General features: G+C 47.7%; 6 protein-coding genes across 11 annotated transcripts; 3 read left to right on the top strand and 3 right to left on the bottom strand.

Annotated features, from left to right (window-relative positions):
• Positions 1–11,362: 11,362 nt before the first annotated feature.
• LOC144178823 (protein disulfide-isomerase A5) lies at positions 11,363–45,264 on the bottom strand. Its single transcript, XM_077706951.1, has 22 exons — positions 45,157–45,264; positions 44,644–44,779; positions 41,496–41,586; positions 38,110–38,175; positions 37,304–37,349; positions 36,826–36,918; positions 36,656–36,716; positions 36,049–36,116; positions 33,808–33,899; positions 33,629–33,697; positions 29,848–29,984; positions 28,010–28,077; positions 27,819–27,913; positions 26,288–26,353; positions 25,606–25,745; positions 22,410–22,480; positions 21,457–21,585; positions 20,888–21,110; positions 19,719–19,786; positions 17,770–17,864; positions 16,677–16,822; positions 11,363–15,704 (listed from the first exon to the last, which is right to left on the bottom strand). The coding sequence occupies exons 1-21, from the start codon at positions 45,208–45,210 to the stop codon at positions 16,717–16,719; spliced, it is 1,974 nt and encodes a 657-aa protein (XP_077563077.1). The 5' UTR covers positions 45,211–45,264; the 3' UTR covers positions 11,363–15,704; positions 16,677–16,716.
• Positions 45,265–45,590: 326 nt separating this feature from the next.
• LOC144178822 (aurora kinase A-A-like) lies at positions 45,591–51,914 on the top strand. Its single transcript, XM_077706950.1, has 9 exons — positions 45,591–45,708; positions 45,949–45,994; positions 46,097–46,185; positions 46,353–46,470; positions 47,698–47,777; positions 47,862–48,000; positions 49,614–49,762; positions 50,684–50,915; positions 51,644–51,914. The coding sequence occupies exons 2-9, from the start codon at positions 45,974–45,976 to the stop codon at positions 51,737–51,739; spliced, it is 924 nt and encodes a 307-aa protein (XP_077563076.1). The 5' UTR covers positions 45,591–45,708; positions 45,949–45,973; the 3' UTR covers positions 51,740–51,914.
• Positions 51,915–66,592: 14,678 nt separating this feature from the next.
• Positions 66,593–68,032, top strand: LOC144179767 (solute carrier family 22 member 7-like). Its single transcript, XM_077708206.1, has 2 exons — positions 66,593–66,668; positions 67,698–68,032. The coding sequence occupies exon 2, from the start codon at positions 67,709–67,711 to the stop codon at positions 68,030–68,032; it is 324 nt and encodes a 107-aa protein (XP_077564332.1). The 5' UTR covers positions 66,593–66,668; positions 67,698–67,708.
• A 1,247-nt stretch (positions 68,033–69,279) lies between these two features.
• On the top strand, positions 69,280–90,208 carry LOC144178821 (organic cation/carnitine transporter 2-like). Its single transcript, XM_077706949.1, has 9 exons — positions 69,280–69,450; positions 72,375–72,478; positions 72,916–73,070; positions 74,067–74,235; positions 75,733–75,859; positions 76,806–76,906; positions 77,342–77,556; positions 85,484–85,668; positions 87,325–90,208. The coding sequence occupies exons 1-9, from the start codon at positions 69,295–69,297 to the stop codon at positions 87,544–87,546; spliced, it is 1,434 nt and encodes a 477-aa protein (XP_077563075.1). The 5' UTR covers positions 69,280–69,294; the 3' UTR covers positions 87,547–90,208.
• A 3,703-nt stretch (positions 90,209–93,911) lies between these two features.
• Positions 93,912–129,781, bottom strand: LOC144178820 (solute carrier family 22 member 13-like). 3 transcript variants are annotated; one of them, XM_077706948.1, is made up of 10 exons: positions 129,506–129,781; positions 111,539–112,007; positions 109,730–109,833; positions 107,700–107,854; positions 105,765–105,933; positions 105,131–105,257; positions 103,574–103,674; positions 102,636–102,850; positions 99,207–99,388; positions 93,912–97,171 (listed from the first exon to the last, which is right to left on the bottom strand). In XM_077706948.1, exons 2-10 carry the CDS (start codon positions 111,983–111,985, stop codon positions 96,911–96,913), a joined length of 1,761 nt encoding a protein of 586 aa, XP_077563074.1. In that variant the 5' UTR covers positions 111,986–112,007; positions 129,506–129,781; the 3' UTR covers positions 93,912–96,910. The 3 variants fall into 3 exon arrangements, with proteins under 3 accessions (XP_077563074.1, XP_077563072.1, XP_077563073.1); XM_077706946.1 differs by lacking the exon at positions 129,506–129,781 and adding an exon at positions 115,524–115,650; XM_077706947.1 differs by lacking the exon at positions 129,506–129,781 and adding an exon at positions 115,524–115,612 and having other exon boundaries at positions 111,539–112,004.
• A 6,091-nt stretch (positions 129,782–135,872) lies between these two features.
• Positions 135,873–137,582, bottom strand: LOC144178819 (uncharacterized). Of its 4 annotated transcripts, none has more exons than XM_077706942.1 (4): positions 137,227–137,573; positions 136,950–137,154; positions 136,250–136,383; positions 135,873–136,033 (listed from the first exon to the last, which is right to left on the bottom strand). In XM_077706942.1, exons 1-4 carry the CDS (start codon positions 137,482–137,484, stop codon positions 135,947–135,949), a joined length of 684 nt encoding a protein of 227 aa, XP_077563068.1. In that variant the 5' UTR covers positions 137,485–137,573; the 3' UTR covers positions 135,873–135,946. The 4 variants fall into 4 exon arrangements, 3 of the variants coding, with proteins under 3 accessions (XP_077563068.1, XP_077563069.1, XP_077563071.1); XM_077706943.1 differs by having other exon boundaries at positions 135,873–135,986; positions 136,278–136,383; positions 137,227–137,571; XR_013324067.1 differs by lacking the exon at positions 136,950–137,154 and having other exon boundaries at positions 137,227–137,580.
• Positions 137,583–142,327: the final 4,745 nt, after the last annotated feature.

Raw genomic sequence — 142,327 nt, 5'->3', positions numbered from 1 at the left:
CACACTTCCCTTTCTGAGCTCCTCGAAGCACAGCGGGTCCAGCAACTCACTCGCCTTACCCTCACCCCTACGGGCCGCACGGTACCGCATAAACTAGGCTACCCAACTCCTCTGCCTTTAGACACCCCCCACCGTATCCCTCCGTCACTCTGCGCTCATATCTTTGTGTCTCCAATCCCCAAACACCTGCACCCCTCCTTCAATCAAGGCAGAAGACAGGCCCGCGTCACCCGCCTCCGTGCCGAATACCACAACAAACCGGACACCCGATACACGGACGTCGCTCCGCACACATCCCGCCCTGCTCACGAACTGGTTGTCGTCGACTTCAAATCGGTTAATATTGTCTCCCTCAGCCTCCTCCACGCAAGCACCACGACGGCTGAAGAGACAGCCATCCCTCTGGCAGCAACCACGGCTTCCTCCAGCTACGTGGCAATCCTCAGAAACTCGCAACAGGCTTACCGCAACTACTGCACAGGCCTCATCTATCCCTCAGTGCTCAAGATTCTATCCTCAATTAAGGATCCCCCCCACATCCAGATTGTGGGGTCACCAGGCCATTCCTCCCTGGAGAGAAACAAGGCGGCACACGCCGCTGCCCGCGCTCTTACATTCCGGGCGTTTTCCTCGACGGAAGAGGACCGTTCCGAACCGAACCCTCTACCAATCCCCCGGTCCCTTCCCGATACACTGAAATCTTATATCATTATCGCCAACCACGGCTTCTAAACCCGCCTCCTCACCCATCCCTCAGCACACAGGCGGCTCGCATTTGGCGTTGACTAAAACATCCACGAGGAAAATGTACCGTGTTTGCACTATTCTCACGCGTACCTATTTTTTTTCTAATGAAAATAGGCGTTCAAAATTACCTGCGCAGTACAGTCGGACTCAAAACTAAAAAAAAAAAAAAACGCAATAACGAAACCGACAAATCTAAACCGAAACGAAGCGGATCAATGAATGATGGAGGCTTCGCTTAAAAACTAAAAAGCAAAATAATCATCTTGGCGGAAACAGAAAGGAACTGGCATCGTCCCGTGCGTAAGGCGTCCCGGAATGGTGAGTTCACGACTGGCCAAAACAGAGGGACAGGTCTAAAGCTTCACGGAAGGGCTTCAGCTGTCCACAGCGTGTGCCGATTTATGTTAAATAAAATGTTTTCTGCAATTTTAGGCGTCTGTTAACGGCACTATTTCGTGTGCGCGGTAGAATTGGCGCCAAGCTGTTTTTGTGGTTTTCGCCGCGGTTGTTCAATTCTACTGCGCGTTACAATCACGGGCGCATTAGAACGTGCAAATACGGTACTCCTTTGAGATTTCGAGTGCGGCTTCTTGCAGCATGCGCAAGTCATGGTTTCGTCCGAGGCACTTTAGCACCCGCCGTGGATGATGTTCAACGATTTATTTGTCAATTCAACCCCCTGGCAATAAAAACCTCCGGCACCGCAGCTGCAGCTCCAATAACGTTTAAAAAAGGGGGAATTTTTAAAAATACCGCCGACGGTATTTCCGAGTTACAGTTGAGGCCCCATTTTACGAATTGGACGGGGAATGCCATTTCATAGAATCAGAAAAACCGTAAAATCGAAAAATGCGAGAGCTTCTATTGGAAACGAGAAACTTCTTTCCTGGAGAAAAAATTTGATTGTTTCCTTGCGTACGATTGGCAAACCAAGCCGTGTGTTCGAGATTTCGGCGCACGTTAAAGATCCCCAGGTGGTCAAAATTAATCCTGAGCCCTCTACTGTGAAGCCTCGGCGCGTTAATTAAGCCCCACGATCAATCAATCAAACCAAGCCGTTACGCACTTTTTGTAGCTTGAGGGTGCTATGACCGCGCTATACGCCTCGAGCGCCGCCTGTAGGGGCGCCACTGAAATCCCCCTACGGCGGGTTTTGAAAGAAGGCGCGGGAGCCTCCATCCCGCTCCCCACTGTGGCCGCTGCTTTTGCGGCATGTTCACGACTGAGATTTAGCGTTTGCGGGCGTTGGAAATCCATGTTTGTGAGGAGCAGTCACTCTGTTCGCAAATGGGGTGTGTTTACGAAAGTTTAAATGTTTCTGACGCGATCTTAGTGTGGTATATTCGGTCTGTATAAGCGCCAGGTGTGTACCACAGGCCATCATCGCGGAACCGGCGTATGCATGGACCTGATTGTAATTACACTGCCCTGAATTTACTAGCAATGTCTACGCGTAACCACCGGTTCCTCAGATGTTCATGCTACGGCTGTACACTACGATGTAAATCAGTTGTGTGCGCTCACATATTCAGCGGAACACTCATACCTGACAGCATGCCAGTTACTTTTGCCAATAATATACCTCAGATATTGATCACCTCCATTTACAAGCCAGTGTGTGTTAATTTCGGGAATATTCAACGTACGTACGATGGATAATGCAGAATTGTACTCGGGGATCAGCACACGACAAAGAGTCGTCTTGTCGTGAGGTGAGCGCCCGCAAACATTCATCTGCTACATATATCCTCTGCGAGCAGCGCGCAGAAGGGCTTAGAATATAATCGGCGTCAGCGACTAAACGCTTCTTCTAAATATTGTCACATGGCACAGGGTGCCTGCAGAATAAAGGAGAAACTGAAATCAGAGGGCCTTACGACAACGACACCTTTCATCGCTTGTGAACTGCCTGCCCTGTATACTTCCAAAAATGCGTCCGCCGAACGATTAACTGTTCGTTGAAGTCGAAAAACAAAACGACAGTGAACACGAGATTTGTGTGTGTGATTACTAAAGCGTTCATTGCTTGATTCCGCTCCGCATTTGTACACAGCGTCCCCCTCCCTTACCCCGCACCAAGTCTCGCGAAATGTGCATTTCACGTATAGTTGGTCTGGTAAGCCCTACCTGGCTTAAGTTTCGACAAAGGTCTTTAGCATGTCAGAAGCTGCACTGTATTTTTTTTTATTTCCGTTAGAGTTATTGTGTTTCTTCATTTTTTTTCTTCAGTTTCTTCAAACTTTTCGCATGGTTTATATTCTTATAAAATGCATAAGTTATTGACCGGGATTGGCTAATCACATTCCCGAAACATATTTTTTCTGCGACGTATTTTTCGAAACGAAGCCGCATTCGTTGTCCACGCTACAAAATGAAGCCAACCTCTCACTGTGCCAGTATCAGGTCTAAACGAGGCGACAGTAGAATTTGTGCCTGACGTATTTGGAGGTGACAGGGGTGATATGCTGCTACCGTCGCCGACGCCCGCAAGAGCGTCGATGATGCGCGCAGAACCGCGTCCCCGGGTAGATCTTGCAGGCGATCGCGCGCTCAGCGAAGACGCAGCTGCTCTTTAAGTGACCTAAACGTACTCTTTGCTTATATACGTCACCATGACAAGTTTTTTTAGGGCGCGGAAAGGCGAAAAGAAGCGAAACAGAACCAAAACACTGCACGAGCCCCTATCAGCCACGCAGCGCACATCCCGTCAACGCCACGGAGAAGCGGCGGCAGGCGGCGCAGCGATCGCGAAGCTCGAGGCGTACACCAAATAACCACACGGTATATTAACCCCAAACGGCGGCGTCCATATCCCCATCTTCCACATACATATTGCACTGGCAAACGAGGCCCACAATTTTCGCCTCCCCAAGAGTCTCGGTTGCGTGCGTCTGCGCTGCCACCACCAGCGGTCCTGCGCTCCTCAAGCAGTCACCGCGAGCCGCAGTTCATTGTGAAAACTCAAGTAGTCGCCGAAGTTCAAGCAAACGAGTGGCGTTAAGGGCTTGTTACGAATCGGCCAGCGCCGCCGTACTTTCCCGCATCACTCCTCGGCTATGCGGCGAAGCCACTACGTGCCCCTTTGAAAACAGGCACCATCGTGTCGGTGAATCATACTTTCACGTCTCGACAAGCCCGGGTCAGACGCTTCGCTTTCGGCGCATTTCAAAACTTCGGCGGCTGCCGGCGAAGCTTGTCTCAACGCTCTTCAAGGACACAGAGGCCCCGTCGATCGCAACGGAGTCCTCCTCGCTCCCCTCTCTCGGACTCAACGTGCGCCGAGGCTACCGACGAATTACGAACTATGGAAAGTGCGTTGTGTGTGTCTGTGAAGTGTGTAGCCTGCGCAAAATGTAGAGGGAAGGCTGTTTGACCGTTACCGCTTTTGGGTATAAATAGAGCTGCCCAAGCGCTGTAATTCATTCGTTAGAGCAGCGAATCCATGCTGTCACTCTGCTCGAGTCCTGTATTGTAACCTCGCCCGTCGGGGCATTGTTCTTTGGCTTCGGCTCACCTCTCGCTATGAAGTAAACAGTTACGTTAGCCTACTGCTTCTGGACTTCTTCACGGCTGCAACAGCGGCTGGCCGCTCGCATCATACACGCTACCACTCGTATGTCGGAGGCCACAGAGCTCGGATCGGGTGCCCCCACTCGGTCGCAACAGGCTCCATGTCGCCGAAAATTCGTCGTCGCCTGCGGCGTTGACCGTGAGCAAAAAATCAGCGTGAGCGAGGAATCCCGTAGCGCCAACTGGCCGCGCCGGATGAATCCCCCGCGATCGTAAGGAGCTGTACAACAGATGGTGTACTAACAGGAGCGGAAAGTTCGCACCGCTTGGGAAGTTCTTGTGCGACGTGAAAGGGTGCTTCGCGCTCAAAATTGTGCTTCGCGCTTAAAGGCCAAGCTTAGCGTTCTTCAATCTTTTCCCTTTTTGCATTTTCCTGCTTATTTTCTTTCAAAAGTTTCGTAATATATCGGGTTAGGCAACATCACGTCGCAACATCACGTTTATGAATACACTGCACCCTATGAATAAATTTCAGGAAGTCAAAAGTTGTTTGGAAAATCAGAGAATTCGTAAACTTATGGATCAGCTACATCCGGAATGTGCGCAGATAACCTTCCGAGATAAGCGAGTTAAAATACGCAGGGCATACAAGGGCTATAGCTCACAACCAGATAACAATTTAAGAGTGAACCACATTCGCATTCACCCAATGCCTGATAAAGAAGCACTGTATGCACGCATATAGTATATCAGCCCACATTCCCGCTGCCGCCTTTAAGCGGCTCGAGCTTTTGATCAAGCTAACTTTTGCGCAGTATAGCTATCCACGACAGTGCTGGTCAGATTCGACCATAAATAAAAATCACTGACTGGATTCTTTGCATGTCACTGACAATAGAAATATATACGCACACATGTAAGATATTCTACTATTGTTTTCGGGTCGTATGTAAGCGACAACGTCATCATTGTCTGTTACTGTCTACGGAACAGCTGTGTAAGGCCAACGTAGCCAAGAGGCTGCATTCTGGCCAGGTTGAGGCATTCTATATATTCAATCACGCAATTGCGACCGAGCGTGCAATGGTATTGTAGGAGGCTCAACTGGATCTCTTACAATACCATCGCACGCTCAGTCTGCTTGATAAAACTTACACGTGGTCGGTGTTAACTGTTAACACCGACCACGTGTAAGTTTTATCAAGCTGACTGTTTAAGAATAACTCCATACAATCAATATCCGTGCAGGCCCACATTTATTTAATTACAAGGCCAGTATTAGGGAGGAATATTTAAATGACTCCAGAAGAAAAAAGAGCACGCTGCATATATGAAAGTCTTATTGCCTTATTATTTCATTTTGGAAGGGGATCGCAATTTACGAAGGAGGACTGCTGCCAAAATCTCAATTTAAACCTTTAGATATATCCATGAAGGTAGAAATTGAGACTTTGTAAATATGCATGGTACATCGCCTGCAGCCTTCCGGGAGGACATTAACCCTGCTGTTCTCCCTCCCTTCTCTGCTTGAGCTGCCTGGCCCCCACAACAAGGAGAGGGAAAGTAACACGCCGAAAACGACATCAGACGCACATATCTAAGCCTTCAGTTCCCGCCCTTTTGACTCAACAATTCTCTATGTATAAGTGCACTAACGCGAGCCACAGCTGATAACTACCTTCTACTTGGACCGAGACTAAGCACATAAGCGCACCATATCGACACGTTTCCACGCTAACCAGCGGTCGGTCATACTGCCAACGTCAATGTCATTGTCAACGGCTAACCCTTCCGCGTTTTGCAGCAACTCCCTGTGCACGGGTATTTCGCAGCATGGGAAATATTCCTGTTGCACTTGAACACGCCGGTTGCTCGGCAATACTTCCGGGCCTCGGGATGCTGTTTTCTAGCTCCAATTCCCATTCTCCTTTGCACATTTTAGGGGCGAAGCCACTTATAGGCTCGGGCTTTCGGCGTCTCCTGTCGTCGTCATCTCATGCAGTCACGGTACTAACACACCGGGACACTCGTTTTCCAACGCCTGCGCTAAACGTAACGCGTACTAAAAGAAAAGTACAACGATTAAAACCGGTTTAAGAAAAACTAACATGATTTAAAGATTTCTGGAACGCTCCCTGTCCGCTTCAACAATCGTCAAGCACAAGCAGAAGCTGTTTGTAGACGGGTTACACTCAAGTGCCCACTGGCTCTCGACGCTAGGCAAGACCGTGTCGGGGGGTCGGTCGAAGCAAGAAAATGCATTATTAACTGGTGTCGAGGCCTCCGAGGAGCGCTGGCATTGCCCTGCACTCGCATTAGCCCCTGCCCCCAAATGGAGCAGATGGGGCATGCAAATTGCTCAAATCCGGTTCAACGCAAAAGAGGGCGCCACTGTCTCAGCAAGCGCGCGATTGCTCCTCCCACCGGCGCTTCGCCAGCGCCCAATCAGCGCGCGCCGTGCGGCAAGAGAGATACTTACAATCATTGAATACACTTATACACTGCATGCTTCGCCCCTCTCCAGGTTTCTGTAAGTGGAGATGGCACGGGATTTTTTTCGTCTTCTTTCCTGGTGGCCATACAGCCCATGGTCCCGGCTGAACAGCAAACGTCTAAATAGAAGGTGTACACATCCATCCACAGAACAACGTTCACCACATTCCATCATTCTTCACAAGGGATAACTAGGCCACAAAATAAAATCCATACCTAGCGCCTCAAACCTTCGCTTTGCTACAGCGCAGTACCGCATATGTTGGAGCCACCTTGCCAGTCTTATGGCAGCTTATTATGTACGCCATTCAATGTATAGCTTACAGTTTATGGTATTTGATGTATAACCTACAATGTATAGCCTACAGTCAATGTATAGCTTACAATGTATAGCCTACAGACCACAAAAAAAGCTCGGGTAATTTCCCTTCTGTTGCATTCAGCGGCGGTCTCGGAAATGGCCGGGTGTGCGATTGCCCCCGATAGCAGAAAGATAAAGCTTGCAATGTGTCCCCCTTGCCTCAAAACCCTCCCTGAAAGCACCTTGTATCCTGGGTACAGTACAAACCCTTTGAAGAGATGGTAAGGTATGGTTTGCCTGGCTTCTTTCCGTTTTTGCCTGCTTCTTTCTGTGGATGGAGCTGCCTGTAGAGATATGCCCTGATACCATAATCGTGAAGAGAAGCAGTAAGCTGCTGTCAATGAAAACGGCGATAAAGATCTGTACGAGAGATAGCCCTGTCACACGGGCAGTTCAAAGAACCATTCAGTTGGTCGTTGCTGAATTTCTCACTGTGCGTGTCAGATCTATCGACCTTCCCTTAGAGCCGAGTAAAATGCTATAAATAGCCTCAGCTTGGCAGCTAATATCAGTGAAATTGGGGCACTGAATGTTTGTATTATGTCCCTACTGCGAGCGAAACATGCAGCGGCCCCTTCTTTCCCCTAGTGCACATCGGCGTGCGCCTTAATTAGGACTTTGGCAAGCGCTATTTTTCCCATAGGAGCCGTGGTTCCTCCTGGTACGTTCACCAGCACCCATCATCAGCAGGAACTCTCGGGTCAAAGAATCGTGTTTGTATTTAAAAGGAACAGCGAGGGTCTCCTAAGGCGTCTGCAAGTGTCCCAGCAGTAGTATCAGTCGACCTTTGGCAAACAGTACATACACACCATGTCGCATGCGCACGGAGCTGTTCCCGTGGAGTTCTCGGCGGAAAAAAATTGGACTGCTAATCCGAATCTTTGCCTATCAAAACGCTTTGGCATGGAATTTCAACATGTACCTCAGCACCCGAGCATTGCACCCTTTCCCTTTCCATACCAATGGCATTTTTACGGATGGCATTTGCAGAAATATGGCAGATGAGTTTCCATTTACTTGGAGTGCCTTCCCCCCGAAAAGCTTTCAAAGATAAGCAGGTGAAAGGCCGCCTGGGCTTATGTCTGGGTGACAGCAGTTCTGAGCTTGAGAAACATGTAATGTGAACTTAAAAGTTTTGAGTGAATTGACTTTTTACTACGCCTCATCCCATTAACTGGCTTTATAAGCCATGGTTTACTGGTTTACCCTTAGCCTTATCGGAACGCTTATTGATAACAAAGGTTTTAATACTAGCTTGGCATCTCAAAAGATGTAGAAAATCTGAACATTGCTTGCTTCGCAACAGAGCATGATCAAAATGTGAAAGAATTTGCACTGCATGAATGACAAGGCTATCAAAGCATATGGCCTTTTGTAACAGCTAAATAATGCAAAAGCATAGCACGCTGCCACAGCAGTACTAAGTTTCACAAACACTGGAGTGCTAAGCTGCATAGTTCAGTGCACCAGTCTTCCAATTATATCAAACTGCTCATCACACCCATCATGCTGATAGGTGCACTAGGTTTTTCTACAGACACTGTGCTTGCAATACAATGAAACAGTTGCAGTCAGAACTAAATTGATGTCACATAACTAGGAAAGAATTATGATAGGGTAAAAACTAAAACAGTTTGGGAAAAAAAGAAAGAAAACTGAAGTAGCAGCAAACACATTTCCTTAAAAAACATTATTGGGTGGTGTAGAACCAAATGTGCAGTTATCCTTTTACCACATAATGACGCCTTGAAAAAAATCATGCACCTCTGCGTCGTAATCCTTTGAGGGTCGAATTTTTTCGCCAAATGCGACCCCCCAGGGTCGATTCTTTTACTGCTGATTTAAATTCTTCAGATTAATCTATTTCGAGAAAAAATAGTAATTTTTTTAGGGTGACCATAAAGTGACAAAAAAAAATCGTTTGTTACATATATGTGGTTTATTCACGAGTAACACAAGCAGCCTCATCAGTTTCGCAGGCGACCTTGGTCTGTGGCAGACGCAAGAAGCGAGAGGCGCCCGGGCGCCAGGTGGGCGATACCCAACGCGCCCCCTCGTTAGCGGATGCGGAAACACGATAGCCTACGCGCCGCTGAAGTAATTCATAAAAAATAAAAAAGAGAGCCATCGGCGCAAGAAAAAAATTTGACGTATTTCCGAAGTGTGGCAGCACATGCCAAGCAAGAGAAGTTGGCGAAAAAGGCGCGCTTTTTAAAGATACAAGCAATGCCGTACATGTACGTCATTGACCATTTTGAAAGTGTTTGCCGATGCCGTGCCTGTACGGCCGTGGCCCTCAAAGGGTTAATCATGATGATGGTTGAACACGAAGCTTTCTGTGATGGATTCTTTGCTTGGCCAATCCCACACTGCGAGTATTTGCTAACCTGTAGGTACGCGCCACTTTTCTAGAATACCCACAGCAACTCTGGGGCACGAGTCGGTACCTGCTGCTTGCCCTTCAGTGAGCAATTTTTTGAGTGAGTGCTGGTTTGAGGTGTTAAATCCAAAGATGTAACATTAGGCCTAACGTCCTAAACCTCAAAATGCTAATTTAGGCCTGTCACAAACTCGAGCCTACGACGTCTAAAAGTACCGTATAGTTTTTTTTTTCATATTATTGTACAGCGCCTACTTCTTGTTACAGTCGTCCAATTCATTCAGTTTCGGTTCTATTGGCCCCGGAAAAACACTGGAACTCTCTCGAACGAGGCGGCGGTAACTCCGGCCACTCGCCGGCGAGAAAATACAAAAAATAAAACCTCCGCCGCTCAGCTTTCACCGAAGCTTCGAGCGCTCTCGAGGGCGCGAGCGTAGCTTCGCCAGTGCTAAGGCGCACCGATGATTACAGAAGGGAGAAAGAGGGAAGTTGTGCGCTCGACGGCGGGGCGCGTTGTGTGTTGTGCCCTCTCTCTCCGCGCCGGCGCAGTTATAAAAAGAGAATCCGCGCCGAAGCAAATTAGTTACGTTTGGACGTCGTGATGTAACAACGGCTTCTGCCAGTTTGTGCACCACACCATCGGCGACCCATGCCCTGGAGGACTCCAACCTACTCCCGGGCCTCAAATTACCGTGATCGTCTCGGACGGCCTGGCCTACGATGAAGCCACGCTTCACAGGTAGCCGAATCGCCTCCGACAGCAGTGCATCGACCGGCCCGGTCGGTGAATATTGTGGGACTTTGTCTCTCATATGCATCGAACTGTTATTTTTAGTAAATTTTTCTATCTCATAATTGTTAGAGTTCCTTATTGTACATTTTTGTATTTGTACTGTCTCCCGCATGCAATTGTATTCGTTTTGAGTTACCTCTCGTTAACGTTACTCGTCCTCGTGCTTGTACAGTGTTTGGCCTGTTCAAATATAAGCCTTTCTATTGTTGTTTCGTTCAAGGCTCCAACTCATTCTTACCGCTCTGGTCGGCGAAAGCCGCACATCAGACGGCCACCCCCTTCGTCACCTGTGCCCTGTAGATTTGGTGGGGTTGTTTGCTCGCTTGAGTCGACTCCCTATATCTTCTAACAGCGCACCCAATTAAGGAAATGGTGACAAGGCCTAACGTCTTCTGGCTAACATCCTTACAGGCCCTCAGAACAACGCCATTTTTCTCATGACGGATTCTTTGGTTGTCGTCCAAGCTTTCCAAACCGCTGAATGTACAGCAACGTATGTGAACAGTGCTGCCTTTGCACTGTTTGCCTTCAGTGTTTGCCCATTGGTAACTTTTGTCATTCTATCTTCCACAAATTCTAGCTACTCTTTAATGTATCGTAAATGGTACGATTATAACAAGCATCTTTGTTCTCTTCCTGATAAACACGTCATCTTTGCTGCCCTTTCCTAACTCTACGAGTGTTAAGCGGCACCCTTTGGCTATAGCAAACCCAATGCTTAGTCACAACTTATCACTTACCGCGAAATCCTGCTGTACCCATCAAGAAAGCTTGGCTAGAGGCTCACAGTGGGGACATATTCTTAACTCTGCTAATAGAGGTGCCTGCTTTCACATTAGTGGTGGCACAGATAACAAAAAAGAAGAGAGGCAGAGGTTGCAGATTAAGCAGTGTGAAGCCCCACACACTCCCATACCAAAGCAGTGCCTAGGTTTTCAGCAGTGAAAAATTAAGAATGTTGACACTCCCATACCAAAGCAGTGCCTAGGTTTTCAGCAGTGAAAAATTAAGAATGTTGACACTCCCACGTCCGGACTGCAGTTGAGGACATTGCATGCAAGTACAAAAGGACCTCGAATAGGCAAAAAAACCTCCAACCTTTATTGGACTGGTACGATTCTCTTTGCAATAGCAATGTAAAGCGAGAAAACAGTCAAACAAGCAAAACATCAACGTGAAGCTGTTCAAAGGCAAGAAAAGAATGACTTGTTCCAAAGCAATGATTGTTCGTTGTGGACGCAAAAATCGAGAGGAATGCTATGAAAACACCGTACACTAACTTAAAAAGCAAAGGTAGCTGGCACGGAGAACAGCAAGAAAAGGTACAGAGTAGGAACCATTCAACCCCAGACAGCCACTTAAAACAAGCTGCCCAAAATGCCCCAATGCCGCTCTTCCAAAGCCTGTGAGAGTGTTGTGCAATGGCCAAGAGATGTGGTAGGTTTTGTGTCACGAAGCTTTTATCTGGCTTGAACCCTCAAAACTATAACCAAACTCCAGGCCACATTTTCCCAAGGCGCAATTTTCAGCAGCATGCCACGAACCGCATTTGTGCACGGATGTAATAAAGCAATGAACAAGATCCAAGCACAAAACTAGCGGGGCTCGTCTACAGAAAAGCACATTGAAACACAGTTTCACACAGTAGCAAAAATAAAATAAAGAAGCAAAGGTCAGGCCAAACTGCTGAAACACCGAAAGGTTATAAAGAGCGCGAATGCAAAATTGCTGAATTCAACAAGTGCATCTTCCACGGTTTGACTTCAGGTTGTGGTGTCTCAACAAAGTGCCACATAGCTTACGAGACAGAACTCGTACAAGGCGTTCTGGCACATTTCTTCTCTCGCTTTCTCTTCACTGGTGCACATGAATGTGCAAAGGCACTGGATGTTGCATTTGCTTTTTTTGCTTTTAAAGGTTGCCCGTGAGTGTTTTCTTAAGACCTCAGCTTCCATGTTAGGAATGCAGGTTCCCACATAAAACATTCCAACAACATATGCTTGCAGGCGCACATTACAGATGCTCTACACACTACAGGACACTACACTGCTCTCTGAAAATAGCAATGCAGGCAGGTGGCCACCGGCTGTTCTCAAGATTGAAAAAGCATGCTGACTTCGTACCATTCTTAAGGAGATTAACAGTATAAAACACAAGGGCAAATATGTGGCTTCAAACTTGAGTGAATACAGGTAGTGGCCGGAAAATAGAATTTTTTCCCATTTTGGAACAAAGTGACAAAGTTCACACAAGCAAAACTGGTTTGTCACGTTCGGTTGTAACACTAATAGTCTTTCAGGCCTTTTTTTTTTCTTCTGGTTATGCTTATATTACTGATGTAAAAAGTGGCAATGATGTGTCATGTTTTGTTCAGCTGTCTTAGAAACATTTGCCAGAATGAAGTGCCAGCAAGGGCCCGCAACATGACAGAATGCTTTAATAATGACACAAGAACTGGATATCCTGCACTGCATGGCTAATAAACACCTAAAGTTGCAGTTGGATTTTTGTAAGTGAAGAGGCTCGGTATTAGTTAGTTGGATGGAGCATAAGACGAATTAAGGAGCTGGGAATGCTTGTTACATCATACACTGATAGTCCTGCAGACTATTTAAGTCCTTAGTAAGCAGACACACTGAAACTGCCCTAGCACTTTCCCATAAAAATACCGGAACATACCAGGGCTTAGGAGTGTGCTTTGCGCATATGTTAAAATTTGCACACCGTATTGACAACTGCTGCATTTAATAAAAACACAGTGTACAAACACTCGAAACAATTGTGAAAACGAAAGGGAGGGTAAAGCAGGGGAGAAAACTTTGAGCAACAGTAGAAAAAATAAGATGCAAGATGAGCAAAAAGAGTGTATTTTGATTATCTTCATTCCGTAGGTGCACTAAAACAAAAAGCATTGTTCAGCTACATAAAGCTCCGAAAATCCGAAGGTTGCAAGACACACATGAAGAGCAAAAGTACGAGTGGGAAAGCCCCCAAAAAGGCTTCAGTGACAAAAACTGCAAATGCGCAAACAGGAATGTGTGTGAGAGAGAAAAATCAAACACACCAGAGTATTTGTGAGTTGAGCTTGAGAGATGAACCACTGCATCTCTTGCAAAGGACCCACAGCCATGCACGCAACAGGTTCACATAGAAACATAAAAATTGCTATCTAAAACCCATCATTTGCTCACACAAGTCACGAAGGAATAAAAAAGAATGGGGGAGGAGGTGGTGGTAGATTTGCAACACCTGGCAGTGTGGGGATACCTCGCATAAACATCTCCTTAGGAACATTCTTTGGCACACTGCCTAGTAAAGAGTACCATTGGCACCATACATCCGCACCTTCTTAACTGCACATTGAGTGCTCTTTCCACCTCGAGCCACCAAATCTACCTGCCACACCCTACAGTGCATTCTTCATCACTACAATTAATGCTCAGTTTTAACACCAGTGCGCTGAGGTCCATTCAAAATGACCACTTTCATTTGTAGTAGCATTGCGCTGTTCACTTAGTAGACAAAATGCCACATGCCTGCTCATTGCAGTCAACCCAACGCAATGACATCATGCTGTGCAAGGTGGTTCAACACTAACCCAACCTTCAATATTTCGATTCTCGCCTAGTATTTCATGGATAACTCGACCCACTCTCTCTTTTGTTGGCAACCATTTGTATAGGTTAAACGCACTCACGATTCGCTTAGTTGCACTTTCCCCACATGTAAACGTGTTGTCCCACTTGGCGTCACCAAATTGCTGAGCAGCATGGCATGAGGGGAATGGCTCATTTGAACCACCGTAGTCAACACACCCTGGACTTCAAGCTGGCAACGCAATTAAAAACGAAGCTTAACTCAGTTCAGTGTCCCTTTAACCAGCACACTTAGTGTTGAGAATTTCCATGTGAGAGCTCACCGTCTGATGAAGAGATGCCACCAAGTTGCGCCCAAATTATTACTCTGAGAGAGCCACATTTAGAAAGCACGTGTGCCGGAATGAGGCTAATTGGCACAGAGGTAACTCCCCCGCTGACTGTTTTTGTTTGCTGAACCTCATTTTTGTCAGCATATGGGTGCATCACTCCTCCCAGGTGTAAATTTGCATACGTTGACAAATCACTCTGTTCTTTCAGCTATACTTATATATGCATGTATAAAAGCAAAAGGGACCCTGTTATGTTTACTGGTGTCATGTGAAAGAAAATAAAAGTAATCGACAGCACATGCAAAACCCAAGAACAGGAGGAAGCAGAGGTGGCTGTGGCAGGCGACAGCAATGAAATTTGGTGCTAGTGAATAAGGTTACTCAGTGGGGAAAGTGAATATAGCCTCAATTTCGTCGTGATCAGCTTTTGGCACACGGCAACAAGAACGGGCCTGTTTAGAACTCACAGAGGCACAGCTCGCATGAAAGGTAGCAGAAGGGAAATTCAGAATCCTCAGTTTACAAATAGCACAGCTAAGAACAATGCTACAACGATGGAAGCAGACAGAACACTGCGGCTGCAAGACAGTGCTGTGCCTAGCCAGCTGCCTTCACCCAACCATCCTCAAAGCCATGGTCTGTAACCAGTGAATGAGACTTAGACTCTGCACTAGATAGCAGATGCTGCAGTTTAAGAGCTTTGGTGCTACACAAAGCAACCACAAGACTGTCTTGGGAGAGAACTGATAGCACCACAATTTGGATTTAAAAGAAAATTTTTTGCATAACAACTTTTCTCTAGCCACAAAGATGACCAGCGTTATATGCTCCTCAACTAAAAACATTGATCCAGAGCCTTACCAGCAAATCACTGACAACCATCAGCGGTTTTGTGTAAAAGCTAAAGCTTAGCGCCTCAAGCACCATTCACTGAGTGGGCTACTGTGATTCTAACATTCCTTCCCGATTCCCAATTCTTTACTTCTTTACCTCCTTTATAACATCATGTGCAGCCCAGCTTTCTATTCTCACTTCCCTGTGCCTGTACTGTGGATGAGCTACTTTTACGAGTCTTCCCTTCTGCTAAACGTGCGCTGGCATGAAACACTTGGGTGTATTATAAACACGTGTTGTGGTACCACTGGCTGAGCTTCCTGTTCATCGTGAATACGATTACGGCCGCAGACCCCCCATTTCAATGCAACGTGTGCTTGGTTCCAGACAGAGAACGGGAATAGGAAAGATTCACCTAAAACCATATAGGCCAACAGCACTCTGCACAGCAGCTTCCCCGGTATTGCACTTGCATGAAAGGAGCCGGTTATTCCACTGCTGAGATCGCAACCGCCCCCTGCACCACTTGCATGCACCGCTTCAACACGCACAGAATGTAGGATGGCACCAGCCAGGTACTGCTGATGCAGTGATGGTACCTGCTGGCTGTGGATCTTGGAAGAAGATGAGAGAGAAGAGATGATGCTCTGCCACGGTCCTGCAAGAGGTGGGGAGAGATGCGACGGTACATCGCAAAGTGCCTTTCAAATTGCAAGCATGAAACTGCCTCATGAAAACACTAGCGCTCGGACAAGAATAAGAAAAATGCTAAGATAAAAAAAAGTGGAGCTAAGGGGCCCGCCAACAATATAGTCATTTTGATTGATTATGATTATGAGGTTTAATGCGCTGATGCTACATAGGTGATAAGGTGCACCGTGGTGGAGGGCTCCGGATTAATTTTGACCACCTGGGGATCTTCAATGTGCACCAAAATCTTGAACACACGGGTGTTTTTCGCTTTTTGCCTCCATCAGAAAAGTGGCCACCGTGGCCGGGAATCGAACCCATTTCCTTGGGCTCAGCAGCACAACGCCTTCGTTGCTGAGCAACCACGGCAAATTCCTGGATTTAGCGCCCTTTTTCAATTCCCTATTAGCAGCCCATTGAAACCCATGTTTTTATGACCTCTATGTAACAAAGGCGCTGCGACGGTTAACCTTGATGTAACGAATTTTCTACGCTGGTTGATCCATTGTTTTTTGAACTTTTTCTAAAAAATCAGTTGGAGAAATGCCCCAAATTTAGCAAATTTTGCCAGCACTGCAAACTACCGTGTGTTTCTACTTGTGGTAGCGGTGTCGGTTCCCACTGCCCAGGCTCTGCGCGCTACCGAATGATGGCCCCAGTTCTGGTTCCAGCTGGACTGAGCCTTTTGGCACATAGCTCACCCACTGCCCACTAGCCCTAGGCTACTTCCAAATCCCGAGAATGCAGCTGCAATTACTGAGTCATTTGAGGACAAAAAGGAGGGATAATGTTTCGTTAAATCGTACATGATGTAGGCATAGTTCCAGCTGGCAAAAGCCTGCTTGTACATGCACACGACACAGTTGCACCAAAAACACGCTTGATGGTAAGCCCAGCAGAGAGACCTGTCTTCCCTACTGTGTACCACGTGAGAGCATACCTGAGGGCTGGAGGCACACTCTTCCCAATGACATGCGGTCTCACAGCTCCACTTTCTCGGCTGACGACGGGGCACTCTTCATGTGTGCCACAAGGTCTTCAACCGTCTTCTTTTGCTTGTCATAGTCAGCCACAAATTTCCCGCGTCTTGCAGGGTGGAATGCGAAAAAATAGAAATGGAGCAAATGTAAATGCCATTAGACTGAAAAGTGACAACGTAATCAGAAAAAAGTGACCCACAAATCCTTCCAGTAATTTTTCGCCACCTCATAGCAACACACTTTGTAGAGACTTTCGCTTGTAAAACACACTTGTAGAGACTTTGTAGAGTGTAGAGACTTTCTAACTCTACACTATCGAAACGAGACAGCCTTGTTGGTTATTCCACGAGGAATACTAAAAAAAAACATGATTATTTTTGGGATCCCTCTTCTCGCGAGCGTGGCCTTCAACAATTGTGCTTTCCCGCGCACGTGACGTCATCTCATGGGCCGCTGCGCCGGCGGGCACCAACCGCCGCGCCGCTACTGCCGCCCTTCCTCACCCAGGAACCTGCCTACTTTACCCCTGCACCTTACAAGTGTGGCGTGCGCATTTTGCAGGCCTCTTGGACAGGCGAGATGGGGTTTGAGGAGATCGAAGCCGGAGAACCAAAACGCTGCTCGTCCTAACACAAACTCGTCTCCTCTCCACCGTGCCGTTTGGTCAGGGCCTGCTTTTGACCCTGATTGGACGCACTGGGTAGGCCTACTCCTACCTTGCGAGTGGCCCACGTGCAACCTCAACCATAGCTGCCCATTCAGGTGGGATCTTGAGATGTGCATCGGTACAGTGTAATTCTTAGCCCTGTCTTGGCGTTCAGTATGCGGTGTACCATTCGGCCAATAAATCTCCTGGTTCGTCCTGGCCCTTTGGAGCCTGTCGTCACCTTTGTCAGTGAGTTGAACCCGTCGTGGCGTCTCCCTCGTGGATGCCGCGAACCTCTCCGGGGAATTTTGGATGGGTAATTTTGCGGGTGTGGTGAAACCCCATATCCCACATCAACCCTCCCACCAAGTCCTCGCTTCGACTCTAAGGGAAGGGTGGGAACTCACCTGAAGTACTTGAGTGCGGGCAGACTGTTCACTTTCCACTTGGAAGCAAGGGCTTTCTCCTCGGCCGCATCAACCGCTGCCAATTTTCCTGGAACCTTCAAGGACAAGAAAGAAGTTGGAGCATGCGTGAATCTTCACGCAAAGCACGAGAAAGCTGTGTACAAGGAGCAACCACAGAATGCTCAATATGGAAGACATCAGAACAAATATCAAAGTAAAACAGAAAACAGAATGCCCAAAGGCAGGTGCAGAGTTACAAAGGAGTTCTACCTGCAAAGCATACATGTACGAAAACGAGATTTCCACCTTAATTCGTGGGTATAAAGTGAGCAACAGTCCCCAAAAAGCTTTTTGAATGACTCGTTACACTGAAGTCTTTGCTACGCTGTCACAACTGGTGAATGGCCTCCAAGATTTTGTGGAACTAAAAGTGGGTGTTGCAGATTGTCAGCCTGTGCCGAAACCAACTGCTCACAGATGTACACTGGCTATGATGAGAAGGAGCACACAGAAACGCACACACCGGTGCTTGCACGGAATATCTACTCAATTCATTATCAGACTCTCACTGCTTCACCCCTGCACTAACAACGACATGTTGCATTGTGTTTTGTTACAGTGTTCTCTTGGAGTTCTCACACTTCACGGGTTAACTGGAACTGAATCCGAACTAAAGCAAGACCTGTATTAATTGATCATACTGCACACCTCGAGGAGAAGGGGAGAAAAAAAAAACTCCCCCCACCTCCCCGAAGGGGATCGTGCGGAAATGCGAATGCATTGGGTGCACCGATGAGTGCGCTGCGGCAAGCAGTCACGGAGAGAGGCGCGCGCTCCACTGCATTTATATATATTTTTCCGAGCGCAGCGAGCGGAGAGAGGGTACGCGGAGAGGAGAGAGAGACCCGCGCAACACGCCCGCCCCGCGCGCGAGCTCTCTCTGCCGAGCTCCGCGATGCGAGTGCCCTCACATGCCCGAGCGCGCTCCTCCTCTCCACTCACTCTCCGCTACTCCGCCCGAGCTCCGCGATGCGAGCACCCTCACACGCCGAGCGCGCTCCTCCTCTCCCCTTGCCCTCCGCTACTCCCGCCCGAGCTACCACGTGCTCCGGTTGCTAGGCGCACCACAGCTGTTGCTAGGCGCACGCCGGCCAACGCACGACAACCCCCGACTAAGAAATGCGCATTAAAAAAAAAAAAAAAAGGGAGAGCAACTGTAATCTTGCGTGCAATGAATGCAGCTACAGTGTCCACTTCCCACACTATTTTGCAGTTCACCAGGCCCTAGCCTGTTATCCCCTATCACGAGGTGTTTTAAGGTTTAGTGTTTTACCGTGCAATTTTTAATTTAAGGGACCCTTAATTACATTGATGCTTTTTTATTTCCTTTGCCTTTACACCCAGCTCTCGTACTCTGCCTTTTCTGCAATGGTCAACAGGCAAGCAACAAGAATAAAAGTAAATAGGGAGGGAGGGAGAGAAAGAGAGAGAGAGAGAGAGAGAGAGAGAGAGAGAGAGAGAGAGAGAGAGAGAGAGAGAGAGAGAGAGAGAGAGAGAGAGAGAGAGAGAGAGAGAGAGAGAGAGAGAGAGAGAGAGAGAGAGAGAGAGAGAGAGAGAGAGAGCTTGTATTCTGACAGGGGGACTCTAGCTCAAGAGGAGAAAGCAGGAGCAGGAGGTAGTGGTGTATACGACCTCGGGCATCTTGTAGGCTTTTTGGAGCACCAACAATTAGCTGGCAGTCTGTTCAGATGGTGTTGTGTGTGAGTATGTCCTGCCTGTGTGTGAAAACTGTAGCTCAGCTGGAACACCAACCAGCCTCTGTTGAAACATTGGTGATAAACACGCGCTGTTTGAAATGCCTAGCTCCAGTAAACAAGTCCATTGCCAAAATCGGATCCCTTGTCTACAAAAAAGGAGAAAAGGCCACACCTGGTAGTTACTATACTTACCTTCTGACTGTGCAGTTGCAAAGCAGCTTCGGCAAAGGCTGGCCTCAGTTCCTGGCTGAACTTGCACCCTATAATAGGAGAGAAACAAAACGTGTCAGGCTTTTCTGGTGTACTACTGATGAGAATGGCATTGCAGCCAGCCAACAAAGTAATTTACACTTTCACAACAAGCTGCCAGATTCTGCTACATTGCTTCAACGTTCACCGTCGAATGATATTGCTACGTGTAACTAGTATAAAACACCAAGATGCTCCTTAACCCTTTCACTGCCGGGTTTTTTTCTGACTGCTCCTCACCCCCTGCCGGGTATGTTTTCAATGTTGGTTCAGTGGAAGTTGTTTTGCGGGTGTAAAAGCGTGAGCTCCATCTGTTGTCTAAAATTTATTTACAAGTTCTGTGTGTTCAGGTGATCTCTCCATAGATGGCGGGACATGAACGCAATGTTTTTTTCGCACGAGTTGTCTCGGGAGTGGCAGGGAGTGAGTTTAAAAAGCAACGCGAGTATCTCGGGAGTAGCAGCAGGTGCGTGTGGGTGGTTTCACGAGTTATCTCGGTAGTGGCAGTTAAAGGGTTAAAAGCAGACTGACAAGAGTTCAGTCTGTGTAATTTATGTAATTTATGTGTTGGGTTTGTTAACTTGATTTACACACATCTTTCAAGAAAAAAAAAAAAAAAAATCCACAATGCCATTTTTGTAGCCCCACCCTTCTGGCCAACTTGGCCACGTCAACAGTGACCACACACAGAGCTGCTCTCATGCGATGGTGGTAAAGCGTGTAATCAAGGTTGCCTTTCCTTTTTTCCTTATGTCCCAGCCCCAGAGATATGAGAAAAGTGATGCGCACCTTTAAGAGGTTGCTTCAAACAATGCCTACAATCTTTGCCCCATGGAAATAGGCTCGAATACCATAAAAAAATATGTTCACAGCTGCAGCAGTATTTACAGTGTATTAGAACTTACTGCAACGGCATCTATTTTGAAACACTGCCTTCACTTTTTATGTTATTATCTGTAATATGTGAGGCAGCCGCCATAAAAACATTTTCGTTCGCTTATTTTGGTTAGAAGTCTAGCCAGGTCGCACAAAGAACTCTGTATTAATATGTTTGTAGTGGCACATTTGTAAATGTCATCATTAGTGCACGTAAACACGGATTATCAGCTCACATGGTGCATAAAACATGACCAACGCTGACTCTTCGCCATCCAGGAAAGTCTGGAAATCGCTGGACTTCAGTGAGTGGACATGGCTTCCTCCTGGTGTGTCCTCCCACCACGACTTTGGCTTTGACTTCGGCTTTGGTGTGGGCGACGGTGATGGCGGGGTTGGAGTTGTTGCCGAGCTACTCGAGCCACTTTGTTCTCGGATGAAGCCAACAAAGTCTGCAGACTGCACAGGCGTGCCCCCACCCCCAAAAATGCAGTTGGTCACAACACCACACAGCAAGGCACGTTGTAAGCTAATTACAAAAAAAAAAAAAAAAAAGGATCGTGCAGAAAAAAAAAAAAACGTTTTTTTCTCTTTTCTTTTTCTTTTTTTGCAATAGAAGACATGCTTTCACAACTAATTTTTGGACAATTCTTGAGCACGAATTGTTAGCAGGATTCGAAATTTCCATGATAAAAGTTTGCCCGGATTAACATGCTGGCTTGTGAAAGCAGTTGAGGCACGCAGTTGAGAGATCGTAAGCATATTCTTCAAGCAGCGAGAATGGAACACAAGTTGACCCACGTACCGTTTTCCCCCTGTTGTATTCTGACACCGTCTTGAGGTAGCTGAAGTACTTGAAGGTTGGGTAGCCAGCCACGTCGTATGCGCCGCAAACTCCGCTGTGCTCGGTGCAGTCCACTGCTGCAAGCGCCACCTGAAGGCGACACGGCAATTTCAAGCCGCATGCAATAGACTCGCACTGCAAATAGTTAACAGCTGCTCATACATAGCTGTACACGGCTATGTATGAAGTAGAGCGTGTTCTCTTTGTTTTTGTTTTTTTTTTGCAGTCTTTCATTAGTTGCAAGCGTAATCTATGCTAAAATTTTTTTGAGAGACCATGCTTAGGACATTTCTTTTGGGTAACTATCATGTAAGATGGTAGAGCTTTTTCAGACTTAATTTTTCTTAATGTTAGCTGTAAACACACTTTAAGCAACAAATGTACCCTAAATTTTCTGCCTTTCTTTTTTTGCAAGTTAGGCTCCAGGGTCACACGCAGTAGCTGCTTGCCTTGGCAGTAAAAGAGCGACAGTAATGTAGGGTGACTGTGTACCCTGGAGGTGCCTAGAAAGTGCGTTACTCATTATTACCACTTTCGCTCACGTTTAAAAGTGGCAATGCAGGTCGCTAGCCCCCCAAAATGTTCACGCTGGCTCATAACCTGTGCCTACATAAGCGGCACGAATGGCACAATGGCAGGGAAGTCCCAATTTCCATGCTTAAAAATGCAATGGCCACCTCACATGCTCACCCACTTATAAAATATGCACCATCACAGGGGCTGAACATTTGAAACGTGTTACGTTTACCAAAAATTCACGAGGTTAATTCGTGACCAGCCCCAGTAATGGCGGATGTTTTCAAAAGCTAAGAATGAGGTAAAATCGGGTTTTACATGTGGGCCTGCATGTGTAGAGGAGGTGAGGGAAGAGAGAAGGATTGGAAACGGTCTGGCCAATGCCACGACAGGCTCACCTTGGGGTCATCTTTCAAAGCATCAGCTGCAGCCTGGTATTCAGGCTTGGCTCTCTTGCAGTGTACACACCCTGCAGTGATAAAAAGTGAGGATTGCCACACAAGTTGGAAAGGGCAGCAAAGGGAAGGTTTCCCTGAGGCAAGTTGGCAACAACTGATTTTTCAAGGTGAGCTATGTAAACCAACCTTGTGTATGTGGTCTTACATACACTTGTAAACGTGAGCATGGCCTTAACGGCCACATGTTCACGTGCGTGGCTGCACAGTGCTTAGAACTGCGGAGTGCCTGCAGTCGAGGGAACGTTGCACATCCTGCTCAGAACTTTATCAAGTGCAAACAGAGGGGAAATAACTAGGGGTGTGCGAATATTCGAAACTTCGAATATTTGATTCGAATTTTTTGGTATTCGATTCGATTCGAACAACACTTTTATGGTTCGAAATATTCGAACCACCCAAAACTAAAATAAAAAATAAATTCAGAGCGTGTCTCAGCAGCAAAGTCGCGAAGCATATACACGGCGAACGGTACATGCTTTCGCAGACTGTATCGGTGTTTATTCGTAGTTACAGTGGACCCTCGATGATAGGATTCTGGGGGTGCGAATTTCGGGATCATACGAATTTCCGAAAAGTCCCGGCGAAATCGCATTGTTTGCAATGGGGAAAATTTCGGCTGTTACGAACGGACCTGGGCGGCCCGGCGGAAGATACGAATGAGCCGGCAAGGCACCCGACTGCCGAACGAGCAAGTGACGGCTCTCGCTCCCCTGTTTGTCACTTTTTCTCCAGAAACGGCTGGGCTGTTGTTTTCTGCTCGCGAAAACGCTTTGCGCACGCCCAACGCGCGTTGACACCGCCGGGAAGCCACCCCCACGCTGCGTGCGGCACGGTCGGCGGCGTCAACATGGCGTCGGCTCCAGCCGTGAAGTGGCGCGGGCGCTCGAGCGACCGTTTCTAACCGCTCTTTAAAATGCGGCTCAAGGGAGACACGAAGTTGCTTGTGAGGTAAAGGAGCTGATAATGCATGCGAAAACGGTACTATAAAACATCATCCGCGCCGCTAGAAAGCGGGCGTAAAATATTTGCCGGGGTGCTAAGCCTAACCATCTCCGGCGGAGCCAAGCCGGCTGTCTCGATCTCATCGCAAGTAGTCAGGCTCCTCCATTCTGCCGCGCGCATCGTGCGTCATTTTCTGACCGAGGTAGGCGCTACTGCGGGCGCGAAATCATCGATGCGGGCGTGAAAATACAGTGCTCGCTGAGCCGAGGCGAGCGAATCGCGTGCAAAAACACACCATGCGGTTCACGCTTGACTGTTGCGGCGAGCGTGAGCTTGGGCACAGCGAGTGAGGAGACGAGCGCGAAGCTTTACATGCTCCAGAAAGGAATGCTTTGCGACATGGGGGTTAAAAAAAGCAGAAAAAATCACGAATTTCTTCACGCGAAAGTAAGAGAAGAAATAAACGAAAACTTTTTTCAGCGCTCAATTTTTTGGTCTGTGTTGGTTCATACGAATTTCGGATGATACGAATATTTTTCGCGGTCCCGCGAGATTAGTATCATCGAGATTTTACTGTATCAGCGCACGGCAATGTGCACGGGCTCGGGCATGCCAGCCACTAGTGTGTCAAGTGAGCGGCTGCTTTCGGTATCTGGTGGAGTCGTGACGAGCAGGAGGTTGTCACTGCTCCCCAAACATGTCGAGCAGTTAACCTTTCTCCATGTTGACATTTAAGTGAGTGCAGACCTTAACCTGTTGAGTGCAATGGTATTGTGTAATTTCTAATTTTACTTTGTATGATTTGTTGTGCAATAAAGTTGCAGTTTTTGTGTCTCTAGATGGTGAAAACTTTAATTTTACAAAAAAACAATAAGTATTCGTATTCGAAAAATATTCGATTCGATTCGAGCTTTATTTTTATTATTCGAATTCGCTTCGAAATTAAAAAATTGATATTCGCACACCCCTAGAAATAACTACAGTGGAAATGAAACAAAGGGGAACAAACTACCAATATCCTTGGCAAATGAGTTGGCTCCATGGTTTCTCATGCGGCATGTTCCTCCAAAGCATCGCTATTTTCACTCCTGGAAATCTTTCAAAGTAGTTGTCCACTCATTACGTAATAATTACAAGCACAGCCACCGTATCTAGCCACATTGTTGCTGCTCTGCAGCTGCCCCACTTCTAGAGAAGAAACATGCAGCAGTGTTATTAATGAGTGTGGCAAACTTGGAACGCTGACAACAGCATGAAAGAAGACGAAGACTAAGAAAAGAGAAAACACCAAAACGGCGCTGTTTGTGTTTCAACGCAGCGTTTCCTCTTTCCTTGGTCTTCGTCTTCTTTTGCGGTGTTGTCAGCATGAATGCTGCAGCACTCCAAGTTTGAAGCAAGTCACTAATTGCAGGCCTAGAGAGGCAGGCTCACGTGCCTCCTAATCGCATTATTAGATTCGTTTGTTTAAAGTTGCAAAAATACAACTTTGTTTAATTTGAAAGACCTAGGCTTCAGTACCTCACCCAGCTTCATTTTAGCCACAAAAGCCATTTTTAACCGAAAAAAAAAAAAAGAAGTATTAAAAAGCACATTTCGCATTACACTGACGAGTCATGGCATGAGTGACTGCATCTTAGCATTGAATTTATGCAATCTACTGGATCTAGAGGCCCCCCCCTACAATCACAGAGTCATGTTCTTGGGCAGTGGCTTAGGTTGGTGACTGCCAATCGCACAAACAAGAGTCAGTGTCGTCACAGAAAAGTTGCTGGAAAGTGGCTAGAGAGTCGGCACTGCTTCACATGTTTTCTTTAATGTCGCCATCATTTTTTCAAACGTTGCGATAAAATTTGCATCATTGATATCAGGACAAAGCAGTCTTTCTAATGAACAACACTTGCATTTTGCCTTCATGGCCCCTTTAGCAGCCCATACTGTGGACTGGATTGCAGCAACAGCAGCAGGAAAAGCGAATGCGTGATGCGAGTTCCTAACACTTCTCATCTCCATCCTGTACTGCTGCTACTGATGCCCTACTCGCTATTTCATGCTCTGGCATAATGTCACAATGACATAAAAAGATGGCGCTCCAATACATCCGGAGTAAAAGAAAAAGAAGGGAATAAGTGAAGCCAGCCAACCCACTGGGTGGCTTCTCTATGGTGGTGTAAAACTCAAGAGTGTGGCTACTCACAGGGTGCGTAGAACATGACCAGGGCGTGCTTCTTGCGCTTGAGGAAGGGCTTGAAGGTCTCCTCGTCGAGGTGGACCACCTCGCTGGGCACCTGACTCCAGGGCTGCTCCGGGGGCGGGGGTGGCGGAGGCTCCTTGGGGCTGCAACGGTCAGGAGCAGTGGCCGGCACGGTGAGCTCAAAAGTAAGCAGACGCTCCCTTTTTTCTGAGTCAAAGGGGACAACCACTAACACAACACTGTTCACACCAAAACAAGACATACCTGCATTTTCATTTAAGCTGCAATTTGGCTCATTTATGTGAGACAGAAAAAAACTGCAGGGGCTTTAACTTAGTTTACAAGGAATAAATAAATAAAGATAACACCAACGGCATCATTTGTCAAAACTTCAATTATCTGCTGGTTTGTTTGATAAAATGGAATGTTTTGAATGCGTAGCCAGTGTCAAAGGAGCCCTATTATCTATCTACCAAGATGTAGAGGTCCTCTGCACTGCTACAGTTGTTGGTATTAAATAATTCCAGCGAAGTTTAATAATACAATAAAGCTATCCGACATTGCTCATTCCTTAAACGCAGGCTGTTTGCACATGCTGAACATATGGCCGGTTTAAGTTCCCGAATTCTGCACCTCAAAAACTCTACCGTGCGTGCATGAATGTTTATGTGTAACCAGCACTCACTCCTTCATGAACTCCACAATCTTCGAGGCCATTCTTAGGTTGACATCGTAGGCGAACTCCCCGTTTCTGAAACCACACAGACATCAATAAGCAATTCTTAAGCTTGTAAGATTGCGAAAAATATATAGAAAGAGGACAGGGCAATACAAAGTGACGGTGACTAGTAGCAGGGAGTAAACAGCAAATTCATACTCAAAATGGAATTGAAGGTCGAGAGTGATGACAACCTTAAACAAAGGTAAACGTTCAACAGAATGTCTGATGTTGGCTGATCTAAGCTCAAAACAGCACAGATAGACACGCACACATCGCATTTACTCGTGTAATGAACCCACATTTTTCCTTCACAAAATCCGGCGTGAATATGGGGGGAAGGCTCATTATGCAGGAAGAAGTTGCAACAGATTTTTAAAAGTTGAAATTTCATACAACAAAGATGTTAAGAGAAGCGCTGTCAAAACTTTACCTGTCCAGTAAAAACACATAGGTAATTAACCAAATTTCTCTTTTAGGGGCAAAGCCCCTAAAGGGCTTGGGCTGTCGGCGTCTCCTGTCATTGTAGTCGTCTCGTAGTCACGGCACTAAAATGCCGGGACACTCGTTTTCGAACTACTCGCACTAGAACGTAACGCGTTCTAAAAGAACACACTGGGGCACTCGTTTTCCAACACCTTATGCTAGAACGCTTTGTGCTTTAAAGACACGAGACTTTTACAGCGAAGCTGTATACCTATACCCCCCAACTGTTTCATCTCCGTGGGCAAAAATGCCAAGGTGCCAAGGCCTAAAACGCTGAGTGCTCAGCATCGAAACCGCATTACACACTTTACACTGCATGCTTCGGCCCTCCCCACGTTTCACGTTAGTGGAGATGGCCCGGTTTTTTGCCAGAATGCGTTTCTAGCGTTTCTGAGGGTACCGTGGCGTGATATCAAGTTACTGCGATCGTCGACGGCACCAGCAACCATGCAAAGATAAAAACATATTGAATCGTATCTTTTCTATTCGCGCTGTAGATTTTATGCAAGGCAACGAGTAAATCCTCAACAAGAAAAGTGTTTGTGTGGGGGGGAGGTGCTGGAGGCAGGGAGAGGGGGTTCATCACGTGAGTGGGTTCATTACGCGAGTATGGTACATCCAGTTAAATTTCCCCCCCCCCCTAGGATTATGTATAAGGCAGGAGACAACACTTCGGACATGCCCAACGCGCCCTCCAATAAGTGAGCGCTAAGTGCACATACCATTACCCACCAAAACACTAACTTATTAATGCTCATCGAGACTCACTGTTTCCGTGATAAATCACGCTAATTATCAAGCGATTGAGACAGAGGCCAGAAATTGAGCTTCCCCTTAACCTACTCTTCTCTTTCTTTCTACAGCACCATCTCACTGCCCAAGCCCAATAGAATCTGGAGCATGTGCTGAACATAAAAACGAGAAATCGAGGGCATTTTTATCTGCTTCTCCACCTCTTCTTTCAAAACACTCCTTTCACGACAGCAAGCGACAAGTATGCAGGGCCTCTCACTCGAAGTACTTGACGCTTGGGTAGCCGCTCACATTGAACCTTGAGCCGAGCGACCTCTCTTTGGTGGCATCAACGGCAGCCAAGACACCAGCCACCTGAGAAAGAGAGACACCACTGTGTGAGTGCACCCAATGCGTGCCTGTGCAGGGATCAAAGGTGGCCACAGGTGGCACAGCAATGGTGGTACTCACCCCTTCGCTCTTCAGGGTGGCAGCAGCGGACACGTATTCAGGCTTCATCTTCTTGCAGTGGCCACACCCTGGAGAGAGAGAGAGAGAGAATAAACATCCTCAATCACGAGCAAACGTTGCCAATTAGTGAGTACATGCTCCCTGCTACAGCTAATGGGCACGCTAACACCTAAGGACTGAAGCAACAAGGCCAGCACTGCCATCAGAGAAAAGCCACCAATTGTGAAATTGAGGCACAAAAGATTTCACTCCCTGACAGTGCTTCCCCTATTAATCTTGCTCAGTTTTATGCTATTAACATAATGTGCAGTAAAATAGAAAGAAAATGGTTGATGATTGCTATGCCCTCATACGCGAAATCTGTGTGCATCGCGAACTGCAGTCTTCTCGGTCACGGCGCTTAGCTGCTGCATCTCAAAAATTGATCGTGTGATCAGCGAGCACACGGCAGCGCGTGCTAATCTGCTGTTAGCTCGCAGCGCGTCGCTGCAGCCGCGCATGTTGTTGTAAATCATGTTTGAACATCTCGCGCACATGTCACGTGGTTCGGATGAGCCAAGCAATGTCTCACTGCCTCCCCCTCACACATTCGCGACGTGTCGCCGCTGACGAGAGTCTCGTATGGGCTGAGCAAAACGCCCTCCTCCCCGCACCTTTGCCACGCTTTTCTTCACCATTTTCTTTCTGTCTTCGCTTGCTCAGTTACGACGCTGTCGCGGCCGCCAAAGTGCTGTGCCCACACACACACACACACACAAAAAAAAGAGATAGAGAGAGAAAGGGAAACACATACAAATTGTTGCTTCCTGCCGCTTTAGAAGAGTTGGAACTTGAGCTGACTGGTACATAACCTTTTGGGACATTGCGCTTTTGAAAATGAGTTTTTGCAGTTTTCCTCCTCCTCTACCTTTTTTCTTCCTTCTTGCAATATTCGGTTCGACCTGCCTGTATATAAAGCTGGCACCCAAATCACATGAAATGATCGGTTCGGTACTAAGCTCAAGTGTTTGTCAGCTTCTCTTCCCATCCTATCTGATGCGTTGCAACTTTCTTTCAGTGTCCTGCGGCTCCTTTGCCGGATTGTCAAAATTTCTTAAATGCTAGTTCTCAAATGTGAACTTTACCACCATGCTTAGATAAGTAAGTTGTAGCTCTGAAACATTAGGCATGATCTCCTGTTGGCCAAACCATGGGCCAGAAGATGAAGCGGCGCTAGCCCTAGTAAAAAACTACCAACCTGCACATTAGTTACACCAAAGCCTTTTTAAAAAAGAGTGCCGGCACAAGTAGACTGAACAAGGTTTGACTGTCCATATTCACTTTGTATGCACAGATGCGCTCAGCTGGCCAGAAATGAGGTGGCAACAAAGAACCTTCAAATTTTGGTCACAAAGCCAAACAAAATTTTTCGCTTATTATCGTAAAAACCAACCCAACGAGCGTTCCTAACTAAATGAACGTGGGCGCTGCTGGTTAATCATGCATCTTTTGCCTCAAATGTACCAGCACTTTTCTTTACGCTAAACACGGGAAGATGTATGACAAGCGCCAGCGGTCCACGAGTTTCGAACGCTTATGACTATATAAACCACTTGGCTTTTGAACCCTCTTGGTTACGCTGTGACGACAGCCACTATGACGAAATACTGTGTGGCTCTACTTGGGTCCAGTGAGCGAGCTATGACGACAAGGAGAGCCCCTAAAGTGCTCTGCACTTAAAATGATTAGACCAACACAATGCAACGGGACATGTGGCATTGAACTTGCCTTGGGTAAAGAGAGCTCGTAAAGTTATTTTGCAACTGCGTGACAAAGCAAGGAGCAGCAGACCCACTCACATGGGGCGTAAAACATGACGAGAACGGAAGGATTCTTCTGCAGCGTGGCCTCAAATGTTTCTTTCGTCAGGTGGACGACGTCACTTGGCTCCTCTGACCAGGGCTGCTCTTTCGGCGCCTTGGGCTGCTGCTGAGGGCTGCACAATACAAAACCGTGCAAAACAACACTGCGTATCTAGAGAGATGCTTCTAAAGCATGAGCCCGTGTGCAGGCAAGTGCTGTTCTAGATGCTGCATTAACCCAACTGTGTTCTTTTGCCATAACTTTTGTGCAGTCTAATGTCACACACACAAAAATAGGAAGCCCCGTACACAAGTGTGGTCTGCATTTCTGAAGATGTGGTAAAACTTGCTTTTGCGCGAGTTGGCAAAGCATATCATTAAAAAATGCAGATGGGCATAAACCGGCGACTCAAAGAAAAAGAAAAAAGGACAGGACATAGCAGCGACTGCAATTTAATAGTTTTTATTGCTTCCTCGTGTGTAATATGGTGCCCCAGCAAACAGAAGAAACGAAATGACATCACACATAAAAAAGACAACCTTTCAGTTTTGAGCAAAGGTGCCTGCCCTTGTGAGATGTTCTAGTTTCGTTTTTTCGGCGATAAAAGAACACATGCACCGCCTGCTGACACAATGATTCTTGAGAAAGTTAATTTTGCATTCCTTGCAATAAAAAGACAACGACTCGTGACAGCTTTGGCAACCATTAAAATGGTGCTCCCTCAGCCCGGATGGCTCAAGTATGCCTTTTCACAACTTCTGTTCTCTTATTGCCAAACAAAGTGGAATATCTCACAAAGGCGGATGCCCTCGCATGGAATGTGGGGTAACTTTGTGCTCTCTTTGTGTGACATCATTTCCTTTCCTTGTTGCCAAGATGCCAAATGTATTTAAACTAAGCATGGCCAGTTACAGTTGCAGTCAGTGCTTGTGTCTGGTCTTATTTTTTGAGTCTCCGTGTACGTTGACGTGTGTTGCTTACACATTAAAGAATTTTTCACCAGTTTTTTTAACAGTTGGAACTTAGCAGAGAAGATTTTTGCATTGCAGCCTTTCTGACAGAACTCATTTCGTTCATTCACAACAGGTACCTCAAATTCATTTTTTGTAGGAAATGGTGTGCCACCGCAGACCTGACCCGGGTCACCGATCCGCTGACAATATGCACTGCATGGCACAACCCATCCATACGCAACGGAACACTGCCTCTCTACTCAGGCAAAGCGAACAATTGAAGGCGGTGCCATTGTACATATTACGTCTCAGGTACTGCATTGCACTCTGGACAAAGGCTAGCTCCATTTCGAGGCACAGAACTTTGCACATGTGCACATTACCCACAACTTAAAAGGCACTGCATGAAAATACATCACATGATGCAAAAACTGTGGATTCCAATGTCACTGAGCAGTGCCCATACTTTTTTTCTCCTTAAGTCTTCATATCTAGAAAAATATACAGTAAATGCACGGTGTCGAACCGGAACCGAACCAAACCGAAAAACTGGAACCGAACCAATATTTTTGCTGGAACTGAACCCAAACCCGAACCGTTATTTTTTTTAGCACGCTGAACCCGAACCATAACTGAACTGAAAAAATATATAATGGTTACCGGTTCATGACGAAATGGTTCAGCCATCCGTTGTTGATACAGCACGGTCAGTATCATTCGGGGAGTTTTCTTCTTTACGTACCAGCAGGTTCGTGATCGTCCACAGACCATAACCCTTAGATCAATCATTACACTACCGACGCCCTCCCTAACTGTTGTCGCAACTCGAGAAAAGAAATTCGCACCGATATTGGAATTGTATGTTGCTGCTGGTCGCCCGCAGATGAAATATCACATTCTTGGCTGCGGTCAGGCGATATGAAACATACGCTTTGCGCTCTCAGGCACAGGTCTCGCTGCGACTTACAAGCATTTTACATCAATGCAAAATGAAGGTTAAAATGACGAAAGAATAGATTTTTGATAATTACCTTGCATATTTTATTTTATACATAGAACCAAAAGAAAATTTTAAAATTCAATTTTTTAACCCGTTATACTTTGTTGCTGTTTTTTAACTTATTGGCAGGGCAACGGTGTCCTGTGTTTAATGGGTGAATGAATAAACCTAAATTTCGTCACAAAGGGGGCGAGGGATGGTGGGTTATTGGTCACAGGGGGTGACGACAAGACCATGCCTCCCAGCAACATCACGGCCCGAACCTGCATCAACGGGTCCGGGCCAAGCATGGCGCACTTCCACTGCTCTAAATTGGGTAATTGCCCACTGCTAGGAGGGGTGTCCTCGAGGCAGCCATACAATATAAGAGCTAAGCCTGCTCTTTCGGCTTTACATTTCCGGGTCAGTAACATTCTAACCAGGGTTGGTTGATCCCGGATAGATCAATGATAATTTGCCAGGGGTACAGATTGTAGTAGACTGGAGCTGCATCCAGGTGGCTTGTCGAATATTGTTGGGGGATTTATCAGATGGAGGATATTTATGTCTCTCTAAGCGGTAGTGCATAACTGTCTCACAGGACGTTTTCATGCGTTCCCTGACCGATCTGCGGGAGCGGTCACCCATTGCCCGGTTGACTTTTAAAAAGCCTGTGTAACAAAATGAAATATGTGCAGGAACAGGCAGGCCACCAGATTGCTGCATTGCGTAACAACGACCCACACCCCAAAAGTGCCTACTTGTTGCATTTACTAATCCCTGGGGATGCAGAGGGATACATGGTGTGTTCATAGTGTGGTATAAAACCACTTAGCGTAGTATAAAACCGCTCTCGGCAAAATTTCTTCCCACCAATTCACTTCTGTATAGAGATAAAGCCGACTCTATTAAGGCTCATTACAAAAGAGAGCGGCTGAAAAGAATGTTTACGCGTTAGTAGACAACTGTCAGAACTTTGTCCCTCTAGATTGTTAGTGCTATAAATATGCAGGTGGAAGACCTTTCGGCTGGGCGTGAAAGGGAGCTCCCTGCTGAAGTTGCATAAGTTCGTGGTCGGCGCTATTTCCCTGCGGCAACAACATTTGAGCTCTGCATAGGACGTCAAAGCAACCATGAAAGCAAAATAAACCATGACTTTATTTTCGAAAGAAATACCTATTGGTAAAACTTGCTATCTGTTATTCCAACCGTTTTACTAAAAAAGACAACAATTATTGAAAAACCTTCAAGTCTGTCCCAACGTCAGCAGTGACATAATGTGGGAAAACAGATTTATTATTAATGCGTTAACTTCATGCTAGCAATGAAGAGTTACGGTAAAACAGGACTGGGGGCGCCACAATCTCACAAACTTGATTTATAACAGTAGCTTCAGACAGCGGCTGCCAATCGCATAAATATGTCCCTGTGACGTCGTAAGTACTGGGCAAGAAAGTGCTGGGTGAACGGCCACAACTTTGTTTATTTTCCTGATCATCTAGCCCAGTTGTTCAAAGACATCACTGCTATTAGGACAAAGCTATCTTTCGTATGAACCAAACTTGTATTTTTTGGTCACGGTCCCTTTGAACTACAAAGCTAAGTTTTTTTCGCACTTCGTTACAATTATTCTTTCTGAACCGGTTTACAAACCGGTTCAGGCTTGCAAACCGGTTCACAAACCGGTCGGTGTGTAATTTAATGGAACCAGAACTGAACCAGAACGAAATTATTTTACCCAAACCTGAACAGTAACCGAACCGGTATTTTTTTCGGTTCAACACAATGAGTAAATGGCACAACAGCGAGCCCACTCCCTCTGTTGTCATACTGCACCGTACTCACTTTTTCATAAACTTCACGATGGCGTCCTTGTTGTTTTCCCCTTCATAGCGATGCTTCAGGCTTCCACGTCTGGTAATAGACAAGGGAAGGAAATCAGCCACAGAGGAGGAGCCAACGTACGAAATAGAAAGAACTTAGGGACGAGAAGTACGATTGCAAGGGTGAATGTATGCACTCACTCAAAATACAGCAGCGTTGGAAAACCAGTGATGTTGTAGTGTCGACGGAGGGCAGAATTTTCAGGCCTGTTAAGATCCATTGCAGCCAGGACCTACGGCACAGGAGTTTTTAAAAAGGAGGGAAAGGAGGTGGAGGGAGCGGGGGCAGTGCTCAGTAAAAATCAATGCTTTTTCTGTGCATCACTGTAAGCAGCACTGTAAACAATTTGGAGAAAAATAGTTTCCCTTTCATTTATCAGATTTTTAACAAACTAATAGGAATACATACATTTCTTATCCCTGGTGATCCTGCCGTGAATTTCCCCCCCGTAAAATCCCCAAGCACGAACACTCTGGAGGGAAGTGTACAAAGCAGTGTAGAAGGCATACTCTGATGACACCTACTGTACAGTAACAGAGGGTCAGCCAAGCAATGCCTGATTTTAAAAATTCTATGTTTGGACATGAGACATGAGCTGCACCTTGGCTACAAAGAACGCCATAATGAGGGACTCAAGTTCAACATGGATCCTGTGGAGTTCTTTAATGCACACCTCAGGTTATGAACATTCTAAATTTTGCCCCAGTAATAACTTAGAGTGCACAGGGAGGAAGGACTTGAAAGGGAACATTTCGACAGACTTCTGTCTGGTTGGGAAGTTACTGAACTGAGATTTAATTAATTAGGCTCCAACCAATACAATGCAAAAAGGCAAAAAACCCGACGTTTCGAAGCCGGCTCGGCTTCTTCTTCAGGGGTGACAGTGGCCACGCTGCAGCTCCATCTTATAGTCTCACATTTGCTGGCCTCGCACAAAGCCCCTCGCTGCGGCACGTAATCCGTGTGTGTACACCGAGGGGAGAGTGCCAAGCGAGCGATTAACTTTCCCAGGTGTGCGTTGAATATGCCATGATTTGAGGAAAAGCCGCTTCCTCCAGTTCGTTTCCCTTTCGAGACTATAAGATGGAGCTGCAGCGTGGCCACTGTCACCCCTGAAGAAGAAGCCAAGCCGGCTTCGAAACGTCGGGTTTTTTGCCTTTTTGCATTGTATTGGTTGGAGCCTAATTAAATCTCAGTTCAGGGAGGAAGGAGTATGGCATTGTATACAAAAGCGAACATAACAATTATTCCATTAGGCTGTGTGCTATGTTTGAATTAACGAGTGCTTTACTAGCACAAAAAAAGCACAAAGACAAAAATAGGTGGATATGTGGTAAAATTAGGTGGTAAGATTTCTTCACTTTATAACAATTAGGTCTTTAACGCATAAGGATGTTCTTTTGTTCAATATTTAAAACCAAGTAAGGTAACATTTCAAGCACATCTTGTGCAATTATTATACAGCCCTTTTCCAAGCAAACATCCCACAATCTCACCTCAATTGCCATTCTTAAGAAGCCCAGAAGGTCTAAAAGAGCATAATTAAAACTCAAGGTACTTTTCACATCTTTTTGTTACAAAATGTACTTTCTTCAATTTGCTAGTAAAGCAAAGCTTGAGTCACCTGGCACTTATGTTCTTTGCACTTCATAAAAAATAAAAAATAAGAAAATCAGCAAGTAAATAAATCAATAAATAAAAATAAAACCATAAAATTGCCAAACCAACTTAATCCTTTATAAAAATGATATCTAAAAATAGAATACAGGAATGTTATTGATCCCAACATCTGCAATGAAACTGCCCACTAGTGTAAAAACCTGAACTAAGATCGACATTGATCTGAAATGTAATGGTAGTCGAACGATAAAAAAGAAGCCACCGCTTCTGCACAGTTTCTAGGCCAAATCATAACAGAAGGGCACAACTTTTCTCTTTAGACAGCTGCATATCAAGCTAGAAAGACACGCGTATCAGTTGGGAGCATCAGTCCAGGCACTACGTGCTGTTCTTAGGGACTAGATGCTGTTTAGCTGTGGAAAAACACCACGGAGCATTGCATCTGAGTATTACAGGACGACCTACTTTTCACCGGAGCATTTATATTGATGACTGCCTTTGTGCCCCTCAAAACTAGCTAGCCTTCAGCTATTCCACACCGTGAATTTGAATTCTACTGAGCTTGCCCAGTGAAGGGTGTGCACTAGCACACCAAAAACCCAGTAAAATCAGCATGACCCAACTGCCTCTTACATAAACATGTAACGCTGTTCTTTTCCAAGACTTTTGTTTTCCCGAAGCATGTGTGAAGGTGCACCCCAGTGGCCATTTCGAGCTGCGATGGCTCAGTAAAAAATGGACAGGCTTAACGGGCAACTCACCGAATGTCCCTTGAGCTCAGTGGCAGCCGCGGCATAGTCTGGTTTTAGACGCTTGCAGAACGAGCACCCTGATGAGGAGAGGGAAATGAGGTACATAGCTTGACACACACCCTAACCACTAGCATAACCCTAAACTAGCATAACCCTAAACACTAGCATAACCCTAAACACAAGTAGCGGAAAGGAAGTGCCACAGCTCAAAGGCTGAGCCCACTCTTTTTCAGACGTGCTATGTTTATGTACTTATTATTACCTCGAAAGCCCTTATCGGGGGTGCATGATAAATAGGTATATCCAGCGGCCGTTCGACAAAAATAATGAACCAAGGGGTTTATTCTGGACAAGCATATATAGATAAGGTACGTATATAGGATGGCCGTCTTGATGGAATCAGTGATTATGGCCGTGGGTCGTCCATGCTTTGCTGTGCACATATCAAACGAATAGTTTGCTGTACATCCCTACCTACAGTGCCACAAGGATACGAACTGTCAATGTGAGAAGCTATTGGTACTAGCGATGCATAATGTTGGCAAAAGTGCCCTAAGAAGAAGCATACTACGTAATGGGCTGGTTATAAAGATAACAAAGGAAACGTAGCACATACAAGGAGCATAGAACATGATCAGGACAGGAGAGGTCTCCCTCAGGAACAGCTTCTTCAGTTCCTGCAAAACCAAAATCCCAAACCGGGTGAATACAAAATTCACCAGGTTTTACACCCCTCCCCTTTCCTTTTTGCACTTAAGAATGTTGCACGTCTCTAAGCGAAATTACCTCGATCGTGGCAATATGTGTGACATCTACGCTGTCTTCTTCCTCTTCCCAGGGGATGTCCCCTGTTGGGTCCTTTAGGAAGTTGGTCATGGACTGCAACAAGGATGGAGCAGCATTGACCTTCAAGCCACCCTGATATCAGTGTAACAGTAATATTGTGCACATACTACTGTATTAGGGTGCAGTTCAATTATGTCAAGAATAAAGAAAAGAAAGCGTGAACATGCACACACAGACAAACAAGCACTGGTGCACGCACATGCACAAACACACAAAAGAAACCAAAACTGTGAGTGTTTTCTTACCAACCCCTACAGTTTGTGAAGCATCATTTTTGCTCTGCGAGCATAAATAGCTAGCAATTAACCATCTTCGCCCCCACTTCTCCAAACACTGTTAAAAAAAAGCGTTTGGCGGTCTTTAAACATCACTGTTATAAAAGGCCCAGATTATAGACATAACAGACAAACTTCCTTACCGCAACCGTCAGCTTTCTGTCATAGTCCTTGTGAAATTCGCCATCTCTGGAAGAAGCACATGAAGGCAATGTACATTAGCAGTCAAAGCCACATAAGCAGTGCCAAGGTGACGTTAACTGGCAGGAATAATGGTTGCCAGATACGACAAAATGTAGATTTCTTGCTTTAAGAGAAGCCTAAAGCAGCACCAGGAAAGTGATCAAATAGGAAAGAAACATCCTGTTATGGCAATGCCAAGAAAGCTAACTTTTAAAGCAAACATGAAGGCAGCATAAAACTTGGCACCATAGGAAATACTGCCTCCTGTAAAGTAACACTCATTCCAACTTCAACGCAAGCTTCAATCAAATAAGCTAAATATTAATAAGGGAAAAAGGAAAGGGTTGTGACCTACAAGCTACTTTCTTGCACTTCACCTTGTGATGTCGTAACAATAATTTGCACGATTCACTAACACTGAAAAAAATTAGCCGTAAATCGGGGTACTACTGTGCCACTCCTATATAGATTTCTTTGTGGATGGTATCAAAACTCGCCATACTCTGGCAGACAGCTCAGCACTTGCACATTTTACAGAAATATAGCCCTGGCAGCACTTAAACAATCAGTTATGATAACATGAGAGAAATTCCGCACTGATAAAAAAAAAAAAAAGTGCAAGTTTAATTTTCACACAAAAAAGAAAGACCACAAGAGCAGCAACAAAACCGAAACCACAATGATGGCCACACAAAACCGAAACCACAATGATGGCCACACACAAAAAAAAAAAAAAAAAAAAACGTCCGTAGTGCAACCAACTCACTTGTAGTGTTTTAACAGTGCAGGTTCTGGAGCGACCTTGAGCTTCTTGCACAGCTTCTTTCCCTCCCTGCAAAACAAAGTGTAAGCAGTCAGCAAACCCGCAAATTACCTCGCAGTACAAACCACACAGTATTAACAGTGCCGAGGGCCCGGTTCAGAAACACAAGGGGGGACCCTCCTTGACTCTTTTTAGAACTCTCTCTTAAGAACCTGACTCTTTTTAGAACTCTCCACAAAGAACACATGCCGTATTTACTTGAAGAATCTCCGCAGCACTTATGAACATCGCCGGGGCGTCTACTTTCTCGCAGTAAACGTGAAGGGATTGTCATCAGAATTGAACTATACAAGGAGGAGACAAAGAGACATAGACACCATTGAGATTTGTCGGGCCACTTGGTTCATACTGAAAGAAGGGCAAACTGCACGAGAATGAAAGGAGGAAATATACACGACACTTAAAAGTGCAGTCTAAGTGACGTATGTGTTTCTTCCATTAGACTTAACCCTTTGAGGGTCACAGCCATACATGTCCGGCATTGCTTGTATCTTTAAAAGTGTGCCTTTTTCACGAACTTCTCTTGCTTGGCATGTGCTGCCACACTTCGGAAATACGCCAAATTTTTTTCTTGCGCCGAAGGCTCTTCTTTTTATTTTTTATGATTTACTTCAGCGGCGCGCTGGCTATTGTTTGCGCATCTGCTAACGAGGGGGCACGCTGGGTATCGCCCACCTGGCGCCCGGTCGCCTCTCGCTTCTTGTGCCTGCCACAGACCAAAGTCGCCTGTGAAACTGATGAGGCTCTCTCCTCCTTTTTTTGTATTTTATGAGTGGTGCGTCATCTATCACTCCCGCATCCGGCCGCACGCGCAGCAGCTGGTTTCGGTATCGTCCTTCGGGCGCTTCCCGCTTTTTGCACCCGCAAAACTGACGTCTATCTGATTTTGATTCACTCAAAAGGTGCGGCTTGTTACTCTCGTTTTTACTTAGAATTTTTCTTGTTTTACTCATGAATAAACCACATATATGTAACAACATAAACAATTTTTTTGTCACTTTATGGTCACCCTAAAAGAATTACTATAATTTTTTCTCGAAATAGATTCATTCGAAGAATTTAAATCAGCAATAAAAAAAAATCGACCCTGGGGGGTCGCATTTGGCGACAAAATTCGACCCTCAAAGGGTTAATCTTTAGTGCAGTTTACCTTTGTTTCAATAGACAACCTTTTCCCTCGACCACACTGTAATTTGCTCTGTGAATATACTCTACTTAGTGTGCAAAGAGTGTCTCTCTTAGCATTTTGGGACTGCTGCTTTCCATGTACACTCAACTGCGCGATGTCTTAGGGTCGTCACGGGCATGTCATAAACGTGCTTCACGGGCCACAAAAGCTCGGATCGCATACTGGCAACACACAGGCCTAGCAAGACCAGTCTCAGTAATAACTGAATGCATTCGAGCGCAACAACTTTTCCAACAGGACCCCAACATCTCGACCACTGACATCACATTAACCCTTGTTCTCTCTCTCTTCCCTTGAAAATCAGGAAGTTCATTCGTGAAAAATGACTTCGTCTATCTGCTTCACTAACCCCACAGCACCTGCTTTGGTTGCCTGCGTGTGACAGGTGGGCATTTTTCAGAAACTGTTCGCACATTCCTACAATAGATACGCTACCAACCGTCTGGCTCATCCAGCAACAAAAATTTAAACTCTCCTAAGGCCGCGTTTCCATACAAACAGTGTTTTTATAATGCCGACTGAGCCCAACAAATTAGTTACATGGTTTATTATTGAAATGTTTTCATCATACGGGGAGCTATCTTATATAGGGAAGGTGGTGCCTATAGAAAACGAAATTGATACCGAAATTTCACAAAATTCTTTAAAAAGTTGGCACAGCTTGCACTAGTGGTGCAAGGCTGGAGAAACAGCAGAGCTGGCAGCCCTTCTCCCTCCGCCGGAGACCCGGCTGTGCTGTGGGTGCCTAAATTTGCTGTTAGACCCACCGCGATGGCTCAGTGGCTAAGGCGTTGTGCTGCTGAGCCCAAGGACGCGGGTTCGATTCCCAGCCACAGCAGCCGCTTTTCTGATGGAGGCAAAAACCGAAAACGCCCACGTGTTGGAGATTTCGGCGCATGTTAAAGATCCCCAGGTGTTCAAAATTAATCCGGAGCCCTCCACTACGGTCCGCCTCATCGCCTGTGCAGCGTCGGCACGTTAAACACCACAATCAATCAATAAATTTGCCGTCAGGTTCTTTTATTATTTTTTTTCCTCTTCAAAATTAAGCCATTTGGCTCCAATACTTGTGAAAATTCCTACCAGGCTTTTATCTTTTTTTCGTTCCAATTCGTTCCAACACAATTTCGTTCCAATTTCGTTCCAACACATCTTTTTTTCGTTCCAATTAGATGCTCATGTTTTTGTTTCCCGCTGCTGCTAACCTCGTACCCCTCGGGGTTGTGGGGTGGCCTGATGGTTAGATTGCCGGTTTCATGGCGTAAAGGCCCCGGCTCCATTCCCGGAACCTGCCTAACCATATTTTTTTTCTTGATGCTTCGAGGCTTTCTTGGTGCGACAGATGGATAATGCTCAGCCTAAACAGCTCTGCTGTTATTAACACTCTCGAATAAACAATCGTACATATCTTCATTTATGCACAGATCGTTCACTTTAAAGCAGGCTCTACATTTACATTTTTGCAGGCAATATCCACTTTTACAAGAGCCAGAAACACATTCATATTTCACATGCCTTTTCTGTTACTAAATTGCGGAATATATTTACATTCTTACAAAAATCTTCTACTTAAAAATAGTGTAGCAAATAGGTTATGCGTTTGGCAGGAATTCAATCTTGAAATGGGGCATGTATTAGTATTACCATGTTCTACCTTTTTATTCATCTTTTAAGCAAAGACAAAAAGGTATCTATGTTTCTACAAGCGTTTTCCTGCCTCCAGCTAGGATAGTTTGATGATGAGATTTTAATTATTGACCGTTCAACAAATCCCAGTTTGGCTGCTCCCTGTGTCCACCAAGTGGACCAGCTCGGTCGCTCTACACAATGCATGGTTTTGGGAGTGCAACGTCTTTACCTCAGACTCTTGAAGAACTGTGATCTGACTTTAGGATTATGCACATTATGCAACAGCTTTTTCGAGGCATTCATTACTGAAATAGATAATCTCTATTTCAATCAGAGTAAATCAGCAGGAGGCCTAAAATTTATTGAACCAAACCATGAAGTCTGCCATATTTTTCAGCCCTCAGGGAGGCCCCCTAAGCCCAGGGGCCTGGTTCATTTGAACCCTCGGAGCCATGGATCATTCACCCGCGCATACAAACCACAGGTAAAAAAAAAAAAAAAAAAAACATACCCGGTGCAGTCGACATGAGCCAAGGTGGCTTGACCTTTAAGCTCCAAGGCGACGTCACTACATATCCGCAGTGGTTCGGTTGCTTCCTTTGCTGTAAACGCCATCAATACAGTGGTTAGAATTTACAGAGAGGGTACACATTGTTCAACAGATGTTCTCAAGGCGAAAGTGAAAGGTCAAACACCTGTCAACTTGGAAATACCACCAACACCACTGGTCAGTGTACTGCTTGCACTGTTTCAAAGAGCAGACAGTACGGTGCCATGGCACACGTCAAACATCCCTGCGTGGTCTACATCAATCTGTAGTTCTCCACCACAGCACACCTCATAGTCCAGGTGTAGCTTAGTGCTTAAAACCTGAATCTTGTTTTTTACACCATAGGCCAGACTTTCTTTTTTTTTTTTAGCCCGTTAGACCACACATCCTGTTTTTTTTTATATGTCGTCTACTGTGCACACGCAATTGCGAGTACCATAGCAAAAAGCAGGGGGGGGGGCAGTGGGAGCTGGGTTAAATTAAAAAGATGCAACAAGCACCTTCAGTGGTGCCATGCAGAAATGGCAAGAGATAAAAGAAAAACAAGACCTTGTCCCACGTCTATTCTGTTTTACAGCTAGCACCAGAAAATGCTTTCCCCGTGTACACCACCAACAGCTGACTAGTTACTATAAATGCCCTGCCACTCAACAAGTAAAATGCAAGTTACTTGTTTGCGGCTTTCATGCATCGTCTCATCATGCTTATGATGGCACACTGTTAAGCCAATAGCACAAAGCGATGTACCTTTACGACTGTCGTAGCAAATCTCTGTTATTGCACTCGGTGCATATACAAAGACATAACTACCAGGCCGAGTACAGCGCTGTATCTACGTTCAAAATTTACGGTTCTTCCGTGCTGGAGCAACACCTGAGCTACAAACAGGTGCTGAACGAATAGAGTGTTTTAGCATAGCTGGTCTTGGCACCTGCTGCTGCTAGCATAGTGTACGCTACGCGCTATGCTAGAACATCCTAATAGGGCCATTTTGTTACGCCTACACTGAACGGAGGCTCTGTATGGCAGGGCCAATGGATGCGACACTACGCTGGCTGCAACAGCGTAGCCAATGTGGATAAAAAAAGAAATCTGCGCAGGCGCCAAAAGTCAACCCGATAAGGCTGACTTACGACCACGACGCAAATGCCGCTTCGACACTGGGAGCCACCGACACCTGCTGGCTTCACCGACCTACAGGGACAACACAGCACGCCTGCGTGGGTTGCAACGCTGCCCTGGCGGCCTTCTGGGCGCCTTTGGGTACGAAGCCAGGACAGAGCCACCCAAGCTTCACAGGGCACGGAAGCACTGCAAGCATGCAGATCAGTAATCCGTTCGTCTTTTTCGTCCAGGTGAGCAAACGCTACAGCAAATGATTCCGATCTAGCGATGCTTGCTTGATTGTGCTGCCGTGCCCAAGGCTGCTTTGTCCTGTGCTTTCCGACATGCTGCTGCCCGCTTTGGATTTACTGCTTTTAAGTGGTGACATCAAAACTAACCCGGGACCTGACTTAGCTAAGATAGCGAAGCAGATAGAACTGATAGCTAATGACATAAAAGAGATCAAAGAGGGACGGTTAGCTTCCATTGACGCGAAATTGGAAAACCTGGCCGTACTCGACAGCAAGATATCAAAGTGATTGGACCAAGAATCTAACCTACAGAAGGAAATAACAGCTCTCGAATTTAAATTAGATGACTAGGAAAATCACTCCAGGAGATCTAATCTGACTAATATTCTACAGCATTGAGGAGGACAAAAACGAAAATAATGAATCTCTTAAGGACACAATAAATGAAAAAAATCAGAAGGACATTCTACAGATAGAGCCTGTAGCCATTGAACGGATACACCGTCTAGGGCGAGCTGCTGAAGGAATCCTGAAACCGTTAGATTCCTGAGATAAGGCAAAAGTGTTCAAGAACTGGTTCAAACTTAAGGGGGGAGGCTGGTCTTAGACAAAACTTTTTTTATTTTTCAAGCTATTGAGATGAAAACTTCCAAACAGATGTATTTCAGCATTCTGATTTCAAATATCAATATAGATTTTGGATATCGCAAGTAGTTCTAATTTCATACGTATTTCATTGTTAAAAGCCTATCCCCAATTAAAAAAAAAATCTGCTTTAATGATGCTTCTAAACTGCACTTCATTGCATTGCTTAGCAACCAGGGAGTGCAATAAAAGTATTCCCATGCTTCTACCCTTCCTACAACCAATCGTACGAGGTTCACCCTCATATGATTGAAACGAAACATGAAACGAAACGTGAAACGAAACATGAAACGAAAACCACATTTGTATTTTGTGCATTTCAAACGACTGTATTGCCCTACCTGCAAAAATCCCAAATGGGATTGGCAGTATGTTAAAATAAATAAATAGCTGTCCTCTGGACCGGTTCCACCCATGGCTGAAGCTCTGAAAGCACAAGCCGGCTTGCGCTGACAAGCTAGTGATATTAGCAGGGCACTGATAATGGCAGACGATAAACTGGCAACAGACAAAGTTAAAAGTTGGTGTGCAGATGGAGAAGACTGCACACTCTGCACTTGCTAGTGATGCCTTATCTTGAAGATATAGCCATTCCCTTATACACCTCTCAAAACAAGAAACCAGCCACAAAGCAGCTCTGTTTCTGTATGCATGCCCATCAAAGAGTAAGGATACAGGAATGAGCATAGTGTTGGGGGATGCAATAACTTCCTTCGGCACACACAGGAGAGCACAAATAACGTGCACTTAGTATACTAAAGGATTAATATTTGGGACAGCTTTACTCAGGTCCCTCCCCGTCACAATCTAAACGCTGCGCGTTATTATGGAATGCTTATTAACAGGTCATTTGTGACGGGGGAAACCAGGAAACATTGGTGCAAACGCTTGTCGCATTGATGTGTATGTACAATGATTACGCTGCACCATTCTCACACAACACCGTCAGTAGACAGTGCTAGAGCCTCCAGAGCGTTAGAAATTTAATTGGCTGAACTTAGCTTAGGCTTTTGTTCACACGGATTCACCTCCACCTGATGCCTTTTTATCGCGTCAAATCAATCAATAAGTCCTTCACTGTTTAAAAACGTTGTTAACTGCGTGCTTACCGCTTTTTGTGTACAAGATGAGAACATTTTTTTTGGTGCGGAGGAGTTTTTTGTGCTGCTTCACGTCAACAATATCCTCCACGAGATCTCGTCCGCTCACTTTCTTCGATTCAATTTGAAGATTACATACTAGTACCTGAAACGAAAACACGATGCAGTAATTACCTGTCCAAGTTACATATCATTACCGGCTCGAACAAGTCTGAATGTTCGAAGCCAGCGCCTCCGAAAAATCACTATCCGAGGTTGGCCATTAATTATACAGAATTCTGTAGAACGTGCGCGCTCGGTAAAAAATCGAGAAATCGGCGACGTTATACCGGCACTTCTAAAACTTCAGCTACATGAACAAAGTCACAGCTGATAGGCAGCCGGCGTCCGCCCCGCTCAGGACCGGACAGCCGCACACAAACAAAAACAAAACAACAAAACTAAAAGACAGCTTTTATATTATTGGGTGGTTTCACAACTTATACGGGAAGCACAGCGCGAAGAAAAAGAGCATCAACTTACTAGGCAAAGTAATAAGACGACATCTCGCACATGCCACCTCACGCAGAGCGCCATGATTGTTGATATGTAGACGTTGCTTGGACTGGCTTGACTTGACCGCTTGACAAACTTGACTGAAAACACGACTGCTCTCTAATTGACTGCTTTGATGTGAAGTTATTTCGAGTAGCTTTGAAAACATGTTTAGAAAAATATTATTAACCACCCAAGCCTTCATAAACTAATTTATGTCAAAAGTTCAGCTAATTACACTGCAGATTAACTTTCGTACCCCAGGTGGTGCCCGTCAGCCGGGGTGAGCGACCAATGAGAGTGCAGTGCAAAAATTTGAACGCATTGTAAACGCTGCATTGGTCGCAGACCCCGCGTGCCCCGCCGTGCCCCCGTTCTTGGGTTCACCAGGATTCGGTACCAACAGTCCTTCAGCTAGTTCGTTGCAGTGCAGCGCAAAGCCGGCGATGCTAGCTCCTTAGCCCTCGCAGGCCCAACGGTTCTTCCTGCTTCTACAGCAGCTCGCCTGTCTCCCGTCTATTACTACAGCGGCCTGCTAAAGTGAGTCGATCGGGTTACCGCACACGCATCGAGTGTGCGTAAATCCCTCGTAGATTTCTTTTTTATTTCCACGGCGCTTCTGAACACTGCTGTTATGCGCGGTTTATTTACTACACTCCGTGGCTGTTTGGCACCGGCCGGCTCAAGTCCCTTTCGGGCGTCTGGGCGGTCTGGGCGTTAACGATTTGACATCATGCACGGAAAAATTTGTTTTTGCTGACATCGTTTTGTTTTTTTCAGCCCACTTCCAGTCACCTGCCCGGCAATGGCCGACAAGGAGAACCAGGTAAATGGAATTTCAATACGCGGATATAAGGCGGCCTCAACGATTCGGACCTTGCAAACCTAATTTGATTGCTGACTTCCGTTGTTTCTTTTGATTTTTCAGCCTCAGAATTTGAATGCTGATGACGTGTCTGCCGTGAAGGCAACAGCAAAGACCGCCGTGGACAGGGCTGACGGGGCTGCCAAAAAGAAGCGAGTAGTTTTCTTGTCCTTAGCACACGCCGAATTAAGAGTTCGCGCCTTCTCCCACAAAATAATTTTTTCTGCTATTTCGATATAAGCGTTTTTTTCTCTCCCCCTACCTCCTTTTCCTATTGATCGTATGTCGAACTGATCCGTCATGCCGTCAACCGTTTCAGGACCACGCAAGAGTGGTGCCTGGCAGATTTTGAAATCGGGAGGCCTCTGGGAAAAGGCAAGTTCGGGAATGTCTACTTGGCCCGCGAGAAGAAGACCAAGTATGTTATTGCTCTGAAGGTGAGAAAACTTTGGAGCACAATCTCTGTTTATGAGGGGATCACCTACATTGTTGTTCCCGAATAGCAACGGTTCCAAGTGACCGCTTTTTCGATTTAAAAAATCGCCTTTGCCTTGTGTTTTGGCGGGAATATTTTCGAAGCTCGTTTAAAGTTAATTTCATACCCTATTTTATTTCCCGCATTAGGTATCCATTTTCGGCGGGGTGTGAATAAAGAGTTTTAGCCCTCTCTATTGGCCCTTTAGTTTTAGTTTCAATAGAGAGTATGCTCAGGCTTTTCTGTTTCTGCTGTGGTGACTGGAACCTGACTGGGCACCTGCGCATTTGTTCCAGTAGGGTAGATTAGTTCCGCAGGCCCATGCGCGCTGGTTGATTACATTCGGGGGTGTCCTCCTCACCATGCCCACGCATGCAGAAGGGTCTCGGTCAACACGGAACGAATGGAGCATACAAAGTGCTAAAACTCCCTAATGTCAAGAAAGTGCCATGAGGCGAGTAGCCTTAGAGCCCTGCCAAACGTTCCCATGCGTTCCATCCACCTGGCAGGTGGAATAGAGTACCTGCGCAGTTAACCATTCAAAAAACCTGGCAGCTGTAGAGGCAGTATGCTGTTTACACTTATGATCTGACATTTGTCACTGTATTATATGCACTGGTCACCTGTATAAAGCTCTCGCATTCCACCACACAATCTTCTTACAGCGTTTGTACCGAAGGAAAACACCTTTATATATGCGTTTGTGCCTCATTGTAATCAAGTTCCGCTTATCCTGTTTCACGTTTTGTGACTTTGCAAATTGCAGTGCAGAAAGATGTATGAAGCAGCAATACCCTTTGTCAATCTATTGGCATTTCCTGCATTAATAAACAACTAGTGATGCTGCTTATGGTACATTGGGAAGTATTGACTGGTGCCAAGATATTGTGGGGAGTACTGGTTATGGCAAGTCATTGTAGCTGGTTCTTTTTTTAGTGACCCTAGAGGACTAGCTTTATTTTTCCCTCTCCTAACACACGTTTGTGTATTTTTATCAGATGAAATTGTATGAAACAAGACAGTGTCTTGATACAGAACCGGAGCAGACTTGAGGCAGATTTAATCTGTGCATAAAAAAAAAGAGTGGGGTTCGTAGGTTAGTAAGAGGTCACTAAAAAGAAGCAGCATGGTGGTAACTCCATCCATTGTTCCCAGACTTGTACTGAATCTCATTTTCCTTTGCTTGCAGGTCATGTTCAAATCGCAGCTTCAGAGCCATCACGTCGAGCACCAACTGCACAGAGAAATTGAGATACAGTCCCATCTCAGGTTTGTTCCTAGGGCTCGGAGACTGGGCGTCTCTTTCAGGGCGATTGGCTTGCGGCAGTCGCGAACTTTGCCTTTCCTCTGCAGGCATCCCAACGTGCTGAGGCTCTATGGGTACTTTCATGATGCGACTAGGGTCTACCTAATTCTGGAGTATGCGCCCAAGGGAGAGCTCTTCAAGGAGCTCACCAAGGCCAAGAAGTTTGACGACAAGCAGTCCGCCAGAGTAAGTTGTTCTTGGATTGGACCTCTTCCATTTACATTTATGAGAATTTATAAGAATACTTATAGCCGGTATTCAATGGCACGGAATGCATGCAGGCAACCTAGTGTGCGCCGCCATATCTGTGGCCAAGCGTCTGTTGCTAGGCGATGTTGCGCGCACGGCCCGCAGATCAGGCACCCCTCTTCTCCTCCATGCAACCGTGTGAGTGCGGCCACGGCCGGGCTAGAGCAGCGGCGTGCGCGTGTTGGTGGCGGAACTTTACGTCAAGACTGGGCTGCATTGTTCTTGCCGCCGCTGCGAAGGCCGTATCAACACCGCGCGCCGCCGCTCTAGCCCGGCCGTGGTGCGCCGTCACTCGTTACGTCGGGCTCCGCGGGATGGCGGTACTTGTCCATGCTAAGCACAACTGTGAAGCACATGACTGTTTCACGTTACAAACTCTACTTCACCGAATGCACAGTATTCCCTCGAGTTCAATGTGAGTGCGATTAATAACATCTCTGTTGACGCCACCGTTGAGAATCGGGTTGAAACGAAGCAGTAATGCACACCCTTTTTATTTATTTTTTTTTTTTTTTTTTGCGTGCGGGCGCAGTGGCCCAAGCCGCGCAGTGTCCTTGGCGCATCGGCCATGTCTGTGGCCGTTTCCAGTGTTGCCAGGCAAAGAAAGTGACCGCTAAACTTTTTAACGAATAGCCCCTATAGGAATATGGCTGCTGCTGTAATTCTCAGTAACTGTAGTACCAGCTTTAAAGGGGCCATGATGATGCAGACAAAACACGTTTGGTTCATTTGAAAGATTGCCTCGTTGGAATCATACTGACACCACTTATTTGCTATTTGCACTTAAATGGAATGCATGTTCATTTTACAGCAGTAAGAATGGTGGGGTGAACAATGAAAGTTATGAAAATACAGGTAAACATTGAAGGGCTGATGTGCACTGCTGTTGGTACTGGGCACACTGTGCTTGCTTTAGTTGCACAGCACTCCGCCGGTTTGTGGTTGTCTTAGACGACTGGCGTAAGCGACGGTGTCTTACGTGACCGTTCTTGCTGAGCAAACACCATGTTTCACGAAACGATGATTTTCTACTTAAAAAAAAAACAAGCCAGGTACAAATGCAGTCAAAAACAACGCAAAGGCAGAAAATGGACGGTATGGTGGTGCCATCTAGGTTGACTAATGGTAAATGAGGCTCTGCAATCGGCTGCAGAGCGGTTCTTGTGATGTCATTGCAGACGCCACGAAAACACACAATTTGGAGGGAGAATCAAAATTTTAACTTAAATTGTGGACAAGCGCTGAAGGCACTATAAAACACGAAATCTTTAGAATAAAACAGACTTGTATTTGGTCCGCATGTCCCCTTAAAGTGTCGATTTTGATTTTAGTGCTTTTGCCTTTTACATGCCAAATTCACCCCCGAAGGAGAAAAATTTTTTTTGCTGCTGTGGGTGCCCTGTTTGAGCATGCCTGGTGGAAAATGTCAAAAACAGAGGCAAACCAAGGCTTATTTGCAGACATTTATGAAAGAGATTCTATCACATGTCCTTTGTTTCATCCCTTTTAACGAATCGTCTGTTTTTTCTTTCCCCCTTCGTGCCATGCAGTACGTGTACCAAGTCTGCAAGGCCCTCCAGTACTGCCACAGCAAGAGGGTAATCCACCGTGACATAAAGCCGGAGAACATTCTCATTGGCTTCAACGGGGAGCTGAAGATTGCAGACTTTGGCTGGTCTGTGCACGCGCCCTCATCAAGGTAATTCAGCCATGCGTTTCCTCGTAGCGCAGCATGTCTTTAGGGCTAACAACCCATTTTCAAATTCTACGAACAGTGCTGCAGGCATGGGGTAGTTTTATTTGGTGAAGCACAGCAACTACGAAGACAGTTTAGGCAAGAAAGGTACAAGTAGTACTGCAAAATACACAGCTGTAGGGCAATTTGAACAGGCTCGTATCTGTCTCTGGGTGCAGTGGCAAAAATTTGAGATTGGTTGCTCGAGTTGTTTGCGCCAACTGTTGGCACCTGTATCCAGCACAATACTTTGTTGCCCTGCGGGTACGAGCCAGGCACTGCCTGTATAACCTGGCACCACCTACTGGTTCGCTTCGAACATTCCCACTATTCTCTTAATAAGCAACTGCTAAAGCGAGCCTGCCTTCTGGTCTCTGTGAAGGCCTCAAAGTAAAGTTCTTGGTTGTGACACTGCTGGCCCCAGCTTAAGCCTTTTTTTTATTATTATTATTATTATTCGTCACGGTGGCTCAATGGCTATCGTGTTGCGCTGCTGAGCACAAGGTCGCGGGTTCGATTCCCGGCGGCCGCTTTTCTGATGGAGGTGAAAAGCAAGAACGACCGTGGGTACGAGATTTCGGCGCACGTTAAAGATCCCCAGGTGCTCAAAATTAATCCGGAGCCCTCCACTATGGCGCGCCTCATCGCCTGCGTTGCGTTGGTGCGTTAGACCCTGTAATCAATCTTATTCTTTACTTCAAAAATGTTTTCTAAGCGTGGTTTGGTATCTTTTGGACCAGTTTAGGAGCGGGACGCAGCCTACGGCCACGCTTAGTTAACGTTCTGCATCGTGCTGGTATGGAGTGCACAGCATAACCCCTTGTTGACCGGACTTTGTAGCCCGGGTCCCTTTTGTTGATTGGAAATGATGTCGATGTGCTTCAGGCGGGCCACCATGTGTGGCACCATGGACTACCTGCCGCCCGAGATGATCGAGAACAGCGTGTACGACGAGAAGGTGGACCTGTGGGCGCTGGGCGTCCTCACGTACGAGTTCCTGGTGGGCAAGCCCCCCTTTGAGTCGAGCACGCCAGCGGCCACCTACCAGCGCATCCGCCAGGTGGACCTCCGCTTCCCCCCGCATGTCTCTGCCGAGGCCAGGGACCTCATCTCCAGGGTGAGCGAGTTTGTCCTCCCTATAGTCGGTGACTCTGGGCTAGGCTGTGCTACAGGGCATATCCTGCCACATTCTCCTAGATTTTTGAGCAATCTTCACTGCACCTGCAGACAACCTGGCTTTTGGGGACGTTGTTTCATAAATGAAACAAATTGCCCGAGCTCACAGTACCTTGCAATCAAAAACGTTGTTACTGTCCACATGAAGGAAGGAAATCATGTTGAAACAAAAAAAGAGACAGGGCTAGTGGAGCTGTTAATCGTGTTTTCTGCAACCTTTTTCCGTGCTTACTTCGAAAAATTCATCCCAACTTCATATATTTTAGAAACCCAGGCTGTCTGAGGCACCTTTCTTGCAAAGGGAGGCCTGTTATTTGATTCCCATTGAATGTTGTGTTTCATCAAAGTTGATAACGCACGTGCAAGCAAGGGATGAAGGTAGGTAGCTTCGTGTGAAGGAAACCCAAGATTTTGTACAGGAACCTTTTTAACATGTGCACTGCATGTACATCTATGTCCTGTATTAGGAACGACATTGCAGTGACACTTGTTGCACCACTGCTTGCGTTAGTGCAAAGGCCCCTGTCTATTAAACCAGAGGTTGTCACCCCAAGCAGCTAGTTTAAAAATGCAGTCTGCCAATTTTTTACAATGTTTTATTCACCCTTTAAAATTCACGATTACCTTTGTGCTAAAAGTGGATTTCCTCTTTCTCTGTCCTCGCTGCAGCTACTGGTGAAGGAACCAAAGCGTAGGGCTACCCTGGGAGAAGTGATGTCACACCCGTGGATTTTGAAGAACCTGGAAGATGCCCCACCCAACTAGGCCCCTTTTAGAGACTTTTAAGAGATGTACATACGGCCACGATGCAGAATGCAGGCTTCAAGCAGCACAAGGATGTCTGTTTTGATTGGGGGAAAAATTTGTCCAGGAGAGAGCTCTTATTGTGCCACAGCTGGCGTATTTTTATAAGATGTGTATGGTTTTATTAAATTGACTTGCACTGTATTTGGTGTTTGCACAATGTCTGCTTTTGTTCATTTTTTATCTAAGATATCATTTTTTTTCTAGCAACCAATAAACAACGCAAAATGCAGCTTTGTTTCATTCAGACGAACAAGTAGGATTTGCGTTCGCCTATTGAAGCGTTGACACAGTGCACTTAGTATACAAGATAAGGAAGAAGCAATCCCGGTAGGAGGGTGTTGATCAACGTGTTGTCATTGACTCCATGATGTCACTGGCAGCCTAAATTTTCGGATAGCACACGAGCTGTCGGCTCACTTTGCAGAGAAAAAGTCCTTAGATTTTTACCGCTCCAAAGAAGTGGCGTAGCAGGTCTTCCGCATCCCGGTCGAGTGGCTTGAACATCCAAACACCTACCCAGGAGACGTGCACCCTCGCATGATGCGAGGCGCTTGCAGCCATTTTAGCACGCCAGAGTTGGCGGCCCCTAGCTAGCACGAGTTTTAAATTACCCGGTCTGCAACATGATTAACCAGAAGGCATTCACTGGCATAGGTTGTTTCCAGGCCCAAGCCAGAACATGGTATAATTTAAAGCATTGCTAACTGCCCGGGGGAAAAGTGCAGCAGTACGATTTTTGTTTTACTGTAAAACCTTGGTATAACGAACTAATAGATATAACAAAGCAATCATAATTCCCATGGACGCCCATGTGTTTAGGACCTCCTTTTAACGAAGCTAAAATTTCCTCGCAATGGCTATAACGAATCCTTTTTTTACACTACAAGCATTTATGGAGCTTTTTTTTTTTTTTTTTTGATACTGGCAGCAACAATACACCGAATCTTTTCCACCTCATCTGGGCTTGTTCAGCTTACTCGACTGACCGCGACCAGTTCCTTACGATGCACGTACGCCCGACGACTTCTGAAGAACATGTCCAACACGTCAGAAACAACCCCCAAATTTTACAGAAGATTACAGAATTCGGTCTCAAAACAGGTCTCTATAAAGTAGTATGATGGCGGATCGTTCACCCTCTCTCTAGATGTACCCCCAAACACACCCCTTGTGGCTCCTGAACGGCTCCTTTTGGATACCCCAATCATGGTCGTAGTAGAGTGCCCTCGTCACAACTTCACCTGTGGATATCGTGCTAAGTGAACGCTCACAGTGCAGTGCAGACTTTATATGAACAATCTTCCCCTCCCCTTTTCCCCGTCCCCCACACCAGGGCCTATTGGCCTCCTCCTGTAATAAAGTCATCCATTCCATTCCATTTTTTGATACCCGTCACAGCGGTTTACGTCGCATCACGGATGCCAGGGGTGAGACAGCTGCGCATATGCGCAGTTGTGATACAAATGTGTTTTCCTGTGTCAGGCTGCTCCAAAAGCTTGAAAATTGTAAAAATTGCGCCAAACTGCTCCAGAACAGTCAGAGCCAGGGATTTTAACGCTCCCGTCAGTTTCAGTGGGGAAAAATGCCTACTGACGGCATCCTTTTCCAGCACCCCCAAGGTGATGCTGTTTGTGAAGGTTTAATTGATCATTCAATAAAAAAAAATGCATAAAATTGTCCCCGAGATAGCTATTTCTAAAGTCACAATGTAGGGTTGCACATGTAATGTTCTGATTTTTTTAAGTTTTTCCATCGACTGCCATTGCAAAGTTCTATGGAAAAAATACTTATGTGTACTGAGGCGACAAATTATCTCAGGAACGACATTACTTAGCGCCGCCATCTTGGTGTGGTCACACCGTGGGTGTCTATGGTGGGTGTGGTGAAGATTGGAAAACATGGCCGCCGGGTGAAGCAGTTGCTTGTTGTTCAGGCAGAGCGCTCTTCGCCTATTTCTACCCTGGTTTTGGTTCAGGGGGTGGCTGGGTTTACATTCAGTCGTTTCATCTGTTGGGGGAAGTTGCGCGACTCGATGGACGGGACTTCATCAAAAACAACGCGGTGCCCGCTAATTCGCCGTGTTTCGGCCTTGAGTGCGAGGCGCGGTGCGTGCTTGAAGTGAAATTTCAGACCCATTGCGGTGTTGTAAAACGCTGAGTTATGGCTGCCTTTGACATAGAGCTTGCTATAGCGGCGGGAATGGGACGATCGACATTGCAGAAGTGGCGGCGCAGGCTACATCGCTGCAAAATGTTCAAGCAGTGTCCGATAGCGGGACGGGCTATTATTGCACGCTAGTAAAAATGGTTCATCTATCTGAAGTGAAATTTGATGCCAAAAGGGAGGTGGCTAAACATAGCAACGTTAATCAAATTACGATCTTAGGGAGCGTGCACCTTGGGAATTGAAATGGGAGGGCTAGCGCTGGTGGGGTGCGACGACTGTCACCTCGCTTCGCGCAACTTTTGCCGGGGCTCTACAGTTGTGCGTAAAGCAAAGTCTGCGATTACAAAATAAGTTCGGCATTCACATGATAACAGAATGCCTTACGATTGCTTAGTTTTTTTATTCGATATTTTCAACGGATCTCCACACGCTATCGATGCATAGAGCCTAATATTTTAAAAATAATTTGCAAAAGGGTAGTGCAGGTTCGTACCTTGTGATGCTCTGGCAGAAAAAAACTTTATTGAAAGGCTATTTCAGTGTTATGTACGTTAAAAAGTGCACTCCCCTCCCCCCCCCCCCTTCCCCCCCGTGTTGCCAAAAATTGTATTTTTTAGGCTCCTAAGGTGACATAATAAATGTCGTTCTTCTGCTCCAAATCAAGGTTCTTCTGCTCCAAAACCGAGATTTCGCTGCTTCAAAAACTGCTCCCAAATATGATTCAGCTGTCTCACCCCGGAGAGCAGTATATGTGAGACATGTTCTGTGCCCAGTGAAACTATCCACTGGATTGTTATCTGCAGCGTGCTCGGTGTGTGGCACACAAGCAGTATTCAGCAACTTGGATTTAATGTAAAGAGAAGCCATCGTATGCGCACTGAGAACTTCTGCTGCCTGCAGCTTCCTTGTGCTTAGCACCAGTGAAATGACGTTGCTAGCGATTGGTGCATGCAAAAGGAAAACTAAGGCAATTGGCAGTAGTAGCTGGTGGTTTTGTAAAAATGTGTCATTAAATGGCTATAAATTGGCAATTTTCTAATTCAAATGCAACGAAAGTTGTGATAATGCAGGCTTCATAAGAGTGAATGACATTGAGATGAACACATAGAATGCTGCGCTGCATTCTATGTGTTCATCTTGGCCAACTACACCGATGAGACCGTGACAGGTACACAGAGAAAAATCCTTGTACGAATGATGCAGTTCCTTCACTAAATGCCGGTCACCTGTTGCCTCGGTGTGCAATGTAGTGGACATTTCCACTGCATCCGTCAATAAGACCGTGCCACCACCGAAACCATGCAATGCAGAGAATTCGCTTTTGTAAAGCTAACTCTTCAAGTTCCTCAGCAACCATCGGCCTCCCCTTGTTTCACTGCAAGGCAGCTTCAGCGAGGTGGTGCTGGCAGTCTCCATGAACCATAAATGAGCTCTCCATCTGCAGTGTCATGAAGAAAGTGCCCAATTCTGCCGCTGACAGCGCTCATGCTCCTTGAGGCACAACTTCGGAAGACGGGGATGGTTGCTTCAAGCCAAGCCTCGTTCTACCGATGCTCGCACCACAGTCGACATCTTTCTAGGGACCATATACTAGCACCGCTACGAAGTAATGAGTTGCACTGGAATATGTACGCTGTCCTGTACCAAATGACTGTAGAAGAGCCGCAGGCAAGTTTAGTGCAACCTGACAAATTTGGTGACCTTTGAGTGTGCGCTTTCGTCCAGGGCTGCAAATTCATCCAGTGTGCAAATCCGAAACATTGCAAGCTTGCGGCCTGTATTAGTCCTGTTAAAATAAACCTATGTGCTATGTTAGAACATTTTTGCTGGGCACCACGCTAAAAAGAGCAACGACAAGTTGCACTGAATGTAACAGCACCGACTAATTGTGAAGATTAAACAATCTTAATGAACAGCAAACGTTTTGTGCTATGCCGCAGTCTTAGGCACCGCCAAACCACATGGCATGACGGCAGATGCGGAAACACTGTTAGCCCTCATTCACACAGCCGTCACCTTCTCCGTCACGTCACCGTCACGTCAACAAAAAGCGACGTCGATGGAACGGAGAAGTGTTCAGACGGGATCTACACGGGAGCTTTCCGTCAGATTACAGGGTCGTCTGCCTAGTGATCAGTTTAGCCTAGAATTGAGCGTTTTTAATCTGAAAAGTAAAGAAAATGGTTTGTGCTCACTTTTCGCTAAATTTAGCCGTAAAAATTTGTTTTCTGATTAGCTGGTTTAGCGCGGGGCATGGTCCGTAGAGCTCGACCTCCCGTCACCGTCGCACCGTTTTCGGCGAGAAATCGGCCGAAACACGGCGCCCATGACGGAAGACGGTGACGTGACGGTGACGTGACGGGGTGAAAAACGGCTGTGGGAATGACACAGCTCCCTCTGCTCAGAGAATTACACATCTCCCCACCGAGTCGAAATTCTGGATAGACCCCTGCAGGCTCCGCTGCACAGCTAGAGAGAAGAAAATAATGACGGGAAGGCTTAGAACTTTATAAGAATGTGAAAGTAAAAGCCTAGTTTCTGATGAGCTTTGCGCCCGCGCCCGTCACCACCACTTGAGCAGCCCCCTGGACAGCACCCTCCCAGCTCGCTCGCCATCGTCAAGAGCCTCCTGAATTCGTCCCGTCAGCGGTCGCCTCTCTCTCTCCGCGCACGCTTCGTCGCCTTTTCTCTCCTCCGGCGCTGTTTCCCGCTCCGATTTTCTGTGCAATTCTGTCTACGTCGCAACGATTTTTTGCACCCCAGGCATTTCATAAAGCAAATATCTAAGGCTTTCGCCTACAAAAATTCGCCCACCTTCGAGATGCAAAGACTGAGGAAACAGCGGAGCATGTTTGTCTTCACTAGTTGTAACTTTGCTTTTCTTAGCTCCGCCCCTTTCGCAAGAGAAAGATGGTCAAAAAGCGAAGCTTTTTTCGTGCAAACTGAGTTAAATCAAAGTCCGCGATCCACCCTCTTAAAAGTCCCAAATCCAAACTACCATAGAGTCAGAAGGCTTCAACTCAGCCAAATTCCAAAGCCAACGCCCGCGCTACGAGCCCAAGGGAAATGCTGTGCACATTGACGCCGGTTTCATAACGCGGGGGACCCAAGCTCGATTCCGACCACGGTAAGCGGTCCCTAGAAATACTAGGGAGACCATAGTAAGCGTTTGCTCGAAGCACACATGTACCCTCAACACCCCTACTCGTGGGCTCCTTGCCTCCTCGCTAATTTCCCTCACACTTCTGGGCCTAGCATTTTGCCCTCTCTCCACTTCGCCGAGCGGAATTTCCTGCTAACGATCCGCGCGGGCAGAAGAGAGCACAGATCCGCTGTTCAAATAAAAACCTGCGTAACTTTTTACGTCAGCAGGGCGGTGACGCGCTCACATCACATTGTTAATGCCCCCCGCGCACCCTTCCGGTCTAACAGGCTATGGCCTAACGGTTGTACGGTTCCGTTGCCGCCGCGCTAGACTGCGATAACACCGTAGCTGCAGACAGCTGCCAACCGATCATAATAAACACTGCCGTGCACGACAAAGGGGTCGGTTTCCGTTGCCGTTAAGATAACAGTGTGTTGCCGTTAAGATAACAGTGAGCCTAGCAGATTTCCGCTAAGAGCTATTACTCGAGCGCTGAAGCAACGCTGAAAACTGGGCCCCATTTCGTGTTTCATGTTCTTCATGCCAAAGCAAATGATAAAAAGAGACCTTTTACGTCGCTTAGCGGTATGTGAACATGCCTCGTGCCAAGGACTCATCGCCTCCATAGTTTTACGAATTAACCGACCGATTTAACCCACTGTCTGCGGTGGGCCTACATAGATTTTATAGATACATGTTCGCTTGAGAAAGAAATGGTACACGTGAACCATCAGCGATGAATTCAGTATCACTTACATTCGAAAGTGTTTGGTTCTGTTTGCTTTAATTAAATTTACAAAAAAAAATTCGGAGTTATTGAATTCGCTTTGGATTTTATTAGCCTTTCCCGTGTGCGTGTCCTTTTTTGTATGAAATAAACACTATTTACCGTATTTTTTGTTGTATAAGCGGTATAAGCCTCGTTTTATTTTGTTGTTGCTGTGTTTGAACGGTGCGACTTATACGTGGAATATCGGCGCGAGATGAAAACCACTGCCACATATCCAGTCATTCAATTTCAGGGGGACATGAAACCGGTTATAAAAACCTTCTTTATGGGGTGACACTTCATGGCATTACGTTAACTGTTCTTTCTCCGTTGGGGAAAAGTAGCGTCCTTAAATAAAGGATTGACATACACCTAGCATTCCGTTCTTTTGCCTTTGCTCGATGGGATGTTCGGACGTGTATATATGCATGTCCTGCAAAACTGCACAGCCAACACAACCTCCTTTTACAGATTGCGTGCTTATCTCGCGGCAAGTTGCATGATACCTTAAAAAAGGGATGACCGTAGCCGAACACAAAAGCGTAAGCGTGTTAAAGGCAACAGTCACGATTTTTCTTCAGGTTCCGTGACAAGCCGCGAGGTACTCTGGGACTCGTTGCAGGATGGAAGGCTGTTTCAGCGGCTACGCAGAGGAGCTTGAACTATAGTGCATACTTGAACTCAAACAACTTCATTTACGTATACGTTGCGAGGCAGAAGGGGCACATGTCAACTTCCCGGCAGCCTGCCGCCTCTCGGCCCCAAACGCCGGCTGACCTCTCTGGTCGACGTCTGCCCCTCGAACCCCCTTTGCAACCCCTAAAGCCCGCAGCTCCCCCCCCCCCTCCCCTCAAAAAAAAAAAAGAACAAATAATCAAAACACACCTCATTGCAATGACTCTCGTGAGTGGTACGCAGGGCGCGCGGAACTATTTCCTGAGAATTTGGGTGCTTCGGCCTTTCCCCCCGCGAGCCAAGGCCAGCACGTGAACTTGTCAGTCCGGTACAAAAGTGCCTCAATCCTGTATCCAGTCGCCACTTCTACTGCCCACCCTGTCGTCTGCGGCGTCCTGGCACGAAAAACCTCGACAGCAACACTCGCCTTTATTGCGGAATGGATAATTTTAACAAGTCAGCATTAACATATGGGTTCATTTGTGAACGTCCTTCTTGCCACGTAAGCAATGGCGTGCATTACACCATTTGGAGTCGTCCGAATCGTTTTGCTTGTAAAGGCGTAGCTCTTGCGCCAAACACATTTCAAAGGTTTGACGAGGGAAATTTCCTGCCCTGCTAAACCCTCACAGAAGCTATTTCCTGCGAGCTTTCGATGACCATTCCGTACACGGAAAAGGGCCCGCACATAAAAGAGATCGTGACCATTAGCCAACAGAAAGTAAAAAAAAAAAAAAGAGCCTTCAAAATTTACTCTGCCTCAGTGGTGTCGCTAGGGGGGGGGGGGGGGGGGGGGGCGGCCTGGGCCTCGGGTATAAGCCCGTCGGTAAAAAAAAATGGGTGGGGGGTGCCACTTGTGCCCCTACAATGTGCAATGCGCACGCCGAAAACTGGAAGACGACTGTAACGAGACCACACCTTCGGCCCGATTTCTCTATTTTGGGTGCACTATTTCTATCTTACTGTTTTTCATGCCTTCTGATAAAAAGGTAAACGAGTATGGGCTACTGGGTAAACGAGCCACTGAGCCACCGCGCCGGGTAGACATTCGATCCGCTGAGTGATTTCATTCCGGAAGACGGTCGGGGGACCACAGGATAATTGAGGTTGGCGAGAGGGGCGATTTCTGTGCTAGTGAAAGCGTTCTGCTGAAGGCTTTGTGAACACTCCAAGAAAAAAAATGTCAAAGACTGTGCGACAAAGAGCTGAGTTCCCCTCCCCATCCATTGAGGAGAGAAAAATCTACTGGAACGAGTCAGGCAGCGCAACAAAGACGTCCGGCTGCAAAACCGTCGCCCAGTACTGCGAAACGTCAGACCGCAAAATAGACTTCGGTGAAACGTTCCGGAAGCGTGACCAACTGGTGAAAAAGATGCAAAGAACATAAATCCTTCTTTCCGAACCCTCCCACTTGTGTACACGCGGGCACAGCGCTCCACAGCGAGACGCTTTGTGAGCGACCGGCGCTACAACGTGACCTCAGTCACCCCTGAAGAGGGAATCTAGCTGGTTCCCAAACGTCTTGTTCTTGGTTATTACTTTTGATTGGAGAAGGCGATATTATTTCCTCAGCTACAACGAAAAGGTTGATTCATCTAGGAGTCGTCTTGAGCTAGTCGACTGCACAACGGCTGTGAGCCAGCGTGGCGCCGATACACTCAGGCCCATACACTATTTTATTATTAATAATTGATTTGTACCCGCGGGTGCAAGTTTACCGAGCAACGCCACTGCTCTGCCTGTACTTAAAAATGCGCGAATAGTTTTTCAAGACGGTTTACACACAGATTTTTAGACCTGGCGGGTACGATAAAATTGCCAAAATAAGCAAGCAGTCTTAAAACTTGAGTGACGAGAAGGTGCGACTTGTCAGGTGTTCCGAAAAATGTGTTGGAGAAAGTAAAAAAAAAAAAAGAGCCTTCAAAATTTACTCTGCCTCAGTGGGGTCGCTAAAGCGGGATTCACACGACGGAGAAACCCTCTCTTTTTGGCCCGCGGGACCCGCTCACGTAACCGGTTTTAGGCTCACGCACGCACACACACGCACAGGCAGGCAGAGACGCACACGCGCTCACATGCGCACGCATACGCACACAGTTGCGAAAGAAACTAGGCGAGCCAGTGGCGTTCTCGCCCGTGGTTTACACGGCCATGCGGATTTTGTATAAAAAAAAAATGGCGCAGCTTGCACAAGTGGCGCAAGGGTGGGGAAACAGGAGGGCTGGCGCCTCCTCTCCCTTCGTCGGAGACCTGGCTGTTGCACCTCACATGGCCGCTGAAAGTTGTCTGTGATTGGCAGGCCCGGATTGTTTCGTCCGCAGGCTTGCACATCTCTCCCAAAGTGGACCGCTTTAGCGCGCGCTTGAACCGGCGGCAAACGGCTTCGCGATCTCGGCGTCTGTGGCGCGAGCTTTTGTGTGCTCTCCACATTAGACGCGAAGGCGCGTGAACTGGCGTAGAGAAGAGCACGCGAGAGATCGCTACGAACAATGGGAAGAATGTTCTCGAGGGCCGCGCTGGACGACGCCGGGAGCTCCTCACGAGGCGCCCGCTCACGTGCATTTTCTGTATTTTTTAGCGAAGGCCACAGGACAAATCTCTGCTGTTAAAACTGACCTAAAATTTGGCAACAGAGTGATAACAGAAAAAGTGGTTACGCATCACAGCTAGCCATTTATACATGCAAAAAAAAAAAAAACATACTCCTACCGGAGCCGTATGACTCCAAACTAAATACTTTTGTACGAATCTTATTATCATGTACCATTATGTTTTAAATCTTGATTCTTGATAGCTCGAACGCCCGGCAATAATGCACCGATAACGCGTTTAATGTCCATGTAATTTAGCCAGAGCTCGGATACCAAAATCGTTATTATTGCCCAAAATAATATCTCAGTCTACTTGTCGTCAGTTAAAAAGTCACGAGACAAAACTTCTAAGCCCGAACATTATAGAGAAGCCACTTTACTCCAAACATTAATTTCAGCAAAGTATTTTAATGCATACTGCAGTAATGGAGTGAAAAAAGGGCGGCGCAGCGAGTATGTCTTACTATATGAAATCTACTCTGCGGTCTGGCCACGGTGACGTATGTTGGGAATTCGGGATGTTAGAGCCCGCGGATGGTTTGTTCACCTTGTTTTCCTGTGCCTGGCGTGTTTCAGATATCGAAGGCGGTAAAACACGGTGCCTTACAAGACCAGCCTTACATGTTACCCTGTCGCATCCTCCGCGCTGTGCAAGCCTGTTATGGCACATTGAGTGAGTGAGTGAGTGAGTGAGTGAGTGAGTGAGTGAGTGAGTGAGTGAGTGAGTGAGTGAGTGAGTGAGTGAGTGAGTGAGTGAGTGAGTGAGTGAGTGAGCGAGTGAGCGAGTAAGTGAGTGCGTTCCCAGCCTTCACCACACATATATAGTGCATTGAAATGAGTGCCTCGGCTGGCAGACCATACTTACAACCCGTGGCGTGTCCAGAAAATTTTTTCGGGGGGTTTTATACCTCGCAGGTAAATAAATAAATAAAATAAATAAAATAAAATAGGAAATAAAATAGGTATTCGCTCAATCAACATCTTATTTTTGTTTCCTATCTTATTCTCGTTTCCACATGTAAATTTTTAGATGAAGTGTGTAAAAAGCATGGGCGGAGGAAAAGGCCAAAAGGATGGGAGGGTATGTGCTATTTAAAAATATCTCGCAGGGTGTTTTGACACCAACCCCCTCCCCCTCCGGCTACGTCCATGCCATAGCGCTTGAAATGGCCCTTCTCAGTTAAGTTGCCCTAAAGCCGCTTGTTTTGGCTTTACGCCAGCTTGTTGACCAGAATCGTGTTCAATCTAGTGAGAACATACACGCAGTACAAATTGTTGAGCCACTTGCCCTTTGACTAAATTACAGTGAAACCTCGCGCTATAAACAACTTCGACAAATCTTTCAGACACGTCCATTCATGCCTTAATGCTCGCAATGTTGTCATTACTGCGTGTAAGTCCATACTTACCGTATTTACTCGATTCTAAGCCTCCCATTTTTTCAAGATCGCAATGCCCAAAGTGAGGGGAGGAGCTTAGATTCGAAAAATCTAAAATGACATCCATCCCATACATTTGGATTATGCTTCCATTATATGGGACCCTTTCACCAAAACTAATATCAACAAGCTAGAAAGAGTGCAAAAAATGCCATTCGTTTTATTTATAACAGCTTCGGACGCACTTCAATTACGGAACTTTCAACTCGAGCTAATCTACCAACACCAACAGAAAGAAACCGCTTATTTAGACTAAAATTTCTATATCAACTAGTAAAGGGATATTACAAGACAGACATTTCTGAAGTTCTTACATTTTCGTCCGGATATGCAACTAGACAAAGGCATGAGCGCACAATAACACCTTATGCAACCCGTAACAATTGCTTTAAATATTCATTCTTTCCACGAACTATAAACGACTGGAACAAACTAACCAACACCGAAGTTTTACAGCCATCCTTAACATTGTTTTCTTCTAGCCTCAACAACAGTGTTTGAACTAACATGCCAATTAATCTCTGTCCCCACAAACGTCGGAATTTTTTGTATATTTTGAGTTGCTTTGTGGGTACTTTTGTTTCTGTGTGTTTTTATCTTCCTTCTTTGAAAATTTGTTTGCATATTGAGCATTCATGTAATTCATGTAACCCACTCTGCGAAAATCCCTAGTAGGGATTGCAGTATTCATAAATAAATAAATAAATAAATAAATAAATAAATAAATAAATAAATAAATAAATAAATAAATAAATAAATAAATAAATAAATAAATAAACACACTTTTCGTGGCAGTAGCTAGATGAGGCAGGCGCAGGGAATAATGTTTTTCTACAGCAAACATTAAAAACAGTAGGCACAGACGGTGAACTCACAGCTTACGTCTGATGCTCAGTCACTACCACTCGAGTGTGTAGCACCGCTTGAGCCGTTGCTCTAGGTATCTCACAACAGGTTATCTTTTGTTCCGTCAAACATTTACCTAAAATGACTCAAGTACAGTGAAAGGCGCCAGAACAGACTGAGAAAGCGCGTTAATGGCCTGGGACTTGTTAACTCTAAAGCCTGGGCAAGGCCCGCTTGCTCGCAGTAAAGGGGGGCTTAGATTCGCATGCAAACTTTTTTTCCATTTTTTTTATTCTGAAAGTAGGGGAGGGGGGTGCTTAGATTCGCGAAAATACGGTATGTCCGATCGGTGTGTTTGCCGTTTGCTGTGGTCACGGCATGAGGGCTGGTCGGTGGCCGGTGCGTCATGATAGAAGCGAAGTTTTCGATGTCTTTAACCCTCTCAGCAAACCGGCTCGGAGGACTGGGCCAGGATTGCCAGAATCGACTGGTCTCGAGCGGCCTGACGTTAGTATACAGCCCTTGCCACGCGCGCAAGGTTTATTGTTTATATTGCTGCAAAGGGCCACGCTTATTATTACAGTGTCTGTCTAAGATGAACGTAGAGATAACGGCAGCTCAGTAGTTGCTTCATTGGGGTTATCAACGTGTGACACGCTCGCGATAACTCCTCCGGGGTTTCTGAAGGAGCTTATCAAGGTGCCTGAGGATGTTCTTTCGGAACCCGACGGCCGTAAGATGTTGCTGCATGTTTTGCAAACTATGGTTTGTTGTCTCTAATGACAAGGATCTTAGTTGCTAGAGTAAACATGCCGAAACCTAGCGCCAGGTTAGTTGTATACGTACATAAGGCTTTTCTAAAGTAAGCGCTCCCTCTATTCTACAGGAGATGCTATTTGTGCACACCGTGTTTAAAAGCACTGTTCAGGACGCAGAAAACATGCAGAGGGTATAATTATGTATCCCAGAAGTATGAGAAACAATTACAAGAGATTTTGTTTATGGTGTGGTGTAACAACTATGTTATAGCGGCGCCCTTTTGTCAGCCGTTTGTACCGCCTACGTGTTTTATTGATCCAATTTTCCCTGCGTCTGATGCACCTGCTGTTCGGCTGCAGGCCGCCATGGTTTATGACCAGAGCTTGGGGCTTACTAAGGTAAGCCCACCCCTGCATCAGGTCTCATAGAGCGGGACGTATACGCCGTCAAAGAGCCGGAGACGATATGTCGATACTACTTGAGCCTTTAGGTTGTATGAGACGGTGGCTGCAACAAGCATTAAAACAAAGATGGGTGGCTGGACGGATGCTGTAAGCTGCATGCGGCGTAGACTTAAAATATTCTTTCAGACAGCGTCATGGGAGGAAGTAAGCCGAGCAAATTAATGCGCCTACTATAAGCTTTATGCCTTTATAGGTATGACCAAAAGCCCCCCTCACTACTAAAGGAGCATTGCAGTGGAGCGTCGAGAAGCGAACTTCTCGAGTGCATGACGGAAATTTTTGAGCCAGTGGTCGGTGGCCTCGAGACGGTGGGTAAATCCCACATCAGGTGCACCACGGACCCGGAAGCTCCTGCTTGTAACCAGGATTATGGTAGTCCGGGCAGCAAACGGGCTCCTGGACTGCGGAACCATTTTTAGATTATTGCTTAATAAAGTCTTTTTCACTCTCTCCCTAGGGTTACGGGATGGAGAGGGTCATCTCGGTTACTAGCTCGAGGACAGGCATACGCGGGTTATTTGATCACATGCATCAATGACACTATGGCAGCGCACTGCTAACTCACTGTACTGGCTTAAAGGGTGATGAGGACGTCAACACAAGAGGAAGCGACACCGCAATGGGAATTTATGCATCAATGACGTCATTGCCTTAAGGGGCGTCACTCTAGTTTGTGTCAGTGGTGACGTATACTTCCAGTTGTGGCGACCCTGTCGTTCGAGATCTGTTAAGTTGCTTCGTTCGTAACGGAAATTTTTCGATCCAGTGAATTTGACATGTCCTTGTGGCGGCCTTTATTTGAGTATACGCTGTAACTCACACATCTGAGAAAGTCAGAGGGTTCACATGACGGGTCAACATCCGCTATGAGGTAGACTTCGCCCCAAGGCATGCGCGAAGTTGGCTTTGCAGTAAATCTTGATTTGTTGATGGGAATTGGACGTGAATAATGGCCCCACAATGTCCATTTACAATATAACTTTTTGTTGTGAAGATTGGTTAATATACTTGTTCTAAAAATTTGAGCGCGATAAACACAACGACACGACAAGCGATTGCCCCGTCATGCTTCTTCTGTGCCGTTGTGTTTATCGCGTTTCTAGAGCGACAATTAACAGCTCCAAAAAATCAAAAAGAAAAACAAAAAAAATGGTGCAGCTTGCACTAGTGGTGCAAGACACTGACAGCGGAACTTAGGAGAGAGGGAGCAGTCGGCTCCTAGCAGTGCAAAGCCATTTTGGATGGCACAGTAAAGCAAAGGTTATGTAAGTATGTACAGTGTTTTTTATTCAGTAGCAATCGTCGTCATCCCTTTCGTCGTCATCTTCCGACGGCACAGTCGCGTAGAACAGGTCCTCTTGTAGCCCGTCCTCGTCTCGGCAGACCTTCGCTTCTTCGTCAGCTGGTCCGGTGGCTTGACATATCCGTCGTCATCGTCTTCGGCGCGGCGGAACTGTGGCGGCCGGAGCTCCTCATGCGGCGTAAGCCCATGCGCAAGCCTGGGCGACGCCGGACGGTGGTCGCGAAGCAGGCGCACACGTGCGCTCGGGCTTTCATGTCTCCGCTGTACCAATGCGTGACGGCTTAAACAGCCCTGCTGTTAAAAGCCAATGACAATTGTATTCGCTTTGCCCTTGTAACTTTCATCTTCAACACAAACCACTTTACCAAAATGGAGTGTAAACACCGCAGATTCAAAACGACTTTCAGACGCATGTATGCGCGGTAACTTAGCGGGCAAGGACCTCTCTCTTTCATAAGGAGTTCCGCGTAAGCGAACCCTTTCCCCGCCAATAAATGCCAGCTCCTTTCGTCGGGCGTGTGTTTTCATTGCTTTCCAGACAAGGTCGCACGTGCCGCAGCCTCTGCGTACACACTGCCCAGATTTGGCGTCGCGTGGCAGCCGCATAAAGGCGCCCTTATATAAAAGTACGGCGGGAAGCGGTTCGGGCCACATAATATACCTGTGTTCTGTCAGCGGCTGAAGCTGTTTGCATTTGTGTCTTCTGCAAGAACAGCTGCACCTTTTAAAGGTTAGGTTCTCTTAACAAAAACGTTAATATTGGGTAATGAATCCCACCTCCATGCATCAGATTTGAATCCTAGATGACTTCTCGTGCGGAAAGAGTTTGAGGGATAATTTGTGTTCCGCTGTCGTGTTGCACTTTAAGGGATTTTGCAGAGTGCTCCGAAGGGGTCTCGCGTAACCTTTGACAGAGTGTGTAAAGTACAGCAGCCTTATAAAGCATCAGTAATTGCCGTTTTAACATCTTGTAAGCTTGTCCGGCGTGTAGGTAAACTATATAGTGTTATAGTCGGCGCAGCCATGGATCGAAATTACATTGCCGTATGGATCAATTTATTCATTTAGTAGAGTCAGTGAGCTTAGTCCGACAACGAATGAATTAATATAGCCATTCTAGTTAGTTATACCATTGAATGACTCTGGTTATACTTTAGGTGATGTAGGCGAGCTACTTTAGCCTGTTACGCTCTAAACAACGGTTTAATGTTTTCTTTTTTTTTTGCAGGCATGTAAACTAAATTTGCTTAGCCAATAAATTCAGTAATACATTGTGTTGTTTCCTAATCGCATGGCTTCTAGTCGTGAAATAAATTTGATCGAGCGACAAGGTAAATGGTTAACTTTATACACCCAGCAGCCACCTTTTGGCTGCTAAGATCGGTCATAGGTCAGGCTGTCGTCATGCATATGCATTGTGAAGTTAACGAATGATGCTGACTCAATAATGGATAGTTTCAGCAGATCAGAAAACCACTCCGGGTGTACGATCGGTGCTACTGCGCATGCGCAGAACCAGTTAGCGTTTTTGGGCATGCACGCGGGCGCCGGTCGACTACCTGGTACCGTACCGTGATCAGCTCTTTGAGTTCGGTATAGCTCTCCAACATCTGCCTTCTGCCGAGTCCAGTAACTACGTTGACCAATTGTTTATTCTTTACAAACTTGCTCGGTTAGCGGACCAGCTTTAATTTTCAGCGAATTTTCCACCAGCTGCGCTCGTCAGCAGGAAGCGCGAAAAATCCACTCATGCGCGCAGGCGGCCACGTCATGCTTCCCGAGGAGGCGCTCCGGGCGGCCGGCGACTTCGGTCCGTTCCAGTACCTGCTCATCGTCTACCTGTGCGTGCTGGTGGCGCCGGTGCGCGTGATGCCGCTCTTCGCGCACATGTTCAGCCTGCTGGTACCTCCGCACCACTGCCGACTGCCCGAAGAACTCTACTCGCCCTGGCTGGGAGGCCACAACGCGTCCCGCGAGATGCTCCTCCAGGCGGCGCTGCCTCGCGAGGCAGACGGGAGCCTCTCGCGGTGCCGCATGTTTAACTACAACGACACGCTCAACAGGCAGGAAACGATTTTCAGACGCTATTTTTGACGAACTGCGCGCACTTCGTGCATCGTGAAACATGGCGGTTGAAGCGTAAAAAAGACGACTGGGCTGGTAGGCGTTGCAGGAAGTAACGCAGCTTTCACGTTTGCATCGCTGAAATTTATTTATTTATTTATTTATTTATTTATTTATTTATTTATTTATTTATTTATTTATTAAATTTAGCAGGCATTACAAAGCCCAAGCCGGAGGGGAAAGAAGTAGCGGTACTAGTATGCACACGTCACTGCGTGAAAGTAAAAAAGTGCAAAACTAAAACTAAAGTAAAAAACTTATAGCGTATGTTTTAAAAAAAGTACAAAACTAAAACTAAAGTAAAAAAATTATAGCGTATGTTTTTATCCTGTGTATTTATGCCACGGGAAACAGCAGAGGCTGCGAGGAACGTACTTCCATACGACAGCACCTCTGTTCGCTCGACGGAATGCTGCAAGGTGGATAAACGTGAAGATATGCTCACGTACTTCTGAGCGTGCTCCGAACCTCGGACGAGTCCAAGGCTCAGACCTTGCCTGCTTGTATACCAACGCAGATAAGCCGTGCATGTGTCTGAACGTAAACAGTGTGGAAAGTATATATGGTTTCACAGGCCCATTTAACCTTTTTCAAAACCGCCTCTCCGCGAAAACAACCTATTAATTTATATAAAAAAAAGAATACAGCACGTTACGAGCCTATAATTACGACATATGCGCTGACCTTAGAGCCCATGTATAATGTTTGATTTTACCAATTGTTCAGACACGCTATAGCTTAGTTAAATGCGACCCTGAGACCACCGATATCGTCCAAACAAATAAAAGGGAAAAGTAGGCATCGGCGTCACTAACATGCTCTAAGGGAGAGAAAAGCTGGATCTACTGTCTGCCGTCCATGTAGGCGATATAGGAAAAAGACACTCACTTAATCCGAATAGAAATAAAATCATTCATCCTCTGCGTTGCTAACTTTCAGTGAAAAGAGGGTTGACACGGTATTGTTCCTCTTGAGGGGTTGCGATTATCGTCGAAAGGCGAACAGGAACGATGACAGTTAGCATCGGAATTACCGTCACGGCCTTCTACCCTGTGTCCATAGCATTGATGTGATTTGACGATGGAATTATGGTCACTTTCACCGCGCCATCGTTTCTTCAGAGAAAAACGGGTTAGCACGCGAGATTGCAGCAAATAGCGACATTTGTACCGCATTTAATATTGTAACAAGTGGCAGTAAAGAGCGCTGCCTTGGTTGTAATGTAACATCCAATGCCGTTTCTTTATCGTTGCAGGCTGTTGAATAGTGGAACCAACAATTCCCTGCCGGATACGGCTCAAGGCGACGCTGTTGGTCTTCGCACTACCGAGTGCCTCTATGGGTGGGATTACGACTACTCCTTCATCTACCCGACCGTCGTGTCAGAGGTTACTACCATTATTCTCTTTTTTTTTTTTCTAATGCGGTTCCCTGGTCCCCGGTAAGCCTGAAAGAAAATTCAGCGCCGTTCCACCCTCCCAAGGTGTGTGACCAGTGCAGCTGTTTGTGGGTCATTGGTAGGACAAAAACTCCCCCTCAAACCGCGCCGTCGCCCCTAGGAAGCGTTGGGCGGGATTGCAGCCACGGCGACGTCTTGCGTTTTCGGGCTCGCGGTATTCGGGGCCCCGGAGGGCATCGCGCTTACGTTTGGCGTCCCCCGCCCGATCGTCGTCGGTGGTCTTCTTCCACCGTGTTCACGCCAGCTGCCTCCTTTTTTTCTCAAGTAGCTTCACCGTGCAACTCATGAAGAGGGTAAGCCAGGTTACAAAGACAAAACTTACACCGTTCTCCATAAAATCGGCTTTACATCTAAACAGATATGCATTGCCGGAAATACATTTTTTAGGGGCATTACACGCCATATTGAATGAAATTATGAAGCACCAGAGGCTAACAGGTGGTCAAATGTAGAAGGTGTGCCGAACTGAGGAGGCAGAGCTTTTTTCAGTCTACGCACGCAAATAATAATAATAAAAAAACGTTGAGTCAGCTTAAAGCAGTGGTTTTCAGACGGGGGTCTGCGAATGCATTTTATGGGCCCGCGAAGCCTTTTCTCACATTCTCTCTCTCTATCCTCCCATTTATTTCTCCTTTTTGCCAATGCAAAAATGTGGCTTCGCTGCATGACATTACGTTTATTATTTCCCCACGAAGCACATCTTTTAATGTGTGCTTTTTGCACAACACTCCAGCTATGCAAGAAAGCTAGACGCATAGAAGGCAGAATATTAACGATTGAGCAACTTTAAGCTGCAAGAGCAAATTGCTTGACAATATGACATGCATGAATCAGCATAAAAGTTAGCCTCAAAAAGCGGACATTGAATATGTGTGGGCGACTTTAGCCGCATGCATAATTATTAACGTGTTAATATAGGTAATCGTGGGGTCGTCCGTCACTGTTGCCAGCCCAAAATAGTCCCCGCGCCCCAAATGGTTGAGAACAACTGGAACAAACAAACAAACAAACAAACAAACAAACAAACAAACAAACAAACAAACAAACAAACAAACAAACAAACAAACAAACAAACAAACAAACAAACAAACAAACAAACAAACAAAGGCAGAAACGAACAAAGTCAAACAGACTAAAACAAACAAACAAAAACAACTGCGTAATAGTTTTTTTACAGCACCCTTCTCACTTTCAAAATTTTTATCTTCGAAAAGTAAACGTGGCAAAAGCATGTGTGCTCGCTAGTTAGCTTAGTGCAACAAAACGATTACCACCACGGGTTAGCACGTCAAAAAAAAAAAAAAACATTAGTAATAAATAGATGCGATGCCATGGAGTCATGGTGTTGTAAAGCCGCCTTGTACACCACGCTCTCCCTCCCTCCCTCTTTGTGTTCAGCAGCTAGTGCAACCCGCAGCCGGCTGTTTAGTGCGAAAGCAATAGTAAATGGTCCATTGAGCGATAAAGCCACCGTCGGCGGCATCAGAGGCAGCGAAACAGCCCCTAAGCCCACCGCGAAGCATGGCACAGCTCCCCCGGTAGCTAGGTTGCGTAGAGCGTGGTCTTGTGAGAGGTAGACCCAAGTAAATTCGTGTATAACAATGGCGTTGATCGGGTGAACTTGAGGGAGTAGCATTATGGATCCAAAAGCCAATTACAGAGCTTCGCGGGCCTAAGAGATATTCTGGGATTTGGGATAACAATGTTCATCGATTTTCACGCCCCGCGAAAATGTTTTCATAGAAACCTTGTATGCGTGGAGGACAGAACATTAGCGTGTACTCAATATAGGGCGAGAGATTCCGGCTTTCGCATGAGTATGCGAAACCCGTAATCTAGCTTAGGGTAAAATGTCTAAAGATCATGATGTTTGTAACTTTTTGGGCTTTAAGGATATTGGCAGATTTGTAGAACCTTTGACCCTTGTTACCCTCTCTGGGGCGTCAATTACAATAATCCTAACATTAGTTCATACACTTTTATATGAGCATGCAGTTCTTAAATGCAAACACCGAATCTAGAACTTTGCCAGTCTTACAGGTAATGAGCGATTTGTACATGAGCCTGAAAAAAATGTTGACGGGGTCAGATGTTATCGAACTTCATGAGGGAAGAGATCGCCCCCCCCCCCCCCCCCCCCGCAAAAAAAAAAAACTGAAATTTTCCTAACATGGGAAATGGCCCGTGCCATCCCTTTGTAGATCTATCTGGGTATCTGAAGGATCATGTGCTTCGGTCCCATGCCCAAGTGTCACATGACCACTTTAGGGATTGACAAAACTGCATATGGCCCGTGTGCCGCGTGCTATGAATGCCGACTTGTTTGTTTGCTTGCTCGCTTCCGTTATTGACATAAGGTTAAGAATAAGGGGCTCGTCCAAGATATACAAAGGAAAGACAGCAGTCTAGAATGTTAAAGAAAGCAGAGGGGTATAGTTAACATTTTGTAATCTTAGGAAAGAAGGTGCACAGAAAAACACGTGTCCAGAGGGGGGCCGAACCCGCGCTTTGCGATTACATGTTGCATGCCTTACCAATTCAACTACCTGGGCGACTTTCTCCTTTGCCACCTTCTGCGGTACTTATATTTAGCACAACTTTAGCTGACGCTTGAGGGTGGAAGCCAGCGCCGCTTTGACAACACGAGGCAAAGAGACCTTCTTTTTAACCTCGGGCCGTGACTCGAACGTCTACAGCCTGTCACGAGCAGTCGACTAACTGGAAACCCCCTTACGCTACCTTTGGCGTCAAGGCGGGTAGGAAAAAGGCCCTCGTTCTTACAGCTTAGTATGGGCGTTCTTTCTTGCTGTGCATGACACTGGTCGTGCCGGCATGCAACCACCACGACAACAGTTGGACTGGGTCTGCGAGAACCGCTGGAAGGCATACGTGTCCGACACAACGTTCTGGGTGTGCACGGTCATCGGCGTACTTGTGTGCGGACATCTGACTGACAGGTGAGAGCGAGACGGCATGCCGACGAGGTTAAGTACGCTGCTGCAAGCATTACTGTGACATTAAAAAAAAAAAAAAAAACATTTGTGGTCTACGCGTCCCTGCCCCGGCGGATTTATTGTTGCCTTTATGCTGGTAGAAAATGCGGAGTAATGCGGAAATACCGCATAAGCGCCTGTCATGGGGGTATCCATAAAGCAGTATAACGTGTGCGCGCGTTAACATCCCTTGCGTATATTAACGCTCACGTGCACAGGCGAGCAGAGAGCCGCGAAGCATAGAATTTATACTTCATATCGTAAAGCCTGCTTGATGTTGCTGACTTGAGTTTGTTTGGGGCCCCTTGGGCTGACATTCGTGTCTTCTACAACTCCACACCATGCGGCTACAGACCCCCTTTTTTTTCTCCCCCTCCCTCCTTCATTTTCCTCTCGTCCAGGGTGGGCCGTGTTCCGGTGATCGTGGGCGTGAACGCGCTGTGCGGCGTGGCCGGCCTGTACGCCTTCTTCACGGCGGGCTTCGTGCACTTCCTCGTGAGCCGGGTCTGCCTGGGGCTCGTCATGCTCGCCCTGAGTATCACGCCATTCGTGCTCGGTGAGGAGGAGAGCGCCTCGTTTCTGTGGGGGGACGGGACACTCAGACGCTTTTAAAGTCCACTCTTCCTGCTGGTGGGTGAACGACACATTTTACTCTCCCTTACCTTTAGTACTGTTAACAGCTGTCTTACATTGCGGCCCCATCCTTCGTTCTTCACAAAAACTGCAATGATGCAAGAAAATTTCAACAAGGATGTTGGAACAAAGCTGGATGAGAAACTGGAAAATAAGTTTAAACACACAGATACAAATATCAGCTTAGCCCGTACCTATGCCTTGGATGGGAGGTTGGAAGAATATATGGGCAGGGAAGTGGGGGGGGGGGGGGGGGGGGGTGGAGAAGGGTTATCAGACAACCTTTCCATAAATTGTTTCCTGTGGTGATAACTGTGCCTAGCAAGGTAGAGGGAGTTCAAGGACGTAAAATTTGTGCAAAGGTAAGCTATGGCTTAGGTGCACACAGACGTGCGCAGAGCTGTCCTAGTGGTGAAAAAGTATTCGTAATTTGACTGTCTATATTATGAACCGTTTTTTTTTGTGAAGGGACGGGAGCGGCTGGGCGCGGGGGAAGGGGTGGGGGAAGGAAGGGCATTGGGAGAAACGGGAGGCGACTAATATGAGAAAGGAGGGGGAGGGATGGAACAGGTGTAGAAAGTGAGAGGCAGGTGGGAAGAGAGAGAACGGGAAGGAGAGGAAGGGAGGTAGGAAGGGAGTTAGAAGACAGGGGGAAGGGGCAGAAACGCGCCTCGTTTTTCGACGTCATTTGCAACAAAGCAAGCAGATACGTTCCCAAGTTATAAACGTATCGTCTGTAGCGAAGCAGGCTAATACAACGCGGAATAAAAAAATGTTTTATTTTTGCTTAGTTAATTCCTGTTGTCCTGGACTATTACACCGTGTGCGCGGGCCTTAAGTGAGGATATCGTTCCCGGGAGGTATAGCGAATTATTTCCTCTCTCGGCTGGCCCCTCAATGGCGTTGTGTGCGCGCGCAGTGGTGGAGTACGTGGCCCCCGAGCGCAGAATGATGGTGCTGAGCGGCTTCCAGTTCTCCTACCCGCTGGTGGGCGCCGCCTTCCCTTGGATCGCCAGCGCGCTCTTCCACTGGAGGGCGCTCACGCTCGTCTCCGCCTTGCCGGCCCTCCTCGCACCCGTCTTCTGCCTGTGAGTCTTCTCCTCATCCCCTAACTGTATATACTGAGATGCAGCGACAGACTGAAAGAATACGTGCATAAGCACCCAATTAGTGGCCTTAACTGTATGCACACATATGGTGTGTTTAATCGAATGCGTATGGGTCTGGGTTTCTCCAAGGATCCTCGGTTGATTGTGGCCACACCGCGCTGCAATGCGGGCACACAAACGAAAATACGTTGGAGTTGCCTGCTGCAGATTCCTTTATGGGTGCGTAAACTCGTGTTTGGTGCTGCCTGGCTTGTTTATGCTGGGGCACCTTTGTTTGCTTTAAAGAACTGACGCTTTTCTTTCAACGCTCCAGTCACACTCCTGGTTGTCTATGATATGATAAGCATCGCGTATGAATACTCGCGACGTCACCTGCAATAAGAACAATAGACTGTAATGCCGATAGCGCGAGCTAGAGTCGTTTTATTGATGTTTTGTCTCCCACGCGACGCCATCCTTTCGCGCACTCGCCCCGAGGGCCGTGCTCCTGTGTACGGCCGCTTTCGTCACGCCCACCACTTCGCATGCGCTGTTCCAGAGGCTCCGCCCGCTCCTGTGGACGCCTATAGTTGAGACTCCCCGCTTATGCATTAAAAAGAGCACAGCCATGGAAAGTTATATAAAATTGAATTGTATTGGACTGAAATGGATTGGATTGGATTAAATTGAATTGTATTGGATTGGATTGGATTGGAAATCGTTTTAGCAGCAGTAAGCACTCTCACGGGTGATTTACGGTAAGAACGATCCCCAGTGCTTCACCCATTCGTCATGATTCACTTCGTGGAGATGCGTGAATTACAAGATTTACACGGTGCTGTGCCGTGAGCACGGACGCCGGACAAGCTTCGCCCCTAAAAGCATGCAGCGCTCCGTCTAACGACGAAGATGGTTGAACGCGAAGCTTTCTCGTGATGCATTCTTTGGTTGGCCAATCTGACACCGCGAGTATGTGCTACTCTGGAGGTACGCACCACTTTTCTGAAATACCCGTGCAGCGACTCTCGGGTAGGCCTAACATTTGGGTTTGGGGTGTACTGCGCGAGTGGGTACCTGCTGCTTGGCGTTCGCTTCGACCAAGTGGAAATGGAGCAATCGGATAGACGCCGGCCTCACAACGCGAGGGACCCAGGTTCGATTCCGGCCACAGGAAGAGTTTCTCTCTTTCGCTGCAGTCATCATCATCATCGTCAAAGAAAGTTCGCTTTCCTGCAGCGCGTATTGGCGAACAACGGCATCAGTGAGGATAATAAAGCTTCGCTTTAAATGCTTGTAGCATGACCCGACGCACCCGATCACTTGCTAACGTTATCTACCTGCTCCAGATGCTCCTTCGCACGATGCTGCCGCGCCTCTTCAGATTACTTTATCAATTCGGCGTGAACTACCTGCATGCTCAAAAGCGGCCGTCGCCCCGACGATACTGACCAATGCGATGTTCGTACTTGGTTCAATGGTTGCGCGCGCCCTCTGCAGGTTCGTGCCCGAATCACTGCGCTGGCTTGTGACAAGAGGGAAAACGGAGCGCGCCAAGAAGATCCTCCGCTTCGTGGCCAAAATGAACGGCAAGGATCTCTCCGAGGAATTCCTGGATAAATGTCAGGTAAGCAGCACGCTGCCCCTGAGACGCCTGCTCATACGCACTTTCTTCCGTTGACACGGACGGCGGAAACTGGCCGTGGAAAGCAGAAGCTACGCATCTCCCGATTGAACAATAAGGCTGGAAGCAAGGAGGCGAGCAAACAAGAAGTGGTTCGTTCCAAGCACACCTTGCGCCATTGCTCTTCGGTATTCAACATTTAACGAAAACGGCATTGAGCTGACGTTGCACGTTAGTCTCTGATCGGGTCTTCGCCATTGATCTTCGCTATTCAACATTTAACGAAAACGGCATGGAGCTGACAGGTGCACGTTAGTCTCTGATCTGGTCTCAGGTATATATGGAAAAAATAACCTAGGACTGGCTATAATATATACATTATAAGTCACTGCCTGTCTCTCAACTAATAGAATGATTTAATTGCTTGTGCAACCCCTCTTTTTACTGTTTGAACATCTAGAATGCATTTAAAATGTAGTTAATAAACACGTCGAGTCCTTAGATTTGGCGGCCATGAAATACCACAACCAAATATTACTGCTCTGCGCACAAAAGACAATTTGTAGACTCACTCAAAGGTTTTCTCTACCTTTGTTGTGTGTTTTCAAAGTCTGAGCATTGTTGGGGCGCTGGAATGACGTCACGCCAGCAGCGTCGCGGCTATTGGCCGGTTTCCTTTCAGGTGCAGCAACAAACGCACCCGATAGCCACTTCAAATAAAAATGAAACGGAAGCAAAGAAGAGACCACAAGAGAGATATGTTGCGGTGAGCAAATATGGGAGAGCTGTTCTCTGCTGGCGAGAAGCACAACTTTGGAAGTGCTTCCAGAAAGTAGTGAAAAGAGTTAGTGAAAGGACAAGAGCTCTAGGCAGGGAAAGTGTTCATTGGCACCACCGCGGGCTCCCTTTGAGCCAATCGTTCCGTTCTTCTTTTTCTGTCTTCGCTTAGTTCTCAAAGCCTGGCCAATCGGACAACGGCGAGCATTCGGCCATGGACATGCTGAAAAGCAGCAATCTGCGAAAGAACTTCATACTCACGCTAGCCTGCTGGTGAGTTCGAGGAAGAGGCGGGCCAGAGGAGACGCACGAGAGCATGCTGTGATCATGCTTCGGCAGTGCAGCTTATTTGTGCTAGAATTTAACGGAAGTAATCTTATCCTCTCATCATTACGCTCTGATTCATTGAACACCACGTTTCGGCGGGTCGTATAGTGGTTGGGTGGGGATAAATTTAATTTACTTGTTGTCAACGCGAGTTTAAATCTCGTCTTCATCCCGGCCCTTTCGCTTTTCGCGCAGTAGCGAAAAACCCCATACGCCTCACCAAGTACATGCGGGCTGTACACGCACACGCACACATTTGACTTCAGAAAACATGTTACCGAAAAATAGGGGCGTTAGATTTTTTCGCTATACCTGTCTTACAGCGTACATGCCAGTAATGAAAGGATAAGCAGGGAATGCGCTTTTTTTGTCCGCCTGCAGGACCCTGGCGTGCCTGGTGTACACGGCAGGCCAGCTGTACGCAGCCAATGCCAGCCACGACCCGTTCGTGATGACCACTGCCGTGAACGTCGTGGACGTGCTGGCAACGTGTGTGGCGCTGCCCCTGGCCGATCGCTGGGGTCGCAGGCCTAGCATGGTCACCGCCTACGCGGCTGCAGCTGCGGCCTACTTCTGCGCTGTGGCGGTTCCCCCCGGTATATATCACACGTCCTGTTGTACTTTTCCTGTGTCCTCCTCCTCCTCCCCCCCCCCCAGCACACGCACACGCATCTGATAAGCAGAAAAACATTTAAAGGTTAATGCGAAAGGACTCGCGACGAATGATAGAAACGAAATACTGGTGGCGGTGGTACCATGGCTTGTACCCAATTAGGGGGATTAGCCAGAAAATGGGTGCTTACCGAAAGGAACTCTACACGTTTCGGGGAAAACGAAAAATAATGATATATTAGGACTAAAGAAATAGTGATCATGTGTATATGAGCTCGTGTGCGAGAATAAACGTCTTTTTTTTTTTTTTTCACTTTAGCAATGTGCTGTCGGTCACAAAATAAACCGGACCAAGGGAGCGGTGCGCGAAAACTATCGGCGCAACGCCTTCGGGCCGAGCGCCTGCTTTCGAGATAGCTGAGGGCGCATGCGTGTTCCAGTCCAGTCAGTGCATGCCAGTTTTCTCAATCTCGGCGTATAGAGCTTCGTTTCTCTTGAATGCGGCACCCGGCGGCGCCATGCGCGGTGCTCCGAATGAGCGGCACGTTTTTGGCGGCGGCCGATATAGCGTGTGGCATTCGCTTACGTGCGCAACGGCGCCGTTCATCTTTGCGATATGTTGTCGGGGACTCCTTTGTCATCTCACTGACTACAGAAAACTGGCCTTCAAGCACGTATGTGATAAAGAACCAGTGCTGGTTGTTATGTGACGAACATGCAGTTTATATCAAGCACTAAACAACTGGGATGGTTTATTCGCTTCATAAATAGGCGATACAGCGAATGGTTGGCTACAAGCTGATGAGATGTGTGCAAACTTGCCGTCATTGTCTATTACCTTGCGAATACCTGGAAGGAGCTATTCTAAAAAGACTTTACAATTTCTGGACCGGAGCGAAGGTGTTCCCATTCCTCTGCAATCGCATCCCACAGCTCGTCAGCCGTGATTGTAGGGTTTAACGCGCTGACGCAACGCAGGCGATGAGGCGCGCCGTAGTGGAGGGCGCCGGATTAATTTCGACCACCTGGGGATCTTTAACGTGCGCCGAAATCTCGAACACACGGGCGTTTTTGCTTTTCGCCTCCATCAGAAAAGCGGCCGCCGCGGCCGGGAATCGAACCCGCGTCCTCGGACTCAGCAGCACAATGCCTTAGCCACTGAGCCACCGCGGCGGGTTCGTCAGCCGTGCTGCCAGTCATTTCTTTTGGTGAGGTGCATCTTCATTATTCCCCAGACATTGTCGATGGGGTTCAGGTCTGCCCCGCACGGAGGCAACCGCCGCTGAAGCCACGCGTGGTCCCCCTGGAGAGCGCTCACTTCTTGATTTTCGCTTGATGGTGGTGTGCCCACGGATGGACGCGGACGGACATTGGGAGGTCCTTAGGTACTCGGCACCGTTACAGGCGAGGGAGTAAAGGCCGACCTCCATGCAGCGAAATGTCGGCGAAAAGGCGGCGAACGTCGCCCGGCGGCGGCCGCTCTGCCGCCGGCGTCGAAAATACGGCTGTTCGCCGGCGATCTACGTGAGCTAGATGTCGAACGCGCGGCGACGTACGCGACCGGAAGCGGCAAACTGCATTTTGAGGCCGCAGCCAATCACAGCCTCGTACTTCGTTGTACTTCCTGTCCTGTCTTCCGTCGGCGGCGTTCGCCGTGTCACGTTGCATGGAGGTTGGGTGGACGAAAACTGAGCGGCGCGTCAAACCACGGCGTCCGCCGCGCCAAGTTCGCCGAGAAACTTCGCTGCATGGAGGTCGGCCTTAAGCCGTTTGACTCTCGGGTACTAACTCACGGTCATAGCCCAATGGGTAAGACAATTGACACCAGCTCTGTCTGGTCTTCCAGACACAGGCTCGAATCCTGCCGGTACCTGTGTGATTTTTTGCGATTGTAAATGTATGCGCACGGACGCGGACGGAAATTGTGCGGTCCTAAGGTACTCCGCACCTAAAAGGAAACACCCGTCCACGAATGGGCCATTCAGGACGTAGGGCAGAATAGTCGTAGTTGTGACGTTGCAGTACTTGGGAGCGTTGAATCTTTATCGCGGACTTGCTTGAACGCCAGTTTTCTGTGCAGCCAAGAAGATGGCAATAAAAGGAGCACCCGACAATATATCACAAAGATGTACGGAGCCGTTGCGCGCATAAGCGCATGCATGCCACACGCGCCGGCCACTGCCAAAAATCGTGCCGTTCGCTCGAAGCACCGCGCACCGCGCCGCCGGGTGCACATTCAAGAGAAACGAAACGCTGCGGCCGAGATCGAGAAAACTGACATGCATTGACTGCCATGGACTGGAACACGCATGCACCCTTAGCTATCTTGACAGCAGGCGCTCGGCTGGAAGACGTCGCGCCGATAGTTATCGCGCACAGCTCCCTTGCTCCAATTTATTTGGTGACCGACAGTATGTGTTTCACTAAGATATACGCACAGTAATTTCTGGTTTTCCTTATGTTACGTGTACAGGAATGAAATCGATCAGTATACCGCTGGAATCACAGCTATATATATATATTTAAGGCAAAACTTCAGTTTTGTGGATGCATGGTACATTTGTAACTCATATAAAAAAATTACGCCCACCTCCCAACCCTGTGTAGAGGCGACGCATCGTGGGTTTCCCTCGGCGTTTCCGTTGGGTTGATTCTCCGATCGCGTGAAACGTGCCATGGACGCGTACGATGCATTTCCGTCTACTACGGGGTTCCCGCATCCCGTGCACGTCGCTTTGCAGCCTCATCGTCGGTGGTGCTAGCAGTTCTGTTATCGGGCTGGCCGGTGCTTGTTGCGGTTGCGCCGATCATCGCGATAGCAGGCTTGTTAGTCTCCATCACGGAGCAAGATAAACAGGAGCGCCGACTTCGCTCTCTCCGGCGGGCTCTTAATGTCCATAACTCGTGGAGCACAATGTAGATGGCGCAGCGAAAGGGACCTTAGCCGGCGGCGGCTAAGCGGCCAGCGTTCCCCGTGCGCCGGCGGGCGAGTTGGCGGAACGCATTCCGTCGGCTCTGTCGTCTGCTTCGGCGATGGTAGTTTTGGGCACGGACTGCTTTGGGCCTGCTTTGGCTCCGCTTCGCGTTCATTGCGCGCCTCTTTCGCACAGTTGATTAACTTGTTCGACAGCACCTTCCGGCTAACCCGGACCCGAAGGAATTGAGTGGCCGTACGGCAAAGATACGTTAAGGATTGGTTTGCATGGCGGGAAAACAAAATATAGAGACCACATACAAACATATGGCTGCTATACAAACACTACCTTTGCGCAGTGCTTGCCGAAAATGTGGCTCCGTTTTGTAAATTTCGGAATACCAATTTGGCTGTGTTTTAACAGGTTTTACAAAAGGCGAAAGGAGCAACTGGTTCTGATCACTGGCGATTATAAAAGTTCCCTCAGCTTTCTCGCAGTTCTGCAACTTGCGTCCAAAACAGGGTGCGCCTAGAACACGGGTCGGCACTTACACGCTCATCAGAAAAGAACAGAAATGCGATAACATCACTCGCGACTGCCCGCGACGTAGCAATCTGCTCAAGATCAAGTCCCTGACAGTGCGGTCTTTTCACAAGCCTTCATTTCGCGATAACTCGCCGAAAGAAAATGTTTAACGAGCCGATTGTTTTGCTGGTTAGCCGCTTAACGAAAAAAAAAAAAAAAAAACGCCGGGAACCCTGGTAGGCCAAAAAATTGCAGCCATACAAATCGCAGCATTTTATTTGGAGACCACGGTGTTATCGACGAGATAACACCACCGTAGAGCGACAGTGAACATCGGGCGGTAAGTTGCGGCATGAGTTAAAATGAAGTATGCGTTTGATACTCTTGGGTTCCTTATCAAGCTGACAGTGTTTTTGTGCTCTTCATACAACAGGGCAGCCGTCCAATTCAGTCATTGGCACAGAAATGTGCATCATTGCCGTTTGCCGATGGAGACTCCGGGCGACCCTCGTAAGCGTTGTTCGTGCGCAGAAGCAGTATAAATAATTAAGCACGCGGCCGGAGAGCGGGATAACAACAGAGGGTAACCTTTGCCCTGCATCGATTCGTCGTAAGCAGAATCACGCTAGACTATGTTGTGGCGTTCCATATTACTCTTGCTCATTCTTTGGTGCTTCTGAAGTCGTCGTCGTTCAGTTGCGTCTTACATGTGCTGGGTTAGTACAATATTTTTAGTGAATATTCATAATGTCAGACTAAACGTTCCGGGAATAAGCGCCATGTATGCGGCGGCGTGCGATTATCTGCGCCGTCTATTGCGGCCGCACACGGGTTTTTAAATTCCGCGCGTGCACGCACGCCTCCTGCATAGTAGGACAGGCATAAGACAGACGTCGCTGCGCAAGAAAAGATGCCTCTGGGGAGAGCGAAGAAGGGAAGAGCCATGTACAGAGGCACAGCGACGAGAGGGCGAACGAAGGAGGAAGAGAGCAAAGGGAAAGCTGGGCGGCCGGCGGCGCGTGGACATTATCGGCCCGAGCAAAAGATTTTTTCTGGGCCACAGTCGGCGCTCCTCTTTATATCTTGCTCCGTGGTCTCCATTCAAAGCAGCGTTGGACATCGGAGCACCGGCGCTGAAACGACGGAGCGGAGCGGCGCAGGTACCGCGTTGTATACCGCCGCATAACGGTGAGGGGAATGAGGGAGAGCAGCGCATGCGCATGCGTTAACCGAGCGCTAGCGCACGCCGACGCACAGCTGGCATTGCGAGGAGCGAGCGCTAACCCGCAGATAACGCTGCGGTGAGAGCGGCGGAGAGCGCATGCGCAGCTTGCGCGGACAACGACGACGCTTGATGGATGGAGGGATGCATGCATGCATCGACAAGGCGGGTGAATGAGATGCGTCGCATCTAACATTTCAGTGTATCAATCGCACTGCGTCCACTGAAGGTGTACGCTCAGAATTTGGAAGTAGTCTGAAAAGCGGGTAAACAGATTCCGAGAATTTGCCAAGAAGGATTCGAGGATTCACAGGTGGTTGTTTTTTATTATTCGTATCGTCCATCATCGGAATGTTGACCGACCGTTGTTTTTTTTATGATCGTTTATTTTACCGTTTATCCAGCTATTTAGTGATTGTTTTGCGGAAGTTTTTCTGTTCAGTGCTTTTTTCGCAGCTTGACAAAATTCACATTTTCTACCTTAGCCCTCTTAATAATCACTAGTATTATTATGGTAATTTCGAGAAAGTCACCAATGGGTAACACTGCATTAGTCTACTGTGGATAGTATTGCCGATAGTTTTTTCACTATCAATAATTCGAACAAGAGTCAACTATCGCCAGTATCGATAGTGCTATTGATAATTTTGGATCACTGGCGCGGTCACGAGCATCTCTATTCAACCAAACATTCACGTTTTTGGATACAGGTGCTACATGGGTCCAGCATATGAAGCGTGAAGCGTTAGTTGACCATGAATCCCGTTATTTCACTCCCCGCTGCCGCCTCTTCAAGGGACAATCCCAACGTCGTCTACCCTGTCCTACACACAGAACACAAATAAGCCGGAATGGGAGTAAATGGCTTGTGTCATAACTCAGTACCAATTCGGAGTTTTCAAAACTCCTTCCAATGGGAGTTTCGCATTACTCCCATTATTTCGGCAGTTTTTTCAGTAGCATATGGGAGTTTCATTTTACTGCCACTACAATGGGAGTTTCCAGGGGTACCATTGGGAGTGTATTGTTTCCTCCAACTGGGAGTTTTCAGGGGGCGCATTGGGAGCAGTGTTGACCCGCATTCGAGGTTTTTTTTTTGTGTGTTATTATGCCCTTCATATATATGCGGTGCAGTGGAATTTATTACTGTATTTGGGAGTTCTTAATAAGGGCACAGGCCGCATTTTTATTTTTCGTGGGGATCACGTTATTTCTAGTCTTTTTCCGCTTCAAACGTTGAATGGCGAAACATGAAAAGTTTGTTTTCTGCACAGTCAATTTATTGCATAAAAATTACATGAATGCGATATACGTGTGAACACGTTAATAAGACAATAAAAACACTGAATCAACAAAACACCTACATCGAGAACACAAGGTATCTTGGTAAGAACTTTATCTACTACAACACTCCTCAACAAAAAAAAAATTACGCCATTTGCAAACAATGAGGTCAGCATGTCGTCGGTGCACTGTTTGCTTGCACCTGCCTCCCAAACGCTGATGTTGCCGCACCCCCTGGCACGTTCCCCTGGAAGCCACAGCAGCACATTCATTAGAGGGATAGCAAAACGCTTTAAATCTGCGGTAACAAATACAGAAGCATATTGGGCATCTGATCTGAAAAAAAAAAAAGAAACGGCACTGTAAAGACGCTGAACTTGTCACTCTTGTGTCCAACTTTCCGTAATGTCTGAATGTTTGTTTAAAGCTACGCAAAATTGCACTTCTGTCCGAGACACCTGCGCGCTCACTAGTCCGTCAAAACGAAGTGTTCTGCTGTTCAAAAAGGTGCGCGACCCTTGTGGCGACCAACTTCTCAAAATGCTTCCTTTCCCTCTTTTCCTTGCGTGTAGTGTTCTGGGAACGAGCTTCAGGTTTTACCCCCCGCCCTGCCCCTCTCTCCCCTCACCGAAAGTTAAGGAAAAATTTCGGTCGGTGTGACACCTGCGCGTGGCCCCCTTCAGAAAAAAAAAATAAATAAGCAGTCGTCTGTCGACTCTACAGAATGCTCCCTCGAATGGCGTTTGCTGGTTATAGTTACACGCGCCTAGCGTACGGAGAGCTCCCACGGGGCCCCGACCTTCTCCCTTTTCAGTGAATGCAATTAATCGCCGGCGGCACGCGGCAGTCACCCTCCTCGTAGCAGGCGCGGCTGGCACCACACCTACTTCTCAGGAAAAGCGGCCGCCCTGCGACGTTTGACCGGCCAACTTCACCCTCGCTTGCCAGTAAGCCACAGACACAGCCTAACAAAAACACCTAACAGCCGTCCAGAGTTCAGACAGTTTTCATTCTGCTTGCGAGGGTGAATGAGTGAGTGTTCTGCTCGAGACCCGCGCAAATACGCATTGCGTTCACACCGTTCGGCCTCCCCAATGACGTTCCGGGCATGGTGCCTTCTTTCAAGCACAACGCTCACCTCGAGTGGCGGAGAATCGCCCGTGCAGTGGCGCGGGAAACACGTTGAGTTTATTTGACGCTAGAAGGGGCACAAGTCTCCCAAAATGTTGCGTACAATAAAAAACGTGAAAATCTTACCTTCAACCACCTCGCAGAGGCACAACCGCGTTGTTTTTAACGAGCCACTCTCAGCGATCACTGAATTTAGGCCTCGCGTCGGCTCGCTGGCGTATTCCGTCGGCTCGAAGGTCGGTGACTCGGAGGCGACGTTGCAGTCCGTCGCACGTCAGTCCAGGCTGGTTCCACAATGTTCGCAACGAGCTTCGGTTGTTGGGAAGCACTTCACATCCGTTCGTCCGGCCGCAAGTTCACACTGGCAATAAATGTTCGGGGACGCTGGAGCTCACACGACACACGACACCAACTGGCAGCCATTTTGTAAGGACGCGTAGAGGAGGAAGGGGTGAAGGAGGAGGAGAAGGAAATGGAGGTGGCGTGAGAGTTTTTAATACTCCCATTAGGACAAACGCAGTAATCACAGCCAGATACTGCGTTTTGTGAAGAGGTACAACCGTGGTAAATGCGCTTATTTACGACGGCTTGTGGCCCCCGGTGTAAACTGGCAGTTTTTCCACCATCATACTACCACACGTGGGAGCAGGCCGCCTGTCGTGAGGAGTTTAAAAGACGTATCCCAGCCAAGAAACTCCCATTCAGGCTAACTTGTGTTTTGTGTGTAAATGAGAGCTGGTCCTGTGTGCCTTCCTCTGAATACATCGTGTGCTATGGTCGCGCTGTTTGTCGTTCAATACGTGTTTTCGAAACGGCATCGCCTTCCCCTTACAGGCACTGGCGTCCTGTGCATGACGGCGGTCTTCATGGTTGCCAGGCTCGCCCTGACCATGTCGTACAACGTGGGCTACCTGCACGCAGCCGAGGTCTACCCGACCGTCGTCAGGTCGCAGGCCATGGCTATCCGGCAGGCGTTCGGCTCCGTCGGCAGGTTCCTCAGCTCCCAGGTCACACAGCTGGTGAGGGTGTGGTGCACGCTGTTTGTCTGGTGCGCCTGTCACTCTGCAATGTTACTTGCCCTTTAGCTAAATGACTTAGCTGAAAATGTAAACGCTCTAAACGCTGCACGATGCGAAGAAAGATTCAGGTCTAAATTAAATGACAAAAGTTGGGCTGTAACAGTGATGGCTAAACTAGATGCAATTCAGATGAAGGTAATTTACCTGAAATGGCATTTCAGTGCCACCGCTAGCCCGAGGGGTAGGACTCCTTGATTTTGTCACTGATATTTCGTAGTCGAGACAAAAATTGTGCCCGAATCTTTTCGCGCATCCGTGCGGTAGACGTGTGCTTCTGTGATTTATACCTCGGTCTCATTTCCGGCTACAATTGTTAAAGCGAAGCTTTCTATGTTTCACTGATGTCGTATGTCACGTCGAAAATGCACTGCAGGAAAGCCAACTTCCTCTGACGATGATGATGGTCATGGGTGAAGTGAAAGAGAAAAAAAAAACGCTCCCTGTTGTCGGAATCGAACCTGGGTCCCTCGCGTTTTGAATCCGACGTCTATCCGAATGCGCCAAGTCCGGCACGGCCGAAGCAGCTTGGATTTGGATAGGGCTGCATGGACGTGCAATATTAGGAAATTCATGCACCCCTCCGTCTAACGACGGCGGCAGTTGAACTCGTAGCTTTCTTTGTGCGAAATCAAATGGCGACGGGTCAACATCAAAGCCGCTGCCATTGAAAAACCAAACTGCATGCAAGTCAAAGTCAAAGCTCAACGAGTCAAAGCCCAAACCGTCTACGGTTCTAAGTCCGAACTCGGGCGACAACCAAACAATCCATTACGAGAAAGCTTCGCGTTCAACCATCGTCGTCGTTAGACGGAGGGGTGCACGATTTTTAATAGTGTGGCCAACCATAAAGATGTTTGTACTTAAGTACACTGCTTTCCAAATGGGCACATTGAGTAAATCTCTATGCTTTTTTTATATCAGAGTGGCCCTCACTTATCACTTTGGGGCCGATATCACTTTGGGGCCGATATATCAATGAGCCGTTTTTCGGTCCCGCTGGTTCGGTTCACCTCGCGCCGCCATGACCTCAACGCGAATGCTAGAGTTAAGCCCGCACTGTACTTAGCTTCAGCGGCAAGGGCGAGTACGGTTGATTGAGGACGCTCCTTCCAAGGGTTCTAGGCGTGCGTGTATCGAGGCACTCTGCTCCTTCACGCGTGTGGAGCCATACCTTCAGCGTAAAATGAAGTAGTTACCTGCTATTGTAGCCTGCCACTGGCCTAGCCCGTTCCTGAAGAAAAACTACTGGTAATCTTTTGCAGCAAGGCATACGTTAGCGCGAACGACCAGCCATTTCGAATGGCTCTACAGAAAAAGAAAACAGAAATTGTCAAAATTACCGAAATGTTATTTTGACAGCGCCGGCTGCATTGCGAGTCTTTATTTTGGTAATTTGTTTCTTAGCATTCTATCTGCCTATCATGTTCTCACTTTTTTTCCTTGTGAATTTCTTCCGCTCCCCTTCCCCTTAAATGAATCCCGCGTATGCCACTGGCTGCCCATGTCTGTAATCATAAAAAGAGAGCGATAAAGGCGCCATCTATGCGTACTTATCCGCTGCTGACGGGCACACATTTTCACCCGGTGCCCTCGCAGGCTCAGTTCGGGCAGCCCATTCCGCTGGTGGTCATGGGAGCCATGTCATTCCTGCTGGCCATGCTCACACTTCCGCTTCCGGAGACGCTGCACCAGGAACTCCCGGAGACACTCAGAGACGGCGAGGAGTTCGTGCACGGACAAAACACGTGCTGCTGTGTGAAGCCACCGCCTACAGTACCACTTCCTCATCCCAGGACGCGAACACATTCCGTGCTCTAGCAGTGTCCGGTATTTCATCTGCGGTCAAAGACATCGGGGTGAAGTTTTCTCGACAGGCTGATTCGTTGCCACGGTTTGCCATGCCGAGCTGGACTCGGACATCGATTGTTTGGTGTCGCACCCATGACACGATTCGAATCACCCTCCACGGGGCTCTGCTGAGAATGAAGTCGAGTGACGGCCGCTGCGGCGTAAGGAAGGCGCAACAGAAAAAATACTGGGCATGCTTAGAACTTCCTAAGTATGTGAAGGCGAGAACGTATTTGAACCTTCTATTGATACGCTGTTCAACTTTCCTTTGAACTTTGCGACCTCGTCCGTCACCACTTGACCTGCACAGCACCCTCCGACGCTCTTTCTGCTCGCCCTTCATCGCCAGGAGGCTCCAATAGGTTGTATTCACTGGTGAGGCCCGCATGCAGGCAACCATGTGTGTGCGCGTCACTGGTTACATCTGGCTCCGCGGGATGGCAGTACTTGTCCGTGCTAAGCACATGATTTGTGTTGGACGTTCTAAACTCTACCCCACCGAACGCAATGTAATGCCTCGACTCCAATGTGAGTGCGACTACCAACATCTCTGTTGACACCACCGTTGAGAATAGGGTTGAAACGGAGCACAGGACGCACGCCGGTGTTTTTTTTTCTGCGGCGTGCGGCCGCAGTGGCCCAAGCAGCGGCATGTTCGTGGCCGTTTCCAGTGTTGCCAAGCGAAGAAATTGACAGCTGAACTTTTCAGTGAATACCATCTATTTGCCCCCGTCAGTACCTTCGTCTTCTCCAGGAGGCTCGCATTGCACGGGCGGCAGCGGAGCAGCGGCCTACCATCCTTTATCGCTACTGTTTCCCTTTTCGGGTGCTCGCTGCTTCACCGGCCTTTTTTCGGAGCTTTCCTCGTACCCTGCTCCTTCACTGCTGTTTCCTTTTCCCGGCGAGGGATCTTCAGCCCGCGTTCCCATTTTCTGTTCGATTCGGTGTAGCTGATAGCGATTATTGTACCTCCCGCGTTCCACGAAACGTAGAGATCTAATGCTTTCGCCTTAAAAATGAATGCCAACCTTACGCGGTATTTTGCGAACAGCTACAGCTCCCTCCGCCGCCAAGCGACGTGTCAGCCTCGTACGGCAGCGCCTTTACTGCTTCTTAGGCGGCAATTGGGTTACGAACCTGTTTGTCTTCTTCACTGTTTTCTAAAACAAGACTGGACGCCTTGGTCAAAACACACAAAGCCCCTTGCCTGTGAGACGCCCGCGCGGCTGCGCCGCACGGTTACACCCAGCGAGGGCTTTCCTGTTTGCCCCAATCACGTGCTAGTCAGCTGACCTGGCAGGCGAGTCGCTGTGCGACGTTCCCGACCTCTCAGGCCGCTTTCGGCGACAGGAAACCATTACGTTAGTACTCAAGCGTCACCGCTGTCACTAAAAAACACATCTACAGTCTTTTTATTGAATTTTTTCAGGCGTCACCAACGTTTCTGGGACACGTAGAATTCAACGCAAAAGCTTACCGTTCAGGTGTGACCGAACTAAATAAAACAGGAGGAGGGAAGGTGTTTTCGCCAGCTCTCTGACAAAAAAATATCTTAGTTTCCCCCGAGAGGTGCGAGCTTGTATATGGACTTACTTGTTGGCTCTTACCTTTTGAAGTGGCCTAGAAACGTTTGATCAAGGCGTACGTGCATGAGAACCGGGAGCGCACTAAAGAAAACACAAGAGGTGCCTCATTTTTCCGCAACTGTCTTCCAAAGCGCCTGTCAATTTACCTGTACAGCTTCGGTGCGAAGAACCCCAAGTTGAACTGTGACTTGAACATTTAGATTTTTATCTCGTTTCGTTGGTGTGTCATACGCTTGTCGTAAATTCAGCGCATACGCGATGCCTAAGGAATTGCACAGTGAGAGTGGAATAAATGCTATGACATATTTCAGTGTTGACATGCTTGGAAGATAAGCTGCACGGGCGTTGACAATGTTTCAATCATCCATAAATCGCAGCGTCTCCTTTTTTCTTCTGTGATCTCCGTCCCATGTTTATCAGCCCTGATATCTGCAGAAGCCCTCCACGAACGCCGTTTTGCCAGGCACGTGCCTGGCCGTTGCGTGAAATACTTCACGGAAATAAAAGCCTTGCACATCATTGACTGTTGTTGAGAGTAATATTTTGGTGAGTGCAAGGAAACTTGGAATGCGTCTGTCGTTTCACACCAGAAATGATTTCTACCAAAAAAAATGATAGAAAGCATACGTACAGAAGCTTGTTTAAATTAAATCAGCTCCGCGGGAGCCATTACGGCCAAAATTGATGCCTTTTGTAGGTGCAGATCAATTGTTTTCGCCACACAATCACATCGCAGTTCATTCGGGAAAATTTACGTTACTTAGTACATTACATTTGTACTAGCCCCTGACATTCGTGGCTGTACTGGCACGCACGTAAAGTTTTCCGTGGAAAGTCTGAAACAGCAGCAGCAGCAGCAACAGCTACAAAACTCAGTGGGTATTGGTCCAACTGGCGTCGCAGGGGTTAACCGAAACTAGTGTTACTATTCTGGCTCGATGTGGCGTCGAGTGGTTATTTCGACATCTGGGCGCCGAAATAAAAAAATTCCGGCCTGGCCGTTACCGAGTGCGCGCACGATGCTGCATTAGCTTTTTCGTTCCAATGGTCGTACAGGGACATTACAAATAATTACCGTCTGGAATGGGCCCGCCTCCCCCCGCTCACCCGTCACTCAATATTAATCCAGTCTGCCGTATGGCGACTGCTACAGACGAATTCGTCTCCAAGCCCGGTTACGCACAGCTACTGCTCGCAGAATCACTCAGGCGGAGCAATGGGAGGCGGAGGAATTGCAAAGCTCCGACCAAACGGATTAAGTCTGGGCCATCCAGCTGACCGTGGAGGCTGCTAGAGCGCAAGGGCTCTTGGCCGACGCCTAGGATCACCAGCTTCTTCCAATAAAATTAATTCTCTCTCTCGGAACTAAAGCCTGCTTACGGGCTTGAGGACGAAAACCTGTCGTACTATTGTGCCGGGTGTTTTTTTATATACATGTCCACGCGTCGACATAGCAGCCACGCTTTTTGCGTTCTTAATCTACCATACCCCACTTTAATCTATCTTAATCCCCCTTATCCTAATTCATTTTATTACACCTTAGTCCAACCTTAATCCATCTTAATTCATGTAGATCCACTTGATCTATCTTAATCCATCTTCTAATGGGCATCAAGCTCACATTCAGTTAAGACATATAAGGCCTCAGCCCTAATATAAAAGAAACATTTCGTGCGCTAGTTCCGCCAACATATGCCGCACTTGATTATGTGACCCAATTCCCTACGCCGCGGTGGCTTAGCGGCTAAGGCGTTGTGCGGCTGAGCCCAAGGACGCGGATCCGATTCCCGGCGTCGGAGGCCGCTTTTTTGATGGAACCGAAAAGCAAAAACGCCCGTGTGTACGAGATTTCGGCGCACGTTAAAGATCCCCAGGTGGTCAAAATTAATCCGGAGCCCTCCACTACGGCGCGCCTCATCGCCTGCGTTGCATCGGCGCGTTAAACCCCCACAATCAATAATTTCCCCAGGCCATACCATTAAGACGATTGGGGTAGGCAGTGTTGTGCCTCCGTTTGACTGTATTCTACTTGCTGATGTGTCAGCATTCGCTCTGCCCAAGAATGGCTCAACCTAAGTTGAAGTTTGTGGAAGTATACTTGTGTTAGTCATAGCGTGCAGACTTGTTTTGTCCATATTTAAGGAGAGTAATTATCACTCCTGGCAAGTCTCTTTACGCGTTCTATAATTTATATGCTTCGCGTCCTCTGAACAGCCATTACTCGGAGGCGTCTTTTCTCTTACTTAAATGCTTGAAGAGACCTTGCAACAGTTCTGTCAAGTTTTTTTCTTAAATCTGAACTGCTCTAACAACGTAGTCAACAAGCACGCCCAGTATGTAAAATAGAGGTTCACAACGTAGGAAAGTCAAAATTATTTCTCTACATCCTCAAATAATTTAGAAACTCGCTCAAAAGATCGAGAAATGTTTCTGATTTTCCGGGTCTGGGAGTTTGCGCGCTCTCATGACGTCATTCGTGGGATATCATGCACCACTGTTGGCCGGCTCCCTTTCAGTAGCAGCAGTAAACGCATTCGATAGACCCCCTAAACAGTCACTACAAAATCAAAGCAGAAACTATAAGTCACTTCTGCTTCGACGGGCAAATTGCACAGTGTCACTATGTGTGGGTGATGACCAACTTTCTCAGTGCTTCCAGGAACGAAGGAAGACAGAGACACCGCTGATCGGGAATGTTGCAGGGTCCCTTTACGCATTTCTATGTAGACGCAATGAAGAAACCCGCCCGTCCGTGCGTCCGTAACGTCTGGTATGGCACACTTTCGCCGCATACCGAAATGCTATTAAAAAGATGCTTTTCATACGTTGATGTCTGATTCGTTAAAGGGGCCATGCAGACAAAATACAGGTTTGGTTTATTCAGAAGATTTTGTGTTTAACAGTGCCAACATCGCTTGTCCGTAAGCATACAATGCTTTATTCACTGAGAAATTAGTCAATTTAAGTTAAAATTTTGATTTTCCCGCACAATGTGACGTCTGCAATGACGTCACAAGAACAGGTCTTCAAGCGAAACCTAGTGTGCCATTAGGCTCGTTAATTTTACCGTTAATTTTCCTAGATGGCACCACCATAGTGCGCCGAGCCGTCTCCTGCCTTTGCTTTGTGACCGTATTTGCACCTGGCCGGTTTTTGTTATGGTAGAAAATAATCGTTTCGTGAAACGCTCGCTCGACAAACAGGGTCACATAAGACACCGTCGCTTACGCCAATCGGCCAGTGTCGTCTGAGACTACCCTAAAGCGCCGCAGTGCTGTGCATCTAAACGAAGCGTAGGGCGCGCAGTACCAACAGCAGTACGCATCGGTACTTCGTGACTTCCACTGTTTGTCCCACCATTCTTACTGACATAAAAAGAATGTGCGCTAAATTTAAGCGCAAATAGCTCGTTCAGCAAACTTATAAGTTCTGCCTAATTTGTGTTTGCTTTTTCGGCCTCCGCCAATCGCAGAGCTGGCTGGTATGACATCATAGGTTCTGTTGCGGGAAATTAGCGAGTGGGTCGCATGGCCATTACCTTTTTTCCTAATTGTACAGCTTGTTTGAGCGAATTTTACGTTAGAAGTGGTATCAATATGATTCTAATGAGGCAATCTTTTGAATGAACCAAACGTGTTTTGTTTGCAGGGCTTGCCCAAGGAAGTTAAAAAAATTGCGTCTTCCACGCAATGCATTACTGTTCAGTGGCAGAGACACCTTTATAGGAGCTTAATGTACAGTTTTGTGAGGTTTACACGCTCAGCTTTCGTTAAAACTTTGTCAAGATGTCTAGGAACGGTATAACTCAACAACGATTAAGTTTGAGCATGCTGGTGATGGTGCCATCGTCGCTGGACATGAGTTCATAAATGCGAGAGTCACTTTATCTTCAATTGTGTCCTCGAAGTACAGTTAGGTCTAGAGGCCTTGCACATTGGCTAGTTAATTTCTAGCAAAGCATTTTCGTAAAGTAGTGCAGCCGAATTTTAAGGCACTCTGTGTAAAGCGTTTTATGGCATAGATGGTGTTACGAGTGTATTTACTAAAGCGCCCTTGGGCCTTCCTAGTTCTGTGCCAGGCTGATCCTGCGGCGCCTGAAAAATGTATTTCCAGCAGTTTGTTTGTGTACAGTTGAGAAACCGACTTTAAGGGTCTCGGTGTTTAGCAGAGCGGCTTCAGCATTTATCCGCCAATTCCCACTAGGAAGTTTCTGCGTTTTTTTTCTGGAACACCCTGAAACCCGAAGTTGCACGCGTATTTTCATCAGACTCTCTGATAAAACATGAATCTACTACCACTGGTTATGAAAGCTGTTCACAAGCGCAGTAGCCACGAACCGCTCTGGAAAGACCCCCAAGGTACATTGTTACCGGTTGCGGGGCAGAGTCTGGGCAGGCTCCAAATGAGCGGTAGAAGCTGCGGGGTCCATTACGCCCGTGGTGTCCTGTAACTAAAGACCTGAAACTTCGTATTCATCTTCCCCATTATTACAGGCACTGGTCGGCAGTTAAAATTTGTACTGCTGGTCGTACGTCGTGCGACTGCTGCACAATGCCCAAGTTAAGGCGACTTTCTTACGCACACGACAACAGGACCCTTCACCCCTGGCATTGTTGTGGCCACGTGCACAAGGTGTTCCAAACAGTTTCTATAGCGAAGTTAAGTAAAAGATAAATGCCCATTCTACGTACTCTTGATTGTACATCAGCGCAAATACGCAAGAACAAGATATAAAAAACGACGATGTGGCACAACCTCTAAATGAAATTTTATTGGAGCAGTCACGCATATATAATAAGCCTTGTGAACTCTTGTCGCCATTACACATTGAGCAATAAATCTGCATACACCGCTCCTCGTGACATATTGGGTGATTGCACAACGACACAAAAAGTCGAACTCCTTATCTATCAATGACTCACATGGACCACTTGCGCGATTCCCGACGTGGCTTCCGTAATCTCTCTCGTGAGCTGGTTCTTGTATTTGAAACCATGGCGATGCCACTAAGGCCAGCCATTTCAGTCGCCGGTAGTGCTGAGTCGTCGTTTTTTTCTTCGTGTCCTCGTGCATTTTCGATGGTGTACAAATATCTTCACCAACTAGGCGAAGTGTGTTGCTTAGGCATTGGTAAGAAAATAGCACACGAGGGCAGGCGTAATAATTCATATACACCATTTTCCATAAGCAGCCGGGAAAGGAGGAAAATACTCTCAAACCAGTTCTCTCGGCGGCCGACCAGCGTTGCCTGAGCGCGCTGGGCTGCTAACATCGCTCGGCGCGGTGTGCTCCGCTGCGTAGGTCAGGAGTATTTCGCACCGTGTGCTTAGTTTTTGCGGAACTTTCAACTGTTTTAGCCAATGCTGCGATGCCGTTCAAGGCGCAAACGTCGCTTGGTCAGCACTGCGCGGTGGTGGGTTATTGAACAACCAGAGAAAGCGAGAAACGGTCGCTGACAGCACGCATGTGCACGACACTGTCTGGAGAAAATGCAGTGCGGTTGCGGCGTGTTTTTGCGGCATCGCTTCCCAACACACACCGAGTTGACATATCGGTGGATTCCGTTGATAAATCGCAACGACTTTGTACCAACGACCAACTCCAGGGTTTGCTGGGTGCACTTGGACGGCAAGCAGACGGAGCAAAATCCATTTATCACACGCAAAGCTGCGGCAGGGAACGGAACCCCCTGAAATGCTAGAAGCAACTTTATCCTTTACAATACAGCATTGATTGGTTGGTTGATTGATTGATTCATTAATTCATTATGGTGTTTAACGCACCGACGCTTCATGGGTGATGAGGCGCGCCGTAGTGGAGGGCTGCGGGTTAATTTTGACCACTTGGGGATCTTTCACGAGCGCCGATACAATACAACATTATAATAACTTCTGGTTCCTTGTAGTCAATTTAAAATACCATATATTGTTTGGTCATTACAGCCGATTGGCATTAAACAATTCCCTTTTCATCTAATCTAACCGTTAAAATCACGGCGTTTTGTTTACTTTTTTTCAGGCCAACGCGCATTACACTGCCAAACGATATGAAAGGATAACTTTCTCCATCGCACACTGCTGGTCGATAGCAGGATAAGCAGGCAGCCAAATGTGGAAACGCAGCTAGAGATACGCGTGAACGCTGCATTTGGAAAATAGCTCAACCTGTTCACCACGCCGTAAAAGGAAAAGCTTCTAATCCTTTTGCGTTGCCACGGAATCTAAAGTATTACAATTACAAAACAGTTACTGCTGGTCGCGGAAAGCATTTGTGGTGCAAGCAGTGGTTTCACAAAGGTGGGCTCCGAGCGACAGGCCACATGCGCTGCGCAGAGTTAGGTCAATCATGATCACGATCATGATCAACCAATATTAACTCGCCCGAACGTCAACCCTTTTGCTCAACCTTCAAATAGTAATTTGACTGGTTGTGCGGTCGTGTTATTTTTCCGCCCGGGTAATTTTGTTTCGTCAGTAACCGTCATAAGTCTAGTTAAGAAAGATTATATTGCATCGCAATGTCAACAGCGTAGCAATCGCCTCGTCGGAAGTCCATCGCGAGCACGGATCACCGTGACCCACATATGCTGTGCGCGCTCCGCATTCGACGTCCGCGCTTCCGTAAACATGACTAATCGGTGAACATAACAAGCACGGTGGCATTGAAAACACGTATTTACTCCCCGATATCGATTTCTATGTCAGTCGGTGCCATACCGGTACGTTTGCATCGCGGAACTGCGGAGCACCACCGGCACCACCACCACGCTGCTACTGCTGCTCGCAACAGCCGGGGTCGGAATTTCCCGCTCTGGCAGCAAATTAGGACCTAAAATCCGACCACAGATGATGAAAACAAAACAGAACACACACACACAAGCACTGCAACCGCTAATTTAACGCCAAACCACTACGGTTCACTCGGTAATGCACGGATACCGAGCAGACGCACGCAAAGAACGGCGCACTTAACAGCCCAGCGCGGAGGTTTCGGCGGTCGCTTCATAGACGGCGCTAGCGTCTGGTCAGAAAAAGCAAATGGCGGCGCCCACCTCTAGCAAGGAAAATGGTGTATAGACACGCTCTCCTCTCTAACGCGAGGACTACACTGTGGCCTTTCAGAGAAAGGGCCCAGCTGTAAGGGGACGGATGATGATGAACCCGTATTTCTCGGGATACTATCTACTCGTTCAGCACGACGATCGTTCCGCTCATCACGACCCGCAAGGAGATCGCGATCTCATCAAATGTACTGTTCGGGATTAGCGGTATCCCGCTAGCGATGAGAATTGCCCATGATGATCACAAGGAAGGGAAGAAAGAACAGGAAAAGGATGACGGTGCATCCCTGTTGGCCCAAGGTGAGCCACTCTCCGCACGTACAGCGCGCCTGGGTGCTGCATGCGTTGCATGCACCCGACCGGAAGTAAAGTCATCGGCGGACAAACGTTGACAACGCTTTGTCCAACGCTTTGTGTCTTGTCCTCTCGGTCCTTGAGGGGACCGAGTGGGAAAGACACTTCCAGTCAAAGGAACGCTCATGTTGTCCGCTGGTCAAGTCGACCGTTGGTGTCCGCTGTTCTAGCGCCGGTAGTCCGTAGTTCCCTCAATGCAGAGCGCCCTGTGTCCTTGGGCGATCTTCAGCGGCAGTGCCGTGATTGTGTTGGTATATTGACAGAAGCTGGCCAGCAGCGCCCACCGGGAGCTAAGTCCGTAAGTAGGAGGGCACAATCGTGACGCCGGCATCGCTTAGTCCGGGCTCACGCTGACTGCCGACGCAGCTGAGATGACGGACAGGGAACGAGCCCTTCCCCCTGTCGGTCTGCGCGTGGGCTGTGGCTCGCGCACCGGGCCACAGCACGTGTTCTGTCCGTGCACGAATTCCTCCCCGTCCTCGAGTGTCTCCGGCAGCCGCTGGTGTAGGGTTTCCGGCATGGGGAACGTCAGCAGGGCCAGTATGAAGGACATGGCGCCCATGAGCAGCAGAGGAATCGGCCTTCCATACGTGGCCTGCGAGGGGAACAGCGTGGCATTGACATGACTAACTCTTCAAGACCGCCCTGCTGTCACTGGGCGGAAAGTAGAAGGCCGAGTTGGCACCACAATTATTTTGGGACCGCGACTTTTGTCACACACTTATTGAGGGGGAAATGCTTTTTCCGTAGTTTTACTTGCACAAAATTAAAATAGCATTGGGCAAAGTTTTGTTACATAAGCTCCAGGCTTGTACTCGGGCAAGTGCCGACGAGCATTTTATTAAGTGCGAATGCACTTCTTAAGCGACCCTGAACCTGCGTCCACCGGCGATGTCCGCATAGCATACCCACGTGGGGGATTGGCCAGGAATCTCCTCGTCTTCCTTGGCAACGGGGGGAGATGGGCGCGCGCTGCCTAGCCGCTGACATGGCACATACCCACGTGGGGGATTGGCCAGGAATCGGGCGTGAGAAGGGCTAATGCACCCGCTTAAAGGAGTACTGACACGAAATTTCAAAGCTGAGATCCGCTCTAGCAATCAAGTACAACGACAACACAAATAGGTGTCTGTGAATAAATGCATCTTTCTTTCTTTGTAGTTGTGTGTGTGTGTGTGATCTCTCTTTCGCGAACATTACCGAACCGCGCAAATTCAACTCGTGCATTCGCACTTTCACATTCTTCCCCTCGGGGAAATGCGGGGAATTTTTTCTAAGAGAGACGGGACAAAAAAAAAAAAAAAGAACACAAACTTAGCGTATAACGTAAATCCCATTATGCCTTCACAATGAAAATCTTGACCGCACTGTACTGCAGCGTCTGCAGTGGTTCGTTAATACTTAAGCTGTGTAACGGGGACCACCACGCCGTACAGGCCATGCAAGCGGCACGTATACCGCAAATGATAACTTCACCGTGTTTTTATTTATCCGACACTGGTTTATCATGGGACGTTATGTCGCTCGAACCGCCATTTTATTCATTTCTTTATTCAATGTTCTTTCCTCAACCCAGATTTGAATGTTTTCGTTTAATTTTTGTATTATTTTCGAACTTTTTTATTTTTACTTGCTTTTCTGAGCCTCACGTAACGATGGCTCATTGCGAGTTATTCCCTAATCAGCGCAGGCTGTTCCGGGCCACCCGCCACTTGTGAAATGCGTTCAATGCATATGTGACCTCGAAGCTAGCCCAGGGGCCCTGATGGCTGTACCAGAAAGCACCGCCGAATTGAAAACAATTCTCCGTAAACCGGACCCGCCGTAAACTTCCTCTTGAATTCTATAAGGAGTTGGCAAGGCTTCTCCCTCTTCTGAGCAACATACCAAATGAAAGTTCCAAACATTACAGCAGGAAGAAGGAGTTTACGTAGGTTTATGTCAGTTCTTTTTTTTTTTCTAAGCCTACGCCGTAAAATGTACACACGTGTGTGCGTTGACATACAAGACACATAGCGGGGATGCAGGCACGCATATAATCATCATGATCATCATCACCACCACCACTCCTACCACCACCATTACCAGCCTATTTAAGCCCACTGCAGGGCAAATGCATCCCCCATAGATATCCAATTATCCCGGTCCTGTGCTAACTGCGACCAATTTATCCCCGCAAACTTCTTGATCTCACCTGGCCATCTAACTTTCTGCCGGCCCCTTCCATGCGTGCCTTCTCTAGGGATGCAAGCGTGGCAGGTGATGCACGCTTGCAAGGATGCAATCGTGGATGCAAGCGTGGCTAGATGACCAACGGTTATCTGGCCTTCGCATTACATGTCCTGCCCACGCCCATTTCTTCTTCTTAATTTCTACTGATATGTCCTTAACACTCGTTTGTTCCCTGACCCACTCCGCTCTCTTCCTATCCCTTAATTCTTGTTACGCCTATCATCTTCCGTTCCATGAAGACACGCCTATGTAGCCTATCGTAACATGAAACCTATTGTAACATGTAGCCTTTTGTAACATAACATATGTAACATGAAGGTACATATGTAGCCTACTATATACGGCGTTCCCACTCCAACCATAAAGCACGGTTACTTAAGAGGAAGTTATATACGTACAAGTTGGGTGACCTGCGAGCTGAGGAACTTGCCGACGGAGCCAAAGGCCTGTCGCAGCGAGAGGGCCTGCGACCGAGTTGCCGTAGGGTAGACCTCGGCAGCGTACAGGTAGCCCACGTTGTACGCCATGGTGAGGGCGACTCGCGCAAGCATGAAAACCACTGTGCCTACTGCAACATTATCTGCACGGGGACACGCGAGGGCAAAAGTTCAAAATTCAAAGTCAGGTGACTGCGGTAATGGGTATAGCTTGCTTTCGGATCGCGGCTACCTTTAAGTAAGGCTCCAGGAGTGTCGATAAAACACATGCACACAAAAAGACGGCATCTTGTCACATGCTGTCATAGCGCGGGTGCTCACAAGTATATTATAGTGTGACTAACAAACTCGGGAACTGTGGTACTCGACAAGGCAGAAACAAGGCCGCGCTTAATTTACTGAGTTTTCGCAAATTGTTGGAATAATAGGACTAATGTCGTTTTGCGGGTCCACAACCGATGGGAGTGAAGCAGGCCGAGTTTTATCTGTGTGAGGACAGATAGGGAAGAAAAATAAACATTTTTCTAGAGAGATTGAGGTGGATGAACATCTTCCTACACCCGAGAAGCACCTTCTCAACCTTTGGGACACCCGTAGCCAGCTGCATCGAGTTTACCTCGACAGGGGGAAACGGCATCTCGACCTCGTCAAGGTGCGCAATAAGACCGCACAACGATGGCACAACCACTGCGCCTCGTTCAACGAACGGACTGGTGGGCGGAAGCTCTGGCAGACCTACAAGGCTATGCCAGGCAACCGCAAGACTGGGAACACTGTCAAAAACGTCAGGCTGGCGACCGGCGACTCGGCGTCCGACTTCGAAAAAAAAAGGCAGCAGAGACGCTCTTCCCGCAGCCAGCAGTGCCACCAGACCCCAGAATTCAGCAACGCACAGCACCTACTTCCGACAAAGATATTGAGTCGCCTTTCAAAATGCAACAATGGCTCTCGAATCCGTCAACGCCAAGAGCGCACCAGGAAAGGATGGCATCACCTGGCAGATGCTGTGCAACCTTAACGAACACGGGAAAATCCAGCTACTTGAAGAAATTAACAAGGTGTGGCTGTCAGGCGAAATTCCTGCTGAATGGAAGACTCCGTGGTGAGCCCCATTCCCAAACCAGGGAAGCCAGCCATCAGCATCAGTAGCTTGAGGCCCATCTCGCTTACCTGAATACTCAGCAAGCTCTTGGAGCGGATAGTTCTCACCCGGTTTAACTACCACCTTGAAGAGGCACAGAAAGAACCCTACTTCGACCCGGGTCAGACAGGATTCCGACCAGGCCTCTGCACACGGGGCAGCCTTTTCTTGCTCTGTCGTTGCCTACAAAAGTGGAGAGGAGGAAAAAGGATTCCTGGCATACTGGACGGGGAACAGCTGGGTGAACAGATAGAAGTTCTCCGCGCGGTCGCTCCCTGGGACGACGTCCAGGTTCGTGTCACGAAGCCAGCACGCGCCGACGCACGAAAGAGGATCACACGGCCCAACGAACCGCCCTTACTGAGAGGGCTGACTTCCAGGACAACGCCATCTTCACGGACGCCGCCTGGGATCCAGATACCTTCCGGGGAGCGGTCGCTGCCGTCCGAGGACAGCAGCGGGATGCGCAGGCGTTTCAATACTGCCAAGAGCAACCTGTGAGGTCACTGGTTGCTCTTGCAGGCATCCTGCAGGCATCCTGCAGGCATCCTATATGCACTAGAGAAGTTGACTGAATGTGCAAGGACCAGCCCACTTTCTGTGTGAGGATAAACCTTCACCATTTTTACAGACTCATTAGACGCCCTCAAAAATCTGACGAAGACACCTAGAGCCGGCACTTTGGCGCACAACGTGAAAGTCGCTTGCGGAACCCTTCACGAGCTCTACGGCGTGACGGTGCGGGTGGACTGGGTCCCGGGGCATGCGGGCAGCATCGGAAACGGCGCCACCCATGACGCGGCGAGCGAGCTGGTACGTTTCCGCTCGTCCCCCCTTGGCGTAGTCCCTCAGGCTCCGCTGCTCTTTGACCCCGACGAGGAACACGAACGGATAAAGGTGCAAGCCAAACGAGAACTGAGGGCGAAGGTGCCGCACAATCCCCACCCACTTCCCAAAGGGCTTCCGCGCGGAGCGGAAGTGCTAATCTACAATGCTAGGGCAGGTGCTGCCCTTACGGAAGACGTTCTGGCAAAGTGGCGAGCACACGCTGCATCCAAAAAAACTCGTGGCGGTGACCCACAGGCGGACATCACCGATCAGAACAAAAAGGGCGACCATGCAGCCACTGCGACGTGCTGCACGTGCAATACCGGTGCCTCTCCAACATTAAGGCACCTACTGTGGGACTGCCCCGGCCTTTCACCGCTGAGGAACAGGCACAAGGGCGGCGGTGTTACCTCATTAGAGGAATGACAACCCCGCCCCTCACTTGGACTCAGCGAGCACGATCCTTTGCTTGTGGGAGTTCGCGCGAGCAGCAGACCTGACCGGACGACTCTGACGGCCATCTCACTCCTTTTCCCTTCTTTCCTCTTCCCCAACTAGGCTACCAAGCCCCCCTATCGTTAATAAAGTTTCATTCATTCACTGATGAGCGTAATTGCTGATAGCAGGGCACTCCCCAAGTGGAGGGCACCCTTATTCCGGAATACCCGGGATGCGACTTTGCCGTCCAGGCCCTTACCAATCCTTGCTGGTGTCCAAGGTCCGGATCGGCCAGACGAGTTATCCACTTCTCATGAGAGGTGGACGTGATAGGGAGCATGTTCGGAGTTCGTTGGCACTCCCATACCTGGTGGTACAGGGTGCCGGGCGTGGGACAGAAATTGCAAAGGGAGGGATAGTGAGGGGGTAGATAGAATGGAGGAGGGTGCTGCCTTTTAAAGAGATAATTAATAATGTGCTGTATGATGTTGCCTCACAAAAGGTTAGTTTCATCTTCAGTGAGTGAGGGGGGTGAGTGAGTGTGTGAGTGAGTGAGTGAGTGAGTGAGTGAGTGAGTGAGTGAGTGAGTGAGTGAGTGAGTGAGTGAGTGAGTGAGTGAGTGAGTGAGTGAGTGAGTGCAGCGTGTTGAAGACAGGATGATGATGCAGTAAGCTATGGCGCTGCCACCGCGACAACGTACGCTACGGCCCTGCTCTAACGTTCTGAATTACCGAGATAAGAAACAGCGCTGGGCTTGGCGTTGACAACTGGTCTGGCACGAAGCGTCTAGAGACTCTGCACGCTACCGATGCAAACAGTGCGATAATGGAAAGCATCACTTCAGTATTCCTGGATCATTACGAGGTGTAATCAAACACCAGCACCACCATAAACGAGATAAAGATACTGCGTCGGGGCGGATATATCTCGCACTAAAAGAGCACGTGCATCAGCGCTCAGGGTGCGCAGTGAGGGTTACGTACCTTCGGGCACACCGACCGAGCACACGTAGGCCACGGCCGCGGCCGTGTAGGCGGTCATCATGGTGGGTCTGCGTCCCCACCTGTCGGCCAGCGGCAGCGCTGTGCCGGTGGCCAAGATGTCCACCAGGTTCACCGCGCTGGTCATGATGAACGGGCTGGTGCTGGCATTGGCCGCGTACAACTGGCCCGCCGTGTACACCAGGCAAGCCAGGGTCCTAAACACGACCACGTGATGGGGCTTACAAACGAGCGGTCCGCGAGCAGCAAAGACGGATTAGGGGAAGACAGAGAACTGAGCTGCCACAAGGGAAAGAGTCAATTGTCCTCTAATGAGTGCCAGAAAACCAAAATATTTGCTGACTAATTGGTGTATTGATTTATTGATTAACTGATTGATTTGAGGAATTCAGTGCGTGTACTGGCTAGAACAGCTCGTCTGCTGAGGCACATCGTTGAAAACGATGCCATGTAAACCTGAGAAAACCCCCACAGTGCACAGCCAGGGGACATGAAATAATCAAGCTTCCGGTATTCTGATTGTACGTCACACTACATTGCTCATGAAGACACTGCCTGCCACAATTCAACTTTGCTACTCACTATGTCACAACACCACGGCGGATGTTATCTCTGGCCTTAGTGGAACCCAAATAGAAAATGCAACGCACGGCATTGAGCCATGTAATGGATGTGCAGCGGTGCTATGTGCAATGCTTGCACACTTCCCTGAAGAAGGCGTCAGTAGTGCATAGCAGCACTCGGGCTACCGGGCCAGAGCATCCTCAATTAACATTCCTTTCGCTTCCATTGGCCCTGTTCACCTCGTTTATATTGCCGCCGCCTAACAATGTGCAGGTTGTGATGAAGAAACTAGAATGCACAATACGCAACCGAGTGACGTTTGTTAATGGCATTGCGAGAGCTGATTATTTGCTTACCAGACGATTAGAGACAATACAAAGTTTTTGCGAAGGTTGGGCGTCTTGAGCATGTCGATGGGGGAGGCCTTGGTCTTGTGCAGCTCAGTCGGCGGGGGAAACTTAAAAAAAATTAAGCAAACCACAATTAAACCAACAATAAAGGTCATACTTAACTCGGTAGCGAAAAGGCAGATATAAAAGAAATTACCACACGTACACCAAAAACCGCTTAGACTGCACATCTGTAAAATTTCACTAAACCGCTAATGGTTGTCAAGACGTTCTACGCAAGACGCTTTTCGTAGTCACTGCAGCAGTTGGATATGTAGTATTACGTATGACCCCCCCCACATATCGTATTTTTTGCCGACGGTAGCTTAAACGACCATTGCGACAAAACATAAAGCGGCCAGGCGGCAAGCCGGTCATGAAGGAGGCTGCAACCACGGTCGCACAGCAATAAAGCCTCAAAACGTATCTATGTCAAGCGAGAAACAGTCTTGCATTACTACCACAGCGAACCCAGACAAGTAAGAGTCGATTATTTAATTCACTTCTGTCCCAACCCTAAATAAAGTAAAACGCGGTAGTTTGGTCACCATCAAAAGCAATATCATTGCGGAGTTCGCATCGTATGAGTGAAAAAAATAAATTTAAAGGGACCATGTAGACAAAATGCAACTTTGTTCCCTTTGAAAGAACTAGACTTTGGTAGCTCACGTAGCTCCACTTTAACCCCCAAAAAAGAGAAAACTCAAGAAATATTGAACTTTCAAATTTCGCGCCATAGTGACGCAATATGGGCAGGAGTTACGCGTTATGGGCCGGCACCAAAAACTTTTTTATCGGTGTGTTAGCACTTGAGTGATACGCTGAAAGTAAACTAGAGGCCTCATTAGAATTTCCTAGTCATGTCTTCATTTTTTGGCAGCGGCTTAGGTCGTCGGCCAAAAATCACACAGACATCATTATGTGACGCCATCGAAAAATTGCCGGAAAGTGGCTAGGTAGTCCCCACTGTTGAATATGTTTTAATACCCCGAGTATTTTTTTGAAGTTGGCGATACAATTGGTATTGTTGTTATCGGCACAAAACAGCCTCTTTAATGAACCGCGCTTGTGTTCTGTCTTAATTCATGGCTTCTTTAAAGTATCCCCCCATCCCCCTCCAAAAAAAATCGTGGGAAAAAGCGATGGCAAGGCCGTAGATAATGCTTGTTAAGGTGGCGTTTGTTGTGACCAATGAAGTGAAGATCACCTTGTCAAAAACTTAAGCCAGTTTAGGCACGGCGTGTTAGTAACACCCTCCATGATAATAGAGCACCTTACAGCCCGGTTGCAGTTAGAAAACAAGAACCCCAACATTAACGAAAAAAAAAGGCCCACAGATTTATCGGAAGTGTGGAGCTTTGCCGAAAGGAACACTAAGCCTCGCTTACACGCCACCTAGAAAAGAAATTTGGAAGTGTTTTAACACCCCCCCCCCCCCCTTACTCCCCTGTCTACGTCTCTGGAAGGGAAGCTATCATAAAAATTCGACTGCAGAGCAAATAAAATTCAACATGGCTTGTATACCTGACATTTCTGCATGAAGTCGTCCGACAACTTTTTACCGTTGATCTTGGCGATGGTAGCGAGAATCTTCTTGGAGCGCTGCTCTTTCCCGCGGGATATCAACCACCGCAGCGACTCGGGGACAAACCTGTAACGAAAAATAAACCCTGCAGCCCCGTATACCTCGCAGTTGTCTAACTGTTCCACTATTTAAAGGTAAACCACCTGTAGGGGGCAAGTTTCTCGTAAGGGAATCTTTATAGTTCTCCCACATCTAACGGTATATGGCTAAAAACCAAAGCTGCAAAAAAAAAAAAAAAAAAACAATGCTATGGAAAGCAACCTCCCGCTAATTTTCTAGCCGACCGGATGCCAATGATGCGTCCGTAACGTTGAACCTACACATTGGTAGTGGTGTACCCGGACCACATGTCTCAGTCAAATTTCGCTCAGTCCAAAAAAGTTGCTGCCGTTCGCTGGTAAACAGTCGATAGCGCAATGGCGCGTAGCAACAAGAAGGGCAACGAAGGCACCAAACAGCTGCCGGCTACACGGAAGCATAGCTTCAAAGCACAGTGGACGTTTATGGTCCTCGATTAAAGCGCACTTGTGCCTTCTGCGCGCCGTATACAGTGTCAACGACGACGGTACTGACCATGAGAAGAGCGGCGCCGCGAGCGGGGGTAGTGCGCAGATGAGCGTAAGCATACGCCAGTCGGCCACCGCGTACGCCATCCAGGGAAAGGCGGCACCCACCAGCGGGTAGGAGAACTGGAAGGCGCTCAGCACCATCATGCGCCGCTCGGGGGCCACGTACTCCACCACTGCGCCGCATGCGCGGAGGGAGAGCCCTCGTTCAAGGGGGCTGCATGCGCACTTGCCCAATGACGATTCAGTGGAAGGGCGAAACGTGGTGCCGCCATTCCATCCGATCTAGTCCCGTTCTACCCTTTCAAGCGAGTTGCTGCCCATCTGCTTTTTTCAGAAGTTAACACGGATAGCTGCAGCGAAATATTTTAAATTCTGATCACCAGTTGCCCTCTCCTTGGCGGTGTTGGATGGCGATCGCTGACTGGGGGGAGGCTTTACTCTGTGCAAAAGATAAAATCCTTTTTTTTATTTTTAGCTAAGCTGCGGTGATCTGCCAAAACTTGTATATACCGGGAGACCAACACTGCAAATTAGAAGGGGACGGTTTCGTCCCGGCCTTAAAAAAGCAGACGTTCTTTGTTAACAGACAATTACTTACTGGGGACAATAACGACGAAAGCCGTTCATCATAAAAATAATTGCAGATTTGTCATTTTTCTTGGGTGGGGGGAAGGAAAAGTAGGGGGTTCAGTGGCACCCCTACTTTGTCTTGCCGAGAGATAATGTTTCTTTGGATAAAAATGACAACGACATAAAGCCTGCGAGGTTTGATGCTTAGGAAACTTAGTTCATGGTTAGAATGAGACAGAGTGCAAAAAATGACGACACAAGAGACGAAGACGTGTTTTGTTTCTCGTCTTCTTCGTCTCGCCTCGTTTCGTCCTTTTTACGCGCGGTTTGCCTCCTTCGGATAACGATGCATGGGAATCCTTAATCTTTACTGCCGACTTCAGAAGAAGCAAAAGTAGGGCCATAGAGTCTAATTGTAGCTATAAGTAACTGCCAAATTAAAATTAAGGCTGCAAGTCATTTTATATACAGAGTGAGCATGAGGCAAAGCCAGCTTTCGGTTACGAATAACGCGCAGCTATAAAAGTATAGTACAGGCAAATGCTAACGAACTAATAAACTTTTCTTTGCGCGCTCTGCCCGAACCTCTTTTGGGTCCTCGGCCCTTGCAATCATTTCACGGTCCCTAAATATAAAAAGCGGGCACCTTAATACTGTCAAGAACAGGCCGGAAATATCCGCCGCGTCCGAAGCCGAGTCCCTAGTTTTAGTTTGTGGCCCTCTCCAGGCTCAGCGCGCTACGTGAGGAAAAGTTCCATGGCGTAACATTACGATTTATTTACGGTAGTGTTTATTATCACGGCAACCGTGAGAATTACCGTCAGAAATTTCTCACGGCAGTCGCCTCTGATTGGCTAAGCACGACACCCGGAGAATCTATGGGAGAAATATTCCCTAACAACTCGTTCCTGTGGCGCTGAGGTATAACACAGAATGCTCAGGTTGGAGTCCGGCATTGCGGAAGATTTTTTTTTTAGCTTTCGGAATTTTTATGGTCATTGGGATTTTGTTAATGCTTTTTTTTATTTAGGGTTTTACTACGTCAAAAGATCGCCGCACAGGACTTATAGAATAGGTTAGATCAGGTTCAATATAGGTTGTGTTTCGCGTCGTTGGGGTGGGTTAGGTTAGGCTTGTTGCAGTTGGACTGGATTTGGGTAGGTTATCATGCGTTCGGTTAGGTTAGGTTAGGTTACGTTAGGTTAGGTTAGGTTAGGATATAGTATTATTCAGCGAATTTTAGGCCAGCGAGCTTTTATGGAAACTGCTGTGAGAATTTTCTGGACGTAATTTTCACGGTTGGTGAAATTAGACGCAGCCTTTATTTATTACTGAGCATCAAAGACGGATGCGTGGTCAGTGCGCTCACCCAGGACGAAGGGCATGATGCTGACGGCGAGCACGAAGAGGCCGATGAAGACGCGGCTCACAACGAAGTGCCCGAAGCCCACCGTGAAGTGCGTGTACAGGCCCGCCGCTCCACACATCACGTTCACCCCAATCATCACCGGCACACGGCCTATCCTGTGTAATACAAGGAAGCTCGACTTTTCATGTAGAGGAAACGGACGTGTTCGTGCTCTGAGCAAGACAGCGACAACCTGCAGTGCATAATGCCCTGCCGAGCTAATTAGTGCGGAAAGTTGGGCAAGTTGGTACTGGGACAACTTGGACATGTTTTCTAGCGCAAAAAAAGATGGGAACTTAGAGAAGAATACGGATGGCACAAGCGCTTCTCTAAATTCCCGTCTTTTTTTGCACTAGAAAACATGTCCCAGTTACGAACAGAGGAATTTCACTGAGGATTTCACAATATGATTTTAGCTCCAGAAGTATAGTACAGTTCGGGACTTCTAACAACGGCCAGAATGCCTTTCTTTGAACCCACAACACTTCTATAGTAGAACGTTTTCGCCTCCAGAGTGTTCTTGCGCCACTCCCACAGAGCACATACGTTGCCCTTAGGGGCAGCCGACACTAAGGCCACTTCATGCAAAGCATAGTTTAGGTATCTTCTGGAAGTTTTTCTCTCGTTTTTTTTTTTTTAAGGCCACTTCATGCAAAGCATAGTTTAGGTATCTTCTGGAAGTTTTTCTCTCGTTTTTTTTTTTTTTTTCATCAAGCTGAATTCGAATCGTGCGAGGTACGTACACTGTTGTGGAAACAGCGCACAAACCACAGTGCTAAGTGAACGCAAATGCTAAAACAGTTCTGCCAAACTGTGGCTTACTAACAAGCGGAGGTAACGTCGTACATAGCAGTTGTGTTTCCTCTAACAAATCAAACCCTGAGAAGATTTCGAGCTAAATTATCGCATAATACGGATAAGCAGGAACCTGTTAGGTGGCAGTTTTTGTTTTGTTTTAGCAGAGGCATCCCAGTTATCCCAGTACCAACTTGCCCAACTTTCCGCACCAGTTAACGTTCTTTGTTTTCTGTTTTTGTCAAGAAATTATGTTGGTACATGAGGGGTTTGAATAATTATTCTCTGCAACTATCGTTGTAATAAAAAATGCGATAGAGTTACGAAGGAAGAGCCATTGATTTCAGTTTGGCACTGTTTTTTTTTTTTTTTTTTCATTTCTCACCACTGCCCGGCATACGTGCCCTAAATGCTACCTACTTGAAACGTATTTTTGGCTTTCTTAGATATATACTTTTCCCTTCCTTCATGCACTCCGTGGATGTCAGTATCGTGTTTGCGCTCTAATGTATCAAAGCTTTCCACATTTACGGCAGCTGACTTGCGCGTATACGCTTTAATACCAGCTCATTTCTGCGTTGACGACACCAAGAGATGCTCCACACATAAAAAAAAAGGTATAGAACTTGCTTGTCGCCTTCCAAAAACTTTACCATCCCTTCCTGAAGAAAGTTGAGAGAAGGACGAACGCGCTTTCTCACGTCAAAACAGCGTCATAAGTGCGTCAAAACCTTCGCTAAAAGTGCGTCGAGCCTTCGCTGAAATTGCTACCAATAGATCCTCAAACCTTCAAAGACCCAAATCGCGAACGGAAAACGAACATGTGCGACGATTTTTCGCGCCCTAAGTAAACGCATCTACGAACGATCTAAATGTATACCAATAAGTGTTTTAAGAGATATCCCTCGTTCATGATCGATGCGCGTATTGTCTTGCGTAGTTTTTTTTTCGCAATTTTTGAGTAACCGCGCGTACTTTGACGCAATGGAAGACCGGTTCCACGCACGCGCCGTGTGTTCAGAGATTTTATTAGATCTTTTCGGTCAGTCAACCAGTCTATGGGTAAATGCATTAGTTTTTTGACAGGACGCCATCGGTCTCACTATGGGAGTTTTCGCTGTAAAGGAAAAAGAAAAGACATACAAGCTGAGAAGATCGGTTTCGAAAAGCAGGCCGGGTTACCATGCAATGCGTACCTGTCGCTTATGTCTCCGCATATTAGCACGCCGATTGCCGTGGCCACCCAGAAAGCCGTGTTGGACACGTAAGCCTTCCACGCATCATCGCACACCCAGTCCATCTGCCGTTTAGAAGAAAAAAAAACAACAACAAAAAAAAAAACAACGCATATTAGGCACCATAGAAGCGAAATAGAGTTAAAACAAGAGGCTAACGAAGTCACCAAAAACCGCGAATTTCATCGTGAAATGGAGAGCTTTGTAAAATCGGGACTCATTTTACAAGCACTTGATTCCATAAATTCGATGTCTAAAGGGAGGCGCAACACAGCAGCTACCATGACATCTTAATTGCGGCGGCCGCGGCGCCCGCCTGCTGACGGTTTAGCAATTGGCTAATAGTCCGCGGTGAAAATAAAAACAATAGAACGCTAGGGGTTATGGGTGAAACGAACTTGTTTCCTGGCAAAAAAAGCCTGCGATTTTCGCCTGCATGCGCTTCGTTAGCATTGGGCGGACAGGCTGTTCGTAGCGCGCGAGCGCGCTCAACGCGTCCTCGGTTTCTTCGTGAGCCCCAGAAAAGCGCCTGAACAAGACAATAGCGTCCACCACCTGAACTGTAGCGGGCGCAGGACGTGCAGCAAGCGGCGCCACTACTGCTGGCGTCATCTTGTACCACTGATTTAAATCCGGGATTGTAGAATTTATATTGTAGAGCTCCGTAAAAACCAAAGTTTCATACTAATATGTATATTAGTATGGAACACTATGGTAAAAACGATTACTAGATGCCTCGTTTTTTTTTTTGACTTGGCGAAATAATCCTCGTGGTGTTCTGACGAAATACATTCGAAATTGCTCCTTTTTAAATGTGGGTATCTCGAAATAATTCCTTAATTAAATGAGAAATGGGGCTGAATCTATTTCATTAGTCCGAGTTCATAGACACATTGGAATGTAAAAGCCCTAAAGTTTCATACTAATAGTATGAAACTCTGTTGTATAGGCACCTGCGGGGTATTCGAATTTGTTCATATATATTGGGGAATTCGTAATATCAGGTTTCGTTAGATTTCGTTATATATTGGGGAATTGGGGAATTCGTAATATTGGGGAATTCGTAATAACAGCCAAACCAACACCAATATTCACTGTAGAAAGGGACTAACGTAACAATCTTGCACAAGTCATCAGTGCTGATCAAAACTACAAGGAAGAAATCAAGCTTGAACATTTATGTGCTGGGCTACATTCTGGAAGCCCTCTCACGTAATGGATGATAGGTTAACACTGCCGCTAAAATGAATGTATGCGACCAATGCGCACTTTCGTTGCTGACTTGCAGGGCAAAACGACTTATGAGGCAAGCATTCGTCAGCAACACTTGCATCAACTCAAAGAGCCATGTGAATCATGATGACAGGAGGAACACTTGGAAATGGTGAACAGCGTCATGGCTAAGGGAAAAATAATTAGGAAACAATTGAGGCTAGTAGGTGTCATTGTAACTGAAATTAGGAAACAGCGCGCAGTAAAAGTACTAACACCCGTCCGCCTAACAAAATGACTACTGAGTGACGGTGGCAATGGAGGTGTAGTAAAACTCAGTAGAGAAATGAGACGAGGAAATTGGAGGGCAATGATAGGATTGGGACGATGCAGGATAGGCGCGGTTGCGAGTCTGTGGGAGAGGCCTTCGTCCTGCAGAGCATACATAAGTAACAGGGGTTGATGATGATGATGATGATGATGATGATGATGATGATGATGATGATGATGACGACGACGACGACGCCACTGACCCCTCACCGGAAGGAGCAGCCTCACCTCCGACACGACGCTGGGGTAAAAATAGGAGAAGTCGTACTCCCACCCGAACTGGCACGGAACCGTCACGCGGTCGTCCTCGTGGGATGCATTGCCAACCAGCGAGCCCGTGGCCGCCACTCCAGCCAGCAAGCGTTGGAGCGTCTCGTTTGTCTCGTACATGCGACACTGGCTGAAGCCTCCGTCGGACTCCCTGGGCAGCGCCAGCGCCAGCAAGTCGTCCACACCGCCGCCATCCCCGTATACGGCGGTCCCGTTGAGCGTCTCGAGCGCGTGCAGCAGTTGGGGAGACAGGCGGCAGCGGTGCGGCGGCACCAGGAGGCTGAAGATGTGCCCGAACAGCGGGAGAACGCGGAGGGGGGCGACGAACACGCACAGGTAGACGATGAGCAGCCACTGGAAGCGGCCGAAGTCGCCAACCTCGCTGAGCGCCTCCTCCAGCAACATGCTCGCTGGCCGCACGCACCTTCTGGGGAGGGGCGCCGTCAGATTGGCGCATGCGCGAAAGGGCCCGCGGTCAGCAAGGTGCACACGGTTCAGCTAAACAACGCCGAGCGTATACTGAAGACAGCCGTGAGAGCAAGAATTAGTCGGTGGCAAAAAAGAGCGAAATACGCGTTTTCCTGTTTCAACGCGACGTTCCTCTTCGTTTGTTTGTTTATTTTATTCGGGGTGCGTAAACAGACTGCGGATTCGAAACCATTAAACATTCAAAAACGAGATGTAGCTGCCCTTGAGAGGCTTTGCTAATGTTTAGCCACGCAGTAAGGATGGCCTCTAGCAATTAGGTCAGGGTACCGAACAACTTTAGAGCGACAAACCAGGGAGATAAATATAGCATTATAGATTCAGTCATACTACGAGGAGTCAAAGCGTGTTGCCGCTGTTACAGGTAACAGCAGTTGTTAGTTTAAAGGTGTCAATCATTCCAATATACCGCCGCTGTGGATCAGTGGGTAAGGCGTTATGCTGCTGAGCCCAATGACGCGGGATTGATCCCCGGCCGCGGCGGCCGCTTTTCTGATGGAGGCGAAAAGCAAAAACATTCCTGTGTTCGAGATTTCGGCACACATTAAAGATCCACAGGTGGTCAAACGGCGCGCCTCATCGTCTGTGTAGCTTCGGCACGTTAAACCTCATAACCAATCAATCATTCCAACACTCAAAGGCTTGATTGCGCAGTAAGACCACACACTCCCCACGAGTATCCCTCACAACGAGTATTAATACACCCTGAGTGCATAACCTTCCGTACGCCGCTCACGGGTCTAAGTGTATTCTGGGGGACTTTTGTCACATGACGCTCTTGTAAATCATTCTTCGGTACGACAACAAATATCGAATGCCAATCAACACTCAGCCGGAGAGCTCCAACTGAATGCCCGCACTCATCGCGTCATGAGGAAATTAAATTTTGCTTCTTTAAATAATATAGCCGTGGTGTGTTATAATTCATGCAGCAGTAAGAGTCACGTCTCTACTGCACCAGGAGTCCTTGCATTTTCGTGTCTGGCTGTGTCAAAGATCCCATGCGGCCCGTGCGAAAAACGAGCGGAGTGCCTCGGCCTTAATGACCATTTTCACCAAATAGGCTTTTGACGGAAGAAGCAATTAAGCGATGCGGCGGAGGAAGAGTCTTAAGAGTGGTGTGACCTAACTCGGGGGCGCATTCAAGGTGCCAGTGAAGCCTTCGTCTTTTTGTAATCGTCATTCGGTGGTCTCACTCAGAATACCAGCCCGTTTGCAGGGTCATAGGCGACGTCAAAATGGCCATGGATCTTGTCGCGCCATACCTGTTCCTTTAACATGATTCGCTTCCTGTCTTTTTCACTTCAGAGGTCTCGACAGGAGGCTCGTAGCCTTGGAAATGAGCCTCGCGCGGAATTACAAATTGGGGTCACTAAAAAAACAGTAGCGAAAAAACATATCAGCACTGCAGGGCGAACGACAGTATACCATGCTCTGTCCCCCCCCCCCCCCCCCCTCCACACACACACACACACATACACACCCACCCAAGAAAGAGATACGGTATCCAAAACACTTGTTATCGAGGTGACGCAGCAAACAATTTCTTCTGCTTGCGACCCATCAAGAAGAGGTGAAGGCTGACGTAATGTGGGGAAGCGTAGCTGATACTGTACACCAACTACTTCGAACGGTATGTCCTGCAGGCTAGAGCAAAAATGTGGAAGAAACTTCATATAAAAAAAATCTGTTCCGTTTATGAGGTAATAGAAACATTGTTTCGGAGAAAAAACAAAAGCAAATAAGTGTTTTTGCATTAAGCTCAACGCTGACTCACATGCGACGCAGTTAACATGGCGTCTAATAACACCTTCGTAAATGAACGTACCATCACTTCCTCAATATAGGTTGCTTTCAGACGAATAAAAAGTTTTTTTTTTTTTGGCGAAATAAAATTCTGCCGCCCGTTGCGACCGGTATCGTCAACTAGGCAAAGCTTTATTTTTTTCGTTTCAATCAGGACAAGCCAATGTCTTGTCGCTGCATCCTTTTCAAATAGAAACCGCAGGGCTGATGCTGATCTCTGTAAACAACCCTCACGATGTTAACTATACGCTCATGGCGAGTAATAACTGGGGACACATTTGTGCATTAAGCGGTGATAATTTTTTCGTAATATGTTTTTCATGGACTGCAAAAAATTAAAATAATATCCATCAGCCACAGAAGCTGTTAGTGAAAAGGAATAACGGTTGTTCAAATAAACGCAGGCGCATCAAACTGGAAAAAATTATCGTCACCATGGATAAATCATGTTACGCGAAACACAGTGTGATAATCGGATTATTGCAGGATTCAATAGACCGTGTAACGAGGAAGGAAGAGCAGCAATGATCATGGGATTGTGTGGTCGTAATGTATGTACGTTAGCATCGCCTGTCATATTAAAAGAAGACGAGAAGGGGTGAATAAGCTTTTTCACGTCGAAGTTTTAAACAACAGTCGTGCTGCGACCCATAATATCTCGCAATTCTTCACTACGTACCGGACCACGTCCCTATGTCGGGCAGGGACAGGCTATTATCATACAGTGACGTTACAGATCATTATCGCTTAGCCCGGGCCCGCTACCCACCCGCGCACCCATCCCTCAGTAAGCGGCATTCGGTGGTCTGGCGACTCCTGCACACCCACTCGTATCCAAACTTACTTGTGTATAGCTATTGCTACTCAGAGCGCTACTCCCCCGAGTGTCATAGATGTCAGGAACGAGTGGACCTAGCGCACATGTTATGGCGATGACCGTAGGCGATCACAAATGACCGCACAATCACTAACAGTGAGCAGTGGGACACCGTGCTGAGCAGCTCCCACCCGGAAGACCAAGTCAGGGCCGTCCAGCTGGCCGAAGACGTTGACAGAGCCCAAGGGCTCACGGCCGACGACTAAGCATCACAGTTGGCAAACTGAATAAAGTGTACTCTCTTTCTCTCAACGAAAACGAAAGAATATTAATGGCGTTGAAGATCAGTGATTAGGTCAAGCCGACTGCCCCGACCCCATGACGCAATGTAGTGTAATCGTCACCGCACAGCTACTAATTTATACGGAGAAAGTGGAATTGCGTAGAAAAATTTCAAGCAAACCTTTGGCTTCTCTTAGTATATATTTGCAGTAATTAAGCAAACGTCATTACCCTTCACATAATTAAAGCAAATCTAATCATAAAATTTGTTGTGCCGCAAGGGCGATGAGAACAACCTGAGTGACGTCATAAAGGTGGGAATATCGCAGCATTAAATCGTCAGCGTCATCTGACTCCAATTCCCCGTCATCATCTTGTACCCAGTTACTACACTCGCTCACAGCAGCAGCCCGACTTAGCTGGAAGAGAAAATGTACTAGCACATTTTAGCGGTACGATTTGTTGCAGCAGACGTAACATATACTGTAATATATGTATAGATAAATATAGTTGAACTATAGATAACTATAGTTATCATAAAAGAAACCCCACCTGGGATCACTTTTGGACGGCTTCCGCACGGTCAAGGCAACTCGCTGCTTCGGGGAGCAGTGGGACCACTTGCCTTGGAACGGGCTCCACACGCGTCACAATTCGCTTATCGGCCGCCACCTTTATTAGGTTTACGACTTCTTGGGGACAATTTCGCCATTGCACGACCGCTCCCGCACGTGTCTCGCCGGTCAAGCAAGAGAGAAGGCTTGCGTTTTTTTTTAATTGCTTGTTTGTTTGTCCCCGAGACGCCATGTTCTCGCAGCTTCTTCACATCCGGCCATTAAGCAATGTGGTGGCAACGACGAAAAAAAAAAAAAAGTAATATCAGCGGGTGAAGTGCTGACATGCAGATCACCTAAGCCTACCTTTACTTTGCGGCTTTTATTGACATTTTTATTCAGAACAAATACTGAGTACTGAAGCCTCGCTGCAGAGATCATTTGACGACTTCCTATGAACCGCTTCTCTCCATTCCAGAATAAGGAGCCTGTGAACCTGCATAACTTTGGTGACGGACCCAGCCTTATTTTTTGCGACAGAAAAAGAGAGCGTTGCATGAAACAGACATGCGCAAAATAGCTTTTATTTCACAGCAAAATACAAAAACACACAAAGCTACTCGCACTCACAGATGCTTACTTTCAACCCCACATGGTTGTGTACGGGAACAAATACCGAATATACATCAACAGATGGTCAGAGAAAGGGACATGAATTCTACAAAGTTGACCTCGTGCCTGGTGACACAGATCACTTCCGCGTGAACTGCTCCAACCACAACTTCGAGCGGATGAATTTCCCGCATGAACCGTGGTCTACGGAAACTAGGAGTGCGGCGTGCTGCAGACGACATCATTTTTTCTAGGGGTCACTAGATTGTGCGAATAAATATGTGCCGTCTCCTTCTGGAGTGTTTGCAGACCGTAGACATAATGGCTTCGTGACTTTCAGCGTTTTTGACCCTTAGGCGGAGCATATGCTGGCAGTTAAATGCAAAACCAGTAAACCTCAGCAAACAACACTTATTACTATAGGCCAGATTTTTAGGCAATAGCGCGTTTTACGCCTAAAATAGAGAGGAAAAGTAACGTTTTAGGCCCCCAATATCGAATATATAGGCACAATACATTTTTACATGAATGCAAATAATGAAAAACGAAGACGTGCGCGGCCTGTGTCAACAACGGGAAAGCCAAAAATGTTCTTGTTTATGGTGGCACAAACATGGAACATAGCCGCTCAATCATCCCATAAAACTGCTGAGCTAATAAAGATACGTTTTTTTTTTAATTCAACAAGCGCACCGCTCAGATTCATGTTCAATGTCTGCTCTAGCACCACACACGCACAGTAAAACAGGCATGAGAGAAGATATATGCTTAAGAACTGGGAATACTAATTTAGAAAAGCGCTACTTTGTGTCTGCCTGATGTGAATAAATTACAGCACGACAAAAGCAGACACAAATAATAAACGCAAGAGAGATGACTATTTGTTAGAATTTAACATGTTCGTGCATGTATACTGTTAGGTACAACTCTGGAAATTTTCTCAGATATTATCTGAATTGCACAATCAAGACGTCCCAACACTGCCGAACAAACTTCCACATATTTGGAGAGCATTTTTGAAACCTGTTTAGCAGCGGAACAGATTTTTGTTGGAAAAGCGTTTTTTTAGAGTAAGTCGGCAGTATGATTTGCAAGGTGTAACGAAATGCAGCAGCCAGCGCAGTGATGTTTCGCCGTTGGCTCTTCAGTATACTTCTCGAAACGAGGATGCGGCTGCACACGTTTGAATAAATCTGTTTGGATAGTGGAAGTTGTGGAAGCGATAGGAAGCTGTACTCACCATCCCCGGGTTTCTTATTCTTAATGTCACCGAGAATAATAAGCGTCCCATTTCACTGCTGCTAGCTGTTGTTTTCCGGTAGTTGGTTGAACAAGAGAACTAGGTTAGACCCCATAAGGTTCAGAACACCAATGATTTTGATTTGATTGTAGGGTTTAACGCGCCGACGCAGCGCAGGCGACGAGGCGCGCCGTAGTGGAGGGCTCCCGATTAATTTTGACCAACTGGGAATCATTAACGTGCACCGAAATCTCGAACACACGGGCGCAGGGCCGTACCCAGAAATTTTTTTCAGGGGGGGTTATGAATTTTGGGAAGGGGGTAGTTTTGCTGAAAGCAACAGTAAGTATTGTTTACGTGCTGCCTGGAAAAGATTTCGGGAGGGGTTCGAACCCCCAAACCCCCCCTCTGGGTACGGCCCTGCACGGGCGTATGCTTTTCGCCCACCATCAGAAAAGCGGCCGCCGCGGCCGGAAACCGAATCCGCGACCTCGTTCAGAACACCAATGTTTCCCGGTAACATGAATAACAACGATCGCAAACTGCACTCGAAAGCGATACTTGAGGCTAAATAGTATTAATACAGGCGCCGACAGCGGAAAATAGGCGTTTATAGGCATTTAGAGGCATTTAGGCACAAACGCCAAAATATCCGTTAATATAGCCACTATAAAAACACCACAAAAGCCCCCTCGTAACCTGTGATTCGTGCTCATATATCGAAATGGTGCGATAGGAGCGCAAGAAACAAAATAGGCATTTGCCTAAAATCCAGTCCCTAGTTATTACTATTACTAGTGCCACTATTTATGATGCTACTCCAATATTACCACCACCACCGCTATACTAATATTCCTACTACTGCCAATTGCAACGCCGACTGAAGGTATGTGCATGCTTCGCCGTACGATGGTATTCACGGGCCCACAAAACATCCCTGTGGATGAATAACCAGGAACGGTGGGCCAGTCTTCTGAAGACAGCACCGCTGAGGAGTTCACTATAGATGTTGTGAAATGAGACTCTACGGCCGCTAATCGACTATATTGGGCTAATTAAAATATTGGAATTATAGAAGGTATTCCCTACTTTGGTTAACAAAACTCATCAAAGCGCAGAGTTTCATTACTTCAAAAAGAATTTATTTGCACTTAATAAGGCACGCAAACACAAGCAATCATTAAAACTCTTCATGCGCAGAAGAAAATGTATATAAGTAAAAAACACCAAACCTGATTACATATTTATTTACGGAGGGAATTTAGGCTCCAGGTGGGGAGTTGAATAAGGCGGCAATAAAATACCGAAACGAGAGGAAAACACAAAAGAATTATATAGAATGATATTATGTCGTTTGTATATATTATATTATGTACAAACATGCAAGTTAAGCCCTGCCCTCTTATATGCCGCAGAAGCCTGCATGGCGTGCAGGAAAGTGTCAAGGGTAAGGCTGCCGTTACTGAGGCGCGACTCGAACTCTCTGATGGCCTTGTCTTTCTTCTCCCACTTATTCTGTCGCTTTAGTGCCTGCTCAGCGTTGGCCAGATGCATCGCCGTTGCCCTTGTAGCCTCGTCCCGCTTGAGCGATTCCACGAAGGCATAAAGAATGCGGTGCTCCTTCCCCAAAAGGTTGATTTTTCTGCGAATAAAGAACACACAAACATACCGCCTTTCTGATGACAATATTTTCTTGCTGACTACCGAATCTATCTCGCATAGCAAAGTACTTGCCGCTGCCACGCCTCCTTGAGATTGCTGGTTCCTTGCTCCCTCGTTCTGACAGTGATTCCATTGTTGGACGTCGAAATTGCCCTGCATCCAGGTGTCCTCGAAATAGAGGACCAGCTGTGGCATGCCTGTGGGTGAAGGAGCCGTCGCCTTCAGGCGCCGCCATGCGACCCGCACACACGTGGGCGGCATGAAGGCAAGGCTGATCATTTTCCTCGCGAGGCTGGTCACAAGGAGGTTGTCTTTGTAGGCCTTTGCAAACCCGACTTCCCTTCCTGAACTCTTCGCCACGAGGCTTGTCCAAAATGAAAGTGGCAACCGCGGTGCCGCGTACCAGAAAAAAAAAAAAAAAAAAAAAGCAAAAGCTTGAATAAGCGCCACTTCGAAGTCTGAGCGCACGGTGCTCTAAGACAGGGTCGGGCCAAGAGCGTCAAATTTCTGCTTGGAATGGGTGAGGGCTATTATGTACACTTCTCTGGACTTTCCCGGTAAAAGAAAATACGCAACATTACAACTGGCCTCTTCTCTCAAAGTGCTTATCGTAGGTAGCTGATAAAACAAAGCAGGGCATGCAAAAAAAGTTCCGTCAGCGAATGCTTCTTCGGCTTCAGAAAATGGTTGCAGTGCCTCTTGCGTGCAAAAGCACAAAATTCTGCCAACATGCGCTGTCACATCAAACAGCAAGAAGTCTCGTCCGTCGTGGGTCTCCTGTACACGTCCAAGGTCGATTCTCGTTACGTGCGTGGGCAGCGAGGGCTGTTGCTTTCTTTTTTTCCTGTAGACGGTAAAGAGGACGCTCTCGAATGTAGAGAGGTCAGCGACGACGGTAGTGTTTGCCTGCAACAAAATAACATGGGATTGTATTTTTAAAAAGTTGGAGCCGTATCTGCTTACTTCGCGGCAAATGACTCCGTAAACCAATACAGTTTTTGCATCACGTACGGCGCAAAGCCCCCTCCACCCTTCGTATTCCAACCTTTGCCAATTGTCCTCCCCTCTTTCGTATGCACCTCCTCTATTGTGACTGTCCTCGTACCTTATCTCTCCTCCTGCGCAGACGGTGTTTTCACTTTTTTTCCCTGAACATCATGAACCAACTGGCCCAGACTGCCACTTTCCTCTCTGTCCGTCTTCCTCTTTTCGTTGCCACCATTCTCTCAGCCGTATACGCATCCCTTCACCTTCCTTCCCCGTCCCATCTTGTAACTTGTAAGATCCGACCCTACCCTTTGTGCCCCTCATTTTCCCCCTTTTATGTTCTCTATCCTTCCCACAACCTCTCTCGGCATCCTTACCCATACCAATGTTTTTCCCTTCCCTTTTCCGCACCTTCCCTCTTAACCTTTTCTTTCTCTTTCCCCCTGGCCACGCTCCACTTTTGTTCCCATTTCCCTTTCTCTTTCCCCTTCTCTAAATTCCACTCCCATCTCTCCCCACCATTTTATACTTTCTATATCTCTTCCCCTTCGCCCATTAAAATCTATAGGTATCCATTCCCACTCCTCTAACTCCATCTTACCTTTCTCTCCACTTCTCCACTCCGCGACCACACCATCCATCGCTACGATTTCTTGTCGCCCTGTTCTCCCTTCTCCCCTTACGTTCCCGCTACGCAGCTTCTCCCTGCCTGTATACTTCTCGCCATCGACCGTTCTCTTTGCAATTCCAACTAGTAACTACCTCCCCTGTCGTCCTCTCACAAGATGAATTTTCCTTTTTTTTCAGATTTGTTACAGATGTCCGGGGCACAGACAAAAAGCCGCAAAGGATTTGGCTTGACGAGGGTCCGTGCCCCTTCGTCGTGTGTTTGTTTAGAGTCAAACAGACAAGGGTGCTTAGCAGCAGGAGTAGCACAGAACTAATAAACTACTATAAAGAACAAGATATGAGAGCAAGGTTTACATCACAGGGAATACAAAAAATACTGCAAAAATGTGTTCCCGAAATATAACTCAAATATTATTTGCAATGCGGAGCGTACGTGCGACAAAGATAGACCAAAGAATCGAACAAAACACTGGCAATGATAAGGCAACAAATAAGGTACACGACGTTGAGTGCAAAATACAAAAAAAGATGCAAGAAACCGAAGTAACAAAAACAACAAAAAAAGAAAACCGGAACGTGATGGGGCAATTTCCACTTTCTACAATTTGAAAGGGATGCACTTTTGTTTATCTGTGTGATTATAGTGCAACTGTGCTTAGAGTTGGCAGCGTATGCTGAGACATCTGAAAGCCATAGTCAGTCCGCGAGGAATGTTCTACGCCACCTCCCCATCCTGTCCCATTTTTTCCGTCTACATCTTTCTAGGCCCGTGTCCTTCTTTCGCTGGTAAAACGGTTCTAATACCCCTGTCACACGGCAGATCTAATGACATTTACAGCGAATGTCATTAATTCGGCGCTACACGAGAATACCGAATGACATTCAAGGCGAATGACATTTACCGGCTAACTGAGGTCCCGGACCTCAGTTACACCTCAGTTGGCGGCCGCATGAGTAGCCTCGACAGCAGTAGCGCGTCCCTAGACAGCAAAATTCAGGAACAAACCAAAGAATACTGCTTCTAAAAACTGTCAGTAAACTTACATTTTCTTTTTTGTATTGTTGTTCTAATAAAGAAAGACAAGCAAGTACTAACAAAAAAGAAAATATCGTCCCCAGTGCGCGCGCTACCCTAATCCGGATTTTTTGCAGACTTGTCTCAGCTTGTGATGTCTACTGATGTCACCTAAATTGGTGGTTTTCTTTATTCCTTTGTTACGTTTTTTTTTAATATTACGTGTGAAAACATTCTATATGCGCTTGAAATGTAATTTTGCGGTTTTGCGAGCTCGCTTATCGTCACCGCTATCACAATCAAATGACATTTGTTCCGCCGTGTAGACCCGCACGGCCGAGCCGAACGTCATTTACAGCTAATGTCATTCAGTTTGAATGACATTAGATTTTGATTGAATGACATTAGATGAGATTAGATTAGGGGTATAAGTCAACACCAACTAGCCCAACTTTCAGCCTTACCTGTCCCATTCCACTGTCCCTCCTCCCGTTAGTCACTTTTCCCACTCCAATCTCTATCCACCCCCTGAAGTCACTTACCCACCAATTCCTACTAAGTTGGTCACCCGCAAGTTAGCAGTCCACCCAGAAAATATCTGGCTCATTGGGGTTACAGGCAGACAGGTAGGTTACAATTTCCACTTTTAGGTATCTCGAGAAACACACTGGACAAAATGGGCAGCTTTTCACCGCAAAAACTTCCCTCAAACCTCAGTCTTAAGAGCTTAAATTTCCAGTAGCCCCTTGTAGGCAACGCCAACAAGCCTCCCGTGAAGTAATTAGGGAAGTACATATAGGGTATAAACTAAGTCCGTTTACTTATTACTAGCGGTAGCAGCCGGCGATTCCCGGGCGTGCCAATATACCCATGCGTAAGATATTGAGTTATTTGTCACTTGTCATAAGTATTACTACACCCTAGAGTTGGAATTCAAGCGGGAATTTCTTTTTGTGTCTTCATGTTTGTCCCAAGATTCAGTCGCTCGTCGAAAGGTCAAAATGAATTCTTGAACGATAAGTTATAGTATGGGCAAAACACTTCCAAACCACTTTATTTGAAAACACACTTCATGCTTTTCAACATTGTTCAAGAAAAAGAAAACATTAGGCACATTTGATGCAAAACACCGTGCACTGCATAAGTGGTATTCACGATATGCTTTAATTAGAATTACAGGGTTGCTTTATTTTTGCGATAGGAAATAAAAATACGCGTTAAAAGCAATGTTTTGACCCAAAAATACAAGCACTCGCGCACGACTCTAGACTCGTGGCGGTATTCCGGGAAGTCCTATAGTAACGAAGGGTTCCAGCAGATGGCGCGCGAGCAGTGGAACGCGGTAAAATTGAACTGACCTGAGCGAACCTTCAACCTACACTGTGTTTTGTCTTTCAACCACATTTGGAGCGAAGGGAGCAGATACGCGGAATATTTTTATTCAAAGCCTACGTTGGGGACCAGATTTGCGTGTTCTGTCTCACCTGGCGTTAAAGATCCACGGCGCCGGCACGTGCCACTGCTGGAGGGCCCGTTCCTGCACTCCTGAATTTAGCTTCGTTGAGCTGGACGCTGTCCGGAGGGTGGTTTTGCTCTGCGGGACACAAAAAACCTAATAAATACTTGAATCATTTTCATCCCGCACAAAATATTGGTCATTGGGTGCCTGTCTTCCAGCTTGGTTTCATTAATTGGGAATATTGCCGCTGACTTAGTGGTAGCGTGAAAACGCTCATTCCAGCATGAAATTATATCGCAACTTTGTGCCGCAAGATACACGCTACAAAAATGAACGTGCAGCAGTGAACTTACAAAATGGAAATAAAACCTCGAACATCAGAAACAGCCCAAAGTACGGCCCTTTCCTTCCTTTGCGGTTTCCGCTGTCCTTTAAAATGTACCAACCATCCCAAATTTCTACCGTGGCGAAACCGTAAACGTCCTTAAACAAAAAACTGACAAACAATGGAAAAGAAGATAAACCGCGCAGTACGCCATTCACATGACAAATAAACATGCAAAAAGGCACATGAAAAACCCCAAATTCCGGCACGTTAGAACATTGAAGAAAAAAATTAAAAACGGCACCAATTAAGGGCGGCGAAAATATTAATAAACTACGGCTGTGAAAAGTTTAAAGAATTTTTCCAGGGGAACTAGGTAGCATGGTATGGACCTTGATTCAGAAATATGCCTAACAATTCAAGCCAATTGCTGGAAAGTGCATAATATTTAACTGATTTTCAGGAACACTCAAGGAAGGGATGGGCGTTGCACATATAAAACACGTTCAATAATGCCACCTTTATTTGCCAGTTTTATTCGCTTGTCTGTGAGAACAATTTTTCCTTCCAAAGGCCTGTCTTAGTTCGGCTGAAAATCAGTGCGAATATATGCCTTTCTTGTGTGTGCGTGCGTGTTTTGGTACAAATCTGCTTAAGTCACTGTGGAGAACTGCAGTAAAAAAATCAGTCTGTTCGAATCCGTTCGGCTGAGAATGAAATAAACGATAATAATCTCCACGAGCAAAGTTGCAACCACAACATCGTGGTGTGCTGACGGAATGACTGTGGTGAGCCCGGGATACAATAGATATTGAAATGAGCAGGGGAGGGTGAAACTCGTATGAGGGGGGTGAATACAACTGGGCGAAACACCAACGTGTTCTAGGCTAGTAAAACACAAGTCCAAAACGTTTCCACACGAGTCTTAATGAAGTTACAATGTTTTAATGAAGTGAAGAAAACAAAATCTAAGATGTCACACGTCTGTGATATTGGAAGGGACGCCTGATTAAACAACCGAGTTTCCAGTGAAATGACGGGTGCATTCCCAGTGATCAGGAAAGTGTGATCACTGCGAGCGGTTACAATAGTTTCGATTAAATTTAGGGTCTTTATGAAGCCAGTCGCATGTATTTTCGGGTGGTATATGTAGTAAGTGCGTAGTAACAGGCGTTCAGCCGAGAACAAAGTACCTGTAACCAGAAATACTCAGACAGTTTCCAATGCAAGGTCGAGGCGCCGTTTACACCTAATGGAATCATGTAGGGCAACCAGCACGTTGTTTGCCGCGCGAAGGGTCACGGTCATGCCGAAAGACTTGGTAATTTAGGGGAAGGAAGGAATTAAAGCTAGTGTCTGGACACAGCCAAGTTTGTCAGAATGATGACAGGAAAGCAAGAAGATTAGAAAAAAATAGCCCCGGTCATTTTGGTAAAAAATGATCGGAACAGTAGTTACCTGCCATCGCGACGGCGTTACTCGGCATGAATTACTGTTCCACGCAACTCACCGTGAAAGGGCTTGCAGATGCGATGCCGCGGCCGAAGCGCCGTGTCTGTGAGTCTTTCAAAACACGCGTCGTCCCCGGCGACGTAGAAGGAGGTGTTGAGCCGTGCCTCGTGTTTAGCCGCGTGCACAGGATCGGCCCACTGAAGTCAAGCAAGTGGCATCTTGCGCGGATGTTGTTGATGGAAGCAGCTTGGTCACAAATACAGCCTTGGGCCTTGGACGGTCGATTGCTAAGTGCAGTCCCGCCAGAGGCGCCCACCGCCAGCGGACTCGGCGCGGTGTTCCTTGAAAGGCGTTGCTGTTTGCTTTGCTTTGAGGTTCTTGGGGGAGGGAAGGAGGAAAGGGGCCCGAAACTGTCTGACTGAGGGGTTGTCGACACCTTATCAGGCCCGCGGGGGGAAGGGGGATGAAAGGGGGGATGGCAGGAAGGGTGCGAGATGAATGTGGCCGGGAATCCGCCTCTTTCACAACCCCACTGCGCATGCGCAATCCCCTAGCGGCCAAGTCCCTAAGCAGTCCAGTAGGGGCAGCAGACGACATTCCCCACAGCTCCCGCACAAGCGGGAAGGGGTCGTGGTTGTATTTACATCGTTTGATTTTTTGTGTGTGCTCGTTGTGCGCGGAACAATGCCCACAACTTGTGCTACGTTCCGCTGTAACTCGGAGTGCCGAAAAGGGAACGGTGTCGGCTTCTATCGCTTCCCGTCGGCCGCACGCGATCGGCTACGGCGGCTTGCGTCGCTCGCGTCGGCTCGGCATCCTGGCGGATATTTGATCGCTGCTATCTGTGCAACTGCGAATGACAATCCGCAACACAACTTTTCACTACACTATCATCCCCTTTCTCGCATGTGGAACTCTGTTTAAGTTATAACTGCCGTTTGAGTGATCAGTGACCGAAACATCTGCGTAGCCTGTTTCGATGCTTCCGCGCAGGTATCGCCATCTCTCGGCCGCTCGGCGCACCGCGCGCCGCGGCGACCGGTCAGCGTATAGGCTTGCATCGCGGCAGATATATCTGATCGCCGCTTTTAAAATAAGCCCTGACAACAATCCCTAGCACAATTTTTCACCACACTAACACCTACTTTCTCGCATGTAGAACTTTTTAGCGATCAGATTGATTCAGAAGAGCAGCGACAAGCGCGGTTGCTACCGTTGCTACCGTGGTCTGCGCCGGTTCGAGCCGCTGAGTGTGCCGAGCTGGCAGGCGCGGCCGGCGTGTGCGCGGACTGTTTCCGAAGGCAGAAAACGCTTCACGATTGCTTGCTTTATCCATTTCTTGCGAACAAACGCGCAGAATCTACAAATTCAGCTCAGCGATCATCGTAGTTGACCATGGAGCAAAAACAGTGGGCGGAGCGACGCCGACGACGCATCTCATGCGCGCATCGGGCCGTCTCAAATTCACGCGTACGACTAGTCGTGGCGACAGTCGTAACGATCAGTCGCATGCGAATCGCGTGTACCAATCGTACATGTGTCCAGCGAACTGCCGGCCTTTGTTGAGCTGGCGATCGCACTTCATGCCAGACGACTCCAAGTACTGCTCGCTCTGCTACTCGGACCGCACACGGATCTGTCCGAGATTTCTCTGCCAGCCCTCATTCAGTGATAAGAAGCCGCCTGGTATTATGTGATGACCAGGGGCTGTCGTCTTAAGGCGTTATAACACCAACACAGAAGAAAAACTTCGGCTGCTCCTCGCCGTAATGTGGGATTGCCGTGCATACAACGAGAACGCAGCCGGAGGAAACGCCGGCAAACCCTACAGCTTCAACTTCCGCTAGGCACGCTAGGTGGCAGCACACCGCAATGAAAGAGGCGGATTTGGTTAGCCGGGAACTGCGTGGGGATTGGATGTTCGGGAGAGGCGAGGAAACCGAGGGGACCGGCATCGGGCTTGTAGAGGAGGAGGAAAAGGGGGGAGCTGGGCGTCAGTGGGGTGGGGTACAGTGCGGGGCGGGGGGGGGGAGTGAACTTGAGTGGGGGGTTTTGTTTCCGCGACCGTCCTGCGTGGGAGCGGCGGGAACTCCGCCAGCCGTTAGCGTCCCCCGCAGCCGAGCAAAATCATTGCGCAGAGAATGCACTTTTTCACGGCATCGGCGCGACGGAGGAAGTCAAAAGCCTGCATATCTTCTTGGCGCAGCAGGTTGTCCCTCACGCAGCCGGGCCGTCCAGCGCGTGAGCACGGAGACCCGCAGCTTCGGCGCCAAGGTCACCCAGTTGGGCCTTCTCGACGACGGCCGGCGAACCTCGTCGAAGGGAGCAGGGGGGAAGAAACCTGCTTGCGGACGAGCCGATGTCGTTGCTGGCTTGGCTAGGCCTAGCCGAGCACCAGACCTAAGAAGCTGAGGCTCCCAACCAAGGAGGTTATACTGAAGTTCTAGTATAACCTCCTTGCTCCCAGCCCACCACACGACACACTTCGCGTGAACCCGCTTTTTAGAGGCAATGCAGCTTTCCGTAAAAAAAACATACGAGCACAGTACACATGAATCCTTGCTAGGCGCCACCTTGTTGGTCAAAAATTATAATAATAACTTGCCTTGTCTCTGTTCCTTCAGGTGCCCTCGTTCCGTGATTCCGCCGCCCAAACGGTGGTCCCGTTTTGGTTTTTGCGTCGAAAGCAGTACTTATACAGTCAAACACGGCTATAACGAACCCGGCTAGAGCGAATTATGCTATATATCGAACAAAAATATTTCAATTACGGAAATACATGGGAAACATATTTCTTATAACGAAGTTCACATCCGATATATCGAACTCTGCGCGCCTAGAATGGCCGTCGAAATGCATGGTCTCGGAGCGGTGATTGAGATGTGGCTTGGCCGCGACCACGGAGCAAGAGCCGCGACTGAGACATTGCGCCTTGCAAGGAGCGACGTGACGCCCGACACTTTCCGTAACTGTTTCCGACGCGCGGGACTCACGACGGAACCCGCCCACTCAGCGAATCCGGACCAAGACACCAGCATCGGTGAACTGTGGGGGGGGAAAAAGTGAAAAAAATAATGTTCGAAGAGCTCGCCAACGTTCCCGATGATGTCGCGAGTGAAAGCCGTCCGACGCGTATAATGATGCGCTTTCGGGAGTCGATGTGCTCCGCCAATGCTTCTTGGATTTTGGTGGACGCAGACTCGAACTGGTGCAACCAATGTTTCGTGTAGAGGATGCTATGCTAGTTGAAGCCACCAAAACGAAAGTGAAAATAAAAATCACCACTTTTTTTGCAAAGTAGGCAGTTAAGGCGGAAAGTAGCTTTATTACTTGCAGCAAATGGATGATTTTGGGTATGGTAATGGCTACTTTACTGTGTTCATTTTTGCATGCAGGGGTGGTGGAGTTGAGGAGGAGAAGGGGGGCTCCCGCGGATTGCGAACTTGTAACGATAAGTTCGTTATAGGCGGGTTCGGCTAGATCGAACTATTAGATATATCGAACTAATTGCGGTGCATATTGCAGTTAGCTATAAACGGGTTTGACTGTAATACGGCCTCTAGAATTCTAGGGACCAAGCTAATCGTCCTCTGAGTTACCTAAGTTCCTGCGTCCACCTCGCCAGAAGGCCCTTCCCCGACCGCCGCCAACGCCTACATTAACATTATCTGACGCTGATAAGCAGCACAGTCTCGTTTTCGCCTTTGGTATGTTTCCTACATTCCCCCTTTTTATATTGAAACCATACCAAAGGCTATGATAAGACTGCACTGGTTATCAGCGTAAGATAACGTTTAATATAGGCTTTGGCGGCGGTCGTGGTGAGCGACTTTCGGCGTCGGACCTTGCCCACCAAAACCGGGAAGCATCGGCAGTAGCTTTCACATGCCAAGCCGCCGCAGCGCCGTCAGCTAATCTCGCTGGTCACGCCGGTGGCTATCAGCAGGCTGCGCTGCACGTATCGAAAGCCAGGCGTTCGCGCGTTGTTGTTAACAGTTTTGACCTCGGTACATGCAGCAGCGTAGTGGCCAGGCAAGCCACACCGGATGCAAAGGCGCACGACACCCTCATGCTCTCACTGCACCGTGAATCTACCAACTGAGAACAAGTTTGGAATTGCCCTGTTAATCTCAACACGCATCCTACGAACGCGCGACCACACTCCTGCAAATCCATACACACTTTCCTTGGAGCAACTGTGCTCTTGCCCATACCACCCGAGAGAACGGCACAAAGCCTGGTCCGGCGGTCGTTTGGGTAGAGCAACACCCTCATTACCTTTGCCTGAGATCCACGATAGTCGAAGCGAACTTCCTGGTCACGAACAGTGACTACAGGGTTGTTCAAAAAGCGTTCGAATGTGCCCTTAGTCTTGAAGAAGATTTCAAAACGCCTCGCTCCAAAATCCTGGACGCCACCAAGTTCTTGCCGCGAAAACACTCGCACGAGAATCTTCGTAAGCTCCACGTTCGGCACCCCCTTCAACAGCCGAGCGTAAAACGTAAAAGGCCTAAGCCGCGCGTCCTGGGCCGCCTTGGTCATCGCGAAGGCATCAAAAACGCGCGCTTGGAAAACAATAAGGGACCCTCACGACTCACCCTTCGATGGCTGGGGCTTGCTGTATCCAACCAGGAAAGAAACTGGCTCAACATATAGAACACTGCAAACACAGAACAAACGAGCGCGCAGCACCCCTTCACATACGGGGCCTCTTCCGCCCTTGCCGCGACATGACGAGTGCGGTGCTTCCGAGCTCGACGACGAAAGAAAATAAATCTAGCATACGAGCGGCCGCACGCACGAGAGACGAACGGGAGCAAACTTCTTTTCCAACGCCGTCTCGAAGGATATCCCACTTCTGGCACCATGACGTAACGGCGCCGCCGATATCAGTGCGTGATCTGCGTAAGACAGGAGGCGACTGCTTTTCTTTGACTGCAGTCAGGGCGACAAGCAAGCAAAGAGCCCCTGGTTTACTTCTACAGCAGTGTAAGCCCTCATTACCACAGCCGTTTTTCACCCCGTCACGTCACCGTCTTCCGTCATGGGCGCCGTTTTTCGACCGATTTCTCGCCGTAAACGGCGCGACGGTGACGGGAGGCCGAGCTCTACGTTTCCGTCACGTCAACGTGACGGGACCATGCCCCGCGCTAAACCAGCTAATCAGAAAACAAATTTTTACGGCTAAATTTAGCGAAGAGTGAGCACAAGCCATTTTCTTTACTTTCAGATTAAAAACGCTCAATTCTAGGCTAAACTGATCACTAGGCAGACGACCCTGTAATTTGACGGAAAGCTCCCGTGTAGATCCAGTCTGAACACTTCTCCGTTCCGTCAACGTCGCTTTTTGTTGACGTGACGGTGCCGTGACGGAGAAGGTGACGGCTGTGTGAATGAGGGCTAAGTAGAACCAGCGTGACGTCAGTGACAGGAGTCGGGCATGGTGAATCGCGCGTCATGCGGGAGCGCGCTTTCAGCCGCGTGGAAACACATCCTATCGCAGGCGCAGCGCGAAATTCCGGAAGCTGCGCGCGCATCGCGCAGCCCGATAGCGCGTGTCGGGCAGAGTGAGTGAGTAAACATTTATTTCTGAAAACTGGGGAGGGTAAATGGGGTGTTAAAGAAAACGGGCAAGGGCGGCCATCCTTTAGTCCGGTAGCGTACACGTGCATGCCGTGCCGAGCCCTGCTAAGATAGTATTGACTCTAAAAGGACACTGAGCCAATGCATCATAACCACGACCGGGTTTAAATATCACCTGGCCCTTCGCAACCGGCTACAATGGGAGCCATGGAGCGTGCCAACAAATTGCCATGTAGGGACGGCGCGCTCCATCAGGTGAACCTGTTTAATCCCCAAGCTCCCCAGCTTCGAGTCGCTGGCAATGGGGTCTGCGACTGGTCGCATGAAAAGTAGCAGTCGTACCAGTCAATGTCGATTGTACCAATGCCTATCTATAATACTGGCCAGCAACGAGAATTCGCGGTTAAATCTAGAACAGTTTCTTAGCTACAAAAACATCAACGTACACAAGTAAACCACACTGCTATCGTTTGTGCCTCCGCGACTATAGCATTCTTTATTTTCGAGCATTTTCGTTCATTTAAACATGCGGAAGCTTTGTCGGCTATACGCCAAATTGCTTTATTTTGGCCTGAAGCTCGGCTATGCACCTGCAAAAGTTCACAGGGAAGGCTCGAATTTGTGCAAACCCCCAAAAGGGCCATTCTGTGCGCGGAAGCACCGTCATTCTTGCGGGAAGACGCGGTGTTTTTCCAGCGAAGAGAGCACAAATCGACGGCCACCTATTCAGCGGATTCGGCATTTTTACCGTAACTGGAGCGCCACGTTTGTGTGTTCTCCGTCAGAATGGCTTGTAAGCCCAACAAATGGCAAAATTGGGTATGGCAACCGTCCCCTTGCCGTGAGAACCACAGTTGTCTTCGGGATATCTTCTTGAGCCACCACCCCCGTATACCGAAGCCGTCGGAACCTGTTGAAAACGAATTGCCTTTGCCATGCGCCTGCCGGGCTTGCTCAGTTGGACGCAACAAATGCCATTGCCTACGATATGTTCACTGAAAGTATACTCTCTCCTGCATAAGTCGACTATAGCCTATATCAGACTCACTATTCATGCAGCTGCTACACCGCCTGAGAAGCTGAAGGCCGACCAAGGCTGCGCGGGGTATTTCTGACGCACGCTAGTTTTTCTGTTTTTTTTAAGTGCGAATGCACTTTATAAGCGACCCCAAACCATCCACCGCCGGCGGCGGCGGCGTCCGCAGTGCTCCTCTATATTTATAAAAGAAACAGCATCCGGCACCAGGTTTCGATCCGAGGACTTTGCGGCCGCAGCGCGACGCTCTACCGACTAAGCCACGGACGCCACGCTAATATCAGTGTGAGTAACGCGCCTTATATCTTTAACGCATTCAAACTACGTCGTCAGCGGCGTGCGTTGGCGACTCAGCGGCGTTATAGCGGCTTGATAACTGCGTGGTGTACACGTGATACTACAAACCCGATGGAAGAGATGGAAGAGAAGGCGGCGAGGCGGTGGGCTGCGGGGGCCGAGCGCAAGCGCCGCAAGCGGGCCGACAACCGTGCATTCGCACTTTCACATTCTCCCCCTCCGGGAAATGCGGGGGAATTTTTATACTCGTGCGTCGTAAGCCAATGAGAATTGACCGCGAGCCGAGTGTTTATGTTTTTTATTTCTTTTGATGCACTATATAAAACAGTGCGCGCAAGTGCTTCGTTCTGTTTATTTTTTATGTTCCGCGCTGAACATCTTTACTGTTTTATTCTTTCCAGGGTGTCGAACCGAAAAAAATACCGGTTCGGTTACGGTTCGGGTTCGGGTGAAATAATTTCGTTCCGGTTCAGTTCCGGTTCGACAAAATCACGTACCGAACCGGTTCGCGAACCGGTTCGGGAGCTTGAACCGGTTCGCGAACCGGTTCGATTAGTTGAATTATCACTAAAATTAGAAAAAAAAAACATTTACTAGTTTAAAACGACCGTCAAATCAAAACACAAACTGACATTCAAAATGGTGCTGCTCCCCAAGGGCAGTGGCGCAATTGCAAAGGAAACTTTAAACAATTAGGAGATATTAGAAAAACACATGAAGTGGCGACGATTTACCACCTTCTTTATCGCTCAGACTTTCTGTTGTCCTAGCAACTATTCATAAAGCCAACGCCAAGAGATATGATGGTGGGATATATTTTCTGTCCTTTCCTTTTTTGTTGAAATCGCAATTGTCGCTATGCAATCGCCCATCACGCTAACCTTGAGGCCTTAAATTTAGTCCTGCGTACGGGCGTGTTCAAATACCAGCGCTTAATAACAATGGCGCACATTTTTTATATTTGTAACAAAACAGAAAAATTCTACAACAGGCACATAAATACTACCAATGAATTAGATTATTTGGTAACCCTGAATAATTTGTTAGCTGTCACCTTATCGAATGTGTTAGCCACACTTTTGTTAAAAGTAAGCTTTAGTTACGCTCAGTCACTGCATTATTGCTCTGACCACTGCAATTCATTTTGCGATACCGAAAGTGTGCATTACAATCAGTATGTCATCGTACCGCCTGAACCCCTACCATCGTTCCGTGTGCTACATTGCGGAATCTTATAACAGATAATGCGGTTACAAAATGAAAGGGAAATTTGACACGTGGAGCATGAGATGGGACTTTTTGGGTAGACGCTCTTTAATTCGTCCACAGCAGTACTCCCCTCCGGAACGAGTAGCAGTAGAAGCAATGTAGCGAGTTGGGCAAACGGCTTAACAAACAGCTTAGCCACTGAGCAGCTCCTGCGGTCACACTTGTCAAGTATTAATAATTTGCAGGTGTCGGACCTTTTCAACAAATTATGAAATGCAAAAAGTTTGCACACATCGGGTGTGAGCTTTCGCTGTTGCGCAGTGGAGCACTCCTGCAGCCTGATTTCTCCAATGAAGTCGCAGCTAGGGAAGGGCAAAGTCGTTTTATATCACCTGCAAGCTGCCGAGAATGACATTTCGTTTGGTCAGCTTGCACTACGCTCGCGCCTCCAGCAGCAACAGACCAATGCTACATTGGTGCTCATTCATTTCCCCTGTTGTTACATAAAGCGTGATAGTGTTCAATTGTCTGGAGGGGAAAGTGCGCGAGCAAGTACGAAGTTGATGGTACGGGAAAGAAAAAAAGGCCTGAATTGCATTGACTGTGCAATATCAACAACAGAGGGTCGAACCGTTTCGGCATGAACCGGTAACCGTTATTTCTTTTTCCGGTTCAGTTCCGGTTCGGGTTCAGCGTGCTCAAAAAATAACGGTTCGGGTTCGGGTTCAGTTCCGGAAAAAATACCGGTTCGGTTCCGGTTTTCGGTTCGGTTCGGTTCCGGTTCGACACCCTGAAATTTCTTTCGCACTGTTAACAAAAAAGCTCGTAAAAGGGTAGTAACGGCTGTATTTACTAACTCCTTACGGAGTTCATTACCCCCAGAACGGTAGGTAGGTCCTGTCACTAAGTGTGGAACCAAGACCGTGCACTTAGTAACTGCTGCTGGTTTGATACTAACATTCACTGAAGTAACAAATTCTATGAATTATTGAACATACTAACTACAGCTCTTTTTCCACACCAAATCACGATTAAAACGTTTTTGCAAATCCACATGCTGTCTTGTATATTCTCACATTAAAATGCATAATTCTAAAATTATCGCTAAAATATCTGATTTTGACGACAGGCCCACCGACTCTCTTAGGGGACTTTCCGCTGCTGGCTATAAAACCAAGAAGAGCAGAAGTGTTTCTAAGGTAACTAAGTATATACTCGCTCTCCTCGTGCATCCCGTTGGCTTTCTTGCACAATTCAGTTGTTTATTGTCCACGTGTGATATGTGCGTGATGAATGTGTCTATGTGCGCAGAATTATACATAGAACGCAGGGTTAGCAGCCGTGGACAGTTTTTTGTGGACGATAACCGGGTGGGTGCGCGTCCGGTAAATGCCGGCCGGGTTCACGCTTTCGCCAGCCTATCCAAGTAACGGCTCTCGGTTAAAAAAAAAAAAAAAAAAAAAAAACTCTTGTTTCAGCACACCGCCGATCCCACAGAAGGTGTGCACGTCTCCCAGTGTGAATCGGTAAAGACTGAGCACGATGGGCTGAGAGAAAGACGAAATATCGACGATGGCAGGCCGAGCAAACGCGTATACAGCGGAGATATGGGGATTAAATGCAGCGCCAGCCTATGGAGTGCACGGCATCAAAAAGAACAAAAAAAAGCAACAACAAATTCGGCACACGGAATCGGCGCGTGGGAAGGTCCATATATTTACAAAGCCGGTCGTGGTCGGAACTAAGGTATCTTACTGCTGGCGTTCCTTTCTAACGAGGGCGTCGACGATGATGATTATGATGATGACCTACAGAAAATGCGCATACCCACTCAGGGTGGTTGCCCGACAAGAATTTGGTTTAGTAACGGAACACAATTGTACAACACAACAGGGAAGTGGAAAGAATGATTCTGTCTGAATAATAAATAAAAAGAAAAGTAGACAAGCGGGAATAGGAAAAAAATTAACGGACCCCTCTTTCCTAATTACATATACTATTTGTCTATGCCACTGAAATACTACTTTCTCATCTAACGTAAACTTCGGTGTCAAATGTGAAGCTGGCTGGATTGTGAAGGCGCGTGGATTGTAGCATAATGTATAGCATATTTTTTGTTAAGTGAAATAACTTGATTAGCATCGCGTGTTTAGTTCGCGACGATACAGCAGTAAATAGACGAAGACGAAGACGAAGCGCAGGACCCACGTGTACACGTAAGCATTAGGTGAAGAAGCATGGCGCACGAAGGCCCGTCTGAGAAGCTGGTGTCCACGAACGAATGCCCTCGACTCCTCTTGCTGCAGCAAGGTGGGCCCAATTCCCGCCAGCCTCTGCTCCCCGACACCTCCCTTCCGCCGATAGAGAGGTTGGAGGCTGACAAGCCACCATGCAAGTCCCAGAAGGGTGCCACGTCCTCCGCGCCACCCGGAGAGGACATTCGGCGGTTCCCTCAAGAGAGCTCCTCCTCCTCCGACGACGACCTGCTTGATGCCCTCAACAGACTGGACGTGGAGACGGATCAGGGCGAGCCGCAACCCGCCAGTTCTCGCCAGGGGCACCAAGATCTTGAGGCCTACGACCACTCTTCTGACAACGGTGAAGGTGTTCAGGGCCCACCCGCGGTGAGTCCCAGGAGTATAGGGCTAGTGCGCTGCTACTTCGGCCGTACACGCAGCGCCACCTGGCAGCCTCCGCGGCATTTTTTGCTTGTCCGGGTCTTAGCGAAGTCAGCCGCCGCCGGTAACGAAGTGTTGCGGGATGGCGCCTGTGCGGGCGAAAACACGCAAATCAGTGTACTGTTGCGTCTACGGATGCCATAACAGCTACGCCAACACTGCTGACAAGCTCCCGAAAACCAGTTTTTATTCCTTTCCGTGGAAGCCGTACGAAGAGGAGCGCAGGCTGCGCTGGATTAGGGCTGTGCGTCGTGCAAGGTAAACAAGCGCGTTTGGCGTCTCTTTTGACAGCTCCCTCCTGGCTTCGGCTTCGGTGTTTCTGCCTGCAAAAATAAAAAATACAAGAAATGTGTTAATGTGGACTGAGGAGTTCTAACATGAGAAAGTTTGTTTGCTCAACAAACTTTCTTCTTCTTGTTAATATGACCTGTTTCATGCAATTTAGTTTATTCACGTGCATTTAAGACTCTATTTACTGCAAGTAAAAAGGACGGATTGAGCAAATGTTTAAGGTTGTGCACCCATACGTGAATCCTTACCGTAAGTTGTGGCTTGCGCCCAGAATGGGCGCGGTGAAGCGAGTGCAGCTGCAAGTGCTTCAAACTCTGTCCTCCTCGTTTTGATGCGGTGGGCCATCGTGCTTGTGATGCGGTGCTTCCGCTCTTGGTGCCATCTGCGACAAAATGTGCCATTTTGTATAAAATGCACAACACGCTGTGAAGCACATAAAGGCTGCAGATATAACAAACCTGTCTACAGCAGCCTGGCCCAGGGTGAAAAGCGCGATCTCCGCTATCTGCTCCACGCTTTTTTTCACAAACGTTTTGTAATACGTTTCCTCTCTCTGCTCCAGCATAGCGAGCAGGTTGCACCTGTTTATTGTCAGGGGTACCACGCTCGCCACCTGCATGGTTGCGTACGTTTCTCGCGCTTCCCCGAACAGCGATCTGACAACCTCGATGCCGAGATTGAGACTTTCGTCTACAGCTTCTGTGGAAGCACCGGTTGGATCTGCATTTTCGTCGTGGCTGTCCTCGCACGCGATCATGTCCGCGAACGCACACCTCACGCCCGAGAATTGGGCATGTACCGTTTTCGGGCACAGGGGTTTGAGTACTGGGGCAGGCAAGGGGCGACCTGTATAAATAATTATCAAGTTGTATGATGCAATACAAAAAAGCACGCATGCTTCAATGTTGAATAATCTGAACAATTCAAGAAAGCGCTCCTCGTGCTTACTTGCAAAGAGTTCCTTTATCTGTTTCTTCGTGTCCACGGTCGGTCGCGCAGAGGGTTTCCCCCAAGCACGCGGCAACTCCGTGCACGATTTCTCCTCGTGGCTGTTTATGAAAACGGCCACCGCCGCCGCGTGTTTACACCAACCGCGGCAGCCAGCCTTGCACGAACAGCGGCCTCGCACAATGCGCCTTGGGTTCGGCGACAACTACATAAACAAAACAAATCACCATGTACGTGAAATAAGCACATAAGGGTATCTCAAATACAATTCACTCACCTCCAGCCGCACGTCGTAGTCGCAAGTGCTCTTCATCTGCGGAATGCACCTGGCCACGATTTCAGACGGCGCCGTCTCGCTGAGGATTTCTTCTTTTACGCCGTACACGTGGTTGCTCGCGTAAAGCTTGATGCCGCGCCTGAAGCAACTTCCCTTGAAATACTTCTCAGGGCTCTGTATTTTACTAAAACCGCAATACAGCACGCACGATCCGCTTGGCGCCGTCATGCTGGCCTCGCGCGGACGCGGCCGAGCCATAGAGAAAGCCTTGCGGAGCTGCGTTGCACGGAACGGCGGACAAGCAAAAAATGCGGCGCGGCGCCGGAGGGGGCGCCACCGGTTCCAATTCAGTGGCGCCTCCAAACGAGCGCACGAGGCCTATTGCCGAGATTATCTACGCTGAAAATGAGAAAAAAGCGCGCCTCGCCCATGCCGTTCTCGATAAGTGTGGCCCAAAGGTGACTGAGCCGCTGTACCACCAACCTTCTGACACGGCCATTTATCACGAAAACAAGAAAAAGTATCAAGAATTTAAGAGAACTTTAATGTTACATTTTAAGAAAAAAGCGCGAGTAGGACAGGCCAGGGCAGGACCCTTATCGGATTCCCGCAATGAGCCCATGCAAGCTTCGCAGAGTGAAATGGGCCAGAGGGACAACCGTGCGGAGTGGAAGGCCAACGAGCAAAGGCAGCGGCAGTTCTTCGAGGAGCAGTTCCCCGAGCTGAAGAAGACGCGGAGGGAGCAGCTGCAGCTCGCCACGAGTCTCGCGAAGCCAGGCAAGCGGAAGCGCATGGGAGCCGACATGCAGGTGATTCTCGGCCTTCAACAGCCAGAGAAGGAGGAGCGCAGGAAGCTGAACTGCGCGATCATTCCCTCCATGCTCTCAGATGAGCAGCGGCCCCCGCGCGACGTGGACTTCCGAAACTTGGTGCAGGACCCGCTGGCGGAGCTGAAGGAGCGCCACTCGGCCAACGTGTGGGACGACCGGGAGAAGAAGGTCTTCCGCGAAACGTTCCTCCAGCACCCGAAGAAATTCGCCACCATCGCGTCCTACCTAGACAGGAAGAGCGTGGCGGATTGCATACAGTATTACTACCTATCCAAGAAGAGTGAGAACTACAAGCAGCTTACGCGCAAGCAACGCTCTCGAGTCACCCTGCACGCTCCTCAGCAGAATACCATGGCCAGCTCGGTACCGGTACATGACTCCGCTTCCTCGAGTGGGATCTCGAACCTCGCTACCTTAACTACAACCGAAGCGAGTGCCCCCGCCACGAGCGGTATGGACATGACTGAGACGATCATCTTCCCATCTACCACTGACGCTACCGCCAGTGCCGCAGCTACTTCCAGCAGTGGCAACGCGGTTGCTCCTGCCCCGCCTCCTGGTGTCGACTGCCGGCGTCACACTACTGTGGCTCCAACTCCGTCGCCGTCTCAAGATAAGTGGGACCAGTTGGACTGACAACGATAAGCCGGCCTGCAGTGAAGCCAGCAGGATAGGCGGATGGCCAAGTGAAGTTTACCGGTGCTGTCTGTGGAAATGCGGATTCCACGAAGCTAATTCGGACTCAGCTGTCATGTGGTTCGTTTGCTACGTGTGCTTTTCAGGCGCCCTGTGGCACAATGTACATAACATTGATATTCTCCTTTCTCTATAGCCACAGTGCTCCAGTGTCAGGATTGACGCTGACTGTATTGTGAAGGAGCGTGTGTGATAGCATAGTGTTAGCGTTTCTTTGATTTATTCATGTGACAAAATAAAAGCTTTTTCGATTCGTTACTTCGGCTGATTTATACTTCGCCTGCTTTATTTATAAGTGACCAAGAACTTTCTTTAATTTTCTGTTCCGTCAGCACTATTCTCGAGACATACCACTCTCGGGTTTAGCGTAAAATTATTTTTGTGTCTAACGCACTTTGCTCGTATTATGACTTATTATATGGCTTCTTTGTTACATCGTAAAAAGAAGCCTACAGTCATTTTTGGGGTGACAAAAAGTGGGCGGCAATTTAAAAAATCCAGGGCCGTCTCCCCTGACGTGAAACCTGGGGAGGGGCGGAGCATGCAGTGTATAAGTGTGTTCTTGGCGTCTAGACGTTTTTGCCAACGGATATGAAACCGTTGGGGTGTAGATATGCATCATTTAGCTGTAAAAATGTTTGCGGCTTAGCTATCTAACTTTGGATATGCCAAGCAAAAGCTTGGCTTAGTCTGATTGACTCTTGGTTTCGCTTGGTTAACCTTTGATGTAGCTGTGTTGCCGACCGCGGCTCAAAGCCGTTTGGTCCCGTGCAACGCTCACAGAAGGAGGATCGGCGAACACGGCATTCATTCACGTCGAACCATGGCCGTGCTAGAGCGGCGGCGCATGCTGTGTTGCAACGCGCGCACGCCGCCGCTCTAGCCCGGCCGTGGTCGAACGCGCCGTTCCCCTTCGCCGGGCGCGAGACGAGTCACGTAGCCCGAGACGAACTAGCGGCGAATGCGTGGGAGGCTGCGGGTTTGGTCGGCTGCCGATCAGCTGAGCAGCCGCTGCCGCGACGGGAGCGGCCGCGATGTGAGCAGAAGGACTTAAAACTGGAGGAAATTACAAAGCGGGGTCTTCGCAAACCCTTTATTATACAGCAAATGGCACCCCAAAATATACGACTCTAGATGCAAGAACTGTAACGGCGTCGCGGACCTCGTCCACATGGCGTGGACGTGTCCCTCTCACAACAAACCTCATAGAAATACTGCATCCTGGGAGGTCCTGCTACTCAGCCTGACCTCAAGCACTCAGCTCAAAGTCATCGGTCTCGCCTTAGGAGCCGCCGTTTCCCAAGGGATCACGGCCGACTGATGGGGGGGGGGCACGGACGTTACTCTGTGCCTTTGACTGGTGCAAATAAAGTTTCTTATGTATGTATATATGTGCGCAGTCATCGGTCTCGCCTTAGGAGCCGCCGTTTCCCAAGGGATCCCGGCCGACTGATGGGGGGGGGGGGGGGGGGGGGGGAACGGACGTTACTCTGTGCCTTTGACTGGTGCAAATAAAGTTTCTTATGTATGTATATATGTGCGCAGAGCCGACAGCGGGCCCGTCGAATTACGCGATGCGCTTAGAGGGGTGTGTCGCCGGGGGTGTGTCTCCGGTCAAAAGGTTAACTTGCGCATCCACCGCGAAACCGCTGGACGAAAGTAGTAAAGCTTTGCTTTAAAGGTCTCTTGTCTTTGAAGCACGAAGCTAACCAAGAAGCCGAGCAGTCCTTTGGACACAGGCTTCAAAATAAAGTTTCTCTCTCTCTCTCTCTTGCGCGCGGCGTAAACGAGTACCCGATGTTTAGTACGCGTTACGAAGTGCTCCAGCGCGAAGCGTAAACGAGTGTCCCGGTGGTGGTGGCCCCCCAAAAAGGCGCATACTCACTTAGGGGGATTTGCCAAGAAGGGTTCTTTTTCCGTTGTAATCAATCATACGATGAAAATAGTGGAGCAGAAGAAATAATTTAGTCTCAGTTCGAGAGAGAGAGAGAGAGAGAGAGAGAGAGAGAGAGAGAGAGAGAGAGAGAGAGAGAGAGAGAGAGAGAGAGAGAGAGAGAGAGAGAGAGAGAGAGAGAGAGAGAGAGAGAGAGAGAGAGAGAGAGAAGATCAGGAAAACTAGGTAAAATTTTCTGACTACCTGTGCTTTTGTACCCGTTCTCTTTATTCTACCTAATGTCTTATCTTTTCTTTATATGCCGCATGGCAAAAATGCGAATTAAAAAAAAAAGTCGGCCTAATCCGAATAGCTTTAGCGCGGTAGTCGAGCCGTCTCCGAAATGAAGAAGCGGATGGCGTTGCACACGTCCCTATGGCATTGGCCCAGCTTAGAGCTCCCCAACAACAAAAGCACTGGCACAGTCAATGGCAGTCCAAGACGTGTTAGGGGAGTCTCCAGCAGCCTTTACCGATGATTAGAAAATCGGCGGCAAAAAAGGAAGAAATGTTCTTCGGATTCAATTTCGTGGTATAAGTGGCACAAGGGGGATTGGATTGGATTGGGAAAACTTCATGGGGCCTGCGAATAAAGTCCTATTGCTAAGTCTTCATGACTTGGCCGGAGTCGTCACCGCAGATGTAGCCAGCCCGGCTAGGGGCTCCGCGCTCTCCGTCACCGGGTGGCGGGGTCCCCCTGCCTGGCCAGTGCCACGATGACTCGCTGGACAGCCTGGAGTTGAAGATGTTGTCAGATCTGCCCGATATAGGTACCGGTTAAGTAGAGGCACAACACAGCGAAAAGAGGTCAGCGATACTTCGCACAAGCGAGTTTAGCAGATAGTTCTTTTCCAGCGGTACCTGAGATGTTCGAGTTCAGGAGAAGTGTACAGGCCGTAATCAGAGGCGTATTGGGCCAACACGTAGTTGCGATAACGTGCCAGCAACACGCAAGCAAGCTGGGGAAGCACCTCTACAATCGGCAAAGCCAAAGCTGTTTTAGCTAACATGTCAGCGGTTTCACTGAGGGTTAACACACAGTGGCCGGGCAGCCAAACGAGCCGAATCTCCCGCACGTGAATAGCGACGGAGGAATAAAAAGTTTTAAGATTAGGATTTAAAGTTTCTGAGGAGAGAGCCATGCACACGAGCAGGGAGTCGGTGAGTAACATCACGGAAGAATGCACCGGATCAAGTTTCAGGATTGCAAGAAGGAGGGCAAGAAATTCTGCATAAAAATGGGGATGAAACCTGGTAATCGCAATGAAAAAGTCCAATTCAATTCCGGAGAGAAAATAGCCACCCCAAACTTCTCATCTTTTAGCGAAGCGTCAGTATTTTTTTAGCACGCATTACGTTCTAACGCAAGGCGTAAACGAATTTCCCGGTGTTTTAATACCGTGACTACATGAGACGACGACGACGACAGGAGACGCCAACAGCCCCAGCTCCTAAGGGGCTTCGCCCATAAAACCTTGCCGCAGTTATTGCGTTACTTCGACCTTACATGAATTACACCTGTTTCTTTCCGTAAGTTGAATCGAAAGTGCTGAAAGAGGATAACGGCGTATAATCAACTCAAGTTTATTTCCCCTTTCCAGGCTAACGTCAAATGCCGTTTTACATTCGTTGAACAGCGTTGT

This window comes from Haemaphysalis longicornis, unplaced genomic scaffold (genome assembly GCF_048455015.1).
Source record: "Haemaphysalis longicornis isolate Haplotype H1 unplaced genomic scaffold, Haemaphysalis longicornis Haplotype H1 scaffold_4, whole genome shotgun sequence".
Lineage (NCBI taxonomy): Eukaryota > Metazoa > Arthropoda > Arachnida > Ixodida > Ixodidae > Haemaphysalis > Haemaphysalis longicornis.
This window is presented reverse-complemented; position numbering and strand designations above follow the sequence as displayed.

Coding starts and splice junctions, on each gene's coding strand:
- LOC144178821 (XM_077706949.1), top strand. CDS start 69,295: ATGCCGTTTCTTTATCGTTGCAGGCTGTTGAATAGTGGAACCAACAAT. Junction 74,236..75,732: donor CTCGCACCCGTCTTCTGCCT/GTGAGTCTTCTC, acceptor CGCCCTCTGCAG/GTTCGTGCCCGAATCACTGC. Junction 85,669..87,324: donor GCTCCCAGGTCACACAGCTG/GTGAGGGTGTGG, acceptor GTGCCCTCGCAG/GCTCAGTTCGGGCAGCCCAT.
- LOC144179767 (XM_077708206.1), top strand. CDS start 67,709: ATGCTTCCCGAGGAGGCGCTCCGGGCGGCCGGCGACTTCGGTCCGTTC.
- LOC144178822 (XM_077706950.1), top strand. CDS start 45,974: ATGGCCGACAAGGAGAACCAG. Junction 46,471..47,697: donor AGTATGTTATTGCTCTGAAG/GTGAGAAAACTT, acceptor CTTTGCTTGCAG/GTCATGTTCAAATCGCAGCT. Junction 47,778..47,861: donor GAGATACAGTCCCATCTCAG/GTTTGTTCCTAG, acceptor TTTCCTCTGCAG/GCATCCCAACGTGCTGAGGC.
- LOC144178823 (XM_077706951.1), bottom strand. CDS start 45,210: ATGGCGCTCTGCGTGAGGTGGCATGTGCGAGATGTCGTCTTATTACTT. Junction 33,900..36,048: donor CTGAGCTCAAGGGACATTCG/GTGAGTTGCCCG, acceptor CCTGTGCCGTAG/GTCCTGGCTGCAATGGATCT. Junction 21,111..21,456: donor AATACAACAGGGGGAAAACG/GTACGTGGGTCA, acceptor ACGCCTGTGCAG/TCTGCAGACTTTGTTGGCTT.
- LOC144178819 (XM_077706942.1), bottom strand. CDS start 137,484: ATGGCTCGGCCGCGTCCGCGCGAGGCCAGCATGACGGCGCCAAGCGGA. Junction 137,155..137,226: donor ACTACGACGTGCGGCTGGAG/GTGAGTGAATTG, acceptor TTGTTTATGTAG/TTGTCGCCGAACCCAAGGCG. Junction 136,034..136,249: donor GGCGCAAGCCACAACTTACG/GTAAGGATTCAC, acceptor TTATTTTTGCAG/GCAGAAACACCGAAGCCGAA.
- LOC144178820 (XM_077706948.1), bottom strand. CDS start 111,985: ATGTTGCTGGAGGAGGCGCTCAGCGAGGTTGGCGACTTCGGCCGCTTC. Junction 105,934..107,699: donor CATCATGCCCTTCGTCCTGG/GTGAGCGCACTG, acceptor CATGCGGCGCAG/TGGTGGAGTACGTGGCCCCC. Junction 97,172..99,206: donor GCTCGCAGGTCACCCAACTT/GTACGTATATAA, acceptor TTCCCCTCGCAG/GCCACGTATGGAAGGCCGAT.